This window comes from Thunnus thynnus, chromosome 16 (genome assembly GCF_963924715.1).
Source record: "Thunnus thynnus chromosome 16, fThuThy2.1, whole genome shotgun sequence".
Classification (NCBI taxonomy): Eukaryota; Metazoa; Chordata; class Actinopteri; order Scombriformes; family Scombridae; genus Thunnus; species Thunnus thynnus.
Genome location: NC_089532.1, coordinates 14716979 through 14861157, shown reverse-complemented (window position 1 = coordinate 14861157; position 144179 = coordinate 14716979). Strand labels below are relative to the sequence as shown.

General features: G+C 38.9%; 2 protein-coding genes and 2 long non-coding RNA genes across 13 annotated transcripts; 3 read left to right on the top strand and 1 right to left on the bottom strand.

Annotated features, from left to right (window-relative positions):
* The first annotated feature begins 19840 nt into the window (after positions 1-19840).
* Positions 19841-46458, top strand: htr1d (5-hydroxytryptamine (serotonin) receptor 1D, G protein-coupled). The gene is made up of 2 exons (XM_067614672.1): positions 19841-20467; positions 39457-46458. The coding sequence occupies exon 2, from the start codon at positions 40375-40377 to the stop codon at positions 41533-41535; it is 1161 nt and encodes a 386-aa protein (XP_067470773.1). The 5' UTR covers positions 19841-20467; positions 39457-40374; the 3' UTR covers positions 41536-46458.
* Positions 46459-67245: 20787 nt separating this feature from the next.
* ppp2r5ca (protein phosphatase 2, regulatory subunit B', gamma a) lies at positions 67246-89874 on the top strand. 6 transcript variants are annotated; one of them, XM_067613554.1, is made up of 17 exons: positions 67246-67337; positions 67421-67733; positions 67835-67900; positions 69122-69272; positions 79877-80076; positions 82456-82566; positions 82795-82887; positions 83005-83135; positions 83255-83314; positions 83536-83644; positions 83994-84047; positions 84230-84400; positions 84484-84611; positions 85178-85279; positions 85431-85503; positions 86316-86432; positions 87005-89874. In XM_067613554.1, exons 2-17 carry the CDS (start codon positions 67707-67709, stop codon positions 87137-87139), a joined length of 1728 nt encoding a protein of 575 aa, XP_067469655.1. In that variant the 5' UTR covers positions 67246-67337; positions 67421-67706; the 3' UTR covers positions 87140-89874. The 6 variants fall into 6 exon arrangements, with proteins under 6 accessions (XP_067469655.1, XP_067469656.1, XP_067469659.1 ...); XM_067613555.1 differs by having other exon boundaries at positions 67266-67337; positions 67593-67733; XM_067613558.1 differs by having other exon boundaries at positions 67283-67733; positions 86351-86432; positions 87005-87144.
* LOC137199332 (uncharacterized) lies at positions 73568-108518 on the bottom strand. Of its 5 annotated transcripts, none has more exons than XR_010931767.1 (8): positions 107547-108518; positions 106867-107084; positions 106654-106708; positions 105490-106492; positions 105087-105312; positions 96873-96979; positions 81542-81651; positions 73568-73770 (listed from the first exon to the last, which is right to left on the bottom strand). It is a non-coding gene; the product is annotated as an uncharacterized lncRNA (long non-coding RNA). The 5 variants fall into 5 exon arrangements; XR_010931768.1 differs by lacking the exon at positions 73568-73770 and adding an exon at positions 80074-80161; XR_010931770.1 differs by lacking the exon at positions 73568-73770 and having other exon boundaries at positions 80180-81651; positions 105490-105653; positions 105823-106492.
* LOC137199333 (uncharacterized) lies at positions 100749-104549 on the top strand. The gene is made up of 4 exons (XR_010931771.1): positions 100749-101049; positions 101300-101428; positions 102892-103502; positions 103721-104549. It is a non-coding gene; the product is annotated as an uncharacterized lncRNA (long non-coding RNA).
* Positions 108519-144179: the final 35661 nt, after the last annotated feature.

Below are 144179 nucleotides of genomic sequence, written 5' to 3'. Positions count from 1 at the left end.
TTATAAAGCAGCATATAAACAGACCTCTGCCCTGAATGTAGATAGTAAATGGATTTGGACAGATTACCATAAGTTCTGATCAATATTTCCAGTACAAACCAGTTACAAACAGTACTTTGTTCTGCTAGAATTTAACATTAAAAAGACATTAATGTTTTACATTTTGTGACAGGCTCAAGGGTCTGAGGGAAAATACACACCTACTCTAGTGAGGTGCTGGCTTGCAGGCAGGCATCAAAAAAAGCATACTCATAATTCAGATGCATTTATTTCAACAAATGAAGGCAGCATTTCAGAAATCTGCCTCCTTCAGGGTACCGGTTCCTCCATAAAACCTTGAAGGGCTTTGTTCCTCAAGTCTAATCATGTCATTAGATGATGCATGAAAACCTGTCTCATATTCCTTCATTTTCAGGGTTGGTGGAGGCGTGGTATTTCAGGCAAAATATCCAGGAAGGCCATGATGCCAAACGACCGCACTGCAAACTTTATAATACTTTGAGACAGGATTTCACAACTCTTATGGTAAAAATCATTTAATCACAACACTCACCAGATCTACAGAATCAGAAATCAGAAACAGGTTTTTGCCCAGTAGGTGCACTTACAAGGGATTTGCCTTGTTGTTGTGCATAACAGTAGAAGAGAAAATACAAGTACCTATACAAAGTGAGAGAAAATACATCTTTAACAAAAGTCATTTATATAAATAGTCTTCAGTGTTGAAGGTAAATTACCAGTGTAAGACTGGAGGTTTTATGGCTCACTTTGGCGACTTGGAGCAAAACTACGATGTGTAAAGAAGATGATTGCAACAATAAGCAGATAAACTGTGTAGCACTGTGTTTTTAATTTAAATACTCATCTTTTCTTTTTATTTAAAATTTCAACCTCAGGCTTTTAGCTGCTTTTACACTGCGTCTCTGAAGCACAGTGCTCCCTGATGAAAAATGAGCTGTTTTCTGCTTCCTCACTCCATACTTCAATCTATCACTTACTGATGCATTTTATATTTCTTATGCTTTCACCCTCCCCTCCTCTCTCTCTCTCTCTGTGCTGATTGTAAGATTAGATAGAATAGAAGCGCGTGATGATTTATTCGCCCACCCCTGCTGTTAGCCGCATGCTGGGCCAACATCATGTTACTAGGGAATTACAGTATGTGGTAATTACTAATTCACATTCATAAAATTCAAAAATCCCTCTCTCCCACTGTTTGATTTTACATTTTTGGTACTGAGAGGGTGGGTTTAATTTTCCACTGAGATATCTTAAAAAAAAAAAAAAAAAATAAGATTTGTAATGGTCTCCACCCTGCACGCTCTCTTTATCTGATCAGAGAACATTATTTTAATGTTGGATTTTAGCTGCTCAGCTGACCGGAGGATGAAGCCCTTGTGATTTTACTTTTGACAGAGTTTGCACAATATGGTATGATGCAATAGACTGGCAATTAAATAAGGCTATTGAAAGACAGTGTAAGATACTCTAATAGAATTTTAACCAATCGAATCATTTCAAAATCATTAACTGAGGTGTATCTGATCTTTGACATGGATTTAACGTCACTGATTAGGTGGTACTTTTAAGTTTACAGTATTGTTCACATAGAAAAATGGTTGCAGTTCTGCTGATAAATTATTTGACCAGAAATTATTCTATCATCTATATTAATTCTTAGGTTATAAAATGTTTCCAAACCCCATTAAATAAACTCCTAAAGCTGAAAATAAGACTGCAAAAAAACATTTCCTCATGTCATTACTCACAACTGCACCAATTGCCGGATGTTGCACAAGTACTGTGGTTTTCTTTAAAGGCCCTGTCATGTCTGAATTAAGCGATAACAAACTTTACCGCCAGTATGTCTAAATGTCAAAAAGCCATTACTTTAATATACAGATGAGGCCAACAATTAATTGATGGAAGATGACAGATAGGAGTCAGACCAGATCAAATTTCATAATCTATTATAATAAAAGTAGCACAATCAACTGCTTTAAAGGCTTAGGTGTGTCCATGCCCCCAAAAGCCTAACTGTGTGGTCTAAATGTAAATGTAAAGCCATGAGCCTCGACTTATAACTTATTTTTAAACCTAACCCTGAACCGAAACAAAGTAGGAAGAACTTTACTGTCATTCAAGAGCCTGCTGTATATTGAACAGGACACCAAAACAGTGTCTGGGTGAGGGCCAATGCTCCACTATGACAGTCTGTCTTGTGTTCATGCCATTTGTCACACTATAGCTGACATCTTTAAACGTGCATATACACCTGTCTTCATTGATCTCTTGAGCTGCAGCGTCTCCCCTTGAACTTGAAGTCCAAGTCACATACAGCCAAACTGCCATGTATCTGCACGCAAGCTGCACAAAGTGGAAACCAGGGTCCACTGGAGTCTACTTGTTGGTAGAGACACTAATCTACTTCAATGTGAATATGTTGTATACCGTTTTTATTTCACAGTATGATTTTGATATGCTGCCTGCAATCTATGTATTTTGTTTCTGTCTTAGATCATTTCTAACAACCTGTCTTTTGTATGACCTAAGTCTGAGAGCATGATAATAAAATCTTGTGGTGGATATGGGGAAAATTTGGTCACCACTGATTTGGGGGGCACAGTTTTCATCTGCTTGTTGTAAATGTAACAATAAAATTGATTGGTTGATTGATTGCAAAAAGTATTTTATCTTTTTTAAATCTCAACTCCTTGATATCCAGGTGGAAATTTTACAAACCTGACAGGGACTAAATCCATATTTATTATCAGCTCAGTAAAGTCATAAAAAATAGAATATTCTGTGATCTTAAATATGCTGTTTTATCAGGTTTAGACAACAAATTAAATCATTATTAAAGAGAAAAAAAATTCAACCTGGGTCTATTTCTCATAAATGTGTCCCAGAGTCATGCTAACCTCCCCTGTTGAAGAGATTCATAAATGCCATTCAGGCAACTTTTAGTCTTTTGTTTGGTCTCAGAGGTAAGCATTTGAAATGTATGTTTATTTGGAAAGCACTAGGAGGCTTGTGCTTTTTGCCCAAATATGTTGTTTTGCATTTCACATTTCTCTGTAACAACATTTATTATTTTGGCTCTTTCTGTAAGCAGCAAAGCCACTGACAATGTTATTCTCAAAGTATGTGATCACACTGAATTTCTCCCATAAGTCTGACTTGTCGTTCGACAATGTATTGTCCACAATTTTGATTCACCACTGGCTACTTTTGTATTTAGCTCATCGTTTTGCTAGCCTACATCCCTTTTCATCAGTGACTTCTTTTTACTTGACTGGATGTGAATTGAGGGGTGAAAGTTTGTTCTGTGGGCATTCAAAATTAAACAATTCATTGCAATTAATTGGGCTTGATAAGACTCAGCTGGTTTAGATGTTTTAAAAAAACTGCTGCTTTATTTTCATTTCTGTTTTACCTTTTTGTTCTATTCTATTAATATCACCTGCTGCCTGCCTGCATTTTGTTCATTTTTTTACCGTTTGTACAAACAGAACCACATGTGGAGTTAACATTTTTAAATGAATTTTTCTGGTTGTTATTGGAAGTGATGTGAATTTCACTGGAGACACTACTGTACTTCCCTTCGCTGCTCTCAGGTGAAATTATTGTAGTCTGAGTAAAGCAGCCCTTTAAAGGAATCGACTATTGAAATCCTGCAGCTGACACACACACAGATGATCTAATGATACTCGTGACTTGTTTTATTTGCCCAGTTTAGCCAATATTGCAGCCTCTTCTCTCATCTTCGGTGTGTAACAGCCCTGACACCACAGCCGGCCTAATGAGTAGGAAAGACAGAGAGAGAAAGGCGTTCCAGGCTAGTAACGTCAAGACGGATCTGTAATTTCACCTTGATAAGATTTAATGGAAAAACTGGAAAAGTACTGATCATCACAAAAGCGCTTGTGTATCACAGTTAGTGAAAGTCATGTGACACCTTCTTAAATTTGGATCCACAGCTCTGCCTCTGAGCCAAACGGGCCCTGACAGGAGGTTACATGCTGTAAGCCGAGGTAGCGAAGCGTGTACTCCAATGTGAGTATGTATGTGTGTGTGTGTGTGTGTGCTTGTGTGCTCTTGTGAATCTATTTTTGTTACCAGTTTGACTTTTGGACCTTGGTAGAGAGGACATTTTTGTAAAATGAGGACATTTTGGCCTCACTTCTTCAAACATTAAGGACTTAGTTTAAAGGTTAAGGTTAAAATTAATGGTTCAGAATAGGCATCTCATTTCAAGAACAGTCTCTTTCCTTCTGGAATAAGGACTCTGAGCTACATACTCCTGTATCTATGCATCATGCCCCTGAATATACAGCTTTTCGCCCACTTAAAAATACATATATTGTACATATATGTACATGTATTGTTATTGTTATTGAGATGTCAGTGTATGCACAATGTTTATGTGTACCGCTGCTCACACTGTGAACGAAGCCTTGTTACCAGGCTGTACCGAAAACAAATTTCACTGATTCTAGTCTTGATTTTGATTGATTTTAGTGAAGTGAGTAACATAATGGTTAAGGACACTGTGTCATCCAGTATTTCTACAGACTGTACAGCACAACAAATAGGGCCCTGCTGTTCTTTTCCTCACTGTATGAGCGCTATGCTGTGATAATCCCACGTTCGTGCCCTCTTCAGGCAGCAATTGGCCGGATGTGCTGAGGTGACAAAATAAGCAGGATTGGAACTTCTCTCTCAAACTCTTATTATTTTATTCTTTTGAAAGGTGCAACACTATGAATGCCTTCGAGGAAAGATTGTACAAAAGTAAGTGATCTTTAATTCATTAAAAATTAACTAAACTTTATTTCTATAGCGCCTTTTAAAATCAGAGCACGACACTGCAAACTAGAGCAATACAAATATATACAAAGAACAATATAAAACCATTGGAGTAGAAATGATAAAAATGTTAAAGACACAGAAGTCTATGCAAGCTGCGATTTTAAATACTTTTAAAAATGTGGCTGTCATGGAAATTAAAATAGATTTCACACAGAGGGATAGTCTTTTAGAGCTTTATTCTCACTTGTGTGCAAGAGTAGCCATCTGTCTGTGTAGACTAATAGACCCTGAGCAGAGCTAAGCACTTCCATTATACCTGATGTCACATCCCCAGAATGGCAGTGAAGGTAACTAAATCTATCTATCTATCTATCTATCTATCTATCTATCTATCTATCTATCTATCTCTTATGATGCATTTTCACAAGTCACATATTAATCTAATTGTTCTATCCCTTCCCAAAATACAAATTGGCAAATTGGTCGGTTTCTTTCTGCTTTATTCAAAAAGTTTGTAACGATAAATAATTTCTTTCTCCAATAAAAGCTTGTGGAGGAAACTGTTTGGATCATTTCATAATCGTAAGAGAGCAACATAGGTGAAGCATGATCAGTTGTTGAGCTGCACTTCTGATTAAATTATTCCATTTGAGAGGTTTTGAGAGGTGTTGTGTGTGACCTGACACAACCAACGCATTTACACTCAGATACAAAATGTCTCGGCCTGTTTGGGGGAAGGGCGGAGATCCTCAGATGCACCATATCTTTTTCAATGCATGCTGGCTGCATTTATACCTGAATTTAAAAGCAGTGTAACACTATTAGAGAGGTGGCCAATCACCTGAGATGCATAAATATGCCAATTTTAGACAAGATGATAATCAAAATAGTAATACAGTAATTGTCTGACCTGTTTATTATAGCTGGGCAGTTTACAATTATAACAATGGCAGATTTACCTTCAAAATTCATTGTAATTTTTGAAACACAGGGTCTTTGATTTCAGACAGAAGTAGACAAATGCATGTTTCTTGTTTCTAGCCAACGACAACTGGCTTCGCCACCTGAAATGACAAGTTGCTAGCAGATTTTACCAGCTGTAGCTAGCTAATTAAGCTAACGTTAGTTAGTTTCATGAGTTGGTTGAAAACGCTATCTTCAGCTGACTTTTTCATGTTTCTAGCTGACTAGTTTTATATAAAACAAGACAAAGAAATGCACTTGATTGTTATATATACGACCTCTATGTTTTTACTTTTAATAATACAAGAGAAAAAGCTTTGAGGATATCAACTAAGGTAAGTGTTTGGCAAAATGTACTGCAGAGGGGTTTAGTGAACAGTCAGTTAAGGGCTTGAGTCCCCTCATACATCTGCCCATTTGTTGATTTGCTGTACAAAAATATAAACATTTATGTTCAGATATGAACTTGCTTTGTGTATCCATAAAACAATGTATTGTTTCTGATGCTATAATAATCTAATAATCTAATAATCTAAAATGACAAAACTGACAGAAATTGAAAATGTTTACTTCTTTTATAGATGATGCTGAAGCTGAGATGTTGTTTTGATCACTCAGAAGAATTCAAGAAGCAGCTTTGTGTTTGCTCTGAGATAAAAAAAACAAAACAAAACAATTTACCAACTGTAGCACAGGCATAATAGGCCCTGTCTCATCTTCAGTCTACCTGTGATGCTTTCCAATTATTACTCCTTAATAACAGACTAGTTCTAATGCAGAAAAGACCAAGTACATGGTATTCTCCACCTCCACCAATGACTCAGACTATCCTGCCATTGAAACTTTAAATGGCACCCATGTTACTCTTGCTGAGTCATACAAATAGACTAGTTAGAAATTTGGCTTGACAGTGATATCATTCATATTCAACATTTGACTCAAAAATTAAAAATCAAACTAGGCTTCTTGTACAGAATCAAAGGATGTCTGTCTTCTTCCAACTATAAGATTATTGTGCAGTCAACCCTCATGTCTGTCCTTGACTAAGGAGATATTCTGTATTGTCATGCTGCCCCATCAACACTTTAGCAGTTAAACCCTGAATGTCATAGTGCATTAGACTTTATCACAAATGACAAATTTTGTGCTCATCATTGTTCTCTGCATCACACGGCTGGATGGACTTCCTTACAGTCAAGAAGAATTAGCCATCTCATGTTATTCATCTATAAAGCTTCCAAACTACTTCGCATCTCCTCTCTCATTTAAATCTAGTAACTACAGTACACGATCCAATAACTACTTAACCTCAGATATCCCTCATGTTCACACTAATGTTGGCAGGACTGGTTTCAGGCACCTTTTGAATGGAATGAACTACCCTTAAACTTGAGTCTTACATTCCTCTTGAAGATTTTAAAGCTTTATTATCTGATGTTCTTATGATTCTTGTAACTTTTTAATTTATTAATTCCTTCTTTATGGTGTAGTTGTGTTCTGATTGTGTTCTTATGAATGTTTCTTGTTCTCAGGTCTTTCTTAGAAAAGAGATCTTAATCTCAAATAGATCTTAATCTCAATGAGACTGCCTGATTAAATAAAGATTAAATAAAAATAAAGAAATAAAATAAAATAGACAATCCCTGGAACTCTTTGGCTCACAATCTCTCACATAGGTTTCAGCTCAGCTCTGCAAGACATTCCACTAGGATGGATCTTAACAAGAACTCCTGGCCTAGCTAATGTCCAATCCCTGTCTAGTCAGCATTTAAAGGTCGGTCTGCTTGGTGGGATTTGAATTGACAGACCTTGGGTGAGGAGCCAAGTTGTCTGAGCTTTCAGTGGCAGCTGGCGTAAGGATTAATGAGCTGATCCTGATTCCATCATTTCCACTATAGAAAACGTCTGTAAGGAGCAGAAGTCATACTTGACTTAATGCTGAAGTGTGGTGTGTGTGAGCGCAGGTGTGCACTTCTACGGGTATATGACTGAGTGGATGCACCAGCACTAACTGAATCGGACAGGTGAGTCATGTGGAAACAACATCATCCTGGGGCAAACTGAGTGGGAAAGAATCCCACTGGGATTTAGAATCATGCATAACTATGAGAGGAAATTTTGACATGACTCCAGCACACACAGGTGTCTATCTGTGTGTGCTGGAGAGAGTATCACCACCCTGCAAAATACAATCCAGATAGTTTAATTTAGGTAGAACAATTCACATGAACTGAAAAATGTGTCAAGTAGCGGAAACATGAGGGACCTGCAGCCATTCTCTTTGGCGCAGCAGCCAAATTAGAACAAATTAAACCAAATAATCTAGCCCAGGCTCTAACCCAGGTCTCTAAGAATACATGTTCTTCATTACGTTAGAGGGGCATAGTTAATGGGACACCGTTACAGTTATTTATAATCCATTTGGTGAAAGAAAACTCATTAGCAGCTTGCCATTAGAAACAGATCCCAGAATGCGTGCCTGCGGTCGCAGAAAGCCCCAACGCCATTTACTGTAGCTGCATTGATGTCGGCACACTGCACAGTTTGACTCTGAGTGCTCTGATTGCATTCATCGGGGTAGAACTCTTAAGGGCATCTGGGATCATGCTGGCTAATTTTTATTATTTTGAAAAAACTGATCAGCGATTGCCAGACCGCCACTGAACTACTGAATGAACACTTCTGCAGTGACTGAATGCTTAAGCCGTATTGAGGCTTGTGTGTGTTTTTGTGTGCGTACATGTTCTTCATAGCACAGAAAAAACAAAATGTTATGTTGTTGAAGCAACATAGACAAACAGTAGAGAGATGAAACCTAGCCTGATTCTTTTTCAAAACTGGAAACAAGAGAGAAAACTGATGCTCTTCAGTAGAATATTTTGACATTTCTATTTAGTTGGAAAATTCACTAATATTCACCAACTTCTTACTATTTTTTCATACTTTAGATGAGATCATTTTAACTAATGTTTCACTTCACACTCAGCCACAGTGCTGACACGGTGATAATGCTACATAAGATTTGGTTATGTCCCACTTTTTAATTCACTGGCTGGTTATATCATTGTATACTTGGTATATTTTACACTAAAGTAATTGTGTATATCATTAGAGCTGCAACAATTAGTCAATTAGTCAAGTCAATGATAGTAAACTGATTATTTTTGGTTTGTGGACTGTTAGGACAAAAGAAGACATCTTAGGTTGCATCTTGGGCTTTAGGAAATGGTGATGGACTTTCTCACATTTTTTAGACCAAAGGACAAATCAACAATTGATCGATTAGAGATGAAAATAATTGTTAGATGCATAGTTTCAACTGAATGTGATGTGGTCTGAATGTGGTCACCGATCTCGACACACCAATATGAATTATATAAATGTTATCTTGCCTTAACAGGTGCAACTAGACAGTGAGGGAGATGTCAATCAAGCACATGTTGTTCACATTTCCACTGTCCTGAGAGCAAATAAGTGAAAACACGTGAGTGAGCAGACTGTAGGTGTGTATGGCCTTTACATTTATTATTAACTGACTAGTAATACAGTGGGTGTATTGTTTCATATGTTGACAGTTGAGATCTTATCACACCATGCAGCTGTCACTGTGTGTATGAGCAGTATGTGCTGTTTGCTGCAGTTTTTCTTAACAGCTGCAGTATAACTTCAGGGTTTTCTTGTGGTTGAAATGATATTGTTTGGTATCATATGCTGTGAAATCAGTGTTGAGATAAAACCAACAATTCTAACTGATTGATGCACAGTTATGATGTCTGTATTTTACTTTCAGTGCTGGCCTTTCTGCTCAATCAAGACATCAGCTGAAGTGACTCAGGCAACTCTGGTGTTATGTTTTAGACAGCACATTTCTCATCTCATAGTAGTGGACATGTTTTTTCATTAGGTTGTTCTGAGGTTGGTGGTTTGGCAGAAGCTGATACCCTGCATATTCTGCAGATAATTACACCTCTTCTGTCTGACTTTATAAAACCAAGACATGTCCAAGTATGCACGGAGCAGCCTTTTTATCTAACAATTTTGTATAAATTATTCCTGCCTCTGTGGCAGTGTCTGCTCTTCACCCAGCTGTCATTATATAGAAATGTGTGCTTGCTCTAGCCTAAAAGGGTAGCGTGTGCTCACTAGTTAATATGCGGTAAGCTTCCCTGGGGTTCAAAATGGCATAAATGGTATAGTTATATCCATATCATTGTGCATATCAATATAAGTGAAGAGTTTAAACTGCCCCCCCCTCCTGGAAATCGCAAATGAAAGTACAAGTACAAGCTGTGCCCAGTATGTGGGTTAGGACAGTTCAGAAAGCATATCTTAACAAGTCATTTAGTCTCAAATTCAGTCTTCAAAACTTTTTGTTTCAACCAAGAAAATTATTCTTCCATTAGGGTGAGATAGTGCAGTTTCCCTTGTTCCAGTTACTTTGTAGAAATTAATGAAGAAATATCTCGAGTCATGGCAGAAAACAGCAGCTCATTTTTATTTAAAAAAAGACCACTGATTCTTGAAACTATTTAATTTGTAAAGGAAACAAGTGAGAAATAAGTATAAGAATAAAATATAGATTCAAACACTTGTTACACCTTTTACCCTTGTAAATAAATGCTGATATATCAATATTAAACCAGCTCTGAGCTCAGAAACTGGATCCTCTTGAGGTCATTTGTACATTGAGAGTGTGTTGTTGGACACCATGCAGTGTGTTACTATTTTATGTCAATGCAGGAATGTATCGAGGGGTTTCATTATCATGAATAACAGAACAACCCCAAGGCTGCTGCTGATAAAAGCTGAAGAGAAAGTCCAGTGTATGAAGAAGTAAGATGCCATGAAAAGAAACTTGTCATTCATGTATTATTGTTTCAGGTTTTGAATGCTCAACCTACATGCCTGAAACTACTCCATGCCATGGTGGCAGATGGGACATGAGCCAAACTAAAAAAAATCAAAGTACACATCAAATAAATTGTTCTCAAAGATAGTTTCTGTCATTTTAGGTAGTTCTTATCACGATGATGTTCGTCCAAGTGCTCATTTTTCTGATAAGTTTATTTTGAAACGTTTTTAAGCCCGCTTAGATAACCCCCATCTGGACAGTTCACCAGCACTACCAACAATATCATGTGGCCAGGGAGAGTGTTTTCCAGGTGACACGCAATCAGATTCTTAGGTCTCTGCAGCAGGTTAACCCCCATAAGGCAGCAGGGCTGGACTGAGTGTCATCTAGAGGTCTAAAAGCCTGTGCTGAGCTGACAGAAATTGAAGTACAAAGTACAAAGTTTGTCTACGTGCTGTTTTCTGTTGCTGTTTTTTTGATTTTATAGATAAGTTACTTCCTCTAGGCCCTATCTACAAACCAAACAGGATGAGGTGGCGAGCTGAGCTATAAAGCGCAAGCATGCACGTTCTCAAGAAACAGTTGTGAAAGATCCTGTCTTTACATGAAAACTCACTTGTATAAGTTTGGGGAAACTGAGAGGAACTTTTGCTCTTGGCCATGGTGACCGTTGATCTCCCTAAGCGTGAGCCTATTTGCAAATGCTTAAATAAATACCAGAAAGATAGCTCTTGTGTTTGTTCTCTTTACTATACAGAAATTCCCACCACAGAGTGTATACTGACATCTTCAACACCTCGTTGGCCCAGGCTGTCGTCCTGTGCCACTTTAAACACTCAGTCATTGCATGAATGACTTCCATCTTGTGGTGCTCACATCAGTCGGCATGAAGTGCAGAAGTCCAGAAAATGGTGCTGAGATCATACCTTTGACCACTGATCCTCTTCAGTTTGCCTAAAAACTGATCGGTGGATGATACTGTGGCCCTCGCTCTCCACTCAGCCCTTGAACACCTGGACAACCCCAGCACCTATGCCTGCATGCTCTTTCTGGACTATAGTTCACCTTTAAACACTGTCCACTCCACTAAGTTCGTAGCAAAGCTGGCAGATCTGGGGCTTCCCACTCCCACCTGTAATTAGATTTTAGATTTTTTGACAGAAGGTGGTTAGGGCGGGGAATTAAGTATCATCAGCACTGAACATCAGCACAGGAACCCCCAGGGCTGCTTCCTCAGCTCTGGACTCTTTTCCCTCTACACTTGTGACTGCCAATTCATCCATAAACTTAGCTACATTTTCAAATTTGCAGGTGAAACAACCATCCTAGGACGTATCGAGGGAAACAATGAATCACACTACAGGCAGCTGGTGGACGAGACACTTGCCTATAGGAAGGAAAACAGTCTTGTCCTCAACAATGACACGACCAAGTACCTAATCCTGGATTTAGGGAGGAAAGTTCCCCCTCTGCAACCTCTGTGGATTAAGGGTACCGGGGTGGAACGGGTCGACAGCTTCAACCTGAGCTGGACAGTAAATACCTCGGCCACTGTCAAGAGGGCACAGCAGCGGCTATGTTTCATCAGGTCACTGAGGAAAGGCGGCTTTAGCCGTCAGCCTCTGCACAGGCCTACAGATGTCTTGTGGACAGCGTCCTCACCAGAGGTATGGGTATGGAAACACCACACTAAAGGAGAGGATTGCCCTCCAGAGGACTATTAAAACCGCAGAGAAGAATAATAGAAAAAATAGGAAAAAAAATAGGAATACAGCTTTCTTCCACGGACACTCTGTTCAGAAGCTCCAGACACCAGCTAAGAAACCACCAACCAGAGAGCATCAGAGCAAAAGGAAGCACATCCATAACAGTTTCTTCCCAGTGGCCATCAGACTACTTGCAAAAGTAGTACACGGACACACTTACTTCATACTTTTTATTATGTGCACCCACTCACTTTATGCTTTTTACTATGCACATCTTTTATTACTGTTAATTGTGTGTATCTTTTGTTTCTTTCTTATTATATACATATTTTATTGTATTTTTATTACTTTACTTATTTATTATCGTGTGCATATCTTTATTGCATTTTTTATTACTTGACTGAGAGATCCACACAAGAATTCCAATGCCCTTGTACATGTACACCTGAGCAAATGGCAAACAAAGTCTTGAATCTTGATGTAGGCTATTCAGATGGATAAACATGAAGAAAATGTTGCAGACCAGTAATGCCATGCTCAAAGCTGTCAATGCTTTGTCATAGCTAACAAAAGTAAGTCCCACCATCTTACATATGAAATAATAAGTAAAAATAATTGAAATATCCCTTTGAGAGACAGCTGCATAGCGCAGTATGATGTGTTAGCCTGTCACTCAACCTGCAACTGGATCAATAGCAGGATGTGACTGAGAGGAGCATCTGATTCACTTTCACTCTTCTACTTTTCAGTGCCTTTGACAGCAGAATCAGAGCTGCACAGCACTAAGACAAGTGTGTGTACATGTTAAGTACTGTTCGTGTGTGTGTACATATGTGTTTATTATACACTAGCATACTAATGTGAAAAGAGCTAAAAGGTTCCCCACTTTAGCATTCAGCTGAAGTGGGAAGATACATTTGCTCTCAAGAATTATGTTCATATACAAATATTTTCTATTAGGAAATCAAAACATTATCAACATATCAACAAAGCATTCATGTTTAAGATATCTGAAAATCTTTCACTAAAATATTCTTCAGATACCGAAGAGTCATACTGAACACAATCATGTATTCACACATAAACACATAGCTGTTACATCATTTTTTGACATTATTTGATCATCCCTATGATATTTCACAACAAATTAATCTAAACTGAGGATTATCAAGGCATTTAGTAACATATTATATTAACGTATATGATTGTATATAGTTTATGTTATCATCATGTCATACTTCTCTGACTGTGTAAGTAATTGGCGTTCTTTTTTATAGTGTTCTTCAATAATCTTCAGCCTGTTTAGCTTTGATTTTTTTCCCTTTTCATCTCATCAGATTGGCCTTAAATTTTATTACAATTCTTTTTTTCAAGCTCTGCTCTGGTCTGCAGCCAAATTTCTTTTGGCATATCTTTACTCATAAATGAAGTTCTTTTTTTTATCTAAAAACAGCTTTTTGTGTCTTGTTGTGAGCTAGTGAGACATTTAAACTGGCAGAAATGGAGACATACACATCATGTATCTTGAAACTATTCACATTCATAATTGATGAGTTTTGAAAACTTGTCCCATCTTGGAAAACATAATCTTTCAGTCAACAAAAACATGGTGACATTAGCATTCTGTGAAGAATCCAGTGGGAGCTCCTTCAAACTCTCACTGAAGAACAGTGAACTAGGCGGCTGACACGCCGCTATCAGTATCAAGTCTGTTGCTGTAGCTGCTCCAGAGGGCATGTTTTAGTCTTGAATTTAAACAAAGACAGTGCACTCATGGAATCAGACACAAGTCAATGCATCTGTGGCTCCAATATTAGGTTATGCTTAAAGGATAAGGCTGGTGTTACGCTATTTCTGTGTTATGCTTTTTCTCATTTGTCAAGAAAGCCTATTAAAAGACCAAAATCAACAATGCATTAGTCTGTCTCTCAATACTTTTTGATTTCCTTCTCCTTTCTGTGGTGCGCAAGTCATAATTACGATTGGGAAACTGAAACATGGATGCCTCACATCACCAAAGTCTGCCATTCAAGGTAATTAAACACAAATTTAATCAGTCATTATGGTCTTAATCTCTACATTTGGAAATTACTGCTCCGTTAATAAGATTTGAAGACTTATTGTAGCTTTGATATCTCCTGTGAGGGCGGTCATCAGAGGTGATGCGGCGTGTTTCCAGAGCGTGGAAGGTCCTGGCACCAGACGGAAAAGATGGTGGCGACCATAAGCTGCAACTCTGAGCTTCAAACCGGCTCTAATGCAAACCAACGGGTGATGTCATACTTCGCTATGTCCATCTTTATATAACAGTCTATGTTTTTAACCAGCACATGACCAACTCTGTGATACAACCATCTCAAGATGTTTGATGTTGTAAACATAGAAAACTTTCACATCTTTCCCTTTTCCATCCACCCTGTATGACATGAACACAGCCCCAGCTGCGCAAATGACTGTGCACAACAACATCATGGTAATTTGCCTGTTCAAATATGACGTCTCGTGTAGGAAGGTGACATTTTGGCTTCAGGGGCCAGGCTAGTGGAGAACTGGTTAGGGACTGCCCTCTGGGGACACGGCTGGGCAATGATATCTCATGATGTAAGTGCCTGCCTGCTTGATGAACTAAAACAAACAAAAATTCAAAATACTCTGTTGATCCTTAGAAATCCCAAATGTATATGCAGCCAGTATTACAATAAAGTCAATATTTCTATCCATCTGTAAAAATGTTTGATTCATTGCATTGATTCATATGAATTGCAGGTTTCAGAATGTGAATGTTTAGGAAGTCATGGATTTCAGCTTATAGTTGAATAAAAAAGCAATATTTTGTGTAATCTTTACTTTTCATCTCTCCATCCATTCAGTAGCTTGCCTCGAGGGATATGCTATTGCCCTGTGAGTGTAATAACAATACAATAATACTATTGTGCTCTGCTTTACAAACAAGGAGGGGCTGTAAATTTACTCTTTTAAGTGTTTAAGTTTGACAGGCAATAAAGATATCTTCCCTGGTAGATCTCCAGTAACCTATAATATTCACACTCATCCTGCGTCATCTCCCACTAAATCGTATATCATTCTGTCAAATAAAGATATGACAGGATTTATTGGTGTCTCACTGTTACCACATGGTGCAATTAACAGTGCAGAAGAGAGGCAAATTAGGATCCGTCAGTTCAGGAGGCTGCAATAACATCCGACTGCAGTGAGGTGTTTGTAGTTGTCAGTTATAATGTTTTCAGATGGAGAGTTCAATGGTATTTGAATATGTATGCATCAATATGCATACATCATATACATATATACATATACATATACATATAAATATACATACATCAATGTGCTGAATGAATGTCTTTTGAATGAACATGACTTCATTTACCTGTTTAAACAATCAGAAAAAAAAAAGTTCTCAAGTAGTGAAGTTCACACTTGAAAAGGAATCTTAACTCAAGATCCACATACTAATTTGTATTATATTCTATTTTTACCGCCTACATCTCTTGTCGTGGAATTGTTTGCATTGTTGCTCAAGAACCACAGAGAGACATAAAGAAAGCATTAAACATTGTTACTTGTTGAAGCAGCTGTAGACACTGTACAATCCATTACACAATCAGTAACAACTATACAAATGTCCAAATAAAAAAACACAAAACAAAAATACAACCATCCTGTATTTTTGGAAAGAAAGCATGTTGTTCAGCCAGCCCTTTCCCTAAAGATTGTGAACACAAACCAGACAGCTTTATATCTCTCCCGAAGCAAAGTTCAGTCAGTCTGTTCCCTAAATGGACACTTTCACAAACTGTTACACCTTCTTACAAACAAATATGGTCACAAGATGATCCCACAGAGACCTAATGGTCAGTCAATAACTTCAAACAAGTACATTCTTCAAATTTAGCTCAACTAGGTACCTCATGATGCACACAGTTTCCAAGACAGTATGCTTAAGGCAAAGATATCTTTAGCTAACCCCAGAGGTCAGCAAACAACCCTCAGATAGAAACAAGTTCAAGAGTTAAACTAGCCTATTAGTAGGATTTCTTATTATCTTATTCCCACAGTGTCACAGTGACATTACATTACATCACACTGCATTGAGAATAAACATGACCCCAGAGTTTAAAAACAACATTTGTAACATATATAATATATACAAGAAATACATCAAATGATAACCACTATTTAAATCTCTCTCAAACTTTCTTCACCAGCACAATTTCATCAAGGCTGAGACTGTGGATAATTTAGTAAGTGGAACTTGACTTTAGATTTTTTGTTTTCAAAAATTTTAATTAAAAATGGATGGAGGATGTCATGATGCACCTTCAAGAAGAGAAACTGAGATTCATTTTTAATGTATCACTTAAAAAATGTAACAGGTTTATTTCCAGCATCTTGATCAGTAATGTCATACATGTTAATATTAAAATCTGTAATTCTGAATGCTAATAACGTGTATATTTTTCTGATATTATATTGCTGTTATTGTTTAATCATAATTGTATTAGTTTATGCTTGTGGATACTGTTTTAATTACACTTTAGTCATATTTATCTTTACCTTGATCCCTGAATTTTTGCAGTTCACTCACATACTTTCAGTATGTATTTGCAACAGAAACAGTCTACTGCAATATGACAGGCTTGTTCTGTCATTAAAGTATTCAAATGGACTGTATATTACCCTCAATTATCTAGGTGCATGTATTTCTGTATTTTTCTTTTTCTGTTTTCGGTGTTGTTTTTATTGAATTGGACTTTCTGAATTGGAATTGAACTTATAAAAATGAAAGTGACACACCACAGTAGTTCCATTTACCAGGAAGATCTACTCTTATTAATACTGTGATATTAGTTCAACCATATCATGCATTAATATGTGAAACCAACAGTACATCCTAGCTACTTTAATTGCAAGTTGTCCACATACATAGCCCTTCTGCTGGAGTAATTCCAACAGACACGTGCAGATAGTATAACTAAAACAGGTACCATAGCAATGCGATAAAGGTGTAATCCTCTCTCACACACACAAATATACACAGCCAGCTGATGTATCCACTGGGGAGGAAAACATTTTTTACCCCACTAATCAGGATAAAGTGTTATAGTTTCTCTAAGTGTTGTAAGAGCTGCATAGTATATCTAAAGAACAAGAATGAGAAATAAATCACTCTAACTCATTAATAAACCATTAGCTGACACAAGACACACTTTTGATCCTCAATTTAGAGACACAAAACAAGACTTGACAATTTTTCATTCCCGCATGACGATGATAGAAGCAAAGACAAAACTGTTCATTTGAAGCTCTGCAGTTTTTTTTACCACTTAAATAGCCCATAAAGTGTGTGTATACTGTATATGTGTGCTCTCATGTGCACAAGTGATATGGTCCATTTCTTCATTAACATTTTCTATACTTGAAGAGCCTGCTAATTAGCTTTCAAGGAGCTGGTATTGATTCAATTAAAGATAAAATATACAGAAGGTGGGAGAGAAACAGCAGTTCAGTCAAAGTATTTAATTAACTAATAAGACCACTCTTTTTCTGAATTAATACGAATCATGTAAAATAATATTTATAGACTTTATTCTTACTTAAAAGTGGAACTTTTCAGAGAACTCTCTTGAGACACATTATCTAATATCCAAAGGAAACTAAGCAGTGTGATGATATAGTTAAGGAAAATAGTGACACTGGGCTTGCTAACAGACATGTGAAACCATGTCGTTAATAACAGACTTAATTGGGTAACAGTTTTTGGCAAAATGAGCTGAATACTCGACACTCCCTGAGGTCAATGGCAGTATTTGGGCCACTTTGAGTGGCTTGTTTTTGTCGTTTTCCCTCAGTTTCAACTGTTATCTTTTGCCTGTTACTTAATGGTGGAGACATTCACTGTATGGGCTGAAATAGTGATGCTAAATATGTGCTCCCCAATCCTCGATGTCAACCATATTTTCAAGAAGAAGCTGTCAAAGTCCCCATCATGCAGAAAACTCCTAATGTCTGTGGGCTCTTTGGCACTCTTTGCACCATCTGCAGATGCATTTAAGTTTTTGCCTTCTCTCCAGTCCCTCCATCCATTCAAACAGAGCCTTCCCCAGGGGTCACAGTAGTTTTCTCGTGGCAGCTGCTTATTCTTTGTGACTACTCATTATTTCCACCCCCGCAGAACCTCAGTAAATTTCTCAGCAATGTGGTATAGTTAATATAAAAATGGCTGAGGTGTGGATTTATCATCTGTGACATTTCCAAGATGTCTCTCTCAACTTTTGGAAATGGTTCATCGCAAACTAGCAAGCAGTCATCAACAACCAAGTTTTTGCTGTCTCATAACTAAACAGCCCTCACTTCAAGAGGGAGAGGAGAGAGGCAGAAAATACACTTCAGCGAGGAGATGCGGTTTTCCAAATGACACTGCTTGAATCTGTGACATAATATTGTTATAAAACTCAGCCTGTTTAAACAACCTGAGCAGAGTCAGTATTGAACCATATGATACCTCTGAACAACACAATATTCTCTTACACTGGGACAAAAAACACTGGTTATCTAGGAATGATTTTCTGGGGGAAAAAAACCCTCTAATGGCTTGTACAGTTAATACATACAGAATCTCAGAGATAGCCACTAATTTGTGGTCACATTGGCGCAGTAAATACTGCATGTGTGTTAAACATGCATTTTCAAAGTAGAGCTAGTAAGAATCCAATGTATGCTGCATCAGCATTACAGAGCCTATCATGTCAGTATACCGTATCGACATGCTTATGAATGAGTCTTCATGAAATTTTGATGAAACCAATGCATGCAACTACTCTCAACTCTACTCTCTCAACATGGTTGTTGGTGTACAGTATACATATGTATATATTTATAGGTTTTCCCCAGTGAAAAACATTGTTGAAATGTTATTTATTAAAATAAAATGAGTTCTTCCATGGTCAGAGCTTATGATCTGATGCACCAGTCTACATGAGGTTTTGGAGCTTTGCAATGATTGTTACCATCTGTGAAAACGTGAAATCTTTGAATCCAAGATGATCATGCTGCCATTCTCTGGAGGAGCAAACCACACATATTTCAAAGCTAATGTATACGTTGTCATGCAGTCAGTCTTTGGAGTGGAGTATCAATTTATAATCAGAAGTCTAATATTAAATTTTAAAAGTCTCAGCACTCTTTAAAATCTCAGCAGGGTTTTAATTAGAAATGTATAAGCTCAGAACTCAACTTGCTTTTGGAAACATCTTTTCAAATTATTGTTACAATCTTGAATTGTAAATCAATTAAACTGCACTGAAAATTAACTGATCATTTTACTGTGGGACCATAAACTGTCAGAGGCCTCTGTAGGGCTCCTGCACCCCATATGGAGAACCTCAGCTGCCCTACTGTACATACTGTAACAATAACGGGGCGGACTGTCCAAGAAATCCACAGAGTTACTTGGAAGCACTCGCCTGTGCTTGCAGATGGTAAATTCACTCACAGTGTGTGGGGGGCACGGAGTAGGCTCTGCCATACAGCCGTTCCCATCAAAAACATACCAGAAACGCAGATTTGAATACAACTTGTTGACGTCTTTGTAATCTCCCTGGAGCAGAGCGGATCACATCAGCACCAGGAAGCCCCCGTGTCTCTACCTGGGGGTTTAATTGTGGCTGGAGACACGCACAACGCGCTGCGCCTTGATGCATCAAATGGAGCTCCGCTGGTGCACTTTTCACACTTTTTAGACATTCTGGTGGCTGAAATCTGGGAGTAAAAAGCTTTTATGTCGCGACGTTCAGTGAGATGTCATAAATTCGAGTCGCTCAAGTTTGCGTGACTACTGTAAATCCCAGTTTTGCGCTGTCTGCAGGACCGATCTGATTGTGTTTATATACAGACACACTATCTTTGAAGTGAGATGCGAAGCAACCTCAGCACAGAAACGTCTGCAGAAGCTGTGCGCTGTTACCCTTTCAATTTAAACAGTCTGTAATTCGTCTGCTTGTACTGGACGCGCGTAAATGAAGGACACCTTTGCCGGGATTCCCTGATTGCTTCTGTGCTCCGCTTTAACCAAAGTGAAAGCAGAAAGAAATACTACAGATGAAGAAAAAACATGGTAAGTAGTTCGGTTTTTTGTTTTTTAAATAACCTTTCTATTGATATGCGCGTGTTTGTTACCATTACGCATGGTTTGTAGAGCGCAGAACAGATGACATTAGTCGATAAAGAGTCACCTATAATCTTTGTACTTGCAAAAATTGCTTTACCAACACATATAACACAGGTAAATGCAGCTAAAAACAGCGCCGAAGAGAATCCTTTGATAATCCCATACCCAACAGATGCAAAAGAGTATGATAAGGTCACTTGTGATGACCGTTGGCACCGTTAAGTCCCGATTGGACTGTTTTAATGACACCGTAGGAGATTAAGCCGTTAAGTACTACAGACACAGTATAAAAGTCCCTTTGGGAGGCAATAGCAAGAGCATCACATGGATGTAAGGTTTTTAAGACATGGAGAGAGACATGGAGAAGAAAAAATCCACATGAATAAAAAATCTGCTCGAAGCCCCGGTGTGCCAAAACTGATTTGCAGGGTGAGTAAACACCTGGAGGATGCTGGATTCAAAGGAAGCACAGTATGTTTAGAAGCTGAAAGAAAGCTCCCATTTTAGTTCATCAAGGGCATTGATTGCAGCCTCTAAGTGCAGCAGAGACCTGCCTTTTCTTGTTACCTGAAACATCTTTTACCCTACCAGAGACATTTCTATGAAAATCAAAATCTAGAGGTTACAGGGACTTTTTTCCTCCAGTGCCAACTGTTTAGACATCTGAGTTAACTGCTGTAGGGTTGCTAATGACAGGTGAGCAGTTTATAATGTGATTAAACTTGAATTCATATAAAAGGTGGCATGTGTTATAAAGTACAATACGTTTATCGGTTTCTTCAGGGAGAAGCCACTGGTCCACTGGCCACGATGCTGACATTATATTGAAGGTGTTTACCTCACACACAATACAGTACAGTAATGGCATGTGCTGCAATATTCAATAATCAGATGCAGGGCAGGAGAGTGCAGTTACATACTGATATTGGTAGCAGTTAAAATAAGGCTGATATGGTTTGTGAGAGACATCACGCAAACCTGCCTATTGTGGAAATCATTGTGATTGTGATAAGTAGCTGGCGGTGGAATAGAGTTGCAAAAGTCACCACATCCTCTGTCAGCTGCTTATCTCTGACTGAATAATATCAGAAGATGCATCTCTTGCCATTAGCAGCTGGTGGTAGCATTAAGATCCACCTCAGTCTTAGGAAGTTAGAAAAAAACAGATCTGTCCTATGTGTTCTCACGCTTTTTAGAAACCTACCTGCAGGCTCTCTTTGCAGAGACAGAGTGTTGCATTTTTGCTTGAAGTAGCTCACTGATGTGAGAGATATTCAGCAAAATGAAAGAGAATCACCATCATAGCACAGTATTCTGATGAAAAGTATTTTTCAGCACATAGTGTCCTTCCATTTCGTTGGGAGACTCACACACACACACACGGGGGGGGGGGTTTCCTCTCTCGCTCTCAAACTGACACTCGTTTCTCTCCTCATCCTCTCACACTCGAGAGATGCACGCGCGCACTCTCGCGCTCATGCACCTCAACTATCAGGGTATGACTGAAGATGGAAGATTGAATCGAAAACCCATTAAAATGACAGAAACTCTCATTTATATCATGCCCTTCCCATTCCCTACTTATTATTAACTGAATTAAAAAAAAAACTGGAAACAATGACTTCTGAATGATGATATTGCTGAATATGTCATTTTATTATACAATGATGTTTTCTCTATATATCTGGTGCATGAAAGAGCAATTCACAAAGAAGACTCATTTGTAGCCCATTAAGCAAAATATAAAATGGTTTAATAATTAATGTAGGAACAGACGATTAATGCCTGATGGTTTCAGGAGTGCACTGCATGTGCATAGAAGAACAGTTCTCGTTAATAACATCTTTTTACATGTAGAGGATATAGGGGTGAAATAATTAACATGGCTCTCACTTGCCTGGAGTTATATTGTTTTTTCACCTACAGAATATTGAGCTGAATGAAATTCAGCCCCCCCACTAGGATGTGTGTTTATAGGCTGCAAATCACTGTGATCAGTCAGGGACAAGTGATGTGATGCTGAGAGTTAGGGTGTATAAGAGTGAAGAGTGAGTGAAATATAAACAAAATCAAAACTTTCAACAAACTTTTAAGCCGACCTCAACAGATACACCTACACACATGTCCAATCATAGCTTAGCAACTGCAACAGTATACTGTTGTGTTGGGAGGGTGATGTCTTCTTTATAGCCTTTCCAAAACCAAGAATAGAAAAGCAAATGTGTCAGTGTAACCCGTCTTTTCAAGATCAGCAGACCGAAGAGACCACTCGACAACTTCTCTCAGGTTCACGGTGTTTATTTCTTGGCAAAGCTGTTAGACAGACACATGACTGTAATGGTGAAACACACAGTTTTATCACATAAACTGCATGAACCCATTTTCAAGATTTATATGAAAAAAATATATATACGAATTCTATGCAAAGGCTTTACAGTGCTCATTAAAATAGTGAACTACAACATTTCTCCTTATGGAAGGTACAAAAATACAAAGCACATGAATGTGGTTGGTGGTGATGGTGAAACATACAGCTCCTGCCCCTACACATTAGAATTGGAACACAATCAACACTCTGAAGCAATCGCCATTTCACATTAGGTGTGCAATACTTCCACAGAATACTAGTGAGGCATTGCAGCTAACTGTTACACAAGCTAACAGACTTTAGCAAGCTAACTTCACTTGACCGAACAATAGAAATACAGAATGACAACTTACTGACAGTCACAAAATGTGACAAGACAATTCGTGTCATTTTGGAAAAAAATCACGGACCTGTTTTCAGTACATATCGCAGCTGAAATCGTCAGCAAGCAAAAGGGGCGAGCTGACGACTTCTGGTCACTATTACTACTACAACCTGCCACATGAGGGCACCCCAATAAAACAAGCAAAAGGATATTTTAAAGATATTAAACTATTTCCCAAGGGAATAAAAAATAAGATAACTTGCTTGCAAAATAAAAAGAACACTGAATGAATATAGAAATGAATTTTGACGAACTTCAGCAATCTATAACAACCCTGTTACAGTAGGAATAGATAAAACCGTGTGTATGCTGCAAATGTTAGCATGTCTGAGAATTTTGTAGGATTATAAATTGCGTTAAAAAAGCTCTTTTCTTGATATCTAGTGTTTCAATCTAGTATTTTCCTAGTGCGTGTAAGCCGGTTCTGGATGCTGTTATTCAGAATTCAGGCTAATATTAGCAATTCTGTCCTGCTCTTTATGTGATTTATGGGATAAGCAGCTAACAGACTGAATAAAATAAATAACTATAAAATATCTCACACTGCAATACAAAAACAAAGCATTTTATTTCCATGTCTTCTACATGGTTCATTAACCGGTGAGGATGCCAACTTTTTGTCTGGGACACGTAGCTTCTGCCTGTCTTTAACATTATATCCAGTAGGCTATGCATCCAGTCAGTTGGAAAAATTAAAAAGTCAGCCAGCAACAGTATTTTCAACCAACTCATGGAGCTAATATTAGCTTCATTAATGAGCCTGTCCTCACAAGAAAAACGACAGCATAGGTCTAAAATTCAGGCTGGTGAAAACGACCTATAGTTAGATTTACGCCATCTAGCAGCCATAGTAATTATGACCCAGGGAAGTGACGCAGTTCAGATGACGTCAATATAAGGTGAGTGGATAAGATAATTTATCCTTATTAGGAGAAAGAGGGTTGGGTGGACGGCTAGAAGTGGACTTAGCTGCAGAAGACTGCTGTTTGCTTCCCGTTTCCATGACCTTTCACTAACCCTTACTCTTATTTTTTAAGAGTGATGTGGCAGAATATTATGCTCCTTTGGGTAATTCTGGAGTGCAATACTATGGCCACTAGATGCCGTAAATGTAACTATAGATCAGTTTTTGCCAGCTGAATTTTAGAGAGAGAGAACTCCCTAAGAAGCATGTATGTAATTTAGTTACAGCGTCATTCCACATTTTTAGCATTCGTCTCTACTGGGTGTAAACCTTCTCCAAAATGTCTGTTTCAGCATCTACTACAAGACATAACACAGCGAAGACATTAAAACATTTGAGGTAATTTAAAACAGTGTTATCATGCAGACTGACTTTACTGTTTACAGTAGTCTGCAGCACATAAGTTGGCTGCGTAGCATCACAGCTGAGCAGATGGTGGGGCAGCATCTGTGAAGGAGAGTTTACCATTGAGCTGTAAAACACCCTGCTTGGATACATCTTTGTCACAACTCTTTGAAGTATCAGACGAAACTGTAATAATATGGTGATTGTTTCAGTACCAAGGAAATGTCAATATTATAGACTAATAACCAGGAGATAGTGGGAGTGCCATGAGGAATATGAGATGAACACTGACAACATGCTCATTAATTGGCCCAACTGCTGACATGAGAGAGAGAGAGCTCACTAGAAGCAGCCAAACTAGATTTTCTAAACTCACTGAGAAGCTATCAGACAATGCGACCACAGGTCTCCAATGTGTTAATATGCAACAGTAGTAATAATACACAAAGCAAATAGATAAACTTGGCAAATCATAGACAGTGTCCTCCAATGAAGCCAAGATGAAGTAAACATGCAAAGAGGTTAGTAAACTTGAGCATCAAAGGCTGAAACTGAACAGTACTGGAAGACCAAATGCAAGAAATAATCATCACATAACACCAATCATCAATGACTGATAGACCTGAAAGCATCCAGAACTATGAACCAGTAATGGTCACAGCATCAGGGGTCCAACAATGAGTCATGAACCCCATCACCAGGGCCTAACTATAATGAACCTGTAGTAGTACAGGAAAAAAGTCAAAGATATGTGAGAAGACTTTGGCAATTAGACCCTCTCATGTGTTTCTCATGTCTCTCTGATGTTTAACATTTTTAACCATGAACATGATCGTTCCCTGATCTTAACTACATGGTTATTATTGTAACCTATCCTTCTTACAAGTATTATTTGTGTATTGAAAGCCTGATATATCTTATTTCTCTGTGCCATAGACCTCCGTTGTTGTCCAGAAATGATTAGACACGAATCAGCGAGCCACACTGTAGCACTGGGTGACATGTTCCTTCACCACAAAGATTACAGTCACATTAGTTTGTTTAGAAATGGCTCCAAAGACTAAAAACAGCAGTCATGTTTTCAGTCTCCGGAGAATAGTTCTGAGTAAGGAACTACTGCGCATGCGCAGGGACGTGATTCCCTTTACAAAGCTTCGCTAGCTTGTTACATATCACAACCTCTTTGTACTGAAGTTCTTTGAAATCTACAATGTAGTACAAAGTCAAAAGGTTGTGATATGTAGCACAACAAGTTGACGAAGCTCTGTGAATGAAACCACGTTCCCACTCGTGTAGTAATGTCTGCCTTACACAGGACTACTCTCTGGAGAATGAAAACGTGATCGCTGTTCAACTACCGTTCCCAAACTCTTTGTGGCAAAGGAACATGTTACTCAGTGCAACTGTATGGCTAAGTGACATGTTTTAATAGTTTCTGACAACAAAAGAGGTCTACATCACAGAGGAATACAATATATCAGGATTTGGATACACACACAATACTAAGTAGGATTGATTAATTGTTGTTTTGGCTCTGCACATGACATTTGTTAACAATAAGAAAAATGTAGAAAATCATCAGCCTTATCCTGTAACTAAGTAGTTATTTGAACCCAAAACCATAATTTAATCCTAACCACGTTGCATTTGCGCCTAAAACCTAGCCAAACTTTAACCATAGATTATAAAACAGATTTATTTTTCAACAGTGATTTGCTGATAATGGCAGCAGATCATAAAATACATCTATGTGTCGTTCTAAAGGGCCATAACAAACAACGTGTTTTATCGTTTAATTTGGAGGACTTTGGAAAATACCAAAAACAAGTGTTTTAAGTGACAATTATGGAAGTTGATTCTATATACTGGATTGATAGTGACACAAATGCACACTTCCCCACATATGCACAGTTAACCAACCCAGTCTCCATGTCATGTAATGCTTCACTTCTTTCATCAGATCCTCTTCTCACTCTTTATGCTGCTGAGTTTTCTTTTTACGCTGGAATTAAAGCAATGCAGAAAATTGATGATTGATAATTGATGTTACTATGTTGATTTTTTTGTGTCGTTGGATTATTTATTATAATTATTATTATTTATGTATATATTTATTTTTTTTGTTTAAATGTTTGTTAACTTCCTCGTTTTATGCCTGAGGACCCCCTTGAAAAAAAAGAGACTGTATCAGTGGTAACCCCATTGGATTTACAGCCAGGATTATTCACAAGGGATTGGACTCAGTGTGAGAATGCAGTCTTCTCTCACAAATGCCTCTGTCAGTCTCTACTCTCTCTGTTCATCACCATTTTCTAAACCATTGTTTCAGCAGAGGGTACAATCCATCATGCTGCCCTGTCTCTGGGAAATGTTAATCATGCTTTGTTTTTATTCCAGGTGTTTTTATTCCAAGTTTGTTGTCTCCTTCCTATTCCTCAATTTTGCGTCTTCCTGATCTTTTCCCATTTCTTTCTGCACTTTACTCCCTTCATTCTCCTTTTCTCAAAGTCTCATTTTTTTCATTGTCGTTTCCCTCCACATCTCTGGCTAATCTAAGGGCTACCCTTATAATTAGAGCTGAAACCTAAAATTGGGCCCTCCAGATGAAAGTCATAATTATAGATCATGACAATTTGTCACTTACCATGAAAATAACAGCAGGGGTCATGTCAGAATCCATATAAGCCTGTACTCCGTACTCTCACAGCAGTTGCTCTGCTGCTCAGGCCATTAGTGGTCAATGTTTCAAGATTGACTACTTGTTGAAAGATGCCTGTTTCCATTACTTGAAGCCAGTTGAAGGAGGTAGCTGTCTCACATTATCCAAGAGTTTGTAATTTGCTGACTGAAAGCTTGTGGAGAGAAACACTGAAAGAGTGGAAAATACCTTAACCTGTAGAGAACAATAAAGGGTTTTTAAAGTGTCCCCCTTGAATTTGTAATGCTGCTTGAGACATGAAACACTATCAACAATATGAGGCAGAACAGAAAAGTAATACTGTTACAGCAGCTTAACTATTATCTTTAAAAGGCCTTATTTCTATCTACAAAAGGCATATAATCAGACATATAATCCAAGAGTAAATTAGAGGACAATATGTGAACAATATGTGGCAATTACAGTCCAATGTAAGCCAGTTAGTGCACTTGTGCAAATGTTAAGATCTGTGAAAAAGGTTTGGAACAAAACCAATACGTGATGTCAAATTAAGCTGTAAAGAGGACGAAGACATAAAGTAAAGCTGTAAAGAGGACGTACAGGTTAACAAAAAGATATCGACATTATGCCGTCATGATGTTTTAGCGAAATCCAAAGGATTTTTAAAGGTTGCTTGATGCGTGGGTCGACCTTGGTGTTCAAATGTGTGCACTCTTCCGTGAATACCTCAACACTTGAGCCTCATTGTACTATATCTTATTCTTAATTGTATTTCTTATGCACTTGTCTGTTTCTGGTCATTTCTTTAATTAAAAAAACAAATAAACTTCTGTCTAGTGCTCTTTCTTATTGCACTTGTGCCTGGTCAGCTACTTGAGAATTAGTGCCACAGTTCTTTTGAGTCACTGTTCTCTAACACTCTGCACATAAAACTTAGGTTTCAAAGACTCCAGTATCTGTCCCAAAGTTAGATACCCGACAAAACTCTGAATATTAACCTCCACTGTCAAATAGCTCAGTATGATAATTGACAGCCCCCTCTATCTGTCTGAAACCAGATTCTAATTTTGTTCAACATTTCTTCCAATTCAGAGTCAAGATGTCAGAGCTGCTGTTCTTTTTACTTATAAATGGACTTGCATGCAATTTCTTTGATGCTCTGCAAGGCTTAATTGACAATAAAATCAATACACCACCATGTCCATGAAAGTTACAGCTGTTGGTGTGGTGCTCACCAGACAGGTTTTTTTTGCCTTCTTTTCAAAAATATCAACTAGTTTTGATAAACATTACATTTTTCATTAAGCCAGAGTTGTCACAGTCTTACTTTTTAAAGAAATCAACTTAGATGTTGATCCTCCTCCCAATTATTGCATTATAAACAGTTTTGAACATATTTTATCTCAGGAAGAAGGGAAGATTTAAATTATTTGTTTAGCACCTTTCAAACACAGAGGCAAATGAAAGTGCTTTACATACAGCATTAGATTTAAAATCCTAATAAAGAAAAGAAATAGACAAATAGTGTGGTTTCAGTGCATTTAATAAATGAAATGAAAATAGAGAAAAGCACATAAAATAAATGGTGGTCCAAACAGTTGACTTAGTCCATCATACATCTTTTAGGCTACTGGTACTGGTACTCCTTAAAAAATAGTGATTGATCTGTTTATCCTTAATAACTATCTCTAAATTTTGCATTTTATATGAAAAATCAAGTACTTATCATCCAGCTGATATTGCTTTTTAACATTTCTGAACATTTAATGTCTAGTTTTAGAGCTTTACATAGCACACCACTTTTTAAAGTAACTAAAGACCTTCTGATGTCAGTAAGTGCTGGCTGATTGTTTTATGTCAATACTTAGACTATACTCCAATTTTAATTGAATGCCTTAAGCACTGGGGAGTATTACTGTCTCTGTGAACAATGCTCTACTCTGGATCATCGTTACTTGGATAACAATCTCTCTCTGCTGGCAGCTCATCCTCCTGACAACATGCACAGCTGTAGGGCTCAATTTGACATCCAGTTTCATTGTACACGCTATCCCTCAGCTTTATGAATCTTATGCTTAATATTTCATTTTACTGCCATGTTGATAAATTCTTTCTATTTCTCTGGTTGAAGCCCGATGGTGCAATCACTACTGTGACTGTATACATTTGGCTGAATACAGGGGCGGACTGGGACTAAAAAATGGCCCTGGACTTCTTTACCCAGACCAGCCCAGCACAACCAGCCCGCGGACACTCCATCCTCTGCGGAGGAGGATGTGGGCTGGTGCATAATCAAGTGGGCCAACGACTCATCTCTCTCACTCTTGTTTTTGTATAATGGGCTGTTCAAGCAGCCAACAGAGCGACTGGCCCACCGGGATTTCTTCTGGTGCTCCTGATGGCCAGTCCGACTATGGCTGAACATAAAGTCTGACTTCTGAGGATCAGGAGGGTAGACTTAACTAAAATCCCAGGCAAACTTGAGAAAGCTTTTTTATTAAAGGGCCTGCACAGCCATTGTCCACCCAAATAATACAGACTTATAAACACATGCCAGTAAACATTGAGCTGTTGCATGACTATTGTTTGAATATCCCTTAAAGACGTCCCTAAATGATTCAAAAATAGTTACAAAATGAAAGTTGTGCTGACATCCAGGATGTTACCCGGCCGTCAGATGGCTGCTCTCCTTGGGCGTTCCAGCAACGTTGAAACATGTCGTTACCATCATCATACCATCACTGGCCTATTTAGCTATTCTGCTAAGGTTTATGTACACAGTGTGCATTCTACAGCTTTATACATACTATATGTCTATATTAACAACTTACTATGCTCTACTTTCTAAAATGGTTTAACTGATGTCTTAGTCTGACCCGGACGTCTGTTATACATTTTAACTATGTCACTTTCAAGATAATCCTGATAATATGTTATTTTAAAAAAATATATTATTACAGATTAAGTATCTTAAAACAATACATATGCAATAATTTTTACAGAAACACACTGTATATATATATATATATATATATATATATATATATATACTGATCTAATGGCCACTAGAGGTACTGCAGCTGAACTGTGTTTAGTATTCAGCTGTGGTTGTTTCTTACTGTATTCACTCTTCTGTTGCCTTGATTTATTCATTTTTATTCCCTGTCTGGTATATTCCATATGGTATGTGTGTAGCTGCTATGTAAAACAGTTTGTACATTGTTATTTTTAGACATGTGCTATCTTTATTCCTCTTTACATTCTTTGTATCATCAGTTTTTTGTCAATATAGGCAAACTAAACCTCTAGTGGGCTTTCATGTTGCTCTCTTGAGTGCTCCCGTCAAACATCCTCTATTGTCTCCTGGATGGATCGTTGTTTCCCAACCTCTGGATGAATCACTGCCCCTTCACTTTTATGACTCATACACACACTTGAACATGGAAGACAAAGATTAAAGCCCTCTTGTTTTGTCCTCATATGTTGATATGAAATCCAACTGCTGAGCCTCCTCACCCACACATCAGATTTACTTGTATTGATATTGTTGTTCTAAACCAAACTAAATCCTTCCTACTGTCCCGAACACGGCATCCAGAGCTTGTTTGTTCTTTTGTCTTTTGATAAGATTGATAACATTTTGACAAAACTTAGTTAAGAGGGCAAGCTTATTTTATGTAACATAATTATATATAAATGTTTGTTATTCTACTGTGATGCACATGAAACTACAATTGTACACTTAAGTCTGTAACCGGTAATGACCGGTGACAGCAACCTCATTTGCAGAGTTAATGTGGGTTGAATGCAGGTTCAGTAGAGCCTCTAACTGAACATGTGATATACTGTAAGAGAGGGGTATTAGATATATATACTCTGACCATTTTATCAAGGCAAATTCTAATGCAAGGTAATTACACCAGTAGGTCAGAGCTTGTATTTGTCATCTTTGAAGTTATAATCCTTACAATTTCCATCATATAAGACCCAATTTTTGCCTCTCTGTGTCAGTAGTGAGTCCATTTCTTGTGCTGGGTTCACAGGAATGGTGAACTATTCCATTTATAACAAATTTCACAAGTTGCTTGTGTTCTTCTATTGTATTTCTGACAGGGTAGCTGCTCAAAGCACATTTCCTGCCCCCGGTAATTGATTATATCAAATGTGACTCGTAGACTTTTTTAATAAGGTTGTTTTCAAACCTATACTGTCGTTTGTTTGCTCTGGTCAGGAATCAGTGGATCATTGGATGAGTTGGTAAACGTTTCCCAGTGGTTCAGTTTCTTTTCACACAGAAAAAATTTAAGCAAACCAAAATGCATCACTAAAAACCATGTGAGAATGTTCACTTCACTCACAGGTTAGTTGTGTCTGATGAGGGAGCAAGAACATAAACTCAGGAAGAAGGTCCTCTGGCCAAATTTTCTTGCTTCTGATTCAAGTGAGGTGTTGCAAATTTACATGTACATACTTGTCCACTATTTTCCAGTATTCATAGTTACTGTAATGTACAATTTGTGCCATGTACACAAACGTCTTTGTTTGTGTGTAGCATAAATGGTTTTAACTCTAGTCGGGACAGACAGAGAATTTATATAAATCACATTATTAGCAGTATACTGTGGGAGACAGACTTGACACCGTGAGCACACCAGACACAGCAGATCACACAGGGCTGTTCTAGTCTGTCTCCAATCTGCATCACAAATCCCTGCAGACTGAATGTTCTCACAAACCTTCAATCGGTGTCTTCATAAGTAAATTCTTGGTTGGCAGGAGAGCAGCAACTTCTGTATGACTGTCTCCTTTCTAGTAGATATCCAAAAAGAGGTGGCTAAAATATTAAGTTTGTGTGACTTCATTGATAATCATTAATTAAGAATTAATTCCTGGAGGATTACAAACAACATTTTAAACATTTTAGGACATAGTTTTACTCTTACTTTAGTTTTACTACTTTTTGTCAGGAGAGAACAGTGCGTACTCAGTAGAAATGGCTTGCTGAGACTCGATTTGGTTGAGCGATAAAACAGCCTGTCTGTGAAGCCGACATAAAGGGAAAGAAAGTTTTTAGGCATTAATATATTTGCAAGGAATTTGGTTTGTTAAAGTTGAGGTTTGAGTTGGACATTGAATTATTCTATATGGAAAATGGCAGAAATGGTATTGTACTGAGGTGAAAACAGCGCAACTGGTTGATTTTGTGTTAGCTCCTGTATGTGATCCTGCACAGGATCAACCACACATTTCTGGAGGGACTACCTAAATATTTATTCTTTGTATGTTTTTTTGACACATAGTACATCTTTTAATCGCAAGCTCTATGATCGCACCAGATTTAAACCAGATCCCCATTTATCCTGTCTGCTTCTCTCTGTCTCTCCTCTCACCCTAACACATACACACAGCTGGCTGTGACAGATAATCTCTGCATCAGCTCATCCCAAGCCCACTCCCAATGAAGGGCCTCTCAGGTGTCCTAGATATGCACTGGACATGTTCTACTTTCTAAGGGTCATGTACATAAAGTGGGGAGTATATTACCGTGGAGTGGTGTAAAAACATTGGTTGGAAGGTTGTCTCTGCAGTAGGAGGCTTTGATGCATTGATGGAGTTTATTTTTGGCAGAAAGGGATACAGGAAAAGAGATGTCAGAGGGTGCATTTGAACCAGTTTTAACATGATAATCATGCTGGCATTCAGTAAGTGTTGATGTCTATGTAACCTGTTAAAACTATAACAATTTTGGTGCCTGTGATTACCAGAAACATGGGGAGTTTTCTGCTAAGAGGCTAAATTGTCCAGTTTTCAGCAATCTGTTCCCTTTCCTATCCGCTTACAGAGGAGCAGAGATTATCCATCCCAGCCCCTATAATGAGTCCTGATGACTGCAATTGCATACATTACAGGAATCAGTCACCATAAATCAACACGAACCAGTGAAGCCCCTTCAGTGGCCTCCAGTGTCTGGTCCTGTGAGGGGGAATTGTTTGGTGCTCTGTTTTTCCATGCTTGCATTTGCGTGTGCGTGTAGGTGGATGGTTTGAGGGTGGTGCGGACGGTTCATGCATGTGTGATTGTACATGTGCATGCTCATGTGTAAGCCCACACAGCCTGAGAAAAACACCTACTCTCCACGCTCCCAGGCACCTGCAAACAGCAGAAATGTGATAAACCCTGGAGCCCTTTGTAAATATTTGGTTTTCCCTGAATGCTGGCATGACAATATACAATTCACATACACCAGCCATTCATGAAATGTGTTTCCATTATCCTTCATTTCCCATACTGCTATTGGCTATCATGGGTGATCATAGACACTATCCTCTTATATGTTTGTTTTGATTGCATGAACTTTAACCTTTAGGCTGTACTTTGACAGACAAGTGCTGAAGTCGTGTTGACGGTTTAAACATTCACACTAATCTATATTTTATAGTTTCACTCTCCCACACACAAAGCAATCTATAATTCAGTATTTTAAAGGCGCTAAGCAAACCGCATTGTAAAATTTTATTTCTGCTGCTAAATCAAACAACAGCATCCTGGACTGCATACTTATACTTATCCTGGACTGTTAAAGGGGGACCTTAAAGAGACAGGAATGAAAGCGGCCTGTTTCAGACAGAGGCTGAACTGAGCGACTGCATAAAGAGCCAGTATAATATAAATCAGGATTTTTTTTTAAATTATAAAACATGCAAAGATATTCCAGTAGAGCCCCAGAATATAAATATAGACCAAGAAATGAAAATGAGCCAAAGCCTTTTCACCTACTTTTACCAATTGAACGATAATTATTGTTGTACACTCTATGTTTAAAGCTGAACTGATTACAAAACAGTTAAAAACATTGTTCTCTGTAAAGCTGTGATGGCTTTAACATATCTCCTGACCCCCACTTTATCTCAACATCCATTTACCCCACCATCAATCCCCAACATCTTTCTCCATTGATGAGAACTCCTCCACACCCACACGCAGTACATTCTTGCTCACCTACTGTTTAGAGCACGCTTGAGTAAACGCCAGACATTAGCTGACAGAGGAGGCAGCAATTGCTCTACCTCATCTGAGCTAAATCAATTAGCCTCTCTCCAGCGGGGTCATGCAGTGTTTGCAGGCCTGGTGGGTTCAGAGGGTATTACTGTTTCACCCAGACCAGTGGTGTACTGGGAAAGAAATTCAGCCCTGGACTTATCCACGGGGCACATGCTTACCCTGCATGACAGACACACACAGGGAGGGCTGGTAAAGAGACAGACAGGGGCAATAAAAACGTTATGGATTTTTTGACGGTCCACTGGCCCACCGATGCGGCGGCCCACCGGGATTTTTCCCAGTATGCCCGATGGCCAGTACACCACTGACCCCGACCAATAGACTGCTGCACACACTGTAGCATCTGCTTGGGTTTGGCCCAAGCCTGAGAGGGATGAATTGGATTTGTTATGAATGGGGTATGACGCAATGGGGCCGATTGTGATATTGTATAGGGCTCCAGTTCTGGTCGTCATCAGACCCACCTCAAAAAACATTTAAAATGTGCTTGGTATACCCCACTTCTTTCCATTTATTCCCTGCTTTTGAAGAAGCTGAATGCACCTCTCACCTCACTGGAGTTGAGCAGTGCCTCTTTGTATTAGATCTTCAATTTCAAAGCCAGATGTAGGAGCTAATATATTTTACACAAACAGTATTCGGCTCAATTTAAGCAAGGCCTGTTCTTGATTGAAAAATCTTTTCCTCTCATCCATTCATTATGAACCTCATTATCTCATTGTACTGTAAACCAGACCCTTAGGAGATAAGCATTGTCCTCAACTTGTTTGATGTGTAAACAGATAAGCTTTTGAGCCATTTATCAAACATGCTACTGTAGGTGCAAGTAGGAAATTATATGTACCGGACCCATATTACAGTGTAGCAGCTTGGAACAGGGATGAATGAATGAATAACTCGAAGTTGTCCATAACAATCTCCTTACTCTGTTCACTGTGGGGTGCATTTGATATTACAAAACTCAAACTGAGCATTATTACCAGGCACTCAGTGTGCTTATCAGTCTCGTCTCCACTGATGCAATGGAGTGTGATTTTAAAGTAGTCATGTTGTGTAATGGTTCTTCACCCATCACTAGTTACTGCTAACTGCACTTCTTTTATTTGTGATGTTTTCTTCTTTGCATCCGCAGAGCACTTGAAAAAAATATTCATAACTGGAACAATCTTTTAAAACAGGACTGTTGTAACAGATTAAAAGTTGAATTCATGAGCAATAAAATGCACCCTTGCTCATTTTAACACTTTCAGGGCTTTTGCTGCTACAACCGTACTTGGTGTGATATGACTAGTAGCTTATGGTGGCTAATGTTAACTTACTTAGAAAGATACTGCTGTGTTGACATTGCTCATAAGTCTGCTGACTTCTTGACTCTTGTCTTCTTGTTCTAGTGTTACACTTCATTTTACTGTTTACCGTTATTTACCATTAATTGTCACTTGCGGCTACAGTGGCTGTTAATCAGGAAAAGTGACATACCGGTATTAACGCATTAAGTTCTTTCTGATGTTCAGGACAGTAAAGTACAAAAGATTCAAACACCAAAATGAAACAGTGTTATTTACTATGGATTAATGTGATTGGCTGAATATGGTTAAAAAAATTTATATATTTTGACCTATTTTGACATATATTTTTAAATATGGAGCAGGGAAGATTGGGCAACAGCTACATTATGTTGTTAGGTTATGTTACATTATGTTAGTTTTCTGCATTTTGATGAGGTAAATTTCCTGGACCACTCCACAATGATGGACACAGAGTATACACAGAATGTAAACGGATGTCATTATTGCTACAGTCCAAGCACAAATAAATAAACCAATGAATGAAAATAAAGTTGACATTTAAAACTGGTTACTGTTCAGGCACTTACAGTAATAATCCTAGACACTGTAATTGATAAACAGTAATCATAACTGCTTGTCACTGTTCCACCATTTCAACATACAGGACTCTAATCTGAAACAGACACACAAGTCTTGATTCTTGATCACAAACCTCCTTTGCTTTTAAACTGTAGTCAAGGCGTTTGACCCAGTTTTTAAATATTATTATAACTCATAAATGCTGCAGTGCAGATCAGCAGGGTTCAGACAGTCCAGGATTTGTGTGTTTGTGAGACTGTGTGGATGCCAAGCATGTGATTGCCTGGGCAGGTAGGATGTGTACTCTCTGCCCTTTTCTTTGCTGTTATGTGCAGGTCTTTGATGGAGGGCAGCCAGCAGCCTGCCACCCTCTCAGCTGTTTGAATGTCATGGCACAGGCATGTTTTGAGCAGGAAAAAGCAGAGCCAAAACAGATGCCCATATACTGTATGATGTGAGGGAGCTTTAAATGAATGGTTTACACATCTGATGCTTGGGATCTTATGTTCTGTTGGTTTTTATTTACTTTCGTGATACCAGACAATCAGAGATCTCTACCAACTGAAGTGTAGGATTTCTAAATGCACGGTAGTTGCTTGAACAGTGGCAAGAAATTACCGGAAATTATGCTCTACCCACCTTTTCCTCTGTAGTGAATGTATGAAGGGCTGCCCTAAAGACTTTGGACTGTTTTTTTTTAATTCTCTAGTTGTTTCCATCCAGTGTTAACAACAAAACCAGGGAGATTGTCCTCAGTCTCTATGAGCAAAGCATTTAGAGACTGACCTGTGAGTTTAGTTTTTATTAGATAGTTAAAAGCACGTCAGCTGCATTAAAGGTGTGTTTGTCCCTAATCTGCAGTACTCTGGGTTTGGAGCTATACAGGAGACCTGCAATTCAGTATATATATAATCATTTGTGGGGGTTTTTTATGTACAAACAGTTTATAAGACATGGAAAGCTGCAGCTTCTGACCTCTGAGTTAGTGCCTCAAGATTCGAAAAGGAAGACTAAGATATTAAAAATATATTTAATGTTTATTTCTAGCTTGGTTTATAGCTTGGTTACCTAACCTGTCTCATCCCTATCCATGTTTCAGCCTTGTCCAGTACTGTAATTTGTAACCCTGACAAAAGCAAACAAACACTGAAACATTAGGTCTCCACCTTCAAGTCTATTCCTCTAATGTTTACAGCCTACCATTTGATGTAAATGTAATTGATGAAATTGAAATTGAAATTGATCTCTGAGAGACTGTTTATAGGTGTAAATAAAGGGGGTGATAAGAGCTTTTTCTTATCACACTGATATGAATTTGTTTTGCTGTTCGGCAAAAGCAGATAGAGCAGACTTGGAAACTGGGGATTAGAGTCAAAACACAACCGAACTGTGAGCATATTGGCATGCTGACTTTAGATTGATTTAGTTCAATGCCTCACATATCACTATATCACTAACTATACACTTGTAAACAAATCATATCCCCTACAGTATATCTTATTTTACTGAGAGTACTCATTCATTCATGCTCCCCAAAATATGTTTTTTGTTTTCTCCAAGTAATTTAATCAGTGAATGAAAGTCATTTTTCATGGGAACAAATGGACGTTTTCCTTCAGGGATTCTTTGAAATCGTCACCACTGAGCGCACACACTGCACATAAAGAACATTGAAGGCTCCAAACTGAACAATACTGAGTGTGGTTTATAAAAATGTTCACGTACACCTGAGTGTCTGCAGATGAATACACTCAACAGACGAGGGTCTTTTCGTCTACAATTGAATATGCCAATTTGTTGTCATAGCTGAAGCACAATAATCCCTCTCAAGAGTCTAGCTGCCAATCAACACTTCAGTTAATTGAGGTGATTTACAGACTTGTATCATGAACGAACTTGCACTCAGAAATCAATCTTCACACCCGTACCAGCAGAAGGATATGTGAAGTGTGAAAAAGCAAACATGACACACACTACTGTGGCAAATACCGCTGCTTGTTTTTCAGCAGCTTTGTTCCATAATATTCCAACAGCAGTTCATAGCTTGTTGATGTGCAAAAATACAAAATATCCTGATGAAAATAATTAACAACTCTAAAAACCCTGTTCCAATAACCAAACCTTGTTCACTTCTTTCCCTCATCTGTTCCTAATTTAAATTGTACAAAATCTATTCTGTGCGCACACTTGGGCTTTTGAAAGGTACAAATGAAGACTTTACAGTGCACATGTACATCACATGTTAAAAGTAAATTAAAATATATATATATAATCAAACTGTGATAAGATGACAAATGCAAACAGCAGATTGAACAGACAAAACACATGGAGACCTCCTCATCCTAACTGGGACATTATACCACATTTTCAAGTCAAGTCAAGTCAATTTATTTATTTATATAGAGCAGGTCTAGACCGTACTCTTTAATTCCACATTTCAGTTTCTACCTCTTTCATTGTATTTGAAAAGTCAGCTTGCTGCCTCTGTCAAAATGTTCTGTCACTTTCACCTGGAGGCAACATGGCCAGTTTCTCTTTCCAATTTCCAAGCACCATTAACAGTAATGTGAAGCAAGTACAGTTTCATTGTAGTGTATGTCACAAGAAGAAAAGTATTTTCATAAGAATAAAAGAGGTGTGAAAGCCTATTATACAATTACAAGTACTTTTTGATCATTTTTGCCTTTATTAGATGACGGCAGTAGAATGCTTGACATGAAATGAGATAAAGAAACCTCAACTGGTGTCTTTGTGATTACGTGGTCAGCATCTTAAACCACTTGGTGACTCAGGACAAATGTACAAAATTGTACATTTTTAGTGAACTATTTTTATAGGAAAAGCTGCTAAAATGAACTGCCAGCAGATAGTTCTGGAGTTTAAAGAGTTGCAATGGCACAAAATGTAAATTTCTACCACAATCATCTGAAAGAATATCATTAGTAATTTTGGCTTTTATGCTGAGGATTTACATAAGATACCTCTATAGCACCAGTGTTGTGATTAGTTTCTTGTAGTGTGAATAGCAAGGTAATGTTGTGGCAGAAGGTTAAGTCCATGTTTCAAGTAATAATGTCCCATTTACAGGTCAAAGTTGAGTCAGGTTCAGGTTCAGGTTCAGGTCAGGTACAGGGTGGTCATGTGCATTTACTGCCCTTAATGTGTGTGTGTGTGTGTGTGTGTGTGTGTGTGTGTGTGTGTGTGTGTGTGTGTGTGTGTGTGCACGCGCACATGTATGATAGAGTTGAATATAACTATTTTTCCTTTCTATCTTTCTCAACTAGGATGAACATGCTGCAGAGGAAGCTGCATGGACAAAACCTTGACTTGTTATCTACATATATGGACACCACAGCTGAATGTTTACCTGACAGACAAAGCTGTGAAGAGGAAAAACGAATAAACAAGTATTTAACAGCAGGAACCTGAATGCTTTGCTGATGATTCAACATTTATCTTCAAGCACACTGGATGAATAGAATCTTTCCTTGTCTGCTGTTGACGTGGATCGTGTAACTGTAATGTTCTGGCTTTCCAATATCATCCAAAACACGAGGCGCAGCCAAGTTACAGTACAAATCTCAATTCAGAAGGCTTCACACGGACTTCAGAATAGATAATAGCGCGATAACAAGCAAACCTGTGTATCTGTCGTCATCATCTTCCTACATGCAGCTCCGCGCTTGGCTTTATTGAAAAGGAGGAGCCCATTAAAGCATTTGATAGATAGGAAGTCTTGGTCTGAAGGTGTTGTTGCTGGCTGGCTGCTGGTTGGAGATGAGATAAGAGCACTGGGAAGAGAGAGAAGAGGTGCCAGTGTGACAAGAGCTAAATACAAATTAGGATTTGTCTCTCCTGCAGCTTCACCAGCGAGGCGAATCAATATAAGAGAACTGAAATGGACAAATTAATCAGCTTCTGTAACAGGAACATTAGTTGTGAACCTGAAATGATGAAATTAGATGTTTTCTAGAGGTTAATATGACAACATATCACAATACAAGGGATGGGAAATGAAGGGAAATATTGTCTCAGCTACTGAAAGCGGGATAAGAGACAACCTTTTCTACACCAACAGTGCCACACCACAGTGCAGCCTTCCTCAGTGCCATGCATGAACTGATCCGTGAACAATTTTAGATAGCAGTGATGAGGCTGGTCTAAACCTTGTACAAACGTGGGTCGAGAGGAGCAGAAGCAAGATGGAACTGGATAACAGCTCGCTGGACTACTTCACCAGCAACATCACAGAGATTCCTAATACCACTACAACTCCACCCTGGAGTAAGGCCACGCTGCTTGGCCTCCAGATCTTCCTGTCTGCACTGCTGGCTATTGTCACCCTGGCTACTGTGCTGTCAAACGCCTTTGTCATCGCCACCATCTTTCTGACCAGGAAGCTCCACACACCTGCCAACTTCCTGATCGGCTCGCTTGCTGTCACAGACCTGTTGGTGTCTATTTTAGTCATGCCGATTAGCATAGTGTACACTGTGAGCAAGACGTGGTCACTGGGGCAGATTGTGTGTGACATCTGGCTGTCGTCTGACATCACTTTCTGCACGGCCTCCATCTTACACCTGTGTGTGATTGCATTAGACCGCTACTGGGCCATCACAGACGCGTTGGAGTACTCGAAACGCCGCACCATGCGGCGGGCGGCGATCATGGTTGGGGTGGTGTGGGTGATCTCTATATCGATTTCCATGCCTCCACTTTTCTGGCGGCAGGCCAAAGCCCACGAGGAGCTGACAGAGTGCATGGTGAATACAGATCAGATCTCTTATACCCTATACTCAACCTTTGGCGCCTTTTATGTTCCCACAGTGCTTCTCATCATCCTCTACGGACGGATCTATGTTGCCGCTCGCTCCCGCATCTTTAAGACACCATCATCCTCTGGGAAACGTTTCACCACAGCCCAGCTCATCCAGACCTCTGCAGGCTCGTCTCTCTGTTCTCTTAATTCCGCCTCTAACCAGGAAGCGCACCTACACTCTGGCACAGGGAATGCGGGAATTGGAGGAGGAGGAGGCGGATCACCTCTGTTCATGAACAGTGTGAAAGTGAAGCTGGCAGACAGCATGATGGAGAGGAAACGTCTGTGTGCAGCTCGGGAAAGGAAAGCGACCAAGACATTGGGCATCATCCTGGGCGCATTCATCATCTGTTGGCTTCCATTCTTTGTCGGCACTCTTGTCATGGCCATATGTAAAGAGTGCTGGTTTGATCCAGTGCTTTTTGATATCTTTACCTGGCTGGGATACCTGAACTCCCTCATCAATCCCATAATCTACACTGCATTCAATGATGAGTTCAAGCAGGCTTTCCAAAAACTCATCAAATTCAGAAGGTTCTCCTGAAGACCTCACAGTGATTATAAAAAAAAGACCTCTGCTGGAAAACATGAAGCGAAAAATACAAAGAAAAAATGAGATAATGGGAAATTATGATGACAAATATACTGTATGCGTAAATGTTCCATCTTGTGAACATATGTAATGTGTTTTTAAACTTTTTTTTACATTGAACAGCTCTGTGCCATAGCTCATTAGATACCTACAGTATATCCATCATATATATGCATGCTAAAAAAAAAGAGAAAATCCTTAGCCCCAAGAATTATTGAACTCTACGTCATGTCACAGGGACATTGTCATTATTTCTTGGACAAAAGCAAAGATTTAAAACAGACTGTATGAAAAGAGTAAACTCAGAGTGGACTGGATTAAATGCAGTGGAAACGAAAAGCCATGAAATGTATGTTGTCTTAATCTCTGTGTCATGCTGTATGCTGCTGCTCCCATATGTTTCTGTGGTACAGTAAAGTACTTAGAAAGACTACGAACTCTAGAGATTCAGTAAAACTGTCTCCATATATGCAATTATACTTGAAAGTGGTGTGTGTGTCTGTTTGAGTGTGTGTAAAGGTAGTTACTTTATTGTAATATATGCGTGTTTGGGGTAGGGAGGATTGTCAAGTGTTTGACATTTATATAAGCTATTCCCTAGTGAGGCTCGTCTCATCATTACAGAGACTGAAATGGAAACAGCATCTCCCACATTGCCTCTGAATAATAAGTAACATCCATGCCATAGCAACAAATAAGTCCTTCCAAAAAATGTTGAAATGATATGCTCAAGAAAAAAGGAGTCTTGGTTAGTGAGAGCAAATTGAGAATAATTAATTTTGATGGATTTATTTATTCATTTGCTTTAATGTCTAGCTTGTTTTTCCTTTATGCAAAAAAGGGGTCACTGGCAGATACTACATATTTGCAGGAATTCTCTGATGATGTTATGACATGACAAAGATGATGTTGCCAATGTCAGTGTGTTTTAACAGTGTCTTCATAACATGTAAAACCTTAAACTCCTGTCTGACATTTTATTCCTCTATTGATATGCCTATTCCTGACAACCACAGGTTTACATGAAGCAAAAATACACCAATGAGGGTTGAACTCACAAAATTTAAGTCAAAAAGTTAAAGTATAAACTGATATATTTGCTCTGACAATTAAAATATATGTAGTGAAGCAATAATTAAACTGAAAATGTGCTCTTACAATCTATCTTGATTTGATGAAGATGTGATAGTGACCAACAAGCTTAAAAAGTTAGGTTTTGTAGGATAAATTTGTACTATCAGCCAGTTAACAAAAGCTCCTCGACTCAATAAGAAAGCCTGTTGGGTGCCACACGATGTGGCTTTTGATTGACGTACTGGTTAGTGCACTTGTCGAGCAATAAATACTCACACAAGTGCAAAGCTGAGTGGTAATAATGTAATGAATGATGAAGTTATGAATCTGTTTTCATTGAGCAGTAGTTATTATAAACACTTCATTTAATTTTTGAGTTCCACTCATCATAGAAATGTGTCCTAAACACACTGAAATCATCATGATGCTAATTTACTTTCTGGTGTGTCATTTTTATCCACTTTCATGTGTGCAGCAGCTCTATAATACAGCGTTTGAACATGAGTCGTTTTACTGAACATCATATCAAGCATGAACAGCAACTTTTAATACAAGAAATGTCTCATGTCTGACACATGAGGGATAGATATTCAAATCGATTTCTTTTATCAATCAATCAATCAATCAATCAATCAATTTTTATTTATACAGGGCCAAATCACAACAAAAGTCATCTCAGACAATGTCGATGTCAGACAAGATGAGAAACTGTTGGAAAAGGTCACAGCCACATATATGTGGTTTATAATAATAGGTCATATGGAGCATATTTCATTGAAAATATAATTAAGTTGTGTGTGTGTAAAAAGGTATGTGCAAATTCCATCAAATCATTTAATTAAAATCTGATGAGAAGAAACTATGGATGAATGGATAAATATAGTAGCTATAGTAGATTTAATAAATAAACTGGATAATATGGAGAATATAGAAAAAGAACAAGAATGAGAAAACAAACTATAGCATACATGAGTTTTGCTTGACAGAGAAAGTAACAATAAGACTCTTCATTGGTGGTGAGCGGGAAATATGTGACCTGAATTGCTTGTATTTGCTGCAGGTGGATTTAGGAGACTGTCCCCCCCACGAGAAACAAGAGCATCAGTCGAATTCACGTTCAAGCGACAAAGCCTTCTAGCTGCCATAAGAATTATGACTGTTGTCCGTTGAGAGAAAAGGAGGAAACAGTGTGAAGTTATTCTAGAGATAAAGTCCACAGAGGAGGAGATCGGGGGCGCCGGATCAGAAGCTGGCATGGATCAACGTATTTTGTTGTTTAATTTGGAGGATTTGTTGGGATTTAGTCATTAATCCGTGAACTAATCCAAAAAAAAAATCTCTAATTTACAGGCTTGATTTTCATCAATAACAGCCACACTAAATGTTAAAGTTGAGACTTTAATTGCAAAATCGACAAAACAGGAATCAAATAACCAAAGAGGAGTTGGATAACCATCACAAGTGCCAGCTGCCTTTAATCTGCTCCGGGCTTCAGTTCAAGGAGCTGGAGGCAGACAGCTCATACTGTATGAGTCAATGGCCTTGAAATTCAGCAGGATATGGCAATTATGTAGTCACCACAAAGAATCTATAACAAAAAAGTGGTTTGGATATACATGTTTGCATGGAGGGCATTCAAAGATGCACAGTTTAGGCTTTTTGTACCATCATCATGTCTATGCAAGTGACTTTTTCCACAGATGCACATCAGACCAGAGCCAACCATCAGCACCTCTGCAGCAAGAACACAGATTCTGCCATCAATTCTTCATGGCTGTCTTTCAGGGTGACTGCTATATATATATATATCAGTGATAGCATAACCTACAGTGGTCTCTCTCTCTCTCTCCCTCTCTCTCATTGGTCTGAAAAGTGGCTGGCTGGAAGGCTCAGTGGACAGTCAGTGCAATCATGCTGAACTACTTTCGGTTCACAGGAAAGAGAGGTGAAGACCAGCTTAGCCACTTACATTAAATGTATTATTAATGTAAATTTTATTTGTTTACATTTCCAAGGAGTGCTGCAGTTGAACCACAGGTCCCCATATACCACAGAGTATGACTCATATTATCATGTATGTTGACATTGGTTGATTTTTCATTTCCATATCAGGTGAAAATTGATGTGTAATACATGTCATTTTAATGTTTTTTTCGGGGGGCTCAATCATAAAAGCAATTGAAGTTTGGTCAGGATTGTCAGTCAGTTGTACAGACTGCTACCAGCTAAGTAGGACAGAAGTAAAAAGGAGGACAAAATGCATTCATACTTTTCCTTTTAGCATACCAGCTACAGCTTTAAATAAATTATCAATTGTCATAGAAGCTAATGGCTAATGTAACCTTCACAGTGTCAAATTAATTCCTCACTACTTACCCTTGCAGTGTAACAAAATGAATGTTCTGTCTCAATTTATAGGTGGGCCACGTTTAACAGCGTTAGACAAATAAAACCTCATTACGGTTTCAGGATTCAGCCTTACAGATACCACAGTTAGCCCACCAGCTATTGATTTGTGTCATTGGGAAATCTGTCTTAATTAATTGGTATATAGAGAAGAAATTGAGGCAAATTAAAATAAAGGACTATCCATGCAAAGGCGTTCTGACAGCTGAGTTGCTTAGGCAAATACCAATTGCAGTATCTTGGGTTTGAATCTGGTTGCATGTGTCTCTCTCCATTGTGAGCCATCAAATAAAGGCTAAAATGCCAAAAAAAATGATACGCTTAAAACAGAAAGGGAGCCAAGAGTAGTTCTGTCACTGCGGATTAGACTAGATAGGAGATGGCTTCAGATAATGTTAGGCTGTCTTGAGCAGTGAAACCAAAAGGTCAGAGTGCACTTAACCTCATGGGATGGGGACTGTCAATTCTCGACTTGTGTAAGGAGTAAAGCTTAGAGGGAGTGCAGAGGAAAACAGTTGGAGGAGGGGAAAGGAGTGGAAAAAGAGTGACAGCCTCACAAACAAACCAAATTAGTCCCCTGAGACCGAATTCGACAGACACTGTTAACCAAGTCAGGCCAAAGGGTAATAAGTTATCTGCTCAACATACACACACACATTATTTAGCCAGCTAAAAATATAAAGTCAAAGCCATATATCAACCCCACATCAGCTGTATTACTGTGCAGATTTCATTTATTAACACATAATTCAGGTGATTTATCAACACCAAATATTCTCTAGTTTCAGTTTTCAGCTTATCTGTTACAGTATATCTGTTTTATAATTGAATACATTTGGGTTTGAGATCAGCTAAACAAAACAAGGAATTTGAAAAATTCATGTCGTGCTCTGGGAACATATGTTGAGTATTTTCCAATATGTTACAGATTAAGGCAGTTACTATAAAAATAATAAGTACAATAATCAGGGTTTGAGCCAGAGCCATTGCAACTATGACCCCCTTAAAACTCAACTAAACAACAATAAAAATGTCCTCTCACAACAACTGTCTCCAATAAAATCAAGTGCAGGATCTACATTGGTAGCAGGATTCCCAATTTTAGATTTTATAGCAACGGTATCAACATTTATTTTGTTTGTGAACTAAAATATGAAACTGTTGGCTGTTACCTCCTGAACATTCACTGCAAACCAGTGTCTGTAAGCTCGGCCAAAAGTGGTTTGTTAGAGAGAGAAACGCTGTACTGTACGTTTTAATATTTAAACAGTTTGCATCTTTTTGCTGTTCAGAAAGAACAACAGATAATGTCACTAAATGTGTTGGTCTGGTGTTCTAGATACAGATTAATTTTCAAGTTGTTTGGAGTTGACTTCAAGCAATACTGATATTGATAATATTTGTTAGTGGCACTGTTTGACCCTGGTAAAACAAAGGGGTGTTCTTGACTGCTCTGTGTGTCATACATGTGATTTTATAGCTTCTTGAAAATTTTAAAATGTTTAGAACACAAAACTAGTTATGTCTATCTAATAAAGGGCTGCAAGTAACAATTATTTTCATTAGCGATTAATCTTTCAATTATTTTCTCTATTAATCCATTAGTTCTTTGGTCAAAAAAAATTCAGAAAATAGTGAAAAATGGCAGTCACCATTTCCTAAAGCCCAAGATGCAACCTTTACTATCCAAGCAGACTAAAGAAACCAGAAAATATTTACATTTAAGAAGCTAGGAACCGAGAATTTTAGCATTTTTTCTCTGCAAGTCACTCAAAATGATTATCAAAATAATTGGCAATTAATTCTCTATTGATCGACTAATCAATTAATCATTGCAGTGCTAATCCAATGTAATATTTAATATCTATTTTAATATTTTTAAATTTTGTAGCACTCCACAGGCATACAGTTGGTCCACAACGGTCAAAAAATAGGGATCCAAAATTCCCACCTTCGCAATGGCTCATTGAGCTGACAAAATTTTAAGCAATATCCAAATATATTAACCCTTATCTATTCCTCTTAAATTTAGTAGAGTTGCAATAGGCTAGAAAGAGAAGATACAGTATATAAATTTTGCAGCTGTTCCCAATATGAAATGGAGTGTCCACAACTGACTCACACTTTGATTAACAAGCATGTATGCAATCTGACAAGCCTCTCTCCACCTACACACATGCACAGTCACCCAGACTGCACTCTGTCCATGTATCTAGAAACACATTCATATTCATTAAGGTCTATATGCTTCCTATGTATACATGTTATCCACACACACTCACACCTTTGCCAACTTCACATACTTGATCAGAAACATGGGAGATTAATGATTTAAGAGGCTCCATGAATATTTTGCATTTCATGTCTTCTACAAAACAGTGAATCCAAATCCCGTCTTTTTTGCTGTTGAGGCATAAAGAAAACAGCGTGGAGTGGTGATCAAATGTAAAAGCATGCTAAATGGAAGTTAGATTAAATTAAATGTAGTGATACAACACCAAGAATTCTTTCTTCCTACATTAAATATTTTGCTCTCAGGAGACGATGAATCAGACTTTAACAAACCAACATTTAAGTTGTGATACTTGAATCGCAACTGAGATTCAAAATTAATAATGTTGTATACTTGTACCTTTTGTGCAGTACTCAAAATACAAATGAATAAGTAATGTGGATAGATTGTTTTAAAGATTACTTTGTTCTTTTGCTTCTCCCATGCATGCGCATACAAAGCCAAAGGTTTTTCCACACAGGCCAAGAATTCATATTTTATGTATGGAGCCAGACCGGTAAGGTTCCATAAAAAACATTTGTTTAAAACATGTATGAGCTTCAGAGAGATTTCTGTAGACCCTTGTCATATGGCATGGGCTTTTTCTCAAGGTGTCATGGTTTATCGCTGCATATACAACATGAAGGTGTGATGTATGAATTATACCGCCAGGTCATCTCTACTGTGAGCAACCTTTACAAGATATGCCAGCTACACAATTTACAACCTCCAAAAAGAGAGAAAGAGTTAAAATTGTGAGAGCTTGGGGAAAGCAAAGAGCATTTGCTGATTCCACCAGAAGATCCAGATTGGACTGTAGCAAGGATTTTAGAAATACTGAGGTCATGAGTCCTATCCCAGGGGGATTCAGGGGCATAGCCCCCATCCTATGAGTGCTCTAACACTCATTACTCAAGTTCATCCAAACAATAAGCCATAATTAATAAGCCAAAGTTACACATGGCATGAAAGTGAATAGCTGTGCTTTTTGGAGCCAAGAACACAGCTTACCCAATGAACTGTAGCCCACTGCCCAGTTTTTTTTCACTCTTGGGTGTGGTTATAATAATCATTTTTAAATTTGGTGGTTGCTACACCCACTGAAAATGGCTTCCCTTGTTAAATACAAGGGAAGAAAGAGGTGCTGCAAAATTTTTGACTTGGACAATTACAATTTGATTCAAACTTATTTCTGTGCAAAACAAAAAAAATGGCTAACATGTTCGACAGATTCAAGGAAGTTGTATAAAATTGTTGGAGAGATACATAGGCCTAATCTGTCCTTAAATACAATAAGACATTAAATACTGTAAATGTAATTCTTATTTGTCATAAAATAAAAAGAAGAGGTATTTCTTATTGTTTATCAGTGAATTATAGTGATAAATGAGGTATCACTGAAACATTTTGGTCATTTCCTGTACATTTCCTGTCTACAAAGATTCTGATACATGAAGGTGCAGCATTAGAGAGTCATTCCAAAATCTTTATCAGCACAGTGACCCTGAACAGACTGACTTCTCACTCATACATGCAAACATGTTTATTTTGGACACAGGCTATATGCTCTGATGCGATCCTGCATCACTATGAACCTCGCGCAAGGCCCTGCAAGGGCCACTTTTGGAGTAGGCAATAAAAGACACCATGACTGCAACAAGGTAGGCTAATTGTTTATTCAAGGCTGCTGCAGTGCAGTAACTTTATTATGAAGAGTGTATTTTTGCCACTGAAAATGTCAGAGCAGAAACTCCTACTTGATTCTGTGAGCAAAAGTTTGGACGTCATGTTTTGAAAGCATATAGATTAATAGTTTGTGAGCTCAGACTCCTGTTTTGAAACCTTGAGGTTGCATTTTGACTGCTGTCATCTTGGACTTTTGGAGCCAGAAGTGACTATATTTGGACAAGATGGTGGAGTGAAAAACAGGCTTAAAACCATTAAAACAAACTTACTGGAAAAAAATGAACATCTAAATCCTTAGAGGGTCTTTTAGTACAACCAAACTCTGAACAAGACTTTTTTAGGTGACCAAAATGTTACAATCAAATTTTCATGAACTGAAAACAGACTGAAATAGCGACGGCTAATGCTAGACCTATGGTCTGTGAATGTGGTTATGTCATGGTTACATTACCTAACTAATGTTGTCCCCGTGGTAGCAACTTGCCTGTGATGGCACCTACCTGTCACTCCAAATGGCCACGCTATTAATTATGCAAAACTTTGAGCCTAAAATTTAAACAGGTGAGTTATATAAAAATCACCCCCCCAACTCCCCCACCCCCCATACCGAACGGGGAAATTAACTATAGCTAAAGTTGGGCATTTTAACATTGTGTAGCCCAGACTCTAAAATGACACCCTTTAATATTAGAATTATCCCTTTAAAATAATTCATGTTAATTGAGAAGTAAATAATTCATTGGAAAGTCATTAAAATCCTTAAATACAATTCCTTTTATTTTGGAACAAATAAATAATTAATTTAGGTTGATTATATACACTAAGAAAATAATAATACGAAGAACCATTAAAAAGTGTTGATATAAAAATAACATTTGGAGTAAATATCATTCAATTAACTCATATAAATGACTACATCTGTTAAAAGTTGTTTAAAATCATGAAACTATGTGCATAAAGGGAGAAACACAGCCAACATTGTGTTTTCCAAGCAGCAGTGAAGGGCTCAGTATGACAAGATCCCCAAATAACAAATCAATGAACCCTACTAGCCCCAGGTGATCGGCCTTAGTTCCGCTTCCTGTTATAACTTCCTGTTTTATGAAACAACCCACGCTGCCTACCTCGAGTGCTGTTGGGACATAGAGAAAATAAAATATTTTGTCATCTGTTGGATTGTAAAGCCGCGTGAGAGGCCGGATGATTTTCGCGGGTCTGCCGAGGTGAAATGCTGTAAAGCTCATTCATACTTTGACTCAGCGGGTTTTGGTGATACCATAAAGGAAAAGGGGACTCGGCCAGTACTTCCTGCCGGACTCCTGCAAGGCTGTTACTGGTCCAGTTACTACTATTGACTATTACTTACCTGTGCTCTGTTATTACATCGTAATAAGGGTTACAATTGGGTCTACAGGGATTTACTCAATTTTGGAGCCAGCAGCAAGTAGCCATTCGAGGAACTGCACTTTTTGGCACTTCCACGTTGGCTTCATTTTTCAGCCCCAGAGGTGGCTGCTTGGGTGTAACACGTAGTTACTTGTTTTGAGTTTGTAGATCTGGTGGAATACAGTCTATGGAAATCTATAGCCAGGCCTATCAATCATGTCATTGACCAATCTTGCTTCGAGAGGTAGGCTATATTATTGCCATTCTTTATTATTCTAAAATTATATAAGAGGATTTGTTTAATCCGTATTACCAATACTGTATTGGTAAGGCCAATCATATGTGATTTGAAAGTGCAACCTGTATTCAAACACAGTGTAGACTGATCTTGTAGGTTACAGCCCCCTCGTCCACAGAGTGAATAGAATGACAGGACTGTACTGTACATGTGCAACTTGTTACATGTTTGTCATGTAATGTAATGAGTTGCACACGCAGAGCTGTTCAGCTCTGCTGGCAAGATGATACCACCCTTTGCTCACAACACACTGCACAACTAAATAGTTTTAATAATATATTAAAACATTTTAAAAAGACACAAAGGACATGACCTCGGTGTCCTCAATGGTAGCTATGGGCCTAATTGGACTGAAGGTTAACCAAACAAGAAAACAGACTGAGAGGTGAGGCATGTTGTGCAGCAGAGGCAGCCTGGTTGGCAGGCTGAATGACTAAAAACATGATAAATAGCCGTAAGGGCAGAATTCAGAAGTGAGTAAATCAGCGCACATAATGAGTACAACTCAGACCATCTCTATATCACTCCATCTAGATGCCTTCGAGCAATGCAGAACTCCCTCTTACCAGATCGGCTTTCACCATATGATATTAGTTGGAAAATCATCCACTGAGGATCAAATAAACTCTGCAGCATGTAAGCTGGACCAGTCAGGGAATTTATATTGGATGGTATTCATAACATCCAGTAATCAAACATTTTGATTTAAATTGAGAACTTTTAGTCTACATCTACCAATGATGCCCAAAATCTAAGCAATTTCTTGCCAAAGACAAACATTTTAGTGAAATTGGCATCTTTTATTATCTATGTCTGTCCCAGCTGTCCCTGCCTGAAAAAATATCAGTACATAAATAGAGTAGTAGCGCCTTGCCCCCTCATTAATGTTCCCAAAAATATGAAGAGGGTCTAGGGGGAGTCGTTTTGGAAATTATTGTTCCATTAATAAAATATGAAGACTTATGTCTGCTGTGTGGGTATTGATTGACAGCTGTGATTGACAGTTGGCTCACCTGCTGCTCTCTCTGGCTCCAGGACTCATACTGAGTCAGACTATTGTCACAATATTTCACTAAGTTTAATGTTACACAATTTATCTATTGTAATTTATCTATCTATTTATCTGTTCCCAGTAAGCTAACATTGGCTTTGGTCTAAGGTAGCAGGTTTCCAGAGTGTGAAGAGAAACAAACCACACTCCTTATTTGGGAAGTACTGGCTACAAACAGTAAAATATGGCAGCAACTCTGGGCTTCAAACCAGCTCCAATGCAAACCAATGGGTGGCTTCACACCTCACCACGTCCATCTTTATATACAGTCTTTGAACTAGTCTATATATAAAAGTTAGGAACATGGTCTTTTAAAATTAACCACTATGAAGTGCAGTTAACCCCACTCATACAAGCATGAAGGTTTTTGAGACTACAACATTTGCAGGGAACTGTTACTCAGGAGCGATATGTATTCTGCTGAGAGGCTTGTCATCTCCTCTACCTAATGTGTAACCTCAGATCTACAAAAAAACCCTTCTGCAAATAACTTTCTAGGCCCATTTGTGTGATCAATTTTGACCTGTTATCCTTTGAAATGGGTTTCATAAAAGCTCCAAATCTAATAGTAAATATTCAGCAAGCATTCCCCGAGGGAGCTCTTTGTCCCTCTTTTGCTGCTTCCAAAGCTTTCTTCCTTCCAAAATTTCTATGATGCAGCAGTTTCATCTCATCTTGTGTACTTTTTTTTACAGCCAGAGAGAATTTTCCCTGTGATGTTTATGAATTTTTAAAGCGGGAGGTGAGTGAAAGGAAATGAGAGTGAGAGACAGATGAACAAATGCATGAAAAAAGCAGATGGGTTTGAAAATAAGGATTTTGAAGAAGAATTTAACAAATCCACTAAATTCAACTGCTTTATATGATGTCAGTTTGAAAAGGCAATTACACATGATAGTTGAGGACAGGTAATAAAATAAGATTATATTATCTTACTAAATTTACCTAAATGTAACTTTTGTGGAATTTTTGTGAGTTTTGTGAAATGTCAGGATTTCAGTGTAACACAGTCGTGATACAATTAGCCTTTGATATTCTCTTTTTAGGGTGACTGTGAGGTGCTGGACAGGAAAAGGTCAGGATATTAGAAGTGACTAAAGGTCCCTGTAACATTTTAGTCACTGAGGCTTTAGCAATTAGCAAACACATGGCAGGTAAAGCCTTTCATAAAGGAAATGGGCAGTCACTATGGAAGAATAGATTTGTCCAATGAACCCTTTTCGTAAATATAGCCTTCTGTTTGCACAGGAAGAGCAGGTAGGGGGTTAGGTTGAAAAAAATGCTGAGGAGTAATGTCCGCTACCATAACAACAGAGGAAGACACTGAAACTGAGTACGCTTTTGCACACGATTACATGCACAGACCCAAAACCCTGGGCTGCATTCATATGTCACAGATACAGATACACAAAGACAGATTGATGCACAAACATACGCAAATATGAAAATGGCTGCCATAACAACTCCGCAGTGACAGTGTGCACTGCTCACAACAATGTTAATCATGCTGAGGAACTCCTGGCAGAGAAAATGTAAGGTTTTAAGGTGAGAGGAGAAGAGAGAGAGAGGCTGTAAGGAGGAGGGAGGGTGACACACACACAGCCTAGAGGTTTTCTCTTCCAGTCAGTGATCTGTCTAGTTTAGAGCAGATGAACCACAGTTGAACCCAAATTGAAGGAGGCATGGCAATCATCTTTATTTAATGAAGAACTTATTGTTCAAATTATTTAAAGCAGAGGATTTCTATTTGCAGGTCCGGAGTTGGGCAATGAAAGAAATTAAATCATCTAAAAAGTCTTCTTTACCATTATTTTATAACATTATTCTTTTAAGTTTAATATAAAGAGCATTACAGGATTACCCTAAACTCACTGCTTATGGACTAAAATACCACACAATAATAATAGACCACAATAAAACAAATACATGGCTGCTAATGTTTTCCTGTAATTTGTAATTGGGAATTGTGAAAAAGGAGAAATTATCTCTATGCTTGTTGTCTCATAAAATTAAGAAAATGTCCTTCAATAAGGAAAAAAATGTTTTATTAGTCATTCATTATTCACAAGCTATATATATAAATATATAATAATAAATAAATATAATATATATATAAATATGGACAGATCCTTTATTATCACAACAGTCTTTGAATGATGATATTTTGTTCAGAGAGTCTTCATGATCTTGATATAAAAGATATATTTGAAGAGATCTCATACTAAAACCTGGCAATATTTGTACAAAGATACATTTCTGCAGAATGCTCTTTTTATATTTTGACTGTGACAGGGATACTGATTTGGTTATTTCTGGTTTATGGTTTCATAACATGCTGTATGTATGTAATATGTTTTCCTAATTGGTGGAACCGTATTGGAGGTATATTGTGGTTTTTGATTTTCATGTAAATTAATGTCTTCTATGCTGTGCTCTTTATGGACAACAGCAATCTCTGTTTCAATTGCAATCTCGGAGCCATTAGCTATCTGTCTGATGCCAATTTAGCCTCTGGGGGCAACAGCCAATGCAGATAAATTTAAAAAAGCTAATAAAAGCTAAACTCTCATCAGACAATAGCCGATGGGTTCCAAGATTGCATTTTGGCCAATGCGTTCTGCCTCTTTTGCTCTCCACACAGACTGTTTACCTGCATGCAACCAAATCTCACTTAAACGTGATTGGTTAATACCACTCGGACTACAAACGCAAACCAGAATACCTCCAGTGCCAAAGTCTTGTCCCGTCGCCTACAGATTCTGCATTCATATGCAGTTATCTGCTTATGGAGATTAGTTCAATTGCAACCATCAGTGTTGGGATACAACTGGACTGCTGGGTGGACAATCCAACCACAGTGAACCTCCTCGAGTGAAAGCTACATTTTTTTTTCATGGCTCATGCTCCTCCAGGAAGCTCTTTCAGGGATAAAAATGTCTTGTTTTTTCAAACCTACTCTACAGCAGTTCTGTCAGTCAAAATTCCCAATGCCTGCAGGGGGTTTTGTTTCCTTTGCGATATATATTTAGAGAGTTTACCAGTTGGCCCTGACACAATTAGGTTAATACACAGTAAGGTACTGTATGTGCTGAGGAATGTTAAAAGCTGTGTTAATTGTGTGTTACTGTGTAACAACCATGCTAGCAGCTCGGTAAACTGTACTTAGGCACAGTGGTGCTTTAACCTAAAAAAGCATGCGCACAGTAACTACGCTAACATGCTTACATTTAGCAGGTGTAGTGTTTACAATATTCACTATCTTAGTTTAGCATTTTAGCATGCTAACATTTGCTAGCACTAAATACAAAGTACAGCTGAGGATCATAGGAATTAGTTATTAGTCATTAGTTTTTCAAGTATTTGGTCAAAAAGCTGTATGTTGGGATGTTTCAGTATAGATACATACAAGCACTAGATAGATAATGCAAATTATTGTAGTATAATTAACAACACATCTGCTATTACTCAAGCAGTTTTGTTGTACAAACAGTACATACCCAGCAGCCAAGTCATGCACACACACACACACACACACACACACACACACACACTTTCAAAACACACACCCAAGCAGCTATCAGAATATTGCTCTACCTAAAGGGCACCAGAAATCCTCCAAGAATTTACTCTGCCTAATTTAGCTAGAAAAATAGTTTGATCCCAGTTCCTATCTTTGTAATGTGTTGCCATTCAACCGTAGGGCAAGATAAAATGGTTTGGTAAGTTTCCATACTTGCTATGATGCTGGCAAAGTAACAGAGGAACAAATTAGTGTGGAATAGCGAAACGAAAAGTCTGGTTTTCCACACATTTTGAAATACCTTATTTATGGCTAATTATGTGAATCCATACCTGGCAGGAATCACATTGTACATTTCTGAAACTGTGTGCTGAGATGCAGACCCCCCCCCCCAAAAAAAAATGTAATTGCAGTGAAAAAAGGTTTTAAGCAGGAATTAACAAAACCCTCATTAGCAATCTACAACTCCCACACACACGTTGACGTACAATTATGTAATTACCCATCTGAAAAGCAGTTTATTTACAGACGGATGATTGATGTAAAAATGCTTCATATTATAATTCCCCCGCTGATGGTTTATTTCATTTCATCCTCAAAACAGCTAATACACAGCATCATCTCCTCCATCCCTCAGAGGTCCTTGTGTCAAATTTAAATTCCTACTTCTGCAGGGTGATTTTGAACTTCATGTCTGGTGATGGAACCTCTGCAGACATGAAGCTGCGTTTCTTTTTCTGTGGCGCTCCAGTACGTTTATAGGTCAAGTTGGACGGTATCTGATTTGAGACACGAGCATAGCCTTTTATCAATGTGGAAAAGCTGGCCTTTCTGTCAACCTCTGTCTCGGTCTCCAGCCGCCTGTATTCGCCTGATTAGCCCAGGCAGCTGGCTCATTTTCTGACCTGAGCAACTCACCAGTAAAGAGGAACTGAGCTGAGCGAGAAAGCAGAGGATAGAGTAAGGAGGAGATATGAGGAAGAAATGTGAATAGGACACAGAGAGTGAAAAGACATTCTAAGATAGGCAGAAGTACAGAAGAGAGGAGCCAGAGTGACCACTGACTGACAGAGGGAAAGAGCCTTTCTATATTTCAGCATTTTTCAGTTGGACTTTATCTTTAATGAAATGTGATGTATGAAAACAGGGTAAAAATGCTAGAAAATATTACCATAATCCACTAGTTTTCTCTCTAATTGTTAATACTATTGATAAACTGGAAGAGTCTTGTTTAGAGCTGCAATTGACAATTATTTCATTACTGATTAATCTGCTTATTATTTTGGGCAGATAATTTGATGATGTTATCAAATGCCTTGTTTTGTCTGATCAACAGCCTAAAACCCAAAATTATTCAATTTACTACAATGTAAGACAAGGAAAAACAGCAAAATCTCTACATTTAAGAAGCTGGGAGGAACCATCAAAGGTTTGGCATTTTTGCTTGAAAATTGACGATTACCAAATCGATTCTCAAAATAATTGCAGATTGCTATAATTGCAGGTTGCAAAACGTGAGGCGCACTGCAATGCTTTTTTTGTTGAGGCCTACAATTGAAAAAAAGAGCAGCCTTCTGTGTCTTTTTTATTTTATTGTTGCTATTTTATTAACGCTTCCTGAGGGAGACTGTCTGTACCAAACTTTGTGGCAAAGTTGTCAAGGCATTTCACTCAAAACCACAGAGGTCAACCTCATGGTGGTGCTACATGAAAAGTCAGGGGATCACGAAATTAGGATTCATCCTCTGGGTACCATGAGTATTGGTACAAAATTTCTTGTCCAATCCATCCAGTAGTTGTTGGGATATTTTAGTCTGGAACATCCTCCAGAACCACACTGCTATCATGGGTACAAATGAGTACAAGAGGGCTAGCATCACAAAACATCCAGGGTTACTCTTGTCCTGCTTCCTTTCCATGGCAACACAACCATCAACAAAGTCCCATTTCACATCAACACAGCTATCTCACCAAAGTTCTCTAAGGACGTGACTGGCTGTGGACATATACAATATTTGACTGGAGCATATATCTCTTTGGTTTGCTATCATTTTCTAAATATTTGCTGTCTTTATGTGTGTTTTCCTAATTTGGAGATTAGGTAAAGCTAAATGCCAGCTGTCTGTCCTCAGTATGCCTATATGTGTTGCTACTGAAATGTGGAAACTTCAATGCTTTAAAAAGAACCTTTAACTTTCCAAGTTGTCACCATACAATCTTTTCCATGGGCCAACAGAGAACCAGAACGAATTCCACAATTCATATCTGAAAAGACAGAAAATAAGCTCAGTGAAAACACAGCTGACAGGATGGACTTACTCTATGATGGACCAGATGTCCATGTTTGACTGAGAGTCCTAATTTGAAGGTAGGGTGTTCTGTCATCAGAAGTTGTTGGTTTTTTTTGTTTTTTTAAATGTCCTCCATATGTCCCACTTTGTTTGGTAGTAAAAACAGCAATTTACTGTCCTGTGCTCTCTTACACAAACCTTTTTGTTGACATTCATAATAACCAAAATTCCAATCAGTAAACAAACAACATCAAATATGCCTGTAAATAAACAGTGAATTGCCTTGGGGGTATTAACCAATCAATCACAGACAAAACAATTAAGCTTTTATATTACACTAGCACTATTTGTGTAATCGGGTGTATACTACATTTTTTATTATTTCCATAGTGCACATACAAACATAATAATTATTATTATTATTATATTGTACCATTTGTAATCTGAAGTCTGAGCCATTCCCCCCTAAAATCTTTCTCTCTTGCTCTCCATCTCTTTACTCGTCTTTTAAGGTACTGTCAGCTGCAGCTGACAGACCTTTTTATCCCTTCCTACGTTTTTATGATAAAGGGTAAAGACAAGACAGAGAGGTAAAGACAAAAAAGAGAAGAAGAGGTCTAACCCACACGCAGAGGGGATTCAGTTACATTGCTGACATGTCCCCTGTGGTGTTGGAAGAGCCTGCAGATTTCATTCTCGGCAGATAAGAGTGATCCCTTCTCTCGCTTCAGCAGCAGGAGCAGTAAGTCCGTTCTGCTACAAGAACCTAAACTCCTGAACGAAAAGTACCTCAGCCTGTCTCCTTCATTACAAGCAAAGACTGACAAATCAGTGTTGCAGTGAGATGACAGCTGTAGCCGCAGACTGTCAATCCCGTCCAGCAGAAAGAGCCAGTCACAGACAGATGACAGCAGGTAATTCAGAGGGGATAGTTTACCTCGCCCTTGTATGTAAAACACTGTTCAGTAATTGGTGCTTGTCAAAGGGATGATTTTATGTTTGTGGGTGTATGTGTTAATCTGTGTCTGTCTGTGCATGCATGTGTGGGTGTGCAGATGCTATCATAAAAGCAAAAGACACTGTATCTACACTGTTGTATGCACTTTTCAAGGCTAAATATTTGAATACCACTCAAAGAATTCTTAAAAAAAAGCTTTTGAAATACCAGTAACTTGACTCAAGTCATCTCACAGACACAAAATTACAGTTATCTTTTTTATGTGTTTGTTCAACATGAGCTAGAGGTGAGATCTACTGCAAGGAGCACAGATTTTCTGAGGATGAATCCTGACATAAAGCTGTTGAATTTAAGGTTTAAAGGGACAGTTCCACATTTTGGAAACTATAATAAGAAGATCAATACCACTCTCATACCTGTCCGTTCAATAGTTTTAGAAGAGCTGGAAAAAGAGAGAAACAGCAAGCTTGGCTCTGTCCAAGGGTAGCAGAATGTATGTATATGTAATTTGCTTAATCTGTACATAAAGTCTGAAAATGCTTCTGGCTCCAGCTGCATATTGAACAGACATAGGTGAGAGTGGTATTGATTTCTTCATCTAACTGTCAGAAAGGAAGTGAATGAGTATATTTCCCAAAGTGTAAAACTATGCCTTTAAAAAGTGGTGCAGAGCTCAAGTTGCCCTACTGTCTGTGACTGTACTTAAAGAAATAATTAATGAAATAAAATTCTAATAATTGTAAAACCTGATAGCAAATACTATTCCTTCAACCCAAAGCCTTTTTATCAGCCATGTATGTTATGATTCAAATGTGCATGTTTTTGTCTTTTCCCTTATATCACATATATATTTAAAGTCTGTGTTTGTTTTGGAGCATACATATGAGTGCAGGCAGGCAGGTGGGGAAGACATGTGTATGATGACAGTTCCTTTTAATGTTTCATAACCACCTGACAGATAACAGAGCTCTTACAGGTTTTTCTTTATTCATGTCTTTGTCTCGAGCCCTTACAGCCGAAAAGCAGGAAATATCTGCTGTGAAATCAAACAGCAACCTCCGGGGCTGAAAAAATGAAGCCATCGCAGAAGTGCCAAAAACTGCTGTTCTTTGAATGGCCACTTGAGGCTGGCTCCAAAAGTGAGTCAATCCCCATAGACCCCCATTTTAAAATGCCCGACTTTGCAGCAGAAATAAACATGTTTACAGCCTGGTACAAAAAACAGTTTTTGTCTCTATAGCTAATTTCCACATTCATGACAACTGTACAGGGGATGAATTTTTATATATAAATTTTTAAGGCTTAAAGTTGTGCATAATTAAGGGTGTGGCCGCTATGAGTGACAGGTGCTACCACAACGACAGCGTTGGTTAACATGATGGTGTAACCCCAGATTCACAGAGTATAGGTGTAGCCGTCAATATTTCAGTGTGTTTTCAGCTCATGAAAGTCAGCTGTAACATTTTGGTCACCTAAAAAAAGTCTTGTTCAGCGTTTGGCTAAAAAACCTTCTAAGGAGCCGAAAGTTGTTTTTTTCCCAGTAAGTATATTTTGTTTTTAATGGTTTAAAGCACTATGCTAGCCAAGCTAGCAGGTAGCCACTAGCATTAGGGTCAGCTCCACCCTCTTGTCAATGGTCACTTCTGGCTCCAAAAATCCAAGATAGTGACGTCAAAATGCAAGCTCAATGCTTCAAAATGGGAATCCACAAACCAGTGGGTGACGTCACGGTGGCTACGTCCTATTATTTTTTACAGTCTATGAGTGAAATCATATTATCAGCTCAGCCCCAGCTCAAACTCAAGGGAAAAAGCTGAAATCTCAGCTTGCCAGACAAAGACTTAGCTGAACAACAATGATTCAGCCAAAGCCGGACTTACAATTTTAGTGTATGCTTCAAACAAATCTTCATTACAATGTCAAACCATATCAGACTACTGTACCTTCATGCAGTGAGACTGTTAAATTTGCTGAATGTGTGTGCATTTCTATGCATGTGTGCCCTGTCTGAGAAACAAATGAAAAACCCAAAGGCTCCTCTTAAAAGCCAGGCCATTCTGACCTCCCGTAGTCCATACTAGACTCTGTGAGAGAGACTGTTGGTGCACTCTGGATTTTGAGAGCTAAGTTGAGAGCTGAATATTTGTGCATTTATGGTTTTCTTTCACAAACTTTTACATGAACCAAATTTGTTTATTAGCCACTTGATGCTTTGAATTAAATCACAAGTTCAGGATTGTTTTGAATAACTCAATTACATATATGTACACATGCAAAAGAATTATTGAAAGGTAAGACTTTCTGCTTAAATGTTGTTGTTTTTTTCGATTTTAAGATTGCCAAATTCATCAAAAGGACATTGGATTTTGCTCAAATGTTACAGATTTTACAAGCACAACCAGACCTTAAAAAAACATTAAATCGCCCACATGCCCTGTGAGTGCTGGTCAGTGAGTCCCTTTATCTTTTTTTTTGGAGCTGAAATAAATGAGGAGGTCAGGACACTGGCGCCAAAGGGAATATACAGTCTGATTCTGAAAAGGCCCTTAATTGCTACAGTGAGATAGAAGTGTGTGAGTCTACTGAAACAAAATTTAACAAGTGAGCCAGTTGATAGCCATTATGCCTGTTTCAGAGTTGAATGATTGGCGTAATTGTTCTTAATGAAGTTCTGGATTAGAAATGACTTGTCTGGCATAAACCATAATGAGCTGTAATGGATAGAAGATAGAAAACAATCTCACACTCAGAGGATCTTAGCCTCATAATCTCTCTGTTAACTTCTTGCACTGTAGAGGGATCTACCTGAAACAAAAAGGATAAAAAACTGTGTATAACACAAATTCTTGTTTTATTTTGCTATAGTTGCAACAACTCTTGATATTTCCACTATATTTCAAAGTACATCCATTTAGTACTTGCCCTTTGAACACCATAAAGCGCTTTACAATGTTTTTTCTGTTGCTCACTCACCCATTCACACACACTCACACTGATGGGGGCAAACTACCATGCAAGGTGCCGGCGCAACCATCAGGAGCAATGGGGTTCAGTATCTTGCTCAGGGACGCTTCGACATGCGGACAGGAGGAGTTGGGGATAAAGTGCTGATTGGTGGATGACCCACTCTACCTCTTGAGCCACAGCCGCCCCATTTTGGTATCAACATGAATGTCGACATTTCAAGATTAAGTTTTTGAAAAGACTCTACAAACTCTGAATCCATTCAGGTTGAATAATATTCAGAGTCTGAAAGTACAAAATCTCTGTAAAAGGAAGAAATCAGACTGCAGCACAAATGCAAAGGGTGGCCCAGGGAAGTGCTATCTGGGGAGCAAGCCAACACCCCAGGGAAAGGAAAAGAGGTTGAAGCTGGTGCAGGATGAGCTGTAGGCTGCAGAACAGGAGGCAAGATCCAGTAGAGTTGGCATGAAACAGCAAGGTGACTGTACAAAGTACTGTAGCTACAGGCAAAAAGACTATAAGGTCACCCTGGAGAAACTGGAAAGTTGAATCCCAGAGGATGGTGTTCCTGAAGCAGGCAGTGTGTGATGTTCTTTCAGGCTCATCAAACAAGCCATCTGCTGGGGCAAGGTGAGGGCACTGGGATGTTATGTCTGTACACAGAGTGAAAGCACTCTATCATGCTAAACGTAAGCATGAAAACATCCAATAGTTGTTGGTGTGAATCAGGTTTTTTTTAACATCTTAATAGTAGCACATTGGTAACAAAAATGGCCTTTCCTTTGACCTCACACTCAGACAAAACTATATTTTTCCCCCACTTCTGGCAAGGAAGTGATTATATCAAAACTGTTTGTTTACCCTGCATCCAACAATTTTGTTTTCCTCCCAACATTTAAGGACCACCATGGTTTTTCCTCTAACGTCACCCTCAGTCCAAACTTAACATTTTTTTACCCTGCTGACAGTAAGGATCTAAGAATTAGGGCTACGAAAAATTAGTATTTTCATTGTTCTATGCCCTGGCGATTATTTTCACAATTAATCGTTTACTGTTTTAGTCTATAAAATCTTGGAAAATAGGGAAAATCATTTAAATGTGTTGTTTGTCAGGCCAATAGTTATATAGTTGACTATCATTAAAGACTAAGCAAACCAGCAAATATTCATATTTGAGATGTTGGATACAGTGAATTTTAAGGCATTTTTTTGCTTATAAAGTGACTTAAACAATTAAGTGATTATCAGCGTTGTTACCAATTAATTTTCCACTGTCTCTATTATTGTTCACTGCTCACATTCTCTCATTTTTATGCACTGGATATGTGAATTAATTTAAGTTTTAGAGATATCCTGTCATTGAAGTGCTGGACAAGTTTTGATCTGTTGGTTTTACTAGCTGAAAAGTCAGGGGATCAACAAAATCATTCAATTTTTTTTAAATAGTAAAAAAAAAATGCATTACCCTATAAATCTATCTGCCAAGCGGTGACAGCTCCCTTTCACAAAGAAGGCAGGTAAACAGACAGGCATGAAAGTGTGAAGTGGTGTGTGACAAGCTGTATCTCAATCAATACACATTTATGTATTATCATCGCGGATCGTGCACCTGCTATAAAACATGGGGACTGAAGTCAACCAAGCAATTTTTCCCCTGCTGCCCTCGGCCTCTCCTTTGTTCTCTCCACCAATCTTCCTCCATTATAACAAGCTGTCAGTTTCTCTCTCCTTTTTACCCCTTTCTCTTTCTCTCCCCTGGAAAAGTAAACAAGCTCTTGTTGAGCAGTCCCACTCATTAGCCCCATTGGCTGGACAGCTTTCTCATAAAACGAGCTGGTGTTATGGCAACTCGCAGTCCACTGAGTGTGCTGCACAGCATGGGTGTGAAAAACGGTTCAATGGTTGTAGCAAAGTTAAAGGATTTACACCAGGTAATGCTCACAGAAAGCTAAAAACCCACGAAAAGTCAGGGAAAGAGAAAATAAATAGTTCAACTAGAAAATTGTTCTCAGCCTGAAGTTGATTAATAGGAACAGGCTACTGGACAGATTTATGTGAAAAAATATTTGATTCATTTATTGAAGGATGGTAGAAAAACAAATCTCCCTTTCACATCGCTGATATTCTTCATTACACCAGCTACCTTTGAAATACTAGTTCATTTATTGGCTTTCTTTGTGAAGAAAGCACATATTGTGCTGTCTCACACACAGTCATCCAACTACCCAACCACATGCGCACACATGCATGCACAAAAGAACCTTTTTTTTTTTTTCTCTCTGTGTTGCTGCATTCACTGCTGTTGCTGAGACAGGAAATGAAGGGAGCCGTATCACCCAGTAATAACACCATGTTGATGATGAAGCTCTGGCCATGGACACAGGGAGAGATGGAAACACAATGACTCAAAGAACAGAACACTCTCACAACCCAATCAATATACACCAGTGTACAGCATTGACAACCAGAATAGACAACAATCCTACTCAGTTTGTAGCCCACACATGCAGTCATTGCTCTTGTCAATCTGCACTTTCTTCTCCAATCAGTCATTATAATGACATGTGTGCTCACTGAGGATTTGAAAACAAGCATCTTGTTCACACATAGTTTGAAATTTTTCAACCTACACGTGGAAGAAATTTTACAGAAAGCATCATCTTATCTTAAGGCAAAAGAATATTAAAGGATCATATGGGTTGTTTATGTTTTCTCCCAATTTTACTGAAAAGATAATCTGATCATTACACAAAGTTCAAAATCATGCAACACTGCCACCCTATGGACAGAGACAAGTAGTACAACAACTCAACAATGCTCTGTGGAGACGAGCAAGCTATGGATAACCACAGTAAACCACATCCCTGCAAACATTATGGAGGCTTTATTCTAGCTAAATATCACAGTAAGTAATTAATGAATTCCTCATTATTTCAGGATATGGTTATCGCTGTAATGACCAGGTGGAGTTTTCATGTTAAAAGACAAACCTCATGTCACAATATGTGTACAACCAAAAAGGTTTTCAATCCATGGGAACATCCAACATGTAAGTAGGACTGATCAAGCCTTTTGATTAAGGGACAGGCTGTTAGTATAAAACACCAAATTTACTGTGTTCTTTGTGGAATAAATGAAGGAAGCTCAACTATGGGAGCTAAAGAAATGAGATCACATCTAAGTAAATACTGGATTTCTTCTTTACTCTTACTGTATTATATGTCTCAATACATTAAGTGTAGTTGAAGATTAAATGATCTGTTCTCTTTGCCGCCATAGTTTTTAGTATTAAACTATGAAAAAAAAATCCAAAGACTTGAAAATTGCATCAGGGTAGACATGAAAATTTGAATTTGTTTTAATTTTCTTATTTTCATCACCAAAACTGTCTACAGCATCATCTTAGACAGGATACATGCTCATTTCAAGATGAGGAAGATGAGGCCTTAGTCTAAAGTCTGCATTTTGAAAACCATGACAAAACATTCATTTAGCTGGTGTTACTACATACCACATAGCTAGCTTTAGCTTTTTGTATTTTGCTCACTACTCACCCTCATGTCCAGTTAACTTGAAGCTAATGTTGCTTCTTGGCACCTTCACAACAACTGCAACAATAAATGTGAATTGAGTGAATTGGTTATTTAGCTTTACTTATTTAGTTATTTTTATTTTATTTTATTACAGGGGCAAATCGGTCCAGGACACATAAGATATATATAGTGTTCTTAACTAGCATGTGGTTATCAGAGCGATGACAGTTGGTAAAATAAGTGAATATGGTTAAGAAAGGTGTCAAAACTTCATTGTCCACAATTTGTCTTAAAACAATAGTCAATAGGTTTTTCTTGCCATAATCATTCCTCCTCTTCACACTGACAATTAGAAGATCCCTTCATGATGCACTTACAATGTTAGTGATGGGGGCCAAAATCTACAAGCTTCCTTCTGTGCAAAAATGTATTTAAAAGTTTATCTGAGGCAAAGTGTCAGCTGTCCAAATGAGTCAAATCAAGTAGATATCTTTCAATATGACAGTCTTTTTAGTGTCCCTGTTTTTGTTACTATACTTGCACCACAGCTGGACAGGGAAACACTGAGGAAACACAAAGAGGGATTTGATGCTAAATGTGGTAGATATCCACTTGATATGACTAACTCAGACCACTGAAGCCTCAAATAAACGTCAGACCAACTTTTAAATGCATTTTTGCACAAAATGAAACACTGTGGATTTTTGGCCTCACTTCACCATCACTTACATTGAAAGTAGATTTGAAGGGGATGTTTTAACAGCCAGTATGAACAGGAGGGATGATTTCAGTGAGGAAAGCCTCTTTTAGTGTTCATTTGAGCACCTGACTGTTGTTTTAAGACAGACTGGAAAAAATATGTACCAATCATTTAATATGTTTTTAATGAGAGCCTGTGATATGAAGATACATTTTTCATTTTTTGCTGTACTTTTCCTTTAATGTTAACAGTACAAGACAGCCCATTGTCCCCATTTGTTGTAAATCAGCATTTCACACATTAACATGTTAAATAGCTGCTAACGGCCCATATCCTGCCCTGCTACCTAAGTTAGCTTATAGTATATTCAGGACACTATCCTTTCCTAACTTACTACTAATTCTTTTTTTTTGACAGCATAATATCTTCAGGGAGGTGGAATTGTATGAAAAAAGTAAATGTTAAGTAAAAAAGTACACTAGTGGAGCAAGGGCAAGTTAACACAACCCATGTAGCAGTTAAATAAGTTTTTTTGACACATCATTTTTTTTTCTCACAAAAGGAGTGAGGAAGAATGTGCCATCTTGGATTTTTAGGTAGCAGCTTTGTATCTTTAATGAGAGTCACCATAGACTGTATACTTTACCAGTGATGGAAGAAGTATTCAGATCTTTTAAAGTCCTGCATAAAAAATCCTACTTAAGTAAAAGTACATAACAAAATGTAGTTAAAGTGTTGCAGTAAAAGTAGTGGTTTGGTGTCTCTGACTGATATATTATTATATATGACATCATTAGATTATTAATACTGAAGTGTCAGTGTGTAAGCAGCCTGTTACTGTTGCAGCTGCTGGAGGTGGAGCTAGTTTCAACTACTTTATATAAAAGTTAGTACTTAAGTCCAGTGGTTCCCAACCTAGGGGGTGGGCCCCTCCAAAGGGTCACCAGATAAATCTGAGGGGTCGTGATGATTAATGGGAGAGGAAGAAGGAAAAACAAAGTTCTGATACACAAATCTATTTTCAGTTTTTGGAATTTTTCTCTAATCTTTGTCATTCTCTTGTCTTTCTCATTTTTGGTGAAATATTGGATCATTTGAACATTTATTGAACTGAAACCATGTGAGAAGTTTAGAGGAAAAAATCACTATTTGGTGGAGCTGTTAACAACTCATAGACATCTGAAATGACGTCACAAGCCTAAAAGGTTGGAAACCACCAGGTTAATCTTTGCGTTACATTTTAAAAAGCTTGTTATATTATCCATTATATAAAATCTGCACCTGAAAAGTAACTAAAGCTGTCAAATAAATGTAGTGGAGTAGAAAGTACAATATTTCCCTCTGAAATGTAGTAGAGTGGAAGTATAAAGTAGCATCAAATAGAAATACTCAAGTAAAGTACAAAATTGTACTTTGAGTAAATACTTTTCACTAACATCAATATTGGTTGTAAGTCTGTCTAACACCCTCACAATAACGCTGCCTCCTCTTTTTTCCAGGTACAACACTGCCCTCCTGCGGTAATGTACACATACTACAGCCGGGAAAGAACACACGTCTGTCGCTGCCAGGCTAGAGGCTATCGCAGGCAGCAGAAAGTGCATCCACGGCAGCAGTAAGTTGGACGTTTACATCGAAAATAATCGTTTTCAAATATGAACTTCATCTTTCTTTTCTTTTTTTTTTTTTTTTTTTTAGCAAAGCATGAGTTGTGGTATGCAGCCGCTGCGGACATATTATGACAGCTTGTTGTGGCTCGGACTCAGTCACATGGTGTGTGTGTGTGTGTGTGTGTGTGTGTGTGTGTGTGTGTGTGTGTGTGTGTGTGTGCGTGCGTGCGTGTATGTGTGTGTGGCGTGTGGATGGTCAGTCGTGAAAGCCACATCAGTGTGTACAGACCGCTACAGGCGTGTTAACCAGACATCTACAGTGTGTGGCCACAGTTTCAACGAGACCTGCCAACATTGGAGATCCCAGTCTCACTATGCCTCATAAGAGCAAAAAAGAAAAGGTAAAGTAGTTTATTTTAGTGGAAGTATTTATTTCATAACAGACAGATCATATTATTTATGTTGCATTTAACTTTTTTTTTACTGATTCATCTCTCTGTAGGAATCCTCCAAAACTGGAAGATCTAAAAAATCTGGAAGTAAAAATGGGCCTGCAGATGACCAAGATGTAAGTATTTTTGAACTTTTCACTGTCCAGAGAGGACTTCACCATTGGCTCTATAAAAAAAAATCATAATACATATAAGAAAGACATTATATGCAAGTACATAAAAACATAAACAAAGATGCACTGAATGTGACTACTATGATTATTGTTAGGATACCACAATAAAAATACCATAAAGTAAGGTCAGTGTAAACTACATTATTAAGTTATTATATATATTTTTATTGAAGCTATCTTCACTGTTATGCTGTTTTAGAGAGTGTGTTTATTTTGGATTTATTGATGTTGTTGTTTTTAGTGTTAGTCAGTGACAAGCTTATTAGCCTGGGGATTGAAGTTCACTGGAAACTTCTTTTCAGAAACTGTGATGTTAAGTACAAATGCTTCTCCTGTCCTCTACAGCTCCAACACACATTAAACACATCACATGCACATGCAAGGATATTCCACAAATTTGCATTAATCCTTAAATTTGTTGCGCTACCTTAACTTTAACAATTGCTTTTGCTCATGCTTTCTATGACCAGTTATTGACAAGTTCAGTAGGAACATACTATTTATCCATTTGTTTTTAAATTTAATAACCTTTTGTCCTCATGAAATGCAGGCAAAGTTTCTCATGTGACATTACAGCATGATCTTATGACTTTATTCTCTCTGAAAATACTTGCATTCAACCCCTAGTTTTCCCACTTCTGAGTATAATACTAGACATTGTAGCTGCTATTTTTGTCCTCATTATTTCTGACGTACATCAGTGATGTTGAGTATGGCAGTGCACTGAGGTTGGAAGAGGTCTGATTGATTGACTGCTGGACCTGCTGTTTGTCCCTATTGACAGCTTTATCAGCTCCATCTAAGCTCAATTATTCTGTCCACTGAGGTCCATCACAAACTCTGTCAACAGATGTAATAACAGTACACCATTGTCTGTGATCAGGTTCCCGCACTGAGAATCACCTGATCTGATTCGGAAAGGAACTTAACCCTTAACCACAACACCCTCACCCCCTCTCCTCACCTCTTGTCTCCTCTCCTCTCGTCATGTCTCGTCTCCTCTCAACTCGTCTCCTCTCCTCTCGTCTCCTCTCCTCTCCTCTAGACTCCATACTGACACTTGAGTAGAATGATTCCTATACCATTTCCTTTGAGGCAGGAACTACCTTGTCCTACCCTGCTCCAGTAACGGGAGCCCTTCCTCTGCAATTCTTGTTTCTGCAGGGCTCCAATAAGAAAGTGCCTCCCGCAACTCAGCTGATGAGGGTAAAGCAGCCGGGGTCACACTCGGCTGTGAAGAGGGAGAAGAGGTTCAGCACTTCCTCTTTCCCCCTCAATGCTAACAGAGAGCTACAGAAACTACCTGCACTAGCAGGTATGCCTCCCTCAGTGTACAGTGTCTCTATTTGGAGCTTTCTCTCTTTTCTTCTCAGCTTTCTTACTCCGCTTCACTTTCCTCTTCTGTAATACCTCATATACATAGATAGGCTTTTGCTCTTCTCCTGGAAAATGCTAGATGACCTTTATCTAAGATTGCATGTTTGGCCTATATGGATGAAGGGAATCATATTAACAATTCATAGCCTTGGTGGATCCTCATACCCACCTTTTTAACCTTGAGGTCTTTGCACACTACATAATTTATAGCTAAGCAGACTGCCCATCAGCTTTATCTGTAATGCAAATGATGTGCAATCAGCTGCATCTCCAGCCTTACCTGGAAGAAACAGATATTTCCCCTGGAGGGCTCGCTCATGTAAGATAACTCTGACTCAGACTGAATGGACAGGAACGGCCAGGGAATCTGGGCCATCCAATAATACCTTGAAACATAAGGCCAAATCGAATATAAACTTTAAAGTCTGACATCTTTTTGAGCATTCATGAGCAACACTTCAACCTGTACTGCACTTAGCGGAACATAACATTCTGACTGAATGATATGGATGACTATGATGGGAGAGTCTGACTTGTTTCCGAGTTATTTTAGTAATCACCAATCAGCAAACTATAATTATAGTTAGCAAGCTGGTCCCTCTGTCAGTGTTTTAATTTACTGTATTGATTCACTCTATTAGTACATAACACACTGATGCTGATTCTGAGACAAGACAGCAAGGTTGAGGTTTGAACATTTACATCAATCTTTCATGGCTTCTTTGTTTACACACAGCATTACAGGCAGGATCTGGCCTAAGTGGTTTCCTGTAAACTATACCAAGCTATGCTTTGTTCTCATACCTGGATGACACTATGGAGAAACAATAGAGGCGTACAGCCCCAAGAATTTGCATGTTTGAGGGAGACATGGCTATAGTTGGCAATGTGTGACAATTAATAATGAAAAGTTTTTGATTGTCTGTTTATTTTTTCTTCTTGTATGTTAAAAAAATATTCTATTTCTGTGAGTGTTAGGACAAAGCTCGGAGGGATAAGATAATAATCTCCTTGACCCCTCAGTTGACAGTAGTGACCTGAGGAAACATGCATGAGCAGGCAGAGACTTAAATATAATCACACATTACACTCTTGACAGTTCAAGAACTGCTCTGTGATTTTAGGCCTAACAGCTTGCTTAGACACCCACATGCTCATTACAGGTTAATGACGGACGTAGTATGTTGCAGTTAATATCTTTCTAATCTTTTTTTGTAACATATCTGAACAGCAGCTCATCAGAAAGATCTTTAATCGGGACATTTTGCATGTGCATCCTGGGACTAGTGACATTAAATCTTTATTTTATATAATTTATTCATTTTTAAATTTTCAAAACAGGTTACAGTGTAATATCCATGACACTTGTTATGTTTGTGGAAAGATGGTCTGTTGATATATGATAAAAACCTCAATTAAAAACATATTATCTCATAAAAAAACAACTATAGTTTAGGGCCAAGTGTAAGAGTCACAGTTATATTCAGTTATAGTACCCTTAGCTTTAGAAACAGGTAGATTTAATGTTCTCCCTGCAGAAGAAATGCTGTGTTTGTTTTGTAGTTTAGGCAAGATCATTTTATCTTTTATTGCACATTATATAATAATTTAATGGCTATACGTTGTAATCAAATTACTATCTCTGCTGATTTCTTCTGGCTGGGTGATTATGAAAGACTTGATTTGTGTTTTAGGGAACCTGTTTTGTGGCACAATTTATTTGAAGAGCTTGGGAGAGGAGAGAAATGTCTGCAATGTAATGTTATAAATGACAAATATTGTTTCACCCTTTATCCACAGTATATATGGAGTCCATGTGGGCTTGAAACATGTGTGTGTACGACACAAATAGGCAAATGCAACTACGCTAGTTCATCAAAATATATAAACAACATCTCACTTAATACCACTGGAATCTCAAATCAGGGTGTAGACAGAAAAAAGGGAAACACAACGATATTTATGACTGGATTTTATGTGTAGTTACAAGAGCCGTCCATTTTTACACAGGCTTTAAAGTATCTTTTTCTCTGTATCACTGTGTGTATGTGTGTGTACAAGGGAGAGGAGGAATCATACGTCTATAAATGTTGGTTTAACAGTATAAAGAAATGTTACTAATGTCTTGATTAGGGAGCACATGTAGGACATTTTAGTTCTCTTTTTTGTCTTTAATAACAAGTGATCAAAGCTTATTTGTAACCTGTCGGTGAGGACAAAATTTTGTCAGTAGGTCAACTCTGTATGTCTGGTGGAAGAAGAAGTAAACAGTATTTTATTCCAAGTGTTAGTAAAACATTTAGTGATGGTCTTGTGTTACAGCTATCTGTCACAGATGTCACTGCCTGTGCTGCCATCTTCTGGTTGAAAATGGGAAGTGCTGTTGTTTCCTTTGCTGTTGCAGTCATCTTTAAACTTTTTTTTTTTAATATGATGCCTAGCTTTTTTATGTGATTAACAGTGTTGCATAAGACAGACATTGTGTAAAGCATAAGGCTGGTGTTATTTTATATTTTGTCTTGTTGTGAACAAACCCCATGAAATGACCAAAACCAGCAATGTAGACTATTGATCCGTCTCTTCTGTCTCCCCTACCCTGTCTGTGGCACTCAGCCCATTGATTTCTATTGTAGACATGTTTTTTGATTTTTTTTAAAGCTGGTAATTTCCTAAAACAGGTTGGCACTTTTACCAAAGTTTTATTCAAACAGAAGGATGTAGTGCATTTTGTTGAGGACCATTTTCAGCTGCTCATTAATAGGTACGCTAATAAGTACTTGCAGGAGCAGGTTGTTGTATGTGGAACAGACTCAAATTAACTACAAAGCCTGTGTTCATGGAAATAAAGGCGCATGTCTCCTAGTGCAATGTAATAGTTTTAGGACAGTGAAGCTCTACAGCACAGAGGAAAAAATTGCCTTTGGCTACTATGCAAGCAATACTTAGTAGGATCATTTAATTGTTGCTTTTGGTTTTTTCATGGGATTTGTTTACATTAAGGAAAATACAGAATATTGCCAGCCTTATCCTTAACCAGGGATTCTTCTTTTGGTATTTGTTAGCATATTATAATGAACATCTAGAGGGAGTCCAGGGGCATTTTTGAAGCTGTACACACTCCTACTTAGTCTGTCCAACCAGTAAGCAGTAAGTGGCAGCTTTCAGAAAATACCGCCGCCCGTTGTCATGGCTGTGGAATGTAATGGCACCTCTTGGAGAAGCTTTGGCCCCTCAGTGAGATAATGCAAAGAGTGAGAACTGCTTAGTGGTACACTTGGCCTTCCTCTCCTCTCCTCTCCTCTCCTTTCCTTTCCTCTCTCCTTGATGCACCTCTGAGGCAGTCAGACCAGGATGTGGTGCTTATTTAGAAGTAATTTCATGTGCAGGACAACAGTAACATAACATACTTTAGAGCCTTTTTGGTGGACTCTTAATTAATTAATCAGAAAACAGAATTGGTAAACTGCACAGTCCCTTTGTTACAAAATAACTGTGAAATTACTGTGAAAATGGAGCTATGAACCCCACTGTTATGAAAAATCTGGTCAGCCTCGCGGTGTAAATGTGGTTTCACTTTGTGTCTAAATCACATGAAATGGGAGAAAGCTACTTCATTATGTAAAGATGAAATGCAGATTATTCATTTTTCAGCATGGAGTATTAGATATGCTGGTGTACAAAGTCGCAAAATAATTATTCAGCGCAGAGTTAGTCACAATTTAGTTGACAATCACTAACTTTTAGGATTTAAAATGTGATGAAGTATGATATTCCTCTTGTATGATACCTAAATTCTTAAATATTTTTTAAACAGATGTTGGAGTCAGTAGATTAACACTTTGAGAGGCAATGAATGCTGCTTGGAGCTGCAGCAGCTTCCTGCGTTGTGTGCCCATGCATTTGATTTTCTGCCCTCTCGCTTTCATTTCCTGTTTACAGCTAATTTTGCTAAGCACACATACATTACTCAGAAGAACATAATGCAGAAAAATCTGCCATTGCTCCGAATAGTATGTGAGTCATTAAACCCGCTTACAGGATACATGTGAAGTCACTGAAGGTGGTGGATTTTGTTTTTCATTGAAAAATACAAAGTGTGCAACTATCTATTGTATGTGTTTTTCATTTCATTTTCTGCATAGTATTAGTGTGAGTAAACAACTGAAAAGGAAATTCTGGCAGTGCATTTGATTTCACATTTGTTTTTTTTTTAATATTAAGTATGACACGACACGTTAGATTGACATGTTTCTTTCATCTTGTGTTGTGAACAATCTCAACACAGCTTCCACTGAATTTCTTTGACTTCTCTTGCTGGAGAGAGCATTGGAGTTTGAGTCCTGTCCTCAGCTCCTCGTGTGGTTTCTTCTTGTCTCCTTCTGTTCGTCATTGAATCCAAAGATTTGAGGCCCCCTCTGACCCTCTGCTCCACATCCCTTTGATAAAGAACCAAGCAGAGATGACAGGAGGAAACAATGAAAGACTTTGAAGATTCAGCCAGGGCATCTCTCTAGGCACACTCAGAGTAAGTTATTTCCAGCTGCTTATTCTAAATCAGATTATGCTGAAAACCCTGCTAATGGTTAAACTGTGGAATAGACTTAAGTCAATCTGATCTAAGATCTGTAGCCTCGCAGAGCGTCACCAGAGACTAGTGAGTGGGGAGGAGGAGCCGGACCAAAATTCCAATGGATGTCCCTCCCCCGTGCATCATCTCAGCCAATCGGCTTCCCCCTCTCTCAGCAGCCTTTGCCCCTATTGCGCCAGAGTGGTCTGAGCTCAGCCAATCAACTGGCTCCTTCACTGCTTACATCACTAACTAGCCAGTTCCCTCCAGCAGCAGAGAGCTTCATTTTCTGATCTGCTTTTGTGCTAAAATGGAGGCTGGCCTCTCGCCCTGAGTGGATCGCCTTCCTGGTTGAGGTTTAGATGTTGACATGCAATAAAGCTGGAGACAGGATGGTTGTGGATGCACCTAATTCCAATGGGCCTTTTCAGCCGGTGGCTCTTATGCACTTCAGAGGTACGTAAGGACAAATTATTCTTCCTGTATTGTCCTAGGGAATTAAGGGAGAGAGAGAGGGAGAGAGAGAGAGAGAGCTGTATGTTGCTGTGCTCCTGTTCCCCTCCACTGGTTACTGCTTGGTTAGTCAGCATTCATACGTTTGAGAGGAAGATCATTGTTTCTGCAGATTGGGAAGCAGCTCTATTGTATTTGAAAGGGAACTGAGCAATGGTTATTTATAAGGCTTGTGTGCATTGCTGTGAGACACGGGAGCTACATAAAAATCTGGTTTTACTAGCTAGCTGCTCTCTCTGCCCATCCCCCCGCCAACCTAGTGATGTCAAAGGAAGTGAGGTCATAGCCTAGGGAAGGGTCTTCTCCTCAGTTTTTCATGTGTTTGACTGTAATTTAGTGTATATTTATTTGTGCATACTGTTATTCATTGTAATCCTTGAGGAAAAGCTTAAGAGACATCAAATATTGTCTTTTTTTTAACCTCCTCCTTGCTGTGCTCAACTGTTCTACCCGGCACAGCATTTTTGTCACAGTCTAGTTCATCTGGGCACAAAGTGGTGTGTAAGCTGTAGACAGCCACTGCTCTGCAGCAGGCAGCAGACCCCTTCTTCCACCTCCCCACCCTGTTGCCCACATGTGAGCGACATGCTAAGGCACCTTCAGGAGACGACTAACAAGACGTTTCTCAAAACCTTAGATATAAATATATACACCATTCACAAGGGCATATCTTTCTCAACAAAGCAGTCAATATGACCAGAGCCATCTTTGTCAGAGCAGAGCAGCAATGTTTTCGGATTACAACATCGGGCTCTGCCTCTTAATGTGTGTACAATGTACTCAGTCATGTTTGAAAGGCCCAGCCTGTTACCACTGTACTCCGTTGCAGCCCAGCGTTAGATGAAGCCTCGGGCAATTATTGATTACACTCTATTGAGCCACACAAGCGACTGCCTTGAATGACAACTCAGTGTTGGGGAACAATCAGACTCTCTCTGCCTCTTTCTCTTTCCTCTCTTTGTGTGTCTCTATCATTACGACCCAGTTCATAATAAAAAAATATATATATTTATATATATAATTATATAATGAAGCTTCAGATCCCACTGTGTCCTCAGTATGTTTTAGGTGCATTCTTGCCTGTGTTTAGAGCTGCTTACATGTAACCAGAAGTCTTTGGGAGACAAAATGTGTCACCAAAGATGCATTTTAAGTGTGAGCACGGGCCTCTGATTCTGTCTGTGTCCTTTAGATGCAAGACATGAGCTTAATAACAAGCACCGCAAAGCATTTCTCGCCATTATTACTCACACGGGAGCCTCCAGCTATGAATGTTTCTCAAGTGTGGTAATGATGCATACAATTTGAAAACAACACAGATTATGATTCAGGAACTGTACTCTACAGTACTGTGTATATCCTGGATGCATTCACAGGTGTTGCTCACAGTCCAACACTGTTTTTTGTTTTTTTTTTCTTTACAGAATGTGGCCAAACTAGTTACAGTTTCTCATATGCCATTAAAACTGAAACACACTGTCCCTCCACATAACTATAAATAGTATCAGTCGATGTTTACATTGATCATAACATTCTGTCAATACAGCAGATTGCCAAACCAGTCCTAACTCCAGACTAGCAGCTGCTCATCTGACCCATTTACAGAGGAAAAAGTAGATACTGTGGTTCCAATGTGACTCCAGTTATTTATTATTTTCGTTTTTAACATTGGGCATTAAGATAAATCTTTCTCTGTTCTCAAGAAGAGACGATACTTGTGTGTGCGCGCGCGCATGCTTGTTCATTTCCTAAGGCGTCGATGAGTTACATTAATAGAAGTCACATTGTGGTTAACATCAATTTTGGGATCACAACACTGGGCCTTTATCTGTTACACAACAACCCGCTGGGTATTTTAGGACTGTACAGAAACTTTATAACACAGGCAGACAGACTTATGTAATAGGAGCAACGCAAGTCTGACACGGTCAGGGGTGCAAGGCATGGCAACACATTCCAGTGCAGCTTCACGTCCCACTGCAACCAGCACAAATTAGAAAATGTGTTAAACCTTACGCCAAGGAGAGCGATAGTTCACTGAAAGAGTTTGGTGTTGAAAGATGATTTAAATGAACATCTAATCAATCAATCTAATCTTTCTTCTGACTGTTTCTGTCTCTTCCAGTCTTCTGGGTTTACACTGGTGCACCTCAGTTGACCCGGGGTGTTTCTCTGCGTGCTCTGTCGGCTTCGGAAAACAATTCTCAGCTGTTTTGAGTTTTTAGACTACATAATATAATGATAAATGTCTTGGATGACAATCTCTCTCTTATGTGTTTTTAATCAGGAGCGCTGGCACTTGTAGTGTTTTTATGTTGTGACAGCGCTGTTGGCCGCCAAATCTTTATGGAAATGGCCAATAATGGCGGCTCACACTTACCCTCTCTCCCTTGGAATTCCCAACCTCTCACTGTCATCAAGATAAATTGGCCGACTTGAAACTGACACTGCAGAAGTGTGTGAGTGTGTGCGTGTCCCAGCCAAGCCTCCATTATGTCTGAATAGGATATCTCTCTTCTTACCTAGAATCTGCCTATTTTGCAAGAATGTCGTGTGTATGTGTGTGTGTGTGTGTGTGTGTGTGTGTGTGTGTGTGTGTGTGTGTGTGTGCGCGCTCTCCTCTAGTCTATCCCATGGCCTTTGTCACACTTTGTGGACATTCACAGAAATTAGGGCATGAGCGAATAGGACCAGCCGCCTATTATTTCCCTAACATTGTCTGTTTTTTCCTTACTGCACACCTGCACGACTGAATTGGTTGATGTATTTGTGTCCAGTTTTTTATTTGTTCATTATTTTCATTCTGATAACACAAGGCAGAAGGCAGCAACATAACGCAACGAGTAACGTGGCTTTATATACTTTTTTTTTTAATTCATACAGCATGTTAGTGATGCTTTGTTTTTCCTTAATAAATTGTCTATTATTTTTGCTTTTTCCACATTTGAATTATGCCACATTCATAAAACACTTTGTCTTACAGTCTGATTTGGTTATCTCACTAATCAGAATCGTACTGCCCAAAGGTTACAGCAGTCATGGAAGTGGAATGGGATTCCTTTAATTTTTTTTCCCCTTTGACGTATATGTCACATAAATATCTGATCTAATTCGGTTCACCCATGGCGTCAACGTCCTCATCATGTGTAGACAGGCTCCGGGCCTCAGTGCCAGCACATTGTTAATGCCACACCCTATACTGAGATTAGTAATTACAGGGTATAGGAAACACAGCTTTTGCTGCACTGGTATGATTTGTTGAGGTTTAACACCGTAGATGGTGGATATGCTGCTGTACATGTTTTTCATGTAAGGATGTGAATTTGCTTACTGCATGACCTCACGTCCTTCTATTGTAACTATGAATATCCATCCTATTCTTTATATAGAAGAGAATTACATTTCAAACGTTACCTGTTCATAGGAGGCGGTTCTGGTTACATAAATACAGCAAAATCTAAATAAAAGACTGCTGTTGGCGTCATCTATATGCGTGTGTGTAGGCAGTGATTGCTAGAAAATCTGACCCTCATCATACACAGGACTCACCAAGAGAGACACTAATGAAAGCCTGAACATCTAAATAACCACATTTAAGTCTGTTTTATTGGTGCATTGTAAATCACGAGCGAGAGCATCTTGATCTGACAGACCTCTTATCTATGACGCACGCAGCTGCTTTTGTCAGTTAAATTAACCCACACGTGAATTTAGTGAAGGAATATTTTGACTGATTAGGAATTTGCCTAACTTATTACAGCTCCAGCAGAGAATCAAATGCTGGTCAGTCAGTCAGTGATGGTAGAAGCAATTCTACCTGAAGGTTATCAAAAGTTTCCTAAAGGTGTAGAGCTTTTCAGATCATCTTTAAAAAACATGTCTGTTCTTTTATCGAGGATTACCTAATCTATAATATTATATGTGTAAAGGGAGGGAGAGGCTACTGTGAAATGCATTTTTAATAATGAATGTTAAAGCATGCTTCCTGTGATTTTCTGTCACGTATATACCGTTATGTCAGATGTCACATCTATGTTAAAAATAGCCAAAGTTGCAAAACTCGAGGTGAATGTATGTAAAATGCTCACTGCAAGTCACAATCTCAGTCCTGCTCTGAACATTTACAAAGTTACTTCTACTTCCCTTTTGAACTGACACCAGATTGTTTGTGCGTCCCCACAAACCGTCCTTTGATAGCCTTTGTTGCTAAGGTTGTTCTACATTCTGTTCGCGTTGTCCACTCGCATATTTCAGACTAGGTTTTGGCTCGAACAGATATATTTGAGAAGTTGACATTTTGAGTAAAGAATGTGAAAAGAAGTGAAATTCTCCTGTTATTGTTTGTTTACGTAGTGTCAGGAGCCGGCAGAAGCTGGCCAATCAGAACAGGGTGGGCTCATCAGGAAGGGGGGGGCTTAAACAGGCCTAAAACAGCCTGTTTCAGACAGGCTGAACTGAGGGGCTGCATAAAGGGCCAGTATAAGATAAATAAGGAGTTTTTTTTAACTGTAAATCATGCAAAGATGTACCAGTTGAGCCCCAGAATAAAAATATAGACCTGGAAATGTGCTATCTCATGTTTTTTAAATGTCACAGATGTTTATGTCCTGATTTCATTTCTATTAAATGTAAGTGTGCCATAACAGCCATTTCCAGTGAAGCTAAAGGACATATGTACTATTCCCCTCAAATACGAGTGGCAAAGACAACACTCAACATCACAAGAATAAGAGAAACAAGCTACATCAAAGTTGTGTGACATAACTACATAATTATGGTGCCACTATGTGTTATTACTGCAACACAAGAGCAGGTAGGAATTCAGAGTAACCGAAACAGTTGTGTCCTCTTTGTGTTGTCATGTGTGAAGTGTTGACTCTGGCAAAAGCTGTTTGTTTACAAGCCTGTGCTCGTGAGTGCTCGGGTGGAAATGAGGCGAAACAGGAAGTCCTCAAACCGCCATGGACAAATATAATGACAGACTTAAATAGCTAGGCTTCCTTTAAAAATATACTTTTTTTTTTTCTCAGGGTGCGTGTGTGTGTCAAATAGCTAGACTGTGACCGTTCACCTAGTTCCCAAATCCCTCATCCTCCTCTCCTTCTCCATGCTGTCGTTTCTCCTCCACTCCGCTTTGTTGTTATCCTCCCCCTGGGCTCTAACTATCTCAGCCTTTCTCTCAATGCACTTTAGTCGTCGTGACTCATTTTGCCAGTCTTCATCACTCTCTTGATGCCTTGTATCTCTTTTTCTATTGCATTGCTGTTTTAACTGTCATCCTTGACAGTTAAACCGCCCCCATCCTTTCTCTTGTGACCCCCTCGCTCTTTATTTGATCACCACTATGTAGCCTTGTTCCGCCCTCAACCACCTTTAAGTTGTCCCTGGACTCTCTTATCTCCTTTTCTTCCCTTCACCCAACTCATCTCACTTTGTCCCTCTCTTTCTCTCTCCTTCCTCAGATGTGGCCCCCGCAGAGCAGGAGAAGCTCTTCATCCAGAAGCTACGGCAGTGCTGCGTTCTTTTCGACTTCCTGTCCGACCCGCTGAGTGACCTGAAATGGAAGGAGGTGAAGCGGGCGGCGCTGAGCGAAATGGTGGAGTACATCACCCACAACAGGAATGTCATCACAGAGCCCATCTACCCGGAGGTGGTGCACATGGTCAGTGGGAGCTGGAGGGGTTAAGTTTGCGGTTAAAGCTGGAGATGAGGGTGAAACTTGGGCCGAGAATAGGGGCAGGCTGTAGCTGCGAGACAGAGGTGGTAGGAGGGGAAAAGACAAAGAGAGTTGAGCATGTATTATGGGATTGAGCAGTTAGTTGCTGTCCTAGCTAGTGTTTGTGATCAGGTTTTGATGGGTTTATTTGCTCACAGCAGAAGAAGTGGCCATTCTTGAGTGTTAACGTGACCTTTTTAAAAAAGCTGTTCGGCAATAAGTAATTTTGCTGATGTCATTCAAGTTATTTGTCAAGAATTAAGAGCATAGAGGGGAAAAACATATGAGAGATTTTCCCTCAGTTAGTGAGACCACTCTCCCATTCAAGTGAACTACTACTGTATCTCAGCAACCATTTGATTCAAGATTCCTTTGTTACATCCCATTATACAACCATAAGAGTGTAAAATTCTTGGGTTTCAGCTCCTTGACATTGCAGCAACAATGGCTATAAAATAACAATAGAAATAGCAGCAAAAACAGCACTAAAAAAATACTGGGTTGCCATGACATTTTGTACATCCAGTACATTCACAGTTCCCAGACAAATTATCCCTTTGGCAATCCCCTGACTTTTCCTCTACCACCGAAATGACAACTATTGAACAGATGCTGTGAAATTTTGTACATGGACATTCATGACAAACTTAACTTTTCATCGTGTCCAATATTTTGGTTTATGACCAAATACTTATAAAACTAAAGACATTTCCACCAGTCTCAACTGTACTTTGTGTTAATTAGCATGTGTTGGTAGCATGCTAGCACACTAAGAACATGGTAAACATTTTACTTGCAATACATTGTGAGCATGTTAGCTTGCTGACTTTAGCATTTAGCTCAAAACACCACTGTGTCTCACAGTACAGCCTTACAGAGCTGCTAGCATGGCTCTATAGTCTCATTTCTTCACTGCATTGCCAATTGATTCAACATACAAACTGTTAATGAATGCTTTTATATTTTTAGTTGGACTTTCCAAGGAAGGGCTTTCCCCTTGCACAAGGGATGTACTGCATTTTACATTTTCAGCAGAAACAACAGTGCGTTGTTTGGAATTAATAGAAAAATTACTTTGATTTACAGCCTCTAGACTTCACTAACAGAGCATTCAAGCAAAACGAGATTATCACGACGACAGATGTCCTGTTTACCATCTCATCCCAATCTTAAACGTGCAGAGATACAGAAGTGGAACATAATGAAAACACTATAGTCTGAGTAAGATACTCTTCCTTCCCAAGTCGCCACTAATACTGAGCTATTTTTTCATCAGCAAAGCCAACAGCAGAATTGCTATAATCATGGTTATGACATTTCCATTTACGGTTTCCATTGTTGAGTTAATGCGCAGTCATCTTCACAGCCTGTTCTGGGTTGAAGTGCAGCACAGCCCGTACGGGCTATCTACCTTGTAGCCTGTCTTTTACAAACAAGGCTCCCAGTGTTTTAGTAGGCCACCTGCACTGTCCCATGATCTGCCTGGCAGGGAACAGCAACCCACAGGGGAGTCAGTTGACACTGTGAGAGACCAGAAACACAACACACTTGGATTATTGTGGGCCAAACCCTTGGAGGCCAGTTACAAGGACAAAGTTAACATTAACCTAAAAAGGAAACATATTTTAGAATACCTAAGATAGGACATTATAAAAGTTACATTTATTCTGGACTGTGGTGCCAAGCTTCTCTAAGAAAATAAAATAATTTAAATAAAAGAAATCATTAATCCTTCCTCCTCATGTAACAGCAGGCCCAGGAACTGAATAAATTAGCTGCACTCCTCATAAAATACCAGCATTTATAATTAGCCTTTAAGCAAACTTTACACATGCACTTCCATCTACTGTATAGCTGCATCTGGCTGGCAAAGACATGTCACACAAGGAGGCTGTTGCTGTTGTGGATCACAAGGGTTTTTCTAAATCAGTGTGCATAATGTGAGCAAAGTGGAATGAAATGAAACAGAGTTATTGATTTCTTTTGTCATCTGTCTTACTTAAAATGCTATCCTGTACAAAATTAAAGGGTAACCTCTTGATGTGGTTTCACTGTTGGTTTAACCTTTTGTCACGATGGTAAACATTTATTCACAAGTGGGGAAACTTCACCTTGACAGGAAGTCAGAAGTCTTGCTGTATGTTTCATGCAAATCTGTTGTAGCCTCTTCTGGCAGTTTTTTTCAAATCTATATTAGATGTTTCAGTAACTTAAAGTCAAAGTTCAGGCTGAGGCCAAACCAAGCAACAAAAGGAAGTTGGTTTAAATAACGTGCCGTCCAGTGGAATAAACATTCACAGTATCATTTTCACTTCTCTTTTGCAGTTTGCAGTGAATATGTTCAGAACATTGCCTCCATCGTCCAACCCCACTGGAGCGGAGTTTGATCCAGAAGAGGATGAGCCAACACTTGAAGCTGCATGGCCACACCTCCAGGTTGCTATTTTTAATCTTTAATCATCTGCAAAACCACTAAAAAAAATAACAACAGAAGTGCATACAACAGCATGTCTGTATCGGCTTGAAAACTCTGTATTTGGTGTTGGAGAGTTTGTGAATGACCTGAACATTGAGCAACACTAAACATCACTTTATCCTAATTTTCCTTGAACTCCTTCCCAGCACTTATCCCTTTTGTTTTTCTTTCGTTTGCCTCTGTTGCAGCTCGTCTATGAATTTTTCCTTAGGTTTTTAGAATCGCCCGACTTTCAGCCTAACATAGCGAAGAAATACATTGACCAGAAATTTGTTATGCAGGTAAGAAAAGAATATTTATTTTTTTCATTCTGAAAGGTCAAAAGACAAAATTACAAGACACAATCTGCGTTGTGACTTGCATTAATATTGTAACATGTCATATTTCTTGCATTGAAGCTCCTAGAACTATTTGACAGTGAAGATCCCAGAGAGAGAGACTTCCTTAAAACTACCCTCCACAGGATCTATGGAAAGTTTCTGGGGCTGAGAGCGTACATCAGAAAACAGATCAATAACATTTTCTATAGGTCAGTGCTCTTTTACCACTGTTCTGAATACCTTTTGGTTTCACTTTCAACCAGTTCCTTAAGACAGATGGTCAGCATATTGTATTGCCACTAAAACAAGTCTCTGTTTGTTCTTACAGGTTTATCTACGAGACAGAGCACCATAATGGTATAGCTGAACTACTGGAAATACTTGGAAGGTATGGTGCTTAGTTAAAGTTACAAGGTTTAGTGAATGCAGTTGTAATGTCCTTGTAGCTTTTATAATCTTTCATTTCTACTAATCGACATATCATTTCACAAAAGTATAAACCACAAAACTTAACATTTCATTTTTGTCCTAAATGTGTAAAAAATCCATTACCAGCTATTGAATTCCAGACATTTTTCAGATGTTCTAATAGTTTGTTTTATTTCACAGCATAATCAATGGATTTGCCTTACCACTAAAAGAAGAGCACAAGATTTTCCTGTTGAAGGTTTTATTGCCTCTGCACAAAGTCAAATCACTCAGTGTCTACCATCCACAGGTAAAGTGTGTGTATATTATATTATGGTATACTTAAATTAAAATAATTTTGAACTGAGTAGCTGTGTGGAGCACAAAATATAACACATAAATTATTAAATAGTTACTTTTTTTTAAAAAAAAAAGTATTTAAATATTCTTGTCCAAACCTGCTTTAAGTGCAACCCCTCCTCTTTTCATGAGAGCAGCAGGTCAATCTGCAGGTTTTGTCAAAAACTGGTGTTACATGTTCCAGCTAGTCTGCCCCTCAGGCATCCCACATCCCCCGCTGTGTTAACTTTAATTTGTTCATGTGTAAATTCAAATCCTTTTGACAGTTTAATGATTGTATTTGTTTATGCTTTTTGCAGCTGGCCTACTGCGTGGTGCAGTTTTTGGAAAAGGACAGCACTCTAACTGAGCCGGTATGTCAAATAAAAACATGGGAGACTAATTTCCATTTCTTTGCATAATAATACTTGTTTAAACTCCTTATGAGGCTCGAATGAATTTACATTTTGAAGTTTGCTTCGTTTTACAAGGTTATAAGTTGGTATCCTCATTGATAACTTATTCTACATTATCATTATCTTCACCGTCACAACAGGTGGTAATGGCTCTTCTAAAGTACTGGCCAAAGACTCACAGTCCCAAGGAAGTGATGTTCCTCAACGAGCTGGAGGAGATTCTGGATGTCATCGAGCCCTCTGAGTTCGTTAAGGTGCAGGAGCCTCTCTTCAGACAGCTGGCCAAGTGTGTGTCCAGCCCGCACTTCCAGGTAACTGACGGGTGATCAGTGTTACCTTCATTACTCAGGGAATAAGCTATGACTGAGCTGACTGAGGTGTATGTTTTATGTAGGTGGCAGAGAGAGCTCTGTACTACTGGAACAACGAGTACATCATGAGTCTGATCAGCGACAACGCAGCAAAGATTCTGCCGATTATGTTCCCCGCTCTGTATCGCAACTCAAAGACCCACTGGAACAAGTGAGATACTAAAGTGTTACACCTCCACACAGGATGTACTAATATCCTTAAATGTTCTGTATTTCACCCCGCATGTAACACCAGTCTGACAAAATGCCTAACAAAATAGCTCACATAGTGATCTCTGGAGTGTGCGTGTAGATGTTTGAGTCACAGAACGTACTCTTCCTGCACGTCACTTAAGCCCTTCAGTAGACATAATTATTATAAAGAATATTAAAAGTCTGTGTATAATAATTTGTTATGCGGCTCATGTTTATACACGATTTTTTTTTAAAAATGCTGCTTTTAGTGCACAGTGCAAGATTGGATAGAAAATAAAGGTCACAACCAGTAGTTCATATCTTTATATTTTCATAATCATTTTGTCAGTTAGAAACTTGAAAGTATTTGCCAAGTGTCAAGCATTTTTTTTTAAATTTATTATCCATCTCTGATATTAATTTAGGTTTGTTGCTGGGGGCAAAACTGGCCTTTATTTTAATGTTGCTTGTGTCTGTAAAGATTTGACTCTTGACCGACTTCTGCTTTTGTGTGTGTTTGTGTGTGTGTGTGTGTGTTCACAGGACCATCCACGGCCTCATTTACAACGCTCTGAAGCTTTTCATGGAGATGAATCAGAAGCTCTTTGATGATTGCACACAGCAGTTCAGGGCCGAGAAAAACAAGTAGGCACCACACAGACTCTTCTCCCACTCAATTAATCTTTTTTAAAAAAAAAAAAGTCTGAGTGATGCACAATTTCCATCAGCCTTCACATTGAAGCTGAATGAGTGTTGGACACATGAATGACACAAGGTTTGGTGCTTTGCTCAACAGAGAGAAGGCAAAGTCAAAAGAACGTGAAGAGGCTTGGATTAAGATCGAGAACCTCGCCAAATCAAATCCACAGGTGAGTAGTGTGTGCAGTCGTTTAAACACATCTGTTTTCCCCTTACTACTAAAGTGTGCGTGTGTTTATGTGTGTGTGTGTGGAGGCCTTTATGTGTATTTGTCATGCCCTTTCCATCTTATCCTGTTCTGGTTTGCTTATACTCTTACCCATTCATTCTCAAACTAAGTTGTGTTTTCAAAATTAGACACTGCTGGTAAAGATGGAAAGATCTTGATGAGTGCTCTAAAAATGTGCTTACTTGTGGTGAATGGTGTCTGTAAAGGAACGGGATCTCCAGAGGTCTTTGATTCATTTAAAGAGTAACTACACCCAGGTTAAAAATCCTGCTTCTGAAATTAATGCTCTCTCCCCTCGCCAGAAGGGATTTTAGCATTGCACTGTATCACAATATTACATAATTGTTTTGTATGGTCAAATCGGCAAAAGACTACACTTAAAAAACCAACAAACTTAAATTTTTAATCCAAAAAGATCAGTGCAATCATGTTAATGTGTCATAAGATTTTAGTTGCTCTTTAATTCATAATATAGTGTCTCCAACACCTGGTGATCTCTTTATCATTTGGCATCAAAGTGGCTATTTCATAATCCACACAACTTCCAATAAATTTTCAATTGGTGTTGAACATGTTTCCAAATCACCCCAACTAAAGCATATTAAACTGATAACAGCAGTAGATCAGAGTGCTTGTTGTAATTCCCACAGAGCCTCTTGATTCATTCTTCTTTGCATGCGACTGAAAGTCTTTTCTCCATCCTTTTGTGTTTTTTTTGTTTTTTGTTTTTGTTTCCCTTTCTTTTCAACATAGTTCTCTATGTATGTTGATTCCTCTGACCTCAATAGTCCTGTAGCAATGGAGACGGATGTTCCTTTGATAGAAGATGTTCAGAGGTTAAAAAAGACAGTTGAGGAGGGCGCGACTCAGGTAAACCTGACTTCTCTCTGTCTCTATCCATCTTTCCTCTTATAATCATTCTATATAGTCATATATTTGCCTGTTAGCTTGCAACTTCTGCTAATTGAAACAGTAATTATTATCACTGTATTATTTCTGTTAAAGTCTTTGTTTTAGTGTATTTTTTTCTTACGATTATAGCCTTCTAGTTCAAAAAACAATGCAGGAACAAATCTGTTTGTGGACTGAACACTGGAATCAAGGGCTTTCTTATTTTTTGTGCTTGCCTTCTTTTGCATGTTGTCTAAGTAGTGCAGGACATGTGATGTTCTGTATTTAATTTAAGGTTGTTGTTTTGCACCAGTTTTGATGTATTTGTCAAGGTATGGCTGGCTCAGTACGCCATGCTTTAACTCGTTTAGTCTTGGTTTTCCTCTGTACATTGATATAGAATTTGATGTATGTAATTGAATTGTGTTGTGCCTCTGTCACAAAGATATGATCAGAACAGGGACTATGTGACATGATGACAAAACATGATAGCATGTAATGTTATAATTAAGCCTTACATTCTCCTTTTGTCTCTCCTCGCCATCTGACAGTTGCAGCATGACCAGCGGAAAGAGCGGCCTATGGTGCGACGCAAATCTGAGTTGCCTCAGGATATCTACACCACAAAAGCCTTGGAGTCCCACCGCAGAGCTGAAGACATGTTGACCACCCACGATGGACTCTAGGTCCCACGACCTGCCGGCTCTTGGTTCAACTGCCCCTCCTACCCTCAACAGCCATGGACATCCTTTTAGCCCGGGCGCCAGAATTAAACTGGTGACCCATGTTGGGCTCTCCATCCTTCTTCCCACCATCCGTTTACCCAGAATCCTTAGTTCTTCTCCATTCCTGCTGCCCTGACCTTATCATCAGTGCAGCACACTGGGCTTATGACCAGTGCAGAAGCCCTGTATTCACCTCCCTAAGATTTCTGCTTTCTCAGGTTATTTTTTTTTTTTTTTTTTTTTTTTTTTTTTTTGGAGAGGGGCGGGAGTGTGTTTGTGTGTCTTTTAGCCTTTGCCACATTCAGTGTGTTCTCCCATTATTTTCTGCATCAGTTCTTCTCAGCCTCCTTTTTCCTTCCATCCCCTCATGCGCTCACTGTAAATGTGGAACCCGGGACTAAGGACGCCACAGCGCTGGTTCCTTCATTCCTTCTTGCATACATGTTCACAAAGGATTGGGACATGGAAACATAGGCACTGACTGACTCACTGTCTAAGGATCCTCTTTTGGTCTCTGCTTGGTTTTCTTTTCTGTCAAAGGGAACAAAAACAGAACCTGTTGGTCAAACGAAAGACAAGACTTTCCTGTCATCTGTTGTATGTATTTTCTTTTTTTTCCCTTTTTTTTTTTTTTTTTTTGCTCAATCTAACGGACATCTTGTCAGTGCCAAGACTGTTGTGTTCTTCTATGTTTATTTGTTTCATGGGTATGTATCTGTGACTTTAACAGGGACACTTGCCTTTTGTTTTTGCTGACTGGTGTTTGAAAGATTTGTTGTTTTTTTTCATTTAGCACACTTAAGACCAAACTGAGGCCTGTCCTTAGCCTTGCAATGTCCAGGAAGACAGCGAGGAAAGGGGAAGTTGTCCTGTGGACATCTGTCACTTTCCGTTTTATTGTTTTGTGCCATATGCCGCTCTTTTATATGCTTGCTTCCTTACGTTCACTGGCAATATTTGAAAACCAGACCATAGTGATGCCTAGAAAGTTCAAACAATGGTACTTACTGTATTTGAGTTTAGCAGATGATGGAAGAACCTGAATGAAAGTTGTTGCAGTAGCAATATCCTGAGATGTATAAAAGAGTTGTGAGTCCTCAGTTGCACATAAAAGCTGCATATTGAATAGAGAGAGGTCAGCACAGCTGTGGGATGTTCAAGGTGAGTGGTGGGTTTTATATATACTGTATATATACAGTATATACTGTATAATGAATAGGGATGGTTGTCTTTGTAAAGGATCTTTTTTTTTTTACTATGTTCAATGGAAGAGACAGATCTGTACTGTCACACAGCTCCACTTACTGTTTGGTTTTAGAAGCCGTTGCTAAGTTAGGACTTGCTCATTATGTTGCTTTTTTAAGAGCTTGAAGGTGGTATTGTATGCTATAAAGATCTTGAATCATAAGTAATTAAAAATAGAATTAATTTATTATTAAACATAAGCTAGTAACCTCAGTAGCTATTAATGAATGGACATCAAATGACAAATGATTAATACACAAAATTACTTGATGAGAACTACCAAAAACAAAAATCACTTCCTCAAACTTTAAAGGTGTTGCTACCATTCCTGATTTCAGTTGTGTGGTTTGCAGATTGTGTGTGTTCATGATAGGTTGGAAAAATATCTTCCAGTCAGTACCATTGTTTAAACTGAGGAGGTCTGCTAGAGTTCTTCATATTTGATGTGCTGTATTTCTTTGTCTTGTCCCTGGAGGTTAGTAGCGTGGATGTCAGGTTTCGGAGGGGTTTTTTCCCTGGCCATTCAGAATGCCCAACGCTGAAACAGACTGGTATCAAATGGCCACAAAAATGCCAGATGCTGAAAATAAACTGACATTGTGACTTGGCTTGTTAATTGTATTAATACTGTATTTGCTTGAATGCAAAAAGATGTAAATTAAAACTACCATGTTAAACATGTACCTTTTACCCTGGAGGAATGCCATTCACCAAACTGATTTATTTCTGTTGTCGAGGTCATTGCATTTAGAAAACAGTCCTGCTTGTTTGGAAAGATGTTTTATGGATTTTTTGAGTTTGAGTCAGAGCTGTTTGAGGTTTATTTTAGTGCTGATAAACAAGTCATCCATGATAACGAGAGATGATTTAAAAAATTATTTGGTGGCTTGTTCTCATTCTGCAGGATCTTTGCAGATCTTTTCATTTTAACATATTATTTCCAAAAACATGATAACTTAAAGTGTCCTTTTGTATGTGACCTGTACTATATGATTCATTTAATATTGTATATATGATTTACCTTGTTTCATGTAGTGTTATATATCTAGATTAATTTTGTACAAATTGTCCCTCCTGTACAGAATAAAACATCAATAGCAAGTGAAAGAAGTCGATCTGGCACATACCGTCTTATTTTCCCTTTTTGTGCTGTTCTTTCAGCAACACAAGGATTTAGAAAATGAATATTTTTAATGTTGAAATCTGCAAAGTTTCCTCCCTCCTCTAAATAACTGACACATGTTCATGCCTGTTGTGTGCTCCTATCACTGTCTTAAGTGGTGTACAACTATAAAGAATGGATAAAGAGATTATTTGTATATTTTCAACTATGCATCCATCTTGGCTTTACTTTACTGAAAGGGCACACATCATAAGTTACTCAGTACATGTGTACCACAGTATAAATACTACAGTCCATTTTCTGAAACAAGAATAAAAAGAGGCTCGTATTAGCTATGAGGGTATTTTATAACAAACAGAAGTTGCAGCTGTCAGAATGGTGTGACAGTTGGGTCATATTTGTCTTTTAAATATGTCTAATGCACTTTTGGTAGTATTAAGTAGCCACTTTGGCAGTGTGCTGTTTTGAACACAAGGGGGAGCCAGATATCTGGGACTGGACGTAAAGTAACAATCCATTTGGATCTGCAGATAATCTCAATTATCTGATTAATGAATGCAACAACAAACAGCAACAACAAAATTATCACCTTTATCTCAACCTATAGCTAAACTGTACATGATAATCTGCCCTCACATACACATACAAAAGGATAATAAACTAAGCTCAAATGTGGAATACTGCAATGAAAATTTTGCAATTCCAGAAACTACAATGAAACTAATGGTAGAGTGATATTTCATAGCTAAATGGACATTTTCTATCAGAAATAACCTGTTCACATCATAATTGATATCTACATGATGTATTCATCTGTAACTCAAACCAACTTTTTCCATCTATTTCAACAGATGACTCCTGTGATGTACAATAGTACCAAAAATGTAAAAAGGTATTACATCCCAGAGACATTTTGTTCTTTTTTTTGTAACTTATGTCTCGCGTCAGCTTTCTCTTTATTCATGAGCCTTTCCTTCTCTTTATTGTTGCCTTTATTTTTATCAAATAAGCAATAACAACAAGATATTCAAGACAAAAGGACAGCTGGGTATATCTACACAACACTGAGGATTACATTCACTGCTAACAAAGAGAACACTGTGTTCTTGGTCAAAGTAATAATTGTGACAGTATCTGTTAGAAGGGGCCTCAGGTATCACCTCCACCTACAAGAAGGTGTAAACATGCGATAAAGTGTTCCCATTAAGTCTCCAGAAAGTTTGAATTTGGTTCTCGAGTGCAAGAATTGATACTGAAAGTGCACAAATACAACTTGGAACTGTGCTATAAAAGAAAACAACATAATGTTGCACATTGACATTCAGTGACATTGTTTAATTAGTTTACAATTTGTGGTATTTTTTGAGGCTCAGTTTTTTTTTAAATACGTAACAAAATAAATGAAATCTAACATTCAAGTCAAGTATATTCCAGACAGTTCCTTTAAATGCATCTTTTTCTTATTTTTAGGGAAGTAAATATAAAGTAAATAATTATAAAGTAAACTCTTGCATACACACTCTTAACCTTTGCAGGAAGAGTGCTATTCAATTTTTATCATTAATGGAGTTCCAAAAAATATTACACTTCATCATTCTTCTGCGTCACATTTGACAGAGTGATGTGAGTGTGCAAAGCTCCTGCTTTTTATTACAACACGTGCCTTATGGATTATTTCCTGTTCCAGTAATTAGAGTGTGTTTGTTTTGATGTTGTTGGATTTGTTTTTCTGTAACAGTTGGCTGTAGTAGCTTATATCCCGGTGCGGAGGGAGAGTATTAAATCTTGATGTTACACAGGGCGAAGGTGAAGTCGTGAGACACAAAGGATTGATGAGCGGAAGGCCAATTGTAAACAAGTGTGTTTTCGGAAGAGGATGACCAGATATTTGTTGTTTCCCTGAGACATTTCCGCAAGATCTGTTGTTTTGTTCTGAGCTGACAGTGTTGATGGAAATAACGCTGGAATACACAGTTGGCCTGAGGTCCAAATGTTGTACTCACTTATCCTTTACTTCATGAAAAGAGGGTAAGACAAGACAGTCCTCCTGTCAGTTGTTTAGAAGTGCACCACTGCATTTGTTGGCATCAATTGTCTGCAAATTTAGTAGTGAATTACTCATAATTTGCCCCATATGATGGATGCATATCTTTGATCAGAATATTTTGATTTGATGAGTGAATATTCAGAAGCAAGAACAGTAAACATCAGCCTACATTTGCACACAATCAAAATATCGAAAGAGAGTTAAGGAAAGTCATGACTTGATTATCCACATAGTAACATCACTCTTTATTGACTTCTTACTTCAGCTAAGAAATATCTCTACAATTGAGTAATTTTCCTTCACCAAATAAATTTTTTATGCCTTTGTCTCATTTTGCATGGACTATTGAAATTTTCTCTATCCTTGACTCAAACACAAAGCTTCAGCTTTTTTGCAGCTTGTTCAGTGTGATGCAGCCAGACTCATAACTGTGACTAAAGGAAAAGATAAAATTGTGCCACATTACACTGACATTTTGTCCGTTTTGAAAGCGATTTACAGATTTTATTGAATTCTTTTAAAGCATTACATGGTCTGACTCTGGCATTTATTTCTAAACTCCTGTTTGCCCATGTGAATTTTTAAAAATGAGGTCATACCTCAAATTGTACTTTTTTCTTTCTTCATGTTTTGGCTCATAAAGCAAACATTAACTTGCCAGTTTACTGATTTTTGGAGCCTGTTAGTTGAAATCATCATCAGGAGTCTTCGTTTGATCACAGACGTAGTAGCAGAATCTGGAGGGAAGCTCACAGCTGTATGAGGAAGAAAGAATGACAGCAGCTGGAGTTTACAAGTTGTCTTGTAAAGTTAAACGTCTCTCTTCTCATTCATGCCACAATGTATGAAAATGTTTTCTATATTTACCATCTCAGGTGAATACAGGGTTTTTGACAGTTTTGTTCTGCACCTAACATGCACGCAGAACCCAAAACCAGTACTAAAAAAGGCAACAAACATGTTATTATCAACACCAAATTTTACTACCATTCGTCCAATGATAAAGCTAAATTCTTCTTTGAGCCCTCCACTTTGTGTTAGATTTCAAAGTTCACCCATAAAAAAACACTCGCCTGACTGTGGTAATGACAACTCCATGGTCATTCATTTTTGGTAAAGTTATTAATCCTGTCCTGTCCCTTATATATCCTGCCTACAACAGTTCCCATGTTGTTAAGGTTACCATCATTCTGTGGTGAGTCCTGACATCTGAAGAGTTAATACGATCACATGTATCTCCACACTTCAAAGTTTTTTCTTTTCTGAGCTCTACTATTCATTCCAGCAGTGCTGCAGGCCTGAGGAGTACTTAATGTGCTTCCTTCTCAGTGAGTTTAAACTACTGACCATCCATTGTCAGTCAATAATCACATGAATATCACTGATAAAAGACTATATATCTAAAAGATGGATGAATAAAAGCTAATGCACAATAACTGTTTCCCATGTTCCACAAGCAAAGGACTGAAAAATTAAAGAAGGAAGGAAATATAACATAAATAAATTGATGATTATTTTTTGATTCTAATTGTATTGTTTTTAAGTACAGGAGTGCAAATATTGAAAGCTGTATGCATATTCTGTTTCTATATAGAGTATTTATGTATGGAAATACATGTTAGAGCATAAAAACATCCCACTGTTGCATGCAGTCCTGCTCTGAGTCCCGTAAAACTTCAGTCAAGAAGTTGAAGCTTTATACAAAACAGCAAGATTACAGATCCAGATAAGATGGTTGTTGTTAGTACCATAAACTGAAATAAAAGCTAGTATTGAAGGCAACAACAGTATTTCTCTGATGCTCCTCAGCAGCCTTGTGCGGAATCAGACGAGGTCACGCAGATGCCGGTCTGCTCTAAGTAGAACGCTTTAATGTGCTGTGACCTCAGTAATAATTAAAAGATTTAAAAAAGAAGATTATCAAAGCAATTTCTACCTCACTATCTTTCCACATATTAACCGTGACCTGAGGTAAACCAGTGGCCAGTGTGTCACACTGTTTACGTATTGAGTGTCTTTTTTTTTTTTGTACTTTTTTAGCGGGATCATTGATAAGACTGTATCACTGCAGGTCTCCAACATCATATCAATGCTCCTATAGGCTGACTTTTGACAGTTGCTAACATATACTACCGTGACTATCATTAGATATGTGCTGTACTTGGATATCTGCTAGTGTGACTGTTGGTGTTCACTTTTCCAACAAATAGCAATCCAGACAAAAACTGAAGACAAGGTAAAAGGTAAAAAGTTGTAGAGCATATTGCTATTTGTACATATTAATGGGCTAGAAAGGTAACCTTCATGAAATACAAAAAAAATGCTGGTACACTATTGTGCATCCTCAACGAATTTAACATTGCACCAACTGTTTATGTTGTATGTGTAGTGTGTTTGAGAAATAAATGAGATAACGCAATTAATTCTTACTGATCCAGGTCAGAGATCAGCCGGCTCTCTCAAATCCCAGGGCATGTCCTGGGCTTGTGTATCGCAGTGTATCGTTGCCAAGCTGTCCTCACCTGCCCTACCTGACTCACAGGTGGCTCAGAGCCAAGACTGACAGACTGCTGGAAGGGAAACCTGCCACCATCTGGAACATCACAGGCTGCCAGTAGCAGCCTCGGCCAGCTCATAGACAAAATGTTACATCCCTTCGCTATTGTGTGTGGACCTGTACACTGCGAGCGTCTTTCCAGGAGGAGATAAAAGCTTGGGCCTGCAGCAAAATAGCATCTGCAACCTTTCTAACACATTAAAAGAATAAAAATATTGAACATAAAGATTTATGGTAGAAGTCAGAGGATTCATTATTCATCAGAACTACAGTACAGTCAGTACAACAAGTACACAAGGAGCCACATATTCAGCTGTCATTTCAACAGTGATCTATCTTTTGAGGTTAATCCATTTTGCTCAGAACAAGGATTTATTATCATCAAAAACTGAAATTCCTTAACTCCTGACCTTTTAAGTCTTGTTTCTAATGTGAGGCATTTTACGCCTGTGTACCCGTTATTTTGTCTGGAAGCACAGTTGTAGGTGCAACTCTTCTGATTAGTGCATGTGTATTTGAGGGAGTATTATGCAAATAACGACAAGAGATAAGTGAGACTATAATTACACAGTCCACTGGACTGACTTTAAATTTTACACCTGTGCATGGTATAAAATTTAAAGGTATGTCTGTGGTGAAGACAAATATGTAAATTAATCTTTACTCTACTGGAATCAAGACTGTACAATGAATTGTACAAAACTCTTGTTGAGAGTGTTTTAACTTTTCATTTTCCCACCTAGCATGGTCACTTAAAGTGTAGATCTAAGAATAAACTTTCTAGGATTGTCCTAATAGCCAGCAGAATTGTTGGCAAACACTAAAAGTCCTTGATTAAACTTTTTATGGAAAGGACGAAGAAGAAACCAAAGAGTATCCAGGCAGATAGTTCCCATCCTCTATTCAGACAGTTTGAGCCTTTGAGCTCCAAGAGGTGCTAAAGAGTTGCCCCTGACTGCTAAAAATGCATTTAAGAAGTCCTTCATCCTAAGTGCCATCAGTATTCTTAACTCTGCAAAGTGACTGATGAGAATTAAGCCACAGACATGACATGAAATGTTCTTAATGTGTAACATGACCTTGTCTCTGTGTTTGTTCTGCTGACTGCTTTGCTATCTCTTTCTTGCAATAATTTATATATCTATATTCTATTCTATTCTATTTGGGAGATTAAAAATAACACACCAATAAATAACTAAAAATGATTCAGGAAAATTAAGAAATAATTATAAATGAACACAATATCTGACTATTTTGACAGCAGACACGGGATGGAGAGCTGTGGTTAAGATTTTTCTCTCTCAAGCAACAGGTGATGACTCATGTATATTTTGTGTCTTTTATGTGTATTATTGTCTCATTCAGTCTCTTTTTCAAAATTAACATTAACATTATCATAATGCCTACAAAGACACACACACACACACACACACACACACACACACACACACACACATATGTATATATATATATATATATATATATATATATATATATACACTTAAATATGTTTAAAACAGTTCACGGCTTAAAGCTGTTGATGGTTTTGAGTAAGAGTTGCATACATAAGGATTTTTAAGGGGTTTTTTTTGACTGCAATTACTTGACCACACTATTTTCATATGACAGATCACAGTAAATTAACTAACTGTCAACTGTCAACAGACCTTTTTCAAAACAGACATTTGGACTTGTCATAGTAAGAAAAGCACAGGTGTTACTCATAACATTAACAATGGCTCTGTTCTATTCAAGAGTCCCAGTAAGACATGACAGTGACAGTGAGCCAGCAGGCACAATACCAGGACCCTGAAACTGAAGCAGCTGAATGGAATTCGGCCATCGTTAATTTTATTACTAACACCTGAACTTTTCCTTCTGTGACATGTCAAAATGTCATCTGTGACAAAACCGGACTGCCTGGACCATTTCCTCCTAGCTTCCTCTTGAACTAGGTTGAGGTACTTTCGTATCCACCTTTATTTGTATATTTCAAAACCATCATTATGATTTTTATGAAGAGAGATATTGATATATGATTGGATATATGAATTCAATTTACAAATGTTAATTGAAGCAGGTATTATGTTGTTTCTATTGTGCTCATTCATTTAAACGTCCATAGACAGACGATAAATGTATGATAGGATCAGAACAGCTTTAAAACAAGCCTTGTAATAAATACATATTATGATAGAGGATGGTTTTTGAATTGACAGGGATCTTGATAAGTTTCCCAACCGAAGTAGAAAAGCATCTTTGTATTTAGCTTTGTGGATTGTTATTATTGAGTAATGAATAAAGGAGTATACTGTTCATCTCTGGACTCTGCTGTCATTTCTTGAATGTGTAGTAATATATTTGAGTAGGACATGAGTCTGCCTGGAAGACATTTCGAGGTCTTGACAGTGATTGGCAGAGACTCTAATAAAAGCTGAAATGCAATTTCCTTTGCTGACTTGTCATAAAAAATGTGGTATTTCTAACTGCATGAAGACAGCATATTGAAATATTTAAACCTGCCTTTAACTTCTAATACAAAACATTTAATTAACTGTCAAATAGGAAAAATATACATTCTAACTGAATCTGGATATGCTTCTGCACTATTTGGATATGCTCTAGTTTCACTTACAGCTCTCAACACAATCAAAACCCCAACATTTTGGAAAATACTATCTTCTTTTCCACTCAAAAAAATGTGCTGCGGTATTTTACTCACCTCAACAACCCTGACGAAATGCAGCCAGGTGTTTGAGGTCTCCATGTTGAAGTCCTTCCTTGATCCTACAGGGGGGGGTGTTACTCTGCTGGGACTGGACCATGAGCCTGGGACAAAGGGGAGATGAGCAATGGAGAAGAGGGCAGCTGAGGTGAGTGGTGGGGTGGCTGCCACAGCTTAAAGCCTCACCGCAGCCCCAGCAGGGTAATCTAATCAGCTGTTTCAGAGGCTCTCTTGGCGCTGACGAGCTCTGCGTCTCTCTCTCTCTCTCACTCTGTGAAAATGAAGAAGAGCTCACTCTTCATTTTCAAGCGATATGTGCTCCTTCTTATTATCCTCAATTAGGTATGTAGAGGTTTGAGAACAGCTGATAAACATGGCCTGTTTTTCCCTGCAGGAAAAGATGGTTTAGTGTATTTTGTTTGCGGTTGATTTTAATCTTTGTTTGTGGGTGAAAATGCCGTTCAAATGAGGTATTCATATTGATTGGGAGAACGTCATAAAAACTCTTCTACATACCTGAGATGATGTCATTGTACTGCTGTTTAGAAATACAACATTTCCCCTTGATGATATAAACCACTTATGCTGTACATATGTAGTGAGATGTGAATGCTATTTGTGTACTGCATTAAGTTGTATTTCCTTCCACTTCAATTTAATATGATCCCACATGTGTACAAAGCTTTAATCATGAGTGGGATGCTGATGTTAGTAAGACAAGAGCTTTTTCTGTGATTTTTGGGCAATATCTTTGATTACTGGCAGGGTTTTCTCATAAAAAGTCTTTCAATTAGTAACAGTTGGAAGAATTTAGTATAAATGGAAAGACACACATGAGGATTGAAGCTACAGTACATGCAATATGTCAGTTACACAGCTGCCCAGCGCTTATTGTTTACATTATAATCTCTTATCAAAAGAGGAGTAATGGTTTGTAGGATAAACTGAAGTAAAAACTAAATACAGCTATGGAACAGGAAATCCACAAACAATGATACACACAAGGAAGTGAGCTAAAGAGCAGATAATGCAATTAAGAAAAGGCAATTAAATAGCTCATTCTCAAACATTTAACATAAATATGCTCGGCATCAAAACTGCATTTGTCAAAATGAGTAATGACAGTATACAAAAGTGTGAGTCACCTGGAACTAAATATATCCCCTAATGAGAACGGAAAGGATTGTGATTGTGTTGGACAAACAACATGTGCTCAGCTATTGACATCTTGATGGTTGAAGAATTAATCAAATTAAAGGTTCAACCGATGCTGACAGCAGAACAGACACTGCTAAATCAACAGGTGCAACATCTCAGTGGGAATCTTTTACATGACTGAGATGTCTTCCGTTCATAGAGACCCTGTTTACACTTGGTTTTAAAATGTGTCTTGGGCGATCGGATCACAAGTGGATAGCACTAAATACAAGTGTAACGACCATCAACGCCCCCTTTACAGCACAAACTAAAATGCGTTTTGGGTGATCAGATTGCAATCAGATAGTGCTTGACCACATGAAAGTACAGGTGTAAATGCACCCAAGACGCATTATGGATTGATTGTGATCCAGTCAGCCAAACCATCTCTGGAAGTGCTCAGGGACGCATTGTGTAAGTGTAAATGTATTTGTATTGTCAACCCATATACAACAACAGCATGGGTGGAAAAATGTAATCACGCTTGACTGTTCCAAACCAGCGAGGTAGCAGCCATTAGCCTGTTAGCACGCTCAGCTTCTAGCAAGAAAGCAGCAAGAAAGCTATGGATATTCAAAACTCTCATAGATTGAGTCAAGACGAGACCAAGTGTCAGCTGTCAGTTTGGTTTGATGGAAGTATACAAGCGAAACTTGGCAATTGAAGAAAAAAAAGTCCAAACAATAGCGTAGCTTTATGGACGGCTACTTTTTAAAAATTTGTTTTGTTTTTTTGGACCCCGCGCAAACGAGAGGAGGATGTGATGTTCGGTTGTTTGAGCTGGACAGAGCAATTGGATGTCAATCGGATCTGAATGTGGAAACTGGAGACACATATTAATATCAAGTGTAAATGTAATCAGGTTAAATCATATATAAATACAATATGGATATGAGACATATTTTAATGCAAGGTGTAAAGGGACTATAAGACACATTGTGATCCGATCACTCAAACCACTTGCCAAGGTGGTGTGGGACACGTTTGACCACATGTCTTTTGTAGTGCAAACGCTAATGCATCCTGATGCATGTCAATGTCAAATAATAACATTTATCATACAGTTCTTTCTGTAAATATAAATGTAACGTGTATGATAAATATAACACTCTAAATTGGACCATTTTGCATAATGAGTACTTTTACTTTTGATACTTTAAATAGGCTACATTTTGCTGACAATATGTATACAATATGTTTTACTTAAATAAGATTTTGAATGCAGGACTTTTACTTGTAATTGATTGTTTTTTTGTTGAGGTTTTGCTTTTACTCAGTGGTGGAAGACGTATTCAGACCCTTTACTTAAGTAAAAGTATGAATTCAGCAATGTAAAAATACTCAATTACAAGTCCTGCATGAAAAGTCCTACTTTAGTAAAAATGTTAAGTTGAGCAGTATGCTCTTTAGTAGTCTTAGTTCTTTCTTTCCTTTTGGCTGGCTGGTAGTGGATGAGACATCAATTAACCCGGTGGCCCAGGTGTGGTAAGGCTTCTGGGTAGCCGTGTCCAGAAGTGATTTTGGCGATGAACAACCGTGAACGACCGTGAGAGTGAGAGACCCAACACCAGAGCAACTTTTGTCTTTGGCCTTGAGAACTGAAAGCCGACTACCTCCAGCTTTGTTTAGTTTTGGACCAGCCACCACCAACAAACAAACTACTGACGCTGTCTGGGCTGGCTGCTCGTGGGGAGCTCTCAATTGGAGCTAACCGCTGTTGTTGACTGGAAGTAAGCCCCACACAACCCACTGCCAGCCAGCCTTCTCTTCCAAACACACACAGTATGTTAGGGAATGAACTTGCCCTAGACACGCCAGGAACCGAACTGCCAGTCAGTCTTGTAACAGAAGTACAAAGTAGCGGCAAAATGCTTTATACATTAGTATTAAAGTAAAAGTACTCGTTTGGTCCCCCTGACTGATATATTATTATATATGACATCATTAGATTATTAATACTGAAGCATCAGTGTGTAAGCAGAATGTTACTGTTGTAGCTGCTGGAAGTGGAGCTAGTTTGAACTACTTCATATACAGTTAGCTAGTTTAGTCCAGTGGTTCCCAACCTAGGGGTCGGGCCCCTCCAAAGGGTCACCAGATAAATCTGAAGGGTCGTGAGATGATTAATGGGAGAGGAAAGAAGAAAAAACAAAGTTCTGATACACAAATCTGTTTTCAGTTTTTGGACTTTTCTCTAATCTTTGGTTTTTGTGAAATATTTGGTCATTTGAACATTTATTGAAATGAAACCATGTGAGAAGTTTAGAGGGAAAAATCACTATTTAGTGGAGCTGTTAACAACTCATAGACATCTGGAATGTGACTCTGACTACACGCTGCTTTTTGTAACATGTCAAAAGCCAAAAAGGTTGGAAACCACTGGTTTAATATTCCAAAATGTGTTGTATTTTAAAAGCTTGTCATATTATCTATTGTCTAAAATCTTAATCTGAAAAGTAATTAGTGTCAAATAAATGTAGTTGAGTAGAAAGTACAATATTTCCCTGTAATGTAGTGGATTGGAAGTATAAAGTAGCATAAAATGGAAATATTCAAGTTAAGTACAAGTACCTCAGATGTACTTAGTTACTTTCCACCACTGCTTTTACTTAAAGGTGCAGTGTGTAGTATATAGTGGCATCTAGTAGAACAGTCTTGGCAAAATGGAATATATACATAAGTAAGTTTTAGTGTATAATCACCTGAAAATAAGAATCATTGTGTTTTCATTACATTAGAATGAGCCCTTTTTATCTACATGGGGAGCGGGTCCTCTTCCACAGAGCCCGCCATGTTTCTACAGCAGCCCAGAATGGACAAAGCAATCATTGGCTATAGAGAGGGCCTTTCACGTTTTTTGTGGCCACCGTAGGTTCTCCTACACGTTTGGAAGGGTAGGGGGAGGGGGAGTGGTATTTAGTTGGTTGCAATCTGCAACCTCACTGCTAGATGCCACTAAATCCTACCTACTGGTCCTGTAAGTAAAAGATCTGAATACTTCTTCCATGCTGACTTTCTGCTAGCTAGCTGTCACATACTTCTCAATATGGCGGGCAATTTGAACTGCCACCGCTCTGTCAATTCTTTAGCGTGGACTCTGTCCACTCATAGCTCACCTGTCAACTGTTTGTTAATGCAGCTTCAGTAGCTAACGTTACTGTTTTGTGGCGGTAATATTCGCGTTGGTGCTCTCCTGCTCCCGTTTTTATGTCTCACTTCCTTCATAGTTTCTCACATGGGTTGTCAACCTCAAACTCCACTTCAAGCAGGAGTTTTCCTTCCCTGCCGTCGGCGGCTTGGCTCTTCCTGCATCCACGGACGTGCCAGGGATCGCTGCTTCACTTCAACCAAGCTAGGTGAGTCTTGTTAGTTTTGCTTAGGTGTGTGTTGTTGTGAGGAGATGTCTTGGCTGTCTTCAGTCAGACTTTGTTGTTGTTTTTGCTCAACAATATCAGTTAGCTATGAGGCTGCTGGCTCATTTATTTGTTATGGTATTGTGAATTAGCTAGTGTCTCTTGGTGTTTGAGCTTATTTTTCTGTTGGCTGTTTTTCCTTGGCGCAATTAATGATACTTTCATGCTGCTAATTAGCTTAGTTGTGATATTTCACTTTTGTACTGTTAAGGACTGAATTGGCACTCTTCTCCTCAGGTCTGTTGCTGTTGTTTTGGCTCTGTAGACTTAGGTTTGGTTATGTAAAATGCTTCAGGAATGTAAACATGACTGGTATCTTGCTCAGCCCATACATATTTCTCATATTTGTTTTATGGTTTGATTTGTTTGATTTATTTTCCTTGTACTGGAGAAGTAATCACCTTCGCACATTTTCCAAACACCATGCTCAGTTATGCACTAGAGAAATGTTTCACTCAAAACAGTGGGTTCATGATCAGCTTACTTTACTGTTCTTAATGTCACATTACATCTGTGTTGCCACTACACTCAGCGGCAATCTTGCCAATGCCAACCTTAATCCTATTATCAGCACTCCCCAGTATTTGCTATGTATGCTCATGTGAGGCCAGAGCCTAGATGTCAAATATCAACTCTATATAAACTGACTAATCTAATCATCAATCATATCAGTTATTAGAACCCAAACCTACTCTACTGTATACGGTAAACAAATTTCCATGTATAATTACCAAATGGGTGGCTCAAAAAGTCAAACGTTGTGTCATGCAGGTCTCTGTTATTTTGTACAATGATTTCTATCATTTATTCCAGAAATAGAGCTTTGGGAGGTGTTTCCGCTTGTTGTTGTGCTCCTAAGAGACACCTGGGTGTTCCTGAGGACGAGTCCACAAGAGAGCATTAGGGAGAAGAGTGTAGCGCACTGTTGTCATCGCTAACCATATCCAACTCCCTCATGTCTCATTCACATGTAAAAAAAACACCTAACATTATCATATAGAATGTAAACAACAAACACGGTTGTTATTATTAGTACTCACAGCTGTCAAAGCTAGCATATTAGTATTGGGAAATCGAGTTTGATGCAGTAACTTATTGCTGGCTAGCTAACAACAGTTGGCTGCAGTAAGGTTAGATATCAAGCAAAGCTAAAAACATCAACAAGGTTAGCAGTAGTACACAGCCAAAGTTTGTTTTGAGTGTTTATTTTAAACGTTCAGTGCATTTCTTCCATAATGTCTGCAGACAAAACAGCTGCAGTACTTACCTAGCTACCTGGTGATTTTTTTCTGTTACCATCAGTGACACATTGACAAACCTGAATTTTGTATTTTACTCATAACATGTCATCTGTTGTGTGCTGTGTTTGCTGTGCAATTTACCTGGTTGTCTGCTTTGTTTTGCAGGTAATCATCAGCAGGTTATTTAATTCTGGGCTGCAGCACAGCTCAGCCTCTGGCTGACTCTCTGGCATTTGGCCGCTGCGCCAGCTCTCACTCTTCCCCACCGACGCCTTTTCGATTTGGTTATGTTGCTTTAGTTCTTTTGCTTTTATGCACCGTACAACACCCACACACACATCTTCCACTCATGCACACTACACTACTGATTATACTGACATCCAAGCCCCATATTGTAAATATTTAGTTAATTTGTTTAATTTGATTTAATAAATTATATTTTGTTAAACATTGACATGGTGTGTTTCCCTTTTGTTGTGGCCACTTGAGCCAGGTCATAACAATACGTTGTTTTGCATGTTAGAGCTTCCACAATGAGAGCATTGTTGGCTCTGATTATGAGTACACTCCAGAGCCAAGCACATCATCTGGTCAAAGAGGACAGGCTTGGGGTCGAGGACGAAGCAGAGGAGGTTTTGTGAGAGGGAGGGCAACCAGCAGGGTCCGAGGAAGTGGAGGCAGAGGACGGGGAGATCGGAGTGCGACAGGCCAAGGAGCAGATGTTCTTGGACAAGATAATATATAATATATAACCTCAAAGGATTACAGATGAGCAGGTATCTATAGTAGCACATTACTTTTGATATTTTTCTGACATCAATACCACCAATAACTACAACTCTTTGTCTTAGTCTGTGGATATGATGCTCATTCATGGTGTCTGTGTATGCATGTTGACCTGGCATGCACTGTGGACACACAAGTCCTCTTAGAGGACAATAAAGCTCTGATCAATGAAAATATCTAATCATGTTGATGATCTATTGCTTTACAGGCCAGAATTTGAGGACTGAGCTTGGAACAAATCACATCAAGTGTTGGAGCTCTGCCTGACACGTGACCCAAGCCTGATCTTTGATATTCTCCACTTCAGCAGATGCTCCTCCACCGGGCCCTCCTGTTACAGGTCAACCCATTTGGTGTGTCTGCCAGAAGTGCAGAGAAATGCCCACAGATGTGGAAAGAAAGTGCTGTGGGCAACATCATGACTCCTGTGTTTCCAAGCTGCCACATATGGAAACCTATATTTTGCAGGAGGGGGTCCTGCACCTTGCCAGATGGATCTGGAATGATATCAGGGCAGTGGCTGATCTTCCAGACACAGGGGAGAGTAACAGACAGTTCTGTTATGCAGCATACAGATAATTTGTCATGTGACAATATGGAGCACTGGGGCAGGGTCATAGAGCAGTTACACCCAGCTGCTATGGCTAGAAAAAACATGACCGTTATCCAGATCCTCATGCAAAATACAATACCAATATTTACATTGAGTGATTGAACATATGTATATTACAGATTTTATTTGTTTTCCTTTTTCTATCCCCAGGAGGGTGTAGACAATAATACAAAGTAGGTTTTAATTATTTTTTGTTCTGCACAACCTGTTATCACTTGTTTGAATAAAATCTTAAAAATGATAAATGCCTTTTCTTTACACGTATAGTATAAACAGTCAGTCAGTGTTGACAAACAGGTCAGGCTGTGCATTTGACATCATATGGGTGCTGTGGCAATCTTCTACTGTTTTGGCTGTGATTGTCCTTTAGAAAGAGTATTACAATCACATATCTGACAGTAATTACTGCATTTCAAAGAAACCCACATTACTTTCAAAGAATAAGACTACTACAACTTTGGCTGCATTTTATGCAGTGACAAACATTCACAACAGTTTTCAAAGTCATACCTATTGTGGGAGCCAAGTATTATTTGGCCATATTTAAAATTGGCCTGAAATAGGTGTAGGCCTGTGTTATATTAAATTTGCGTATTCATTTTGCCATTTACAGTCATTTGATAGTCAGCAGCCCTAGCTATTTTAGAATTAGCGAGTTTCAGTTTCAGAGTCATTTGCATAGTTTCACAATCAGTGATTTCTTGCAATATCTGTGTTTGGCAACAAAGCCACACATTTCATATGGTTATGCCATGACTTTACTTAGATAACTATTGTAGATCATAAGTAGTTCTGAGGTTCAGAATCTGTAAAACAGACCTGAAAATGGTATGTGGAACCTGGCATAAATGTCTACACTTTGGAATTCTTTACAACAGAGCCATATGGATTTTAAACTAGCTTTTGCACACAAGTATGTTGCCACTTCATGCTCAAGCTACAGTATCATAAGCCAACTCACCTAGCCCTCTGCTGACTTGCATCTGCAACAGCTCCTGGTGGCTGGGGCAGGGACACCTCAGAACACATCAGGCCTCCTGGCTCTGCTCCATGGCATCCCCTCAGTAGCAAACAACCTTTGCTGCAGGATAGCGTTTGGGAGGTCTGTGATGTAGCTGTTGTCCTTCACCTTCAGTGTGTACAGGCTCTACTCCTCGGACTTCTTGTTGTACAACGTTCTTATTACCCTACATTGCACAATAGTTTGCATTTCCACATAAAAACCCATCAACACATTAAATAAGTACCTCACATTTTGTTCTTGTACATAAACAGAACAATGTAGCTGTATTTGTCATACTATTGACTCAGCACCTATAAGTTTATTGACTAAAACGCATAGGTATACTTATAATACAACATACTGAATTGAGCCATCAGCTTTTTTCTTGGCTGGTCTGTGAATGTGATGATTGTAGTCCAGGCCAGCCGCCATGGTCTAAGCTGCATATACAGGTGGGGAGAGGTTGAAGCGCTTGCTTGCCTACATAAGTATGTGATTGTGGAAGGACTCCAATCCTGCAGTTGACTTGAGAGCACAGTGGAAACAATGTACAATTGATTTCTGTTCTGGTTACATGATTCAAGGCATAGCAACATCAAATCAAAATTGCAGTGAAATATTTACATAGGGGAAAACAGTACGTGGAACATAGACCTATGTAGTGAGTTTAACATAGACCTATGCTGATATATACATTAAAAGCAGATGCTTGTGGACGTCCTTTAGCCAGTGTGCATCAAGAATAAGTTCTTTCAGTCTCCAGTGTGCCCTTCTGAGTCCACTCCTTTTCTCTGATTTCCATCAAGGGGCCATAGCGACAGGCACCAAGGGCCCACACATGCTCTCCTGTGACGTGGTGCAGGACTCCAATCCACATGTCCTGTGAATTCTGAGGGCAGCAAGAAATCAAACCCAGTTTGCACAAATCACAAGTGAGCACGATAACGAGTCAGCAAAATGGTCCAACCCGTTGGCCAAGGTCTACCAAGCATTTTCATTTGAGGTTTTTAAAGTAATATTTTGTCCAAAGCATTATTTTATATGAAACCTTTTGGTACGACTAGTCACATAAATACAGCATTTGACACTGAGGCGTACACTAAAGGCCTAGTACATCAGTAATTACATTACTCTATAAATCATAGTGAGGGATGAGGGACTGACTGAATTCAAATAAAAGCTTCAATAATCTTTTTGGCTTGGTGTCTAAATATCAACACTGAAGAGAAACATTACAAAAGATAAATTTCTGTAATACTTCATAACTCTTCATAGTTATCTGCAGTCTCACAGCAAAGCCAGAAGTGGTTGCAGATGTCTTTATTCCACATCTGTAGAATGGAGCGCCCCTTTTGCTGCCCTGCCTGGACATTGAACAAAATTCATTTTGATGGAACGTCAAGTAGGTTTATGACGAGAGGGTTGATGTATCTATCTATCTATCCATCTATCTATCTGTCTATCTATCTATCTATCTATCTATCATGAACTTATTGCATGAATTTTTCTATCCAAGTTTTTGGACCTTTGCCAGATGTCCAGGGTGTGGTGGACTTCACTGTCTTTGCATTTCCATTTGTCTGGATGACAAAAACAAATCATGGAACACATAATATGCTATGTAATAATCCAAAACAATCTCAAGAATAATGTAAATGATGAATGTGGTCTGGGACTTGATGCAGAAAGTTGGATTGCTGCACCAACCCCTAAAGAAAACTACAATAAATCCACTTACTGAAGAGTGCTGATATTTGGGTATGAGCATCTGTGCAAATTTTGACAGAGCGTCTCAAAAGGTACGCATGAGGCCCTCCTTCTCCATGACAACGAAGTTCCTCAGTGTCTTTTGCTTGTCAGTGCTGACCATGGAGATGATCTATTTGGACTCATTGTCCATGGCAGTGTATGTGCAATATTGCACACAGAACACAGGACTGTGTATCTGAGCATCTCCTTTGAATAGAAATGAGAAAAGAAAGCAAAAAGGGTAACTACACTTTTCAGTAATGAGCTAAATATGTCATTTTATGCTACTCCAACTGGATGAAACAACACTGAGGTCACTGTAGCGCTTCATATCACAAATAAAAACCTCATTGAAAGTACTGTCAACATCTCTTCAAAAATCATACACAAAAGCCAAAGTAGCCTGGCATCAGTTCACAATCAACTGAGTCTGAATGAAGCCTACCCTCAATAAACAAAGTATTGACATTTTGTGCACATTTTGTTGCATTTGATTTCTACTTTTACCCTAGGGTTTTATGTCTGTACTGAACTTTTTTTTGTAGATTTGTTGTGTTTGGTCTTTGTATCACCATGCATCTGCGCTGCCAATACTGTCTCAAATAAAACAACAAAATACAGTTCTATTATATGGTGTATAGTTTGTGTGTGTGTGTATGTCAAACTCACCCAGGGTAACAACAGGCCCTTTAAGTCTGATTTATGGTTGGTCGCTCAACACTTTTGATAAGTGACGTATTTTTGCCAGAAAAAAGTGTCGCTGTGTCACTTTCCTTTCATGTCGCACACCTAGAGAATTTTATTATGTCGTGGACACCGTATATTTTGTCACACAATGTGACTGGGTAGTGTTACTAATGTCACCATGGAGAATGTAGTTTTCACTGAATTTCCTTATTGATATTTTGGTCTGTAACTTTAGATAACTTACAACGTCCTTGTTTAAGCAGTCAGGATGATATAACGTAACTAAACCAACTGACTGGAGGATGGTGCCTGGTTACCATGGAGATGACCTGACACCTTTTTCCTGAGCATAAATTGAAAATGCTTATCAAAAGTGTTGAGCGATATTCCATAAATCAGCCTTTGGTCTGAAGCTGGGTGATGATTTCAGCTCTCTTTTCATTCCGGAAGTCCTTTATAGTGTCCACACAGTAGGAGTCCTGGATCCTGAAGAAAGAAAACCTCTCCACCATGCCCATATTCATGAATTTGAATAGGAATGATATATCTCTGCATAGTTGTTGCCAGAGAGCAGTATGTTACATCATGTTACATCACCACATGTTGCTGAGGTAATGCAAGGGCCAAGACTTTATTTCAAATTTGTACTTTGGAAATAATTTGAACAAAAAAATGTCACTACAATTACCATACCTTGCATCCAATTACTGAATAGCTGTCTCCTAAGTGCTGTTGTTGTCCAACTCCTCAACTTCAGCAACTGAGAAGTCATCATCTCTGCAAAAATGATAAGAATTACAGAATAACATCTGAATCTGTGAGCAGGACATAAAATTGTTCCTCATTCTCTCAAGGAAACAATACAGGACTGTTGCTACATAGAAATAGAAGTCTTGTGTTGGGCAGTTGATGGGAAGCAGGTTTGATGGGTGGAAAGTAATTATTTGAGAGGGTTGATTGGTGCAGCAGTTATGGACAGTGTTTCCCATATTCTTCTGTGGCCGGCTGACAAAGTCAATCACGAATCAAAGTAATTTCAAAAATATTTTACTAATGGTAGAAATGGTCTCAATTGGTAGGCATATGACTTTTAGAATCAGTACTGGAAACATGATAGTGGCACAGCTGATGAAAATTTGCTATTTTTTTCTAATGTATCTCTGCCAAGGAGCATGTATGTAAAACAAACAAGCTAGACATGAAAGAAAGATGCATATATATATATGAATAGAGCCCATCAAAGAGAACAGTGGTCTAAGCCATGTTCCTATCTGCATCAAGTTACACTCAGCAGTTGGAGAGAGACTCCAAAAAAATGGTGGAAACAGCGGGAGGTGGTGGTCTCTGCTTCGAAGGTGTGGAAGTTGATGAATCCATAACTACAAAAACACACCAATAGGCTACATCACCACATTTGTAAAACATCCTGTTCAAAGCCCATATAGACTAAGATAAATACCATCAAATTACACTTGCTCACAACTACAAAGCAGACACTGGCGAACATTTACACAGATTAGATACCAGGTAGGAAACATAGCTATATAGTCTATTAGTTTACACCTACAGCATAGCTAATGTTAACGTTGGGCTAATATATATAAGGAAGCAACATAAGTAGCTAACTACGTTAGCTACATAATTCAGGAAAATAACAAATTTCCCCCCAAAACAAAACAAACCAGATAATTACTTGTCCAACAGAAATACAGCAATCATGGCGTTACTTTTCAGGCCCTTCAACTCCGTCAGTTCTCGCTATTGTTGAAGTCATATTGACTCTGGTTTGACCTCTTGCTTTATCCAACCTCTTTTTGGTCATAGCCTTTTCTACTTCTGTCTTTCTTTTTTGTTTTGTTCAGCAGTGCAAGTCTGTTGTAGGTATAGGTGTAACTGGAAATTTTGGCTGCATTTTTTCTGCCATTCCTGTGCGACTAGCTCGCAGCTTTAGCAATATGTCTGCCTAGCCTTGTGTGAGACTTGTGTGAGGTCATGTGCAATGAGTGCATAGGCAGAATGCGCAGGTAGGCAGGTAAGTAGGTAGGTAGGTAGATAGACAGGAAGGTAGGCCATCCAATAATATCGTGTGGGCCAAATGAAATGACTGGATGGGCTTACGACAGCCACTGATACCGGATTTTTTTCTTCTTATTTTTGGTCAGAGCATTTGATTTATTGATTGCTGTTGGGATGTAAAGAGAATTTCAACAAATATAACAAAAAATGCTTCTAAAATAAATTACCTTCCCAAGCTTTAAGACACTGAGATGAGTTTTTAATTATATTATATTGACAGTTTAGTTTGGTTTTATTATAATGACTAAATCCTCAACAGAGATGCATGAAATGTACTGTGTAACGACTTCTGCAAAACATGAAATAAATAAGACAAAGAGCACAGTTCCAAAACAGACTTTTTCAAACCTGTCCTGAGATAATTAGAACCTGGAGTAAGTAAGTAACACTTTCTGCAGCATTCTCCCACTTCTTAAATAAAAGCGTTGCTGAGCTGAAATCAGGATTGAACTAATGTCACTGTTGTCTTCTTTGATCTACTGTCTATCTTTGCCAGACATCACTAGAGTCCCTTACTGCGAACACTCGGCAGGATAGATCTTTGCATTTAAAGAACAATCTGATAGATTTTAAAATTTACAACAGTGCTGAAATGATTAGTTGATTATTCCTGTGGTTTGCCTCCCATTGTTTTGGGCCCTGCAGCATTAGCTACCGGGCTGCGAGAAAACATGCGTCAATATGATTCGGCAATAAATAATGAATAATAATTTTGTAAGCTGAGAAATATGGCTTGAAATTTGAGTAATCACATTAACAGCTAAAGATACAGTAAAGTTCAACAACAACATAGGAGTGCATATATTGTATTTTGTAAATGCATAACAACATCATAGTGCATTGTACTGTATCAAGACACATAGGCCCAAGGCATTTCTACATTCAAATGGCAATAGCCTATGCACCATGTTCAGAAATCAGTCAAGGTGAGTAATATACAGACATTTAGAATTCCACTCATTTATCTAACAGACAACATCCTCTCAAGTGCACACAACTGTGCCAACAAAAACAAAACATGAGTGCATGGGATGATATTGAAAGGAATTATAACAATATATCAGTGCATTGTATTTTATCGAGGCAAATTATTTCTATATTGATATTTCGAGAGAGAGGTGAAGTCAGGTTGTCAGTGGAATACACATACAGTGGTGCAGATGCTGGGCAGTGAGGTATGCGCCATTATTAGTTTTAATGGCATTCATGTGTGAGAATGACGATTCGCATGTGTAAGTTGAGCCAAACATTGTGAGGATAAAAAGCGCAAGATCCCTTGAATGAGGGAATTTCTAGTGGCTGACTTCATGTGTCCAGAACTTTTCAGAACCTGCCAGCTGGAATGACTGTCGCAGGTCATCTGATGACTGAATGTCAATGAGTTCGAGTTGTAAAGACGCCTCATTCAATGACGTTACCAGCTCCTTTGCTTTCAATGCAAACTCTCCCTCAACATTCACACAGAGAGGGTCCTTCACAAATCTCATCACTTCAGTGGGGATACTGAAATTGTCAAACCTAGTGGCAAAGTTGGTTTTCAGTGAGTCTATAAATCCCGTCATCACCTCAGTGATTTATAGGCATGCTTGCGATTTGCGCAATGTGGGGAAGTGGAGCATTTTGCCTGGACATAGATCAGCAGAAAAAAGTGTGAGCTTTCTTTGAAATGCATGAAGTCTCTCCACAAGTTGCGTGACTGTTTTATCTCTGCCCTGCAGCTCCATGTTGAGTCGGTTCAAGTGATGGAAAACATCGCTCAGAAAGCAAACAGCAGCGGAAAACTCACCATTTTCCATTAGACAGAAAAGTGTGGGCTTTTTTCTGCTTTGAATTACGGAGAAAAGCCAGGATCTCCTCTCTCTGTTCACAAAATCGTTTGAATGCGTTTCCTTTGCTAAGCCATCATGTCATGTGGATGAGCAAATCATTATATTGAGCTGACATGCCTGACAACAACTGGTGGAAAAGGCAGCACTGTAAGCTGGAGGTATGACAAATAAAGTTAATAATTGCAATGACAGAGTCAATGGTCTTTTTTAACTCACCACTTAGTTTGGCACACAAGAGGCTTTGGTAGATAAGGCAATGTGGTGATCTCAGCTGTGGAGCCACAACTGCCAATCCCCTCCAACCATCACGGGCACACCATCCATTACCAGCATGTTAATACGTTCCAAATCCAACTTGTTCTCCTCAAAGAATGAGACAGCTTAATTTGATATTATCTCATCAGTCGTGTGTCCGTCCAAAGGAATTAGTCCAAGAACATCCTCCCGAAAGCATTTGCCATCAAAGAATCTAACATAGAGGCACAGCTGTGCTACATCGCTGTTGTCAGTTGATTCATCACCTCTGCCTTCCTCAGTTTGTCCAAAAGAGTCTTGAAGATTTCCGATGCAAGTGCCTCTACTCTCCTTGTGGTTGAAATTATATATAATAATGGAATTTTCTTGATCGAATCAATCAAGCTGTTGCAGGTTTTCTCATCTGTAACCACCCCTTGATTGATGCAAGCATATACTCTACACACTCTTTTTGCCTAATATCCATGCTACACATAGTGATGCTGATGTAGCTCTCTCTTCTTCTGTAAAAGCCCAAAACAGGTAGTGATGTCTTTGCTCATAACATGAGGTTAGCCCCTGAAGTTAGCATGGGTTGCCTGAAAATGCCTTCTCAAGTTATATTCTTTACACGGATGCACTTGTTGCAGAGTAAACACATGGGCCTCGCACAGAGAGATATAAACAAATACTTCTATGTCCATTCATTGTTGAATTGCCTGTTTTCTGAGTCAATTGTAAAGTAGAAAGAGACATTTTGCCTAACTAACCAGGCTAACATGCTAGCAAGAACAGGACCACAGGCGCCAAGAAGAGCACATGGGGAGCAGAGAGTGGAGAGCGGAGAGTGGAGCATGTGTCAGCCGGGATGACTTTTTTTTACGTTGTTTGGTCCGGAACAAACAGGGGTAATTGTGACTCAGTGAGGTAGGACAAACAGTGTGGGAAATAATTGTGACATAGGATCATACAAATATGATAAACGTTGGTTATTTTATATTTTTTAAAGAGGCCATATTATGACCCTTTTCCACAAGTTAACACAGTACCCTGGGGTCTTAATAAAATGTATCTGACCTGCATTGGTCAAAATACCACAACGATCAATAAACGAGAGACTGAGGATAAATCCACGTAATCCCAGAGGTTTAAAATACAAACTCCTCCCACCAGTAAACTGCTCCGGATAAGAGCAGAATTGGGTGTTTATTCCTCCAGAAGACAGCAGGAGCAACAGTGACTGACTCAGCTCTGCTCCCCGGCTGGCTCTCTCCTACAGAATTCACCAGGGCTCAGCAGCCATCTGTCAGCAAGCAGAGGCTCTGTCCCCCAGTCCAGCCCCATGACACAGGCAAATTTTTCGCTCTTAGCTTAGCTTCGCCCCATGTGATGTAAGAAGGGGCATCAAATCTGAATGGATTGCCCACACCAAACTGACTGGGTGGTCTTATTTCACAGTTTGTGTGTTAGTAGGCACACCAGAGACCCAAATACATATGCACAAGCACTGAAAAAGTGAGTTTTTCATAATATGGCCCCTTTAACTAGGCTAATTAAACATTTCTTTAAAGCAGACGCAGCTCCAGGGCCGCCAATTGAATAGCCCTGTATTAGAGCTTGAGGAGTAAGGAGATATACAAGGCCTAATGTGTGTTACAGTTTCAAAATGTGTGATGGGCATTTTTAACTACTTTATACACTAACTGGCAGACAGTTTCACAAAAAGACCCAGTTCTGACCTCTCACATGAACAAGACATTTTGGCTTTCAGGATGGATTGTTTTTTTACAGCATTTATTACACCAACCCTCATACTGCATTCATAGTGGTTTAGATCATATATATATGTATACATGTATATATGACATATATATGTCCATTCTAATGATGAGCTGAATGGTGACTGAACTTTTCTGTGCCATCTGCAAACCTAACACTTTATTTATGCTTGATTTACTGCCTGGAAGAGTGAACTGTTTGGAGAAACAGGGAGGAGAACTCATGAAATGTCCACTTTGAAACAGCTTTACAGCGTCAATATTTAGATTAGTTTCATTGATGTTTGTCGTTTAACATACTAGACACAGGCTGAATGTTATATGAATCATTATGGTATATAGTATGTGGAATGTTGTAATGGTGGTGTTTACTGAGTATGTCCTTGTATGGAAACGTTCTTGTAATCATATAACTAAAGAACATCGCCTCACAGAAAAGAAGACTAAGTAGATTGTGAAGCACTTTGCTGCATAGTACAGCAATATAGAAGAAAAGCCTTTTAAAAACAATCATAGACGAAAAGATGCATTTGTGAACATATGTGTCACGGGCTCTCAACACTAATTTTCTTAAATGTATAAGATCAAACATGTTTTGTTAATGCTTTGATTTTTACCATCAAATTTAACTGCAAAATGGACTGAAATGATATGGGGCATGTTGCAAACCACACTCCACTCAGCCACGTCAGGACTCATTACATTTTATGGGTCTATAGATAAGCATGTTTCAATTAACTATTCCAGCAACAAAATCAATACTTACAACAATAAAGGTATAAAGGTTTGAGATAAGGATGCACAAATCTGATCAATCAGATCAGTATTGGTGCTGATACCGACTTGATTAAGTGGATCAAGTATTGTATTTATAATATTGTATTAAATACAGTTTTTTCATCAATATTATTATAAAATTTTGTGTTTCTGCTATGAGTCCCGACCATAGACTGTATATAAAGTCACAGCTGTCAATAATTATGACACACCCCCTTTTTATATCGTCAAATAACTAATTAAAAACAAACATATCAGAAAAAGGAGCACTTGAACAATCATCAGCGTGATAATAACTACTTAAAATGACAGACAGCATATTTGGGGAAAAGTTGTTTGACATGTACTTTGATTTTTTAGTTTGGCCCATGTCCAATCCACTAATATGGAGGGGCGGAACTTATGACCTACACTGCAGTCAGCCACCAGGAGGCGATTGGGATGTTTTGGCTTCACTTTTAGGGAGCTGTCATGTCGTCCATCTTTATATACAGTCTAAGGTCCCAACGGGCAGCTGACTCGCTGGGTTTTTAGTGCCATCACAAAGCCTGCCCTCATGTTATCCTACGTGAAAATGCTGTAAATTAGCTCCATGCAGGTGCACAGATTTAAATTTTGGAAAAAGAGAGCACTGTTATCACAGCAGGAATAAGTGTCTGCAGATACTTTGAGTTGAGTTATCGGAATCCGTACAGTGTGAGGAAAAACATGGTTGCATCTCTAGTTTGAGATGCTAGCACGCAGAATTGTGCAGTGCAATTTTAACCGGAAAGGATATAAAATTTTTATTCTGAGAAATTATTTATTTTTATTTATATTTATTTGTGCGTCAGTTGCTGTGATTGACATCAAAGGCTCCAGTCTTATCCCCAACACTAATTCTGACCTTCATCGTGGGAATAGTGTTATATTATTAAAATGCTGGTGAAGCTTTCTGCATGCATTTAATCAATTTGATGACAACAACTCAAAGTAGTTTTTATCAAAGAGAAATTATAAACATAGCTATATCTTTTCTATTATCTAATCTGTTTAGATAATAAAAAAGAAGTAGAACATTTTCTGTAGATGAACACACTGACTAACACTGACTAATGATTATCTGGCTTGCACTCCTCCCACAGGCAAGCTGTTTTTCCTGACATTTCCTCTTTTATTGCATTCATGTCTCTCGCTGATCTCCCCATATGGTTTACATGTTTGAGTTACTGCACATGTTCTGTTCTCGGCCCCTCTAACATCTCCTCCGTTACTTTCCAATGTGAGATAAAACAGAATGTTGTAGGAGAATGGATTTGAAAATTACTAATGGCCACCGATCAGAACTGTTAAAATCTGTGATCATATGGAAGCCTGCAAACTTTACAAGGCAACTATGTGCCAAACATACAGATGTGCATTGTTAATTCATACTGCTTTAAGAATATTGCTTTAATGTGGGAAGTTAATGGCTTGAGCTTTAATTATCAAGTTAATGAGCAGGAAAGATGTTCATACTGACACCTCAGTAATGACCATGTTTGTCAAATTATATACATCCACATCCTACATGGCGTGACATACTGAGAAATTTAAGTTAATATGAGGATGTGGGCTGATCTGTGTCTTTTATTAGGTGCAAAAGGGTACCATTTACTTTTATGAGCCAAATATCCTGGAGATTTGAGTCAGATTTGAGGCTAATTATGGGAAGAATGGAAAAGTTCATCCATCACCAACCATCTTTATTTTTAGTCTTGTGTGTAGTTATTAAAAGTTTACATCTTTGAGGAAAACTCTTCAGGCAGTGCAGATGAAACTCCCACATCCATAATAAGAGAGATCATAATCGTTTATACGTTGTAGTCTTGCCCCAACGCAAACAGGTACATGCGTTAGCTGTTCTGTCTTCTTAACTATGACTGGCAGTTCACACTCGCTCAGAAAACGTTTGCATGTAACAGACAAACAAGCCTCTTGGGTGGTATAGAGACTGCAAGAATTCATGAGAGTATTCTCTCTACAGCATAGCATGTAGCTCGTCATTGTTGGTCTGTGTGTTAATGTCAAAGTGGTGAGCACATTTGGCAGTAAACTCCTAATAAAATTCAGCATGTTCTTAGAAAGCTGTTGAATATGACGCTGCGAGCAAAAACCTGTATACTCATTGTGGCTCCAGGTGTGCTTGTTTAATGTCCACACCATCATCATTACCATTATTGATACCTTATGTATAAATGTGCAAATTGGATAAGGATGAAAACAGTGATTATACCAAAAGCCGCACTTTATACAGTACTTATATGTTGTATCAACTCTGCTGCAATTTGTTTAACTGTGACGGTTGTAAATATACTGTATAGGTATGTTTTTAATCATGCAGGCTTAATGGCTCTATGGATGGCAGTACAGGTTTGTTTGGTTGGTCTGCCCACCACTGTAGTCGAGACTGAGATATCTTGACAGCTATTGGATGGACTGGCATTCAATTTTGTACAGACATGCATGTTCCCTAGATGTTAAATCCTACTGACTTTGGTGAGTAGTGTAACTGCAATCTCTTGACATGCATGAGAGAGAATTGTGTCAGTGTGAGGCCTTAGCTTTTGGAGTTAGACAAATAAATGGGTTTCATCCAAAACCTGTCTTTTAGTACAAAATTCCCCCTTTGTGTAACTATTTCTCTACAGCTTCTCAGTGCAGAAATACTGCCTGGGGGAAAACAAAGAGGGAATTCTGTGCTAAAAAGACCATATCTTTGGAAGATCCCACTTGATTTAATAAACGCAAACTACTGAGGCCTCAAATGAACTTTAGATAATGGAAGCATGTTAGGAAAGGATCTTTTTAAGCAAGAAGAAGCAAGAACATCCTGGGTTAGTCTGCTGGCTGTTTCCTTACACATATTTTTGATTCAGAGATACACAGGGATTAGTTGTTAGCTGTTCCAGATTCATTCCTAATTTGTTCCTTGGTAATTAATTTAGATTTTGTGTGCTATATTGTTGTCTTACCAATGGAACAGGATTAACTCAAATTTGTAACTCTCAGCATTAATGATGGGCCATCTAGTATTGCAGTGGAAAGTTCTTTCACCTTGTTGTTGTTGTTATATAGTGAAAATGACATCCATGAAGGCAAATGTACTATATACCGAAATCTTGACATTATTGGCACTGTCAGCTTGTGTGATCCAACAAATCAACATTTCCAACCATGGTAATTGTACAAGTTTTCACAACACTCCAATATACTCCAACAGTCTGTTCTTATAAATCTATGCCAGATATCCAATTTAAATACTTTTAGACAAGTTAATTTTGATATTTGATAGGGCTTCAAGTGACTGTCACAACCAGGATGAAAAAAATGAAAATCTTTTTCAAAGTCTTCATTATCTGAGACATGCATGGCTATCCGTAAATGCTGGAAGATGTGTTGTGCTTCAGAATTCAAATTAAGTTCACAGCAGCAAAGCTGCCTCTCTATGCAATGGAGCCATCACCAGAACAGCAGGGGTATTGAACAGACATTCACTCTAATTATAAATCAACCTCTTGCTGCTCAGCCTGCTCAGATTGCTCACACTGCTCTCTCTGCCTCTGCCTCTCTCTCTCTGTCTCTCTCTCTCTCTCCCTCTCTCTCCCTCTCTCTCCCTCTCTCTCCCTCTCTCTCTCTCTCTCTCCCTCTCTCTCTTTCTGTCTCTCCCACGTCTACCCGCAGCCAAATACTTTGGTTCATCCAAGGTAAATCTGCACTGGGTAAACAATCACCACCATAGGGGATGCACTTTAGACCAGGATTCTAAAAAGTTCTTTGCAACGAACAAGTGTTCTCCTGTCTGAAAATGGACACTTTATCTACCGTTTAATAAATGTACGCTTTGAAGTGAAATCATAGCAACATATGCACATCTAAGCAACTGTATCTCAGTATATATATATATTACTTAAGTATACAAGACCAAAAGTCTTGGAGGCAGCCTCATGAGGCTTTAATGCCCAGAACACACCAGAAAGCCTAACAAGCAAGGCTGGAGAGACACTTTACTATCCTTAGAGATTTTAATGCCATACTTACCAATATGTTAAGTTTATAATGTGAAGTTTCAGAGGAGAGAACATCATAGGCTCAGCTTGTGAGGCTCAGCTCTTTCATTATTCTAAATAGTACTTGGTCAGCTGTAACTGCCTTAAGTGTGGCTATGGTATTCATGAGAAAACTCTATTTGAATGACCCACATGTGGTATTCAGAATGTTTTAGGACATAGCTCTGAGTTTCAGTGTCACAGACACCTACTGGAATGTGGTCATAAGTTTTAGAGAAATTATGAACTGTAGCTTTGCACACATGGAAAATGTGTTGGTGACACTGGATGAAAACTCAGGATATCACCAAATTGCAACCCCTTTGGGGATCATGAATGTTTGTAACAAAAATAATTCACTCTGGATCAAACTGTCAGGCGATGAAGACCAACCGCCCCAGTGACCAACATTGTCATCTCTAGAGCCACACTGTTTTTACTAAATATGTGCATAGAACATTTTGGATAAAAGAATAATCCCTGCTTGTCTGAACATGGATTTCCACTTTTTTCTCACAGTTTGTATTTGTAGAGCCTTACCACTGACTCATTTTCATTTCATCTTGTGCAGTTGGGCATTATGTCAAGTTCTAAGTGATTCCTGCTAATGCATGGTGACGCCTTCTCCTCTGACCTGAAGGTGCAGATCCGTAACCAGGTCACCATACCTCAGCGATTATGCCTGTCATGGCTGATGCCAATGTGCAATGAAATCTGCCCAACATCTTGAGTGAATCTGTGCTTAATTACAACAAACATCACCTGGTTCTTATTTGGAAAAATAAAGGGAATGTTGGCCCTAAAAACATTTTCTAACTAATTTCTATGTGCTATTAGGCTTGGCTGTCACTTCTTGTGATTCTTTGATGAAGAGTTGTTTTTTGATATCTTTTCACAGTTGTAAAAAGATCTCATCCCTTTTCAAGTCAAATTAGCTATACTGTGGATAGAAAAGTCACATTAGCCAGTGACACAGTTAAACCCAGGGAGTCTGTGTAACCTGATATGACCCTTGAAACTGGAGCTCTAGTAAACAAGCTTGCCTAAACAATTAAGTCAAAACCAAACCACCAACACCTAACCAACCACTCTCAAATGTGTGATATGTCATTTAACATATCTCGCAATGCTTGAGGAAGAATTGGCTTGCACGTGCAGACACTGTAACCTTCCCCTTTGGCTTCCCAGTTGTCCAAACCACACCCCGAGGTGAAATGAGTCCAGAGGAGTGTGGGGGGCCCTGCATTGTGGTGGCTAAGCTTAGGAAGGATTTAAACACTACTACTTAGCGGCTCTTAACCTCACTGACCCTTCTGGGACTAACACAAATCCTGTTGTGCTAGAGAATTACATTAAGCCCTCGCTTTGAACCCTGGCCTCAGTAAGCACATGGACTGGAGCAGTTACGGTAGATTTTTCATCTCTCTGCTCACTGTCTTGGCAGGTTAGCTATGAGCTTTGTGTTTTGATATGACAGCTAGATCACACCACGATGCCACATGTGCTGCGGGGGTTGGTTTGGGATTAATTGGTGGAGATGGGCCACACACAAAAAAAAAAAAAACTGGTGACAATACAGCTTTTCAGGTCAGCATTTACTGCCAGTAATTAGTCACTGAAAAGCAAACCCTAGAGAAGACAAATTATTAAAAGTGGAAAAAACTGTAGATCAATGACTGTGTATTGTTGCTTCATTGTCTGCCTTATTTTTGTATTCCCTGAATTTCTGTCTCTAACGACTTACAATATAAACTGTCAACCTCAATATCTTTACTGTGAGTCATCCAAACGCCCTGATCTCACCTCATTCTGCCCCTGCTGAAACAAAGTGGGGCCTGTGCTGGAACGGTTTTGTTTTGATTTGCTTCTTTCCCCCTTTCTCTTTCGATTGCCTCAAAAATTATCAGGCCCATTTGGTGAATAGTTTCAGTTTCTCTCCCACTAAAACTGATTGGCGAGATGGTAGTGCTATAACAAGCAACATGGCAGCAAATAAATTTCAAACCATAGCACAGAATCAGTGTGTTTTCCTCTGATTCCTTAACTCAAAGCCAGTACATGACACAAACAGGTTTTAATTTCTTTTTGCACAGTTGTTTTTAATTTTCTACAAAACCTTGCTATTTGCTATTTTGCCCACAAATTGACCAAATCACAATTAAATCTTACAAACAACTCAACTCAGCTCTATTTATAAAGCATTTTACACACAACACAGTTGATACAAACTGCTTTATAGCACGCAGAAAGAAAAACAGAACAAGGAAAGAAAACAAACACTAAAGAGAAAAAAATAAGAGGAGAGTTAAAAGAAGAGTTAAGGAGACATTATTATAGAGAGCAATAATGATAATAAAACCACATGATGCACATAGAGACATGCACCTACACAGACTTCAGAAGAAATACCTGGTTGGTTAGGCAAAGAAAAAGACCAACATGAAGTGCATTTTAGTGTAAATTGACTCATGAAAACCTCAATAGAACAGCAGAGAGGGAGGAAGAGGATAGCTATAGAGGAGGCCCCATCCTGTAGGTTTTTGAACAGACAGGAGTTTTCAGTCAGAAGATCTTAGGTCTTCGACAATGTGACATGGGGACATGAATTCTGTAATGTAAGCAGGGGCAAGACCATTTAACACTTTGTAGACAACAGGATTTTGAATTTAACTATAGGGAGTGTGAGTAATGTGATCCTTTTTTGACTTTCTTAATTCTTTTGCTGCAGCATTCTGAACTAGTTGAAGATAGGGTAAAGAGGACAAAGTGATACTAAAATAAAAAAAAGTTGCAGGTGGGTGGATATGAAGACATGGATGACTTTCTCCAGGTCAGAGGTGCAGAGAATTGATCCGAGTTTGGAGACAGTGAATGAAACTTGATTTAATTCCCTGATTGATTTGTTTGTAGAACTTAAATGCTGTAATCAAAAGACTCCAAGGTTTTTTTTGCAGGTGGGATTTCACAAAAGGGGAGTGCCAAGATGAGGAGAACTCATGCTTAGATGTTGTAGTTAAATGCAATATGATTTATTATCATTGAGCTGGAGAATGTTTGCAGCCATTCAGGATTTTATGTCCTGAAAGTGACAGGTAATTAGGGTCAATTAGCTTGTTGTAGTTATTAGGCTCTAGCGGGAGGGAGATCTGTGTATCATCTGCATAACAGGGGAAAAAAATGGTTATGTTTTTGAATGATGTGACCTAATGGGAGCATATAGATGGAGAAGAGGATTGAACCAAGTATAGAACCTTTGGGGATCCCACAGGAGATAGAGGCTGAGGTTGAAGAGGAGTTACCAATTGAGACTGTAAGTGCATTTCCATCCACCTGTTTTTATGTGCATTTTGAGTCTTTGCACATTACTTGTGGAAATGCTGGAATTTGAATAAAAGTCAAAATATTGCAAAAGAAGTTTTTACACTTGGCTGAAGCAGAAAAATTAGATCTGAGCAGACCAATTAGGAGATTGTAATGTTCCTCAAATCCATACATACATGTATGAATTTCATATACATTCAACAAACATAAATGCTATGATTTTCATCACGTTTTCCACATGGTCTTCCATTACTTGAGGTTGGAGTAGCATTCTTTTAAATACAGTACATCATTTTGTTGTACCCTCTTCTGCAAAGATTTAATGGCACCCAACTGGAGAGTTGGTGTCGCCAACTTTTTTTTTTTTTTTTTTTTTAAAATGCACCAATTCATAAGATTCTTATAACAGGAGCAGATGGAAACGTGCATTGATTCAGAGTCTTTTTTGTGCAACATTTGGATGGAAACTTGGCTAATGAATTACCTTTAAGGCAGAATTGGAAACCCCCGCCCCCGCACTTATAGCTAAAAGCAAGAGAGTAGAGCAGTTACTTGAAGCAGCAGCAAGAAAGAGGTAAATTTTACTCCCAGTAATACAGATTCAGTACTGTGAAGAGCCCTGAAACCAGATGGGAATTTTCAAAAATGCAGTTTTGAGCCAGGTAAGACAACAGCTGGTTAAAAACGACATTTTCAAGCATTTAAAAAAGAAGTTAGTTTGGAAATTGGTCTGTAACTGTTAAGGACTGAAGAATCTAGGGTTTTTTTTTTTTTTTTTTAATAGTGGCTGGACAACTGCATGTTTGATAGATGACGGAACATGGCCAGCTACCAAGGAGCTATTGATGTTTGAAAGAACAGTGGGGCCATGACACTTGCATACTAGTAGACTCTAGTCTTACTAGTGGTAAAAATGACAATCACGTTGCCGTTTGACTGGTCAGATTTAAAAAGGTGCTTTTTTCCCCATCACCAAGTTTCACACAATATGACTTTGACTGAGTTTCAGAGAAATTTGATCATTTTGACAGTTAGTTATTCAGTTAAACATGATTAACAGGTAAGTCACAGCACAGCTGATGTTCAAACAGTAAAACTGGGGAAGGTGGGACATCAACAGGCCAACATTGGAACAACACTTGCTGTCAGATTTGAAGTCATGGATCTTGACTTTAACTCATCTACGTAACAACTGCATACTTAATTTATTCAATCACACTTGTGGTACAGTCGATCTGTTTTCTAGTAGCTATTAGAGGAATGGCAACACTCCACTTGCAGTCTGCTAAACTGTACAGGTAAATGATGATATAATCTTTTTTTCAAAACACAGGTTACTAAGTACAAGTTTAATCAACAAACAAAAGACATTAACTGGACCAGAATTAAATGAGTAAATCAAATGCCAGTACAAACAATTCCAGTTAAGGAAGATAAAAGAAATAAAGAGACAGTTCAAGTATAATCAAGTAAGATAAGTCTAGTAAACTCTGATTTAAGTTACGTTGTAAGAGGAGAATTACATGATTCTGACTCAGCCAATCTTATTTTCTCTGGCAGGTGTTTCACAACTTTAGCTACTCATGGGTTGTATGGGATTAAAAGAACAGAAATATGGCAAGGAGTGAGGCCAAAAAGATAGGGTAATCAATAAACAATTCTAAAACATACCACACAGTCTAAGGAGGCTAAAAAAAAGGGGGTGAATTGGTCACATGTTGTAGCCAACTACAGATCATGTAATCTTAATCCTGATTTTACCCTGACCACAACCCCCAACATGACTCTTCTTCTAACAATGATTCCAACCCAAAGATTAATCATATGTAACAGAGGCAAAGTAATGAAGCTAGTGGGCCTCAAGTTTGAACAACGCCACCTGGGGTTAGAATCCCCAGGAAAACTAAATAAAGGTTGACATGGGTTCCCCACACATAGTGGTAACAAAATAATATGTGGATTTTGACTCTGGATGGGCAATTTATTGATCATAAGTCATAAGAAAAAAATCAGGTTTAGGGCAATTTGTTCATTATAACATGATAAAAGCACAAACAGTCCTTAAAACAAGAACAAAATGTTAATGCCAACAGACGCTAGAGGAAAAGATAAAATCTGTCAGTTGTAAAACACTTAAGAATCTGTATGAGCCAGACATATAGGGGGTTACCGAAGTGCTACCAGGATGCCCGGACACCACTACACACACAAAATTGCACCGTCACCTAAACACAACAAAACCACACAATAGAGACCAAGTTGACAGTGTTCATACCACCACATTCAGTGAAGAGGAGCGGGGCACCAACAGTACCCTGTTTGTCTGGTAGTAACACTAGTAAAAAGGGGAAAAAAGTAAGAGTTCAAATCATGCAAAAAAACCTCATGAAAAAAACCTGCAAAAACATTAGCAAACCCCAGCAGTTGGCACCAACATTTCCATGGCCCATCCACCCAGGTCTAGTATGAATCCATGTACAAAATCAAGGCACAGATAGCAGCACAGTAGCACACAGGAAAAACAGCAGTGGCTGTGACAACCCTAGAATGACAAAAATTTGAAAGCCAGTTGGTACATATAGTAGGCCTACAAAGCTTACTAAATAACTTACAGGTTACTGCATTGTTTATCTCAAACAACCTTCAAAACCTTCAAAATAGATTATCCAGCCTACAGGGCTTGGGCAACAGGTTGCTAAAAGTGCCTGTAGTAGAAAGGTAAAACTTATTAATAAAAGTCTTTTTAAAAAGTGTTCACCAAGGTTACAACAAGGTCCGCTTTAAACATACCTTCCAGGTATCCAGGATTAGCCTGTTCCCTATCCACACTGGACAAAATGCATCAAGAGTGAAATCCTGAGTGCTACCTATATATATCACCTCTTAATGAGACAATTATAGTCTCCAGGTGTGTGCGTGCCAGTGAGAGAGGCAGAGGGTGGAGCTTCCATTGAGAGGGAAACCTGAGATGGTGGCATTACTAGGCTGAAAGTCTACCTATGACACATAGCCTAGACATTCAATATCTACAAACTGCTTTTCACACATTCACAAGTAGACTTACACCAGAAATCTAGTAGACTGTCAGTGAAACATTACAGCAGCGTTCTGGATCTTTTCTGTCTGCGTATCGACATATGAAGCAACTCCAACGTTAAAAACCCAAAGAGCAAATGAATGACAACCACATAATCCAGTTGTCAGTTGCATAACTAATGAAAAGGAATGATTTTATATTTTTATAGAGCTGAAATTATAGAATTGAAATCGAATCTAACTAAAAGAATAAGGCATACATGCTTCATGCCAATAAGGTTGTGTTTTTAAAGCTTTCAAGAATCTGAGCTGAGTCAGTTCTCATATGGAAATGTAGAAGAATGAATGTAATTTCAGCAACTCCATGGCAAATGAAATAAACATGTTGAACTGTAACAAACATCTTTAGAGCAGACTTGGCTCTGAAACAACATTATGTCAGAAGTAGTGTTATTTCAGCTGAACTTGAGTGAGTCAACGTGTTATCAACCTTTCTTTGATGCTTCCAGTAAAAGTATCTTGACTGGTCCCAAGCCTCAACTGGAAATGCATCATGTCTTCTACAATGTAAGTTGAGCCCTGGCTGATGCAACAGCAAATCACAAAAGCATGCCCATTTTTCAACAAACCCTCGCTGTCTCCTGACAAATCCTGGCAATTTTCTCCAGACTGTAAAAACGATTAGTCATGAGTAAGCCGTTTATGTGAAATTTACTGTTAGTAATTCAAAAACTAGAAGAAAGAGACCTATGTCACACAAACTTTGAATGCGAAAGAAAGATGCCCATTCAGCTCTTTCAGTACCAAATGATAGCAAATGTCTATGTAAACGTTTCTATCAAGTAGGTCAGTGTATTCTTGGCTCACGCTAGCTGTTGCAAATGAATTTGCATAGTTCTTTATTTGTTCTTCCTCTCATTTGACAGCATCTAATTCTTACTATAAAGCTTTAAAAACACATTCACGCAAGCAATTGCAGCGGCGTACATTTGGCAGCCTTTTTGTTTTCTAAACACACGTCACACATGAAAACCTGAACATTTTTGGGTGAAAGGCTAATGTGGAAATCAACCATGGGCTCTCATTCACACAAGCTCTTTGCCGGTTATTTCAAGGACAAGCTGTTGGGCTGACATTCAAATGTTGTTGGTTTTTTTGGCAAGAGAAAGCTGTTTTAGGTTAACAACCCCCCAGATTCTCGGAGAGGTCCATACTGTAGGCTATAGAAAGAGGGCCTCACTGCATAGTTTACGGAAACCTCAGGGAACAGTTCACCGTAAACGCAAGAGACATAACACAGAACATAAGCTGGAACATAGAAGAACAATTTTCTCTGTCAGTTTGCATCAAGTTTCAACATTTGTGAGGACATTAATTAAAATGTTTTGTTCATTTTTTGAGCGTCATCATTGATAAACAAAAAATATGAACCAAAACATATATTTGTTTGGAAAAGAGCAAGGTCTAACATAAGCCAGTTAACAAATACGCTGGCCCTCACACATGCAGAGCACGTAGGAGCCCTCCACATATGTTCTGCTTCTCATTATGCTCACTTACATGCTTCGCATTATGTTCCGGCCATCCTTCCCCCAGGCCTATAGCCTTTTAGCCATTTATGTGTCAACAGAATTACCACAGAGAAGCTTCCCTGTCTGGTCTCCGTCTTTAGCCCTTTGTTCTGCTCTGATGTGTAACTCCATATGTGATCCGTCCATGGTCTTTGATGAGTCCTAAAGGTCCCCCTATGGTGCCTACATATTTATTGTAAACCTTAAATTCATAAGACTGAATAGTCAAAAAAGTTTAAGATTGGATTTTTGGCTTGTGGTGTAACTTTGCATATAAATAATAGTGATGGGATGCATTTTGTACGGTTGAAATTCACCCTTCTCTCCTGTCTGCTGCCTTCCAAAAACCTGTGGCTAATCTCAAGGCAGTGAGTGTACGAGGCTGTCCTCATCTGAACTTTGGGTGGATGAAACGGCAAATACTCAGCTGAGTTCTGCTGCTGCGCAGGCTCTCTCTCTCTCTCTCTCTCTCTCTCTCTCTCTCCCTGCTCAGCATTAGCTTGCTTTCCTCCATGGCCTCCCGCCTGCTCACAGCATGTCAACAAGTAAGATCTGAGATGCAACTGTGTCAAGTTGGACTCATATCAGGTCTAAATATGTGAGCGGAATGTCATTAGGAATTCACAGCAGAGGAAGCAGGGACAGAGCAGCAGACAGAGACACCGAGGTTCACAGCCAATCAACACAAGAGACACACATGTATGCAGATGCACACACACAGACACACACCCACGTTTTATAAACAATAGGCAAATCTATCCGGTCATCTCACTCCTAATGAAAAGTGCACTGATGACATGGATGTAAAAAGGGGCTTTATTTCCGTGGCAACCAGTGTAACGGAAGGAGCAGGAAAACCAAAAATACTGCATTGCGTCATAGCGTTAAATCCCAGCGACTTGTGTTTGCATGGCCACAGCTTCGTTCTGTCTTCACACTACTCCTGAATAACGTCCAAAACAATAATGATACTGATCACAAAAGTGATTTAGCCTGCGGCTTCATAAGCCCACAAGCAAAATTAAAATAATCTGTCCCTCGAGTGCAAAAGGCCATAGTCACACATTATAGCACAGGATGTTGATGCTTCTCATCAGTGATTTGTAGCCTTTGCTGTGTAATTCTTGAGGAACAAACTGATGGAGGTCCAGATGTTCTTTATGTATGAGAGGCCAAGAATAGTGTGTCTCCACCATCTGTCCATGAAGGAGAGTTTGATTAAAAACATGCTGCATTTATCAACAACTTTACACATCATGGAGTTGGCTAGGTTAGTGTCTGTTGTTTGGATAGATTAATGACATTTGGGGTGGATTTTCCAAGATGTGATTACAGGACAGTTGCTTGCTACAAGAGTTTCTCTCAACCATTATGATTCATCAATTTAGTCCTTATGACAAGTGCCATGTTGGCCAATAGCAATGTAGGTGGGCAATGTTTTAGGGCTCCAACTACAATTATTTTTATTATCAGTTAATCTGCAGGTTATTTTCTTGATTAATCCTTTTGTCTATAAAATGTCTTATAATGAGTCCAAGGTTACATCTTTAAATGTCTTGTTTTGTCCATACAACAGTCCAAAACCCAAAGAAATTATGTTTACTATCATATATGACCAAAAAAAGCAGAAAATCATCACATTTTAGGAACTAAAAGCAACACTTTATTTTGGCATATTTGCTTAAAAAATGATCAAAATGATTATTCGATTATCAGAATAGTTGCAGATTAATTTTCTATTGATCAACTAATCAATTAGTCGACTAATCATTGTAGCTCTACAATGTTTTAATAATCAGCATTTTTGAATACTCATTTGTAAAAGGAATTCTATGTAGAAGACTGTGCAGTGTCGTTGAAATAGCTGAATGTTATAAATACTAAACTCACTTGTAAGGCACATGTGGAACACCTGACAAGCAAACTGAAGGTCAAAAATGTATCTTTTTTAAACAAATCATGCTAGTTGGAAGACGATTCTGCACTCTACAACTATGTCTGCACTTGATTATGGTGATATTGTGTATATGTATATACAGTATATGCACGCCTATCCCACCTAGAAGCTTTTATCACCGGTGATAAATCGCTCACTCACTGTTGAGTCTGGGATGGTCCACCTCAACCAACAGGTGGGAGCTGCGTTGTATGTTATATCTACAAGACTCTACAGCAAAATCTGCCGCATGACCTCTGCTCTCTGATCATATAAAAAATACAGTGCTTACAATGTCAGGTCACAAGACATTTTAACATTAACTGTAAAACATGTTCTAACTGAGCTTGGAAGAACTGGTTTCAAATATTATTCTTCCTACAGATGGAATGAGCTTGAAATTAAAATCACTCATTTCACTTGAAGATTTTAAAAGACTATACTCAAGTATTTGAAATTCCAGTCGTAATTCTCTTTACTTTTAAATGTTAATCTAATGACTGACTCATGCGTTTGTGTGAATTTTCTGCTTTAACTGTATATTCTTTCTTCTACACAGGTCTCTCTTGAAATAGGGACCATAATCTCAGTGAGACTACCTGTTTACATAACAGATAAAATAAAAATAAAATACATACGTTTTTTTTACACTCAAACACTGTTCAGGTCATGGTAGCTGTCACTTAAGTGAATGCAAATAATGTATAAAGAAAACTCATTAAAAGCATCTCCTAGATTGAAATGTATTCATGTCTGCATTCAAGTTTTACATTTGTTTGTTTAGTTTTTTGTTTATTCTATACGCCTATATAACTGACACATATAATGAACATTTATGAATAATCATCATTTAGCATCATTACTGACAGGTTTAGTGCTACATTGTGATGTTTGCTATTTTTTCCATTGTTGAAATTACTACATAGTTCATTATTTTCACACTCAAATCAAATTAAATCTCACAAAAATGTGGGTACTCAAATAAAATGGCAGACACTAAATAGAATAAAATATACAGAAATAGACAGTAAATGGTGCACTAGATGGGAAATAGGGAATGAATTTGGACACAGCCCAAAACAGCATTGCCCAAAAGCAGACTAAATGTGATATGATTGTTGCTGGACTTATGTTAAACTTATAATGAATAAGGCACCATAACATACATGGTCCCCAAAACCTAGAGAAATATGGCAGCTATAATGTCCAGAGCAGGCTCACATTTTGTCCTCCACTGCCAGTACACAGCGGTGTGTAGATACTCAGCCGCAATCAACCCGATTCAGCGGCTGTCTGGGAAACCTGGGGGGCCAATTGACATGACACTGTATAGCCTGTATTTGCTTTCCATGTGAGACAGAAAGGCTCAGTTTTTATGGTTTCTTTTGTTGGAGGCAACAGAAACGATGAAAGGTAATTTGTTGCCACAACAGTGTTTGCAGCTGCGAGTCCTTCACAATTGATAAATAATGTAATTTGTGAGTGGTTAAAAAAAAAAACAACTTCGGAATAAGTTATGACATATCTACTTTCTTTGTTATAAATGAAACACATTTTATGGATTGCATTAAATTACACCTGGCTGACTGGCTGAGATCTGATCACAGTGTGAGCCAGACCACCTCTGGAGGTCTGGCAGGCGGGATCACAGTCTGATCACACTTCAGATTTAGATTTTCTAATAGCATTTTAATACCAGGTGTAAATGTGATCAAGCCAGGTTTTTCTTTCTCCTTTTCATCTGGGGTTTAATTCACTCTGTCAGTGCTTAGTAGTTTGTTTTGTCAGTGTGCTAATGACCCCATATGGTTAACACTTTATACTTGAAAACCTGACATAGAAGTATATCTGTTTCATTTTTCTGGTTCTTCTCATGGTAACATAAATGTAAATAATCAATGTGATTTGGACAAAATGGCAGGTTTAGCTGTAGAGCTGCAATGACGAGTCGATCCACAGAAAATTAATCACCAACTATTTTGATAATCAATTAATCATTTTATAAGAAAAATGCCCAAAATCTCTCGTTCAAACTTTTTAAATGTGAATATTTTCTCGTTTCTGAAGTCCTCTAACGATAGTAACTGAATATCTTTGGGTTGTGGGCTGTTATTTGGGACAAAACAAGAGATTTTAGGTTGCATCATTGGGCTTTGTGGAATGGTGATTAAAATTTTTCACCATTTGTAGCCCTGTTTAGCTGTGTTGGGCCTCAAACCATGAGGTCACACAGAGAAGGCCCACATGTAACCTGTGAGGCCTGACCACGAGGTGCTTTTTCCTTTGTTTCCCCGGAGACAAAGGAATAGCGCCAAAATGCTGCTTACAGACAATGGGAGTCCATTGCAAACTCCATTTCCAAGGATGCTTTGCGATTTTCACACCTCCGCAGGGAACAGTCAACATACAGTCTCTCATTGGCAGAGACGCTCCTGCACAGCGGTCCTGATGATGCAGCCATGACATCACCGCCCCTTTAAAAACTGAGCATACCCTGAAACACGCGCCTTTCCCATGTCGCTGAGCAAGGGGTAACTGCTGTTCCTCTGTGAGTCAGCTTGATTAAAGGGGGTACCCCACACACGTGTTTTCCCCTCATCGAAGATTCCCCTCGCCGGACGAGACGAGACTTCGCCCGTGTTCACCCAAACACATTCCTGGATCCAAGAGAGACTGCTGCTGCAACCAGCGCCCTCAAATTCCCTCGAGAAGGAAGAAACAGAGTTTCTTCAGGAAGACGTGGAACTTCTCTGCCCCGCTCTTCTTCACCGAGTCGACTGCTGTTTTCTCCGCCACGCCACAGAGAATCAGCCAGCTACCGTTAAACATTCACCGTGCGAGAACCGCCACCGTCTGCATCCGAGCCGAGAACAGGGTTGGACAGAGCCGGACAGAAAGATGGACTTCACACCCTGCTCGCTTTCTGAAACAACCAAGTAAGAGGCATAAGTCTGGGCAGAGGCAGTGTTAGTTGTGTGTTCTTTTCAGTATCAGTGCTGTTGCTTAGCATTTAGCTTTTTAGCTTTATTACTATTGTTGTGTGAGTTGACGGACCGCCGAGTCCACTTTTCTCTGCTTTACTCTGAGGAGTATTTTAAGTTTGCTGCCTGTTTAGTTGTGTTCACCACGCTAGACTGTTTTGTGTTTGTCCTGCTTGGGACTAACGTTACCACTGTGTTTCTGCCATCGTGACTGAGAAAGTAAGTTGCTTTGTCGATCAGAAACCAGACAACGTGCGTCACAGACTACCGTCCATACGTGCGCTCTCTGTGGACAAAGCAACCGCTTCTCTCCCTCTCACGATCGCTTTCTCTCCTTCTTCCCTCTCTTTTGACTAACACATACACACGCGCACACATACACGCACCGACATCTTTTTGCACATCTGATGGTCAGATAACGTCGGACAAAGTTTTGCTTTTACTTTCCTTATCCGCCATCAGACATGTGTGCTTTCCACGGAATTGGGTGAGTGCAAGACGCCAACCACCAGGCAGCGCCATCTTGCTTCTGTCTAACCAAGACACCGCCGTACTTCCGCCATTCGGTTCTCGCGTGACGTGACTTCCTCCCCTAGTCACGTCCACGTCGCAGACCGACGATATCATCACATCAGGCCACGTCACCATCTTGGCACACACACACACCCCCAACACACACACACACACACACACACACATTCCCCTGCATGTACTCAACCCTTTACATAGCTGTTTGTGTTTTGTTTGGTAGAATTAGATTTTAGAATAGTTGTTTATTGAATGAAGCATTTGTTAACGTTGTTAATTTTGCTGAGTTTAATAAACACTGTTATATCTTTAAAAAGAAGTTCTTTTGTCATTATTGTGTGTAACATATTGTGAGAAGTGGCTGATTGAAGGAGTCAGAGCTCGAATTCACCCTTTGTTCACCCTTGAATGTTGATATCTCTCAGACATTAACATTCTAGGTGAACTCCCATTTATGAGACTACCTTGTTTGGTTATTGGTCCCGGTTTCTGGGTGGTGCCCCGTATTTCTTAATACATATTAATTCTATTATTTTATTATTAATTAATTATCACCAATAATTGTTAGTTATTGTTAATAACCAACTGTGCTCCTCACAGATCCAACAGTTGGTCCCAGAATTATTGATTAATGTTAACAGTATATTGATTTCATAATTCATAATTATCTATGATAATTGTGAATTATTGCTAATAACCAAACGCACTACTGCCCGTCCCAACAGCTGCTATGCATGAGAGGTTGAAATGTAGTACATGATCAGGACATTGGCACACAATGACGATATTTGATCTAGTATGGATAAATGTTTAAGAAATTCATTTATGAAGTGTTGACTCCAAAGTAAACATCTACAAGATCCCATTATGACACACAAAACAAAACTTTAGTGTTCCAACCACTGAACTGACAACAACCATCTGACACATTCAATTCAACAACCTCAGCCTACACATCCTCTTAAAGTCTGTTCATATAAGCAAAATCAAATTCCCGATATAGTTAATGTAAATATTTATTATGCTACATGATAGTACATTGCTGCAATGCTAAACATACAATCAAACAAGCACATACAGTAGCCCTTGACAGTGGATATTCCCACAAAACTATACATGTTTTTGTGAATTTGGGGGTTGCAACTTCCAATCTTTTTTTCTCAAAACTGGTCATAGTGGGTGGCCTGAGTTTTGCAAAAACCTGTTTCATTGTCCCTAAATATGACTTCACTAAGTCTAAATTGTTCAGTTGTCTGCAGTTCAAACTTGTAGTTTGCATCTTTCATTATGGCTCTCTTTTTTTCCTTTCAGACAGCTCTAGCACATTGACTGGTACGTAGGCAGGTGTTTACTCCTTAAAAAACCTCTCACCTCCTCCACAAACACATTAAATATGGAATCACAAATTGAAAGTGGACTTGTGCTGACTCCTTATGTAACCAGACTGTCAGGATGTGATGGTTTGAACAAAAAGTTTCTCAGTACTGTGTAGGTGGCAGAGGACATCGACAACAGCTTTTGCCAGACTGAAACTCATGTTTGGAGAAGTTTTTTCTTGTTTTCTCTTTGGTAAGACATACTGTAGAGTGAAGTCCTGTTGGAGAGATACTGCATACTCTTTAGTCTTAGAGGTAATAAAATATTGTAGGTCATTGAGTCAGTCACCTGCATGGGATCATCATCAAAAACAAACCCAGAGACTATCCTCACTGGAAATACAACAGCAAAAATAGTGCAACGATGTTATAGCACAAACCTATTTGGAAGGAGATGGATGTTTAAGGGGTCAGTATGCGCAAAAGAAAGTTGTTGCTGGTTCATCAAACAGCATCTGAATGCAGTAATCCTTCCTCCACACCTTTCAGACATTGAAATTTGCTCACCCCATATGAGAAAAGGCTCATATGGGGTGAGCAAATGCTCCACATTTGAGTCAGGCTATTCCAAACAGCAACAAACACTTTTGCCTCTAGACGTGTTTTAGGGGACTTGTCACACAAACTAGTTTGTTTCAAGCATACCCTGCCCTGTAGGCATATAAAACATCTGACTTTGACGCCAGAGACCGTTGTTTGTATCCTGTCTCTTACCAACAGTCACTGCTGGTTTATTTTAACCATATCCTTAGCCTTAACTAAGTGGTTTTAGGGCATTTTCAAGCATGCGCTGTGCAGTCCGGATCAATCAAACTGTGGTTAATTTTTTTACCTTGGTGCTATTCGTTTTGGGCAGATCTGAACACAGCAATTGTTCTCGAGTGCGGACCAAATCAACCGCATAGAGACCACTTCCTCTAAAGGGTCTCCTTGCAGTCACAAACAAACTCTGGAGTGGTTTGTTTGTGGTAGCAACAAAGCACATTGCCTTCTTGATAGTTAGGAAGATGACTACATCTGCCAGCTTCTACAAACAACACATAAAAACACTGAAGTGTTCAAGATGTTCAGTCAGCTGCTGAAGGACAGGGGATCAGACCAGTCCACTGAACAGTGCTGTGTTAAAGTAAAAAAAAAAAACTGGATTAAAACTCTTAATGAATCATTTTTGTGATGGTCATATTATTATTTTGAAAGCACTGACATACAATGCCATCCTGATGACATTCTAGTGGCTCAATTAGACATCCATCTAGTGCACTCATGGCATATGCTTATGTGCTTTTATCTTTCCTTTTACTCTCTATTGTGTGTATAGTAATTTAACAGACATAGCCCTAATTAACTGTGTAGTGATAGTTTCTTCTTAGGAGCCCCATGCTAATTTTCTCTTGGTTTTGTGAGCCGTTGGCTACCTTTCTTCTTGCCTACATTCCTTTCCCAGTTATCTCTGCTTTCAAAGTCTCGACACATGGGTCCTCTTAACCTCCCTTTTATTGCTCCAAAGCCCTCATCCAAAACACCTCGCTCTTTGTCTTATTGGCAATTTACTATACAAACAAAATGCACTCTACTGTTGCTCAGGGTCTTTAACCATATTGTTCTCATTTTTTCTATTTTGGATGAATTAGGCACTGGCCCCATTCATTCTGGATGTTGGGTGCTACCTAAGCTTTTATTTAATTATTGAGGGCCATGTGAGAGGGCTGGAGGTGCATTGGTTATATTTTTTATTGAAAAAAAAATTCAATTAATGATTTGGTAGGAAAATGTCAGACAATAGTGCAAAAAACATGTACATTTTCCCTCAGTCCATGCAAGGTGACATCTTCAAATGTTTTGTTTTGTTCGACCAACAGTCCAAAACCCAAAGACATTCAGCTTACAATGATATGAAACAGAGAAAAGGCTGCAAATCCTCACATTGGAAAGGCTGCAACCAGAGAATATTTTAAATTAGTGCTTGATAAACAATTAATTGATTATATAACAATTTAGCTCTAGTAATCTGCCAATGACAGGTGATAGGTGCTTCTGTTTTCCAGATATGCATCCAAATACATCTTTTAATGCATTTTTTGTGTAACTATTGATGTATATTATGCTTGGATGCCCTCTACCCCCCTTTACTTTAATGGTCAGAAGATCACAGACACCTAATTATGGCACACGGTGTCCTTAGAAAACAAGGACACCAAAGCAACACATGCAGTGTCCTCATAAATGGGCCACATGCCCTCTCTGTTTTTTTTCTGTAAGTTGTCCCTCTGTCACTATTTCTTGCCTCTCATACTTGCTCTAACTTAATCTCTCTCTCTCGCCCTCGTCTGAAACGGGACCTGAAATGACCAGCATACATTCCCACTGGGAGGCTTAGACCGATTCATGTGGGAGCTGCTGCAGAGCTTCGCATTTCTTGTCTTAATATGTCCAGGCAGATGAAAGGGGGAACAGAGCAAACTGATGGCACAGACCAGTGCTGCATTTTCATTCCTTTGAAATGGGAGTGTGATGCCAGGATTCACCAGGGGGTCTTACAAAGCCAAGGCAATAATGAAGAGGAGAGGAGGCTTGTGGGCGAGGGAGGAGGTGTATAGTTGCAGATTGGTGAGAGAGAGAGGGGAAAATAAGGAAAACGAGACTGATTGGAGGGAGAGGGAGACAGAGAGAAAATAAAACCCATCACTTGGAACTGTGGATAAATTAAGTAATGCGAAATAAGATTTGAATTAGAGTGCAATTAAATGGTTGTGAAGCAGCTGGACTCACAGCGAATCATCTCAATTATTGTTGGGCAGTTAAACATTGACATTTCAATGTACTTAACATTAGAAAAAAAAAGTTAAATCCAAACAGAGTCCAAATGTTTGCATCTCTCTCATCACCTCTCAGTCATTTAAAACACACCTTTCTCAGACCATCCACCCAGACGCTGCCTTGTCATAGCAAGCCCTATTTCTGGCAGAGTTGAAACATGTTATTATCTCTTGCTTGCTTACATTCACATGAGTCTCTGGGATTGCATTAGAGCTTCATTTATTGTGGTCTGTTTCCACAAGAAGCTAGACAGAAATTCTTTATGCATGACAACAAACAAGAAAATATACGGCAAGAAACCCACTGTAGAAAATAAATTAATACGTTCAGCCTTTTTTCTTTTTCTGGGTGTTTAAGCATTTAAACTAATAAGACAAATAAGGAAACACAACATCACGCTTTTCAGTCATGTGTTGATGCCTCTGATTGAAGTAGTAAACTAGGAACCATGTCCATTTCACATAACCAGACACGTCATTGAAGAGATCTAGAGAAGCTGTTTAGTACACAGTAATGATCAACTGTGAGCCCAAAGTTAAAGGAATTCAATTAAAAATCACAATGTCTGCAAAGAAAATAAATGAGCAAGTTTAGTCGTAAAAATAAATTATGTGTTTCTTCGCTGGAAATAATATGCCCAAAGCTCAACTCAAAACTCACACAAACAAGTCAAGTCAAGTCAATTTTATTTATATAGCACCAAATCACAACAGAAGTTATTTCAAGCAGGCTGGCTGATGTTGTATCTGTCCCCACAGATCCTCATCATCACATATGTGGAAACTGTTGTTTTTGGCTGGCTACACATGGTATAAACACTTACTAACATTAAACTGAAGATTAATGTTTCCCAAAGTCAGAGAAAAATAATAAAAATAATGAATTATGGAGATAACAAACAAAGTCAATACATTTTTGAAGGACTATAATTTTTATATGCCTGACCCAGAGTTAATATCATAGAAATAATCAAGCAAGTCCGTAACAGTTCACCAGCTACCAGAACTGTTCAAAGAGTGGAAGTAGTGGAAGATAAAGAGTCCAGTCAAAAAGAAAAAAAAAATTAAATTAAAAAATATCTGAAGAGCTGGACTTGATCATCACCATCCTGACTTTTTTTTTAAATCTCAGAGGAGTGACAAACCATTGTTCAATGGTATAATGCTATTCATATACAATGACTAAACATACTGTAAAACAAGATAAGATGTCCAATTTGTCAAACTAACTAGACAAAAAAGTAGATCAAAAATTTAAAGTATTGCAAAATAAATCCATTAGAAATACCAGTGATATAAAGAAAAACCTGTGCATCTAATTATGATTTACAAAGCATCTTGGTCAATGTTGTCTCTCTGCCCTCAGCTCGCCTGAAGATCTCAGCCATCAGTGTTGTGCTTCACCTTCCTGTCCAGCATCACAAATGCTGCCAGTTGATGTTTGTCCCACTGCTTTAGCGGTATCCCAAAGAGACAACTCAATGCAGAAAACACATCCTATTAAACACTGTTGAGTGCACAATGACCTTATGAGGACAGCAGCGCTTTGATTCCCTTCCTAGGGATTTAGTTTTTGGTAAACACATAGCCCTCTCATTAACCTTTTATACTCTTTAAACATGTACACTGACAAAACCTGACAAATTCAAAACAAGAGTCTTTAAAGAAAGAGGCGAATCTCACTTCTAGCTGGTGCACATTACAGGCAAACAAACTGGGATAAATGTATGTGGACTTGGCACACAGTGCTACTACAAGCTGATTAATATACAAATCCCTTAATAGAATAGTTAAGACTTCACAATATCGATTGTGTCGTTTAATTAAGTCCTGTAGTGCTGAGACAGTTTTATTTTATAGACACCAGCCACCTCCATTTCACCATCACAATTATGATTCACACATTGACAAACATCACACAATAAATCAATAAAGAAATTTGGTCACAGCAGCTGCAGACGCTTTAGTGTGTGTGTGTGTGTGTGTGTGAGAGAGAGAGAGAGAGAGAGAGAGGGGGGGGGGGGGGGGGGGGGGGGGGGGGGGGGAGTGTGTGTGTCAGAGGTTTTCTCACTCACCCTGTCTCACCACCATCTGTCCTGAGGACTGGCACCAGTGAGTGTACAGACGGGTACTCACTAATAAGCTCAAACAGGCAGCAGTGAAAGAAGCCACATGAGGACATCTTCCGATATGCTCACAATCACCATGACTTGGGGAGTGCAAATAAGGGCAAAGACAACTGGAGAACTTGTGTGAGGACTTGCCAGGAACCCCCAAACTGCAGAGAGAATATCTCTCAGAAACTGAGGTTATTGGAGCCTTGATGCAGAAACATTATAAGAAAAAAGGATCACAAATAAATAGACACACAGTATAATTTATGCAAACCACCTGAAACCAGGATAAGCAAAAAATAAAATCATCAAATTGCAGTTCTAGTTCAACAGTTTAATACCTGCAGTTCCAGTTCAATCAGTGACATCTATTGGCAGGAAGTAAGAGCACCATACTGTAAGTTTACAGCTGCAGATGTACAAATGCAGATGTGCACCACCTACAGGCAAGGGAAGTAAACACTTCTGCAATTTTGGCTCTTGCGCCACCCTCAGGCAATGACTGCAGTTTCTGTAATAGCCGCTGTTAGCGTGAGTGATTGCAGTTTCAAAATGTAAAATACAAAATAACTAACATATGTTTATGCTAGAGTGAGACTGTCTGCAAATGGAAATGCCCAAAAACGACAGATGTTTATGTTCAAGTGACAAAGCTGTCTAGGGGCCATAAGAATTAGCAAAGGAGGAAATTGTGTGACGGTAATAGAGTCAGAGAACAAAGTTTGCAGAAGGAGGAAGTCTTGCTGGTTGGATGGGTCAACAAAATAATGGCTTTTGGCATGAGTCCACAGTTCCATTCCCGTTTCCTACTAACAATCAACGCTGGTTTCTTGTAATCATAAACACAATCAATGGCCTTTTTTTTTACTAAAACTTAATCAAACCTTAGCCATAGCAGCGCCAGATCAGAAATGCTGCTTTATTTATTTAGTTATTTATTTATTTGTCGTTAGCCAGGCTAACAGAGATAACAGCTCAGAAAATGCATATATGTATCATTATGGAGGACAATTACAAATGTTGTACTTTGTTTTTAATGAATTTAATTTGAAGGAATTGTTGACTATATGATAAATCATTAGCTGATATTCACGGACAATACAAACCAAGAAATGCTTAGAAAGTGTTTAAGTAAGATTTTTCCACTGTGAACTGGCCTGCTCAGTACATATTTTGTTCACACTTCTTTGATAGTAAACTTTAAGGCAAGGCAAGTTTATTTATATGGCACATTTCAGCAACAATGCAATTCAAGGTGTTTTACATAAGATATTAAAAGCATCGAGACAAAGTGCAAAAGAAAACAACGTAAAAGGACACCTAAATACAATTAAAACAGCCATTAAAGAGCTAAGAGAACTGAAGATAAAAACAAGCTAAAATAGAATAAGACATAAAATATAAGAATAAAAGTTACAGTGCATTGTAAGAAATTAATAATTATTTGATTTAATAAAAGGCAGCGGCAAACAGAACTGTCAACAGAGCAATCAACTTTGATTTAAAAGAACTGAGAGTTGGAGCAGACCTGCAGTTTTCTGGGAGTTTGTTCCAGATATGTGGAGCATAAAAACTGAATGCTGCTTCTCCATGTTTAGTTTTGACTCTGGGGACAGAAAGCAGACCTGTCCCAGACAATCAGAGAGGTCTCTAAGGGTACAGTAGAATGTTCACCCTGCTGCAACATGTCATCAGACTGCATCACTGAGCCTAAATGGCTATAGGTTAGTCACCACGCTATGCAAGAAGTGCCAACTAGAAGCCAGGAGCTAAGCCTGAAGAGGTTGGCCCAACGTGGGCAGTGTGCTTATTGAACCCGCCTCCTGGGACGGCGCCCCCCCAAACTTGGGGAATGGACCATGGCTGGACCACCAACATCTGGGTCATCTCTGCATACCACAGTGCCGAACAGTGGTCTGGGGCTATCAAGATGACCGTCAGTCGCTCTTGTATCACTCTCTCCAGCAAAGAAGGAATGAGATGAAGAGGAGGAAAGGTGTAAAGCAGCCTCCTTCTGTGCAAATGCGTCCACCCCCGGGGGTGGATCATCTTGCAGCGTCAGGGAGAACCAGAGCGGGCAGTGCGTGTTGGCTTGACTGGCGAATAGGTCCACTGCCACTCTCCTGAACCGGTTCCAAATCTGCTGCATCACCTCAGGGTGAGGCACTCACTTGTCTGCCAGAGGGCCGCCTCTTGACATGAGGTCAGCACCCGTTTTCCAAACCTGGGATTTGAAGGGCTCTCAGAGACAGGAGGTGTTCTGAGGCCCAAGTTCTCAACAACAACGGGTTCTCTGCCATCTTCAACAGGGCTGCAGATCGGACTCTGCCCTGCCTATTGATGTAGGCGACTGTGGTGCAGTTGTCTGTTCTCACATATTTTTAAACACGTCTCATGTGTCTTTTAACACATGTCCCCTGAACCAGAGTCAAGAAGTGTTGGAGAACCAAGAGCACTGCCTGAAGTTCAAGGAGGTTGATGGGTCAGTTTTCCCCTGAAGGCCACACACCGCATCACACCACATCACTCTCCCCAGGCAGGTGCCTCCCCACCCCGTCAGGGACATATCTGTGAACACTGCTATGTAGGAGGTCATTACACCCAGCAGTGTCCCTGTCAACAGATGCTGATGCCCCAATAATGCAGGTCCGCCTGCACTGATGGGGGAATGTTCACCATGCAGTGCTTATGCCTCTTGGGATCTAAGCACAGGCTGGTGAACCACCATTGCAGGCAGGGTATATGCAGGAGCCCCAGTGGAACCACTGGATGGCCCGACACCCTAATGCCCTGGTTGCACAGTGGCTGCACCATGGCATCCACACATGCTGAATGTGAGGGGAGCCAGGGAATAGCCAAATGGTAGCCTGTTGTACTCATAGGCTATCCCTTGAAAGGCAAAACGCAGGAACTTCCTGTCTTACAGCACCACCTCGATAAGCCTCTTTCAGGTTGATGGTGGTGAACCAGTTGCCTGGTTGAAACCAGTTCCAGCAATCTCCTGATGGTTAGCATGTGGACTTTCAGGTGATGCACTTGTTCAGAATGCAGAGAAAAAAATGGGTCTGAAACTCTGATAACACGCAGCTGTGATGTCATTCTTCATAATACTGTGTCAGAGGACAGGTGGCCAGCTGGGAGGCAGCAGCCAGGAAGCTGTGATTCTCTGATTCAGCCCTCTCTGTCGCCAAAACCTTCCATGAACGGAAGATTGGCCCTTCGGGGGCCGGTATCAAATGGGCCGAGCCAACTGAGTGGTCTGTGAACGCATCACCGTTGGCTGCCTCAACACAGCATTTGATGTCAGTGTGTCCATCCCCTTCCATATCTCCCACAGAAATAACCAGAGGGGAGTGGAGCAGACACAATGTCTCCTCTCCTCGGTCTGTGTGCAGGCCTGGAGCATTACTCTCTAAGCAGGAAGTAGTGCTACTGGTTGTGCTATCATAAAACGAGAGGTGAACTGTTTATGCCAGTGCCATGAAGGGAAGCAGTGACAACAGTGGGAGACAGCGTTGACACTAAGCAGACATGAAGCATCCTCTCCCCAGTCAATGTGTGGGCGCAAGGTGTTATTCCTCAGTGAGGATATAACGCCACTCGCCGCCTCACCATTATCTGGGGGAGATAAGCCACACTGAGTGATCCAATAGATAACGTTTCAGCGAGTGCAGCAAGAGACAGATCTGCTTCTGTGTGTTGCAATGTTGGGCAAAATGTGTTTCCTTCTCACAACATCACACCTAATATAGTGCTCATGAATGAGCTCTGTGCTGAGCTTTCTCCCGCTAGCAAGCCTGCAGCTGAATGAGGCTGCTTGCCATCTGCTTACCTGACAGAGGGAAGAGAGGCATATGCGCCAGCTGAGGGATGTTGCTGCAGTATCTCTGTCGAGGAGGTCTGGGAGGTGGCTGATGCGGTGGTGGCTGGCGGTGCTCTTCCCTGCCTGCGCGCTCTTCTCCTTGCCATGGTATTGCCTCAATGCACCTCGTCTCCTCTCTGGCTAGAAGAAAGCGTGAGTGGCAGATGATGGCTCGGCTGCACCTTCTCCTCTTCCAGCCTCTTGAAGCGCTGAGTAACAGAAGAAATGGACCTGAAAAGCCCGTCTGGAGCTATAAGAACTCCCAGGAAGTCTTCTCTGTCCTTCCTCTGTAGGGCAATGAGTCCCAGCCACTCCCAGATTGTTAGCTGCCGCTCACAGTCGAAAGATTTTCTCAAAATATTCCAGCGTGTCCCTATCCTGCACCAGCTAAGGCTTTGGCTTCCTGCTCACTGCCCAGCCAGCTGAATGAGGAATCAGGAAGGCTGTGAGGGCCTCTTTCACAGGGGGCACACTAGGAGAGCCTGTCTCCATGTGGCCCTGCATTCTCAGAAAGGAAATCAGTCCCATGACAGGTGACCTTGTTTTCAGTGGTTCATTCAAGGACGCGTCAACACACTGCCAAATGTCCGAGAGAGGAGGTGAAACAAAGGCAGGTTGAACCAGATGAGCCGGGCCATTAACGCCTTCATGAACCAGTTTTGGCAGGATAGGCGAGGGCAGTGAGAGCCCTACACACTCCACCACCTTCGGGAAATCATGGCGAACTGAAGTCAGCGGTGGAAGATCAGCGATATTGCAGACACAGACAAGAGGTTGTCGTCATTGTCCATCGGCAAAGCCACTGGGACAGTCTCAGCTGAGGCATCCGACGGCGGTGGCCAAGGACCGGATGAAACGGGGGACTCATCCTTGACATGGAGATGAATCTCAAGTTCCAGTTTGCTCTGGTCACAGTGGAGTGAGACATCTCACAGCTGAAAATGGTCCCACCGTTGCCGGCGTTGAGTCAAAGAAAGTCCTCAGCAGTGCACGCAGGGCAGTGGCTGCATCATGCCGCTCTCTGAGTGGTCCCGTCTAAGGCACTCAAAGCAGACAAGATGCCCAGCAGCAGCAATGAGACCAGAGCATGACGTGCAGGAAGAAGCTTGGAGCAGCGAGAAATGAGATCAGTGAGTTGAATTCACTGTCGCTGAATGAGAGGGATGGGAGCTACAGTGAGATGCTGCCTTTTATACAATGTGAGACACATATAATCACTAGGCACATCCTGACTGGCTGGCTACATACATGCAAATTTCAGTGGGTGATTGTGTGCATGTGATTGGAGGAGAGTATTACCCATAGAGTCCAGTAGTGGGCAGAGCCTGTGTGGGATAGAACATAGCAGAAGATCAGAAATGTATTTTGGCCCTAAACCATTCAGCGCTTTATAAACCAACAGCAATATTTTAAAATCAACTATTTGACAGACAGGAAGCCAGTGTAAAGATCTCAGAACTGGAATGATGTGATCCACTCTCTTGATCTTAGTGAGGAATCGAGCAGCAGCGTTCTAAATCAACTGCAGCTGTCTGGTCGATTTCTTGGGGAGACCTGTTAAGACACCATTACAGTAGTCGAGTCTACTGAAGATAAATGCATGGACAAGTTTTTCCAAATCCTGCTGAGACATAAGTCCTTTAATCCTTGATATATTCTTCAGGTTGGCTGACTTTGTAGTATTCTTAATGTGGCTGTTGAAATTCAGGTCTGAGAATAGTTCTTCCTTGGTTCCAAGAACAATTACTTAAGTTTTGTCTTTGTTTAATTGAAGAAAATTCTGGCACATCCAGTTGCTGATTTGTTCAATGCACTTACTCAGTGCTTGTATTGGACACTCTGTATTGGACTGTATCAACAGTCCCCTGCTGATATAGTTATATAATTTTGTGTGTCGTCTGCATAATTATGGTAACATATTTTGTTGTTTACCAAAATCTGAGTCAGTGGAAGCATGTAGGTGTTGAATAGAAGAGGCCCCAGAATAGAGCCTCTTTTTATTGTCTGCTCAGATGTGTAATTACCTATAGACAGAAAGTAGTCCCTGTTCTTTAAGTAGGATTCAAACCAATTTAGTACTGCATCACAAAGTCCCATCCAATTTTCCAGCTGTTCTAGTAATATGTTGTGATCAACCGTGTCGAATGTAGCACTAGGGATGGAGCCGAATACAGTATTCAGAAAAGCACAAATAATGTGTTTTTACAAATATTTATTTCATACAAATGTTTTCAAAATTATTTGTTTTCGGTAAGAAAAAAAAAATTTAAATAACAGTGCGCAGGTTGGGACTCATAGCATAACAAGGTTACA

Excerpts from the sequence above, each read along its gene's own strand:
- htr1d (XM_067614672.1), top strand. The coding sequence starts at position 40,375 with ATGGAACTGGATAACAGCTCGCTGGACTACTTCACCAGCAACATCACA.
- ppp2r5ca (XM_067613554.1), top strand. The coding sequence starts at position 67,707 with ATGCCTCATAAGAGCAAAAAAGAAAAG. Across the intron at positions 69,273-79,876 it reads GAAACTACCTGCACTAGCAG|ATGTGGCCCCCGCAGAGCAG; the intron begins GTATGCCTCCCT and ends CTCCTTCCTCAG. Across the intron at positions 84,401-84,483 it reads TGTCCAGCCCGCACTTCCAG|GTGGCAGAGAGAGCTCTGTA; the intron begins GTAACTGACGGG and ends TGTTTTATGTAG.